This window comes from Podarcis melisellensis (assembly GCF_964234715.1).
Source record: "Podarcis melisellensis genome assembly, chromosome: 3".
NCBI classification, from domain to species: domain Eukaryota; kingdom Metazoa; phylum Chordata; class Lepidosauria; order Squamata; family Lacertidae; genus Podarcis; species Podarcis melisellensis.
Window position 1 is genome coordinate 72,730,858 of NC_138530.1, and position 135,749 is coordinate 72,866,606.

General features: G+C 42.4%; 1 protein-coding gene and 1 long non-coding RNA gene across 2 annotated transcripts; one reads left to right on the forward strand and one right to left on the reverse strand.

The window, feature by feature from the left end:
- Positions 1 to 45,790: 45,790 nt before the first annotated feature.
- Positions 45,791 to 112,382, forward strand: PREP (prolyl endopeptidase). Its single transcript, XM_081904623.1, has 15 exons — positions 45,791 to 45,998; positions 50,518 to 50,592; positions 54,250 to 54,383; positions 56,351 to 56,481; positions 56,707 to 56,916; positions 57,664 to 57,785; positions 65,440 to 65,545; positions 72,945 to 73,136; positions 77,724 to 77,921; positions 82,651 to 82,754; positions 96,817 to 96,953; positions 99,955 to 100,049; positions 102,541 to 102,672; positions 104,693 to 104,849; positions 111,652 to 112,382. Exons 1-15 carry the CDS (start codon positions 45,954 to 45,956, stop codon positions 111,944 to 111,946), a joined length of 2,133 nt encoding a protein of 710 aa, XP_081760749.1. The 5' UTR covers positions 45,791 to 45,953; the 3' UTR covers positions 111,947 to 112,382.
- Positions 52,782 to 57,684, reverse strand: LOC309366185. The gene is made up of 3 exons (XR_014166558.1): positions 57,636 to 57,684; positions 53,684 to 53,750; positions 52,782 to 52,810 (listed from the first exon to the last, which is right to left on the reverse strand). It is a non-coding gene; the product is annotated as an uncharacterized lncRNA (long non-coding RNA).
- Positions 112,383 to 135,749: the final 23,367 nt, after the last annotated feature.

Genomic DNA, 135,749 nt, shown 5'->3' on the forward strand with positions numbered 1-135,749 from the left:
GTGAAAAGCCATAGGTATGCAAGCAAATCCTTTGTCTTCCAGGCAGATTTATAGATCTCTAAAAGTAGAAGCTGCAACAAAATGTTGCAGCATGGGGCAGCACCTGATCAGGATTCCAACCAGGATACTCCATTTCATTCATCAACTCCTGGCTTTGCTTCATCCCCCCCAACAGTCAAACATTTGTGGCCATTGACCATTCATAGATCTCCTTGGGCTGTTTTTGTGTTTCGCTCCCCAAACATAGGGGTTTAGTTTTGTTGTTTTTTTACTTCTGCAGATCTTTGTGTTTCCTTGAGTCTGCTTCCTCCTATATGTGGATGGTTCCATTTGAGCTACATAAGTATCCACACGTGGAATACTAAGCTGCTATTAGTCTATAGCAGTGTTTCTCAACCTGTGGGTCCCCAGATGTTGTTGGACTACAACTCCATCATCCCTGACCACTGGTCATGCTGGCTAGGAATGATGGGATTTGTAGTCCAACAACATCTGGGGACCCACAGGTTGAGAAACACTGGTCCATAGGATGGAGCCCAACACTCTTCTAAACGCCTCATGACATGGGAAAGAACTGGACAAGCTGCAAAACATGAAATTGACTCACAGCCACAGCAGCTCAGGGACCTGCAGTTTTTCTTCAAGACCATCCTTCCCCCAACACTTGGATGATTTTTTAATGTGCTATATTCCCTGGCATAAATATTATTTTGTGTGGGATTATAGTGCTTTTTTTTCTGGGGGAGCAAACGTCAGTTACCACTGCCTTCCAGAGCCAGTGTGGTGTAGTGGTTAAGAGTGATAGACTCGTAATCTGGGGAACCAGGTTCGCGTCTCCGCTCCTCCACATGCAGCTGCTGGGTGACCTTGGGCCAGTCACACTTCTTTGAAGTCTCTCAGCCCCACTCACCTCACAGAGTGTTTGTTGTGAGGGAGGAAGGGAAAGGATAATGTTAGCCACTTTGAGACTCCTTAAAGGGTGTGAAAGTTGGGATATCGAATCCAAACTCTTCTTCTTCCTAAAGACTATAGGTGTAGTCATTCAAGATGCCCTCACACTTGGGCTTTGTTGGAAAGGACTTCATTTTATCATATTTTGTGCATACCAAGGAAGAGGGTGCTGTGCCCCTCCAGATATTGCTGAACCACCCCTCCCGCCATCTCTGCCCATTGGCTATGAAAGGAGTTGTAGTTCAACAACATCTGAAGAGTCAGATTCCATAGGAACATCAGAAGATCCTGCTGGGTCAGGACAATGGCCCATTTAGTCCAGCATCCTGTTCACACAGTGGCCAAACAGGTGCCTGCAGGAACTGAGCGCAACATTCTGCCCACCTATGATTCCCAGGAACATGGACCCTGTGGCTAGTGGGTGTTGATATACTTTCTGAATAAGACATAATCTGAATATATAGATGTGTGTGAATGAACTCCTTCACCCTTTCAAGACTACAGGCCCACAAAGGAACAACCTTATCTGACTAAGACTGCCTGAGAAAAAGTGTCAGAAACACTAGACAGGACATGCTTATTTTGACGCTTACTAGTGACTACTGCACAAATGCCGTGTAATACAGTTTACTGTATATCCTGTCATTTAAGCCGATTTAGCTCGTCAGCCCACATAATTTCCTGTGTCTTCTTTGGAAGTGAACGTATTCTTTTCACTTGAAAGGGTGCATTCCTACCTGTTTACTTGTCAGGAGCAAGGAATAGTCATGTGACAGGATGCATGTGTGCAAAAATGACAATGGGCTTGGATGAGAGCCAGTTGAGTGAACAGGAGGGGAAAGCACACATGATGTTGTAAATAACAGCTGGAACTCCAAATATGGACAGGCCGCAGAGCATTTCCCCTTTCTGATGCCTTGTTTTGTTGTGGATGTCTTCCTATTGACCTAAACATGTCTGGAGTTGGTGGAATGGAACAGGGTCATTTTCAACTAATTTCATTAGCATGTAAAAAGACCTGAATACAAATAAAATTATGCCAACCCAATAAAACCTCAAAGCCAAGGCAAGCTAATTTCAAAAGATGCTCCTTGTGTTTTGTGCTCCTTGTGTTTTGAGGATGAATGCAAACAAAATAAGAATGATACGCATTTCTGATTACAAAGATTAAGAATGAAACCAACACTGGTTTATTTTCTTGGTATGGATCAACAGACTCATGATTAGAGGAAGGAAATGTATTAGTAGGACTCTGGGGGGAGTCTTGCAAGCCACATATTTCAGCAGAGTGCCACAATGGATTGCAGGTTGCCATGCAGCCGAGACGGGAAGTATTTGGCCCTCTGGATGTTGCCACATTCCATCGCTCTGCAGCCCCAGGCAGAAGGGCTCTTGGTCAGAGATGGAAGGAGTTGATGTCCAGCTACAGAAAAGTCTTACACGTGAGCTTCTGCAAATGGTAGAACTAGTGGATCAGTTTCCTCATACAATGCATTCCATATCTCTATTTTCCCCAGGGAAAAATAGAACCATATGATAGCCCTGCTTAAATAAATATTTACAGCAGGGATGCCAAAGAGGTGGTCCGTGGGCCTGATCCAGCCCACTGAGCCTTTTTAGTGGTGGGACCTCAGCTTCCCTGATCCAATTTGTTGCCATCATGGGGACATGGGAATGCAGAGCACCAACACATTTTCATTCCAGCTTTAATACTGAGGTGCCCACAGAGGTTTCAACCTTTCCACCTGGCCCACAACCAGGATGCAGATTACTTCCTTTCCCCCTGCCTCTGTCACAAATGACTGGTGCAGGCTAGCACCAATTGCTTTAAATGGGACTTAGCTTGCCATCCTAAGTACACACACCAGGGAGCAAGTGCCACTGAACTCAGTAGGGCTCATCGTTCGATTGTGTTGCTGGTGACTATTAGCTTTAATAGGATCTGGGCCTCAGATTCTTTCACTGGTACTTGAAACAGGCCTTTAATTCATCTCTGCAGCTTTGTCAGCCTATTAATTAGGCGAAAGTAAAAGAAGTTTACCCAAGTGTGTGGCTCTTTTCTTAACGGCAACTATTATTTTTACTCCAATGTGCCTGTTTACAAATATTTGCAGAGACTATATAAAACAGAAAGCAGCCTGTCTCCCCTGCTGCAAAGTGCAGACATAGTGGCCAAACATCTCATCTGTATACAAATACTTAGCTCAGTCTTGCAAATAATTATATTTGCCTCTCTCTCGGCCCCACTTATCTGTAGAGAAGGGAAGGGAGCGTCTCAGCATAGGACCATCCTCAACCCTGCACCATCACAGCTCTGTTCAAGCTCTCATTCCAGCTTTCCACGAACTGCTACCTTCCATATTAAAAGGGGAGCAGTAGTGAGAGTATCCTTTCAGGAAGGAAGTGCCATTTCCCACTTGGGTGCTCTCCCAGAAGCAATAGCTCCTCTCCAAACAGTCCAATGGCTAGTTAGAATTCTGATTTAGCTTTAAACGCGATCATGTTTTCTCTCTCCTGTTCCTAGAATTAAAATGGAAAGCATCGTAATGAAAACACTAACTCAGATAAACCAACATGCCAGTGATAGCATCTGAAGATAGGCATTGTGTGTTTCATATCACAAATCCTAGGGCTGGCCCAAGACATTTTGGCACCTGAGGCAAACCACAAAATGGCACTTTCCCCGGCCAGGGAAGAAGGGGTGAGTAAAGATCTACATTGAGGACAAGGATGGAAGGAGACCACCCTTCTATTCACCAAGAAGTTGCTGTAGAGGCAACATAGGTGGGGGGCTGCTGAGATGGCAGCATACCTAGCTTTCAAGGAACATGCTGCAGCCACCGCAACAGCAGAAAAAGGTGATGCATTCTTTGGAGGCTGCCCCGGTGGATCCTGCCACCTGAGACAGCAACCTCACCTTGTCTCATAGTTGGGCCAGCCCTGACAAGCCATATTGTGCATGTTGTAGAAGAACTCTGATGGTTGTTTTTCCAAGCAACTCTTTCCCCCAAGAAATGATCCAGCTTCTCCTCACAATATCGTCAATATTCCTTTAACTCCCCTTCCCCATAAAGAAAACAATGTTTTAAATCTTGCCATGACATCACTGCAGCTCAGACAATAAAGGTGTTTACTTATATGGACCAACTACTCAGGACCAGAGGTTGTTGTTGTTGCTGTTGTTTTAAAAAAGCATATTTCACATGTGTTAGTCGCTGAGAGGAGATACGATAAAGGTAAAGGGACCCCTGGCCATTAGCTCCTGTTGCGGATGACTCTAGGGTTGCGACTCTCATCTCACTTTATTGGCTGAGGGAGCCGGCGTACAGCTCTAGGTCATGTGGCCAGCATGACTAAGCCACTTCTGACGAACCAGAGCAGCACACAGAAACGCTGTTTGCCTTCTCACCGGAGCAGTATCTATTTATCTACTTGCACTTCGTGCTTTCGAACTGCTAGGTTGGCAGGAGCAGGGACCGAACAACGGGAACTCACCCCATCGCGGGGATTCGAACTGCCGACCTTCTGATTGGCAAGCCCTAGGTTTAGACCACAGTGTCACCTGCATCCTGGGGATACGATAGCCATCTTCAGATATCTATTGGGCTGTCACATGGAAGATGGAGCAAGCTTGTTTTCTCCTGCTCTGGATGGTAGGACTCGAATAAATAGCTTCAAGTTACAAGAAAGGAGATTCTGATGAAACATCAGGAAGAACTTTCTGGCAGTAAGAGCAGTTCAACAGTGGAGGTTGTGGGCTCTCCACTTGAGGTTTTGAAGCAGAAGTTGGAAGGCCATCTATTATGGATGGTTTAGTTGATATTCCTGTGTTTTAGGAGGTCGGACCCCTCAGGGTCTTCCAACTCTACCACTCTATGATTCTATGCTACGCATTGAGGCAGCATAGGGCCCAGCGAGCTATACATTCCATGCATCTGTTTTTATTTGTAAAGTATCAACTGCAGGGTGTGTATAAGGGTGGCCAGCTGAAGAAGAAGGCAGGGTTCCTGCACAGCAGTGGCGCATGGTGAGGTTGAGGAGCAGTGGTTGTGCTGATGCTAACTGAGATGGGGACAGGACAGTGGTTCCAACATCAGGGGTGCTCAAGTTGGCAGTGGCTGCCCTGCAGGTGTGTGCACACCTGAAGAGTCACCTTCTCTGCAGACCTGGAGCTCCCCTGACCTTGCTGACACCTTGTCCCCCCATCTCAGTGAGCACAGTGCCCCCCCTGCTCTGCCACCCCCTCTTTGGTGCTACTCCTGCTGTGGCAAATTTGCTCATTGTTTTAGATTCTAGAAGGAATTTCAGCAGGGGTGGCTTGCCACTCAACCTCCTCTTCTGCTCAACCATTGAAGCTTCAGGAGCCCCTGTCCTCTCTCTTACATGGCCACCTGAGTGCACAGGGAGGGACCGTAACCTCTTTCACGGCCATGGTGCAACCCTAATAAGAACTGCCCTCTCCCTCCAGGAAGCTGCAGAAGGGCCTCTGCTATTGGTGCCAACTGAAGCAGAATGGGATTGAACCTATTTGTGTGGAATGTCGCCCAAGGAGCTCATTACAGCCACACACTGTATCTATTTTCTTGCTGCCTGTTGTTTTCCAGGTGGTTTTCCAGGTGTAAGTTATTACCTGTAAAGCCCTATATGGTTTGGGACCTGGTTACCTAAGAGACTATGGTGAGAATGAAAGCAAGGCAGTGGGGGGAAGGGGGCAGAATTACAATTACCTGTGTTGAAGACAGCCAAGCACACAGAAAATGTTTCACAGCCCCCACTTGTTCAGAGGTGCCATGAAAACTTTCATCGTCCCAAGTGTGTAGAGAGTAGTTTTTTATGTTTCATCTGCAACCTTTTCCAGCACTCCTCCTGCATCCTATCAGATAACAATGGGTCAGAATTCCATAAAGGGCTATTATTCTCGCGCTGAACAAGGAACTTTATTAAAACGAGAATGTTTAAGTGATTTCTTTCATTTTTTGCTCCGCATTGTGGAGATGGGTCCTCGCATCTTCCCCTCGGTTTTAAAGACACATCTGGTTTCTTCATGTAGCTTTAAAGAAACCATAATCTTATCACCAGAAACACCAAATCATTTAGCTAAAAAAAAGGAGAAAAGAGGTTAAGTCTCTCCCCACCTCCTAAGTTTATTTCCTATTTCCGCATGAACCAGGTCATGAATGTACTGATCTGAACCACCATTTTAAATTTCTAATAGAACCAACCGCAATGAAAACAAGATATAGCACATTTCTCAATTAGCCACATCCTAGCTGAATGTGTAAAGGAGAGAAACCCTGGCATTTTTAAATTTTTTAAACAAGTGTTTTGTCACAGTTCTTAAGAGGAAAATAAAATATCCAAAATGGAATTTTCCTAATGCCCCACTGGCTACGGGAAAGAAATTAATAATGCTCTTTGTAACATTCAGCAAATAATGTACAACTCATTGTGAGTCACATATCCTGTGAGTTTGGCTTATTTAAAAAATTATTTATTGTTCTATCATGCAGTTTCCCCTCCCCTGTATATATCTGTAACTGCAGAAAATCAGAGAGCATATATGAAATTAATTGCTAATGCAGCTCATATTTATGATATGCAGGAATTAGGGTGTTCTGTTGTGCTTTTTGTGGGGGCGGGGTTACTTCTGAGTATATGTGCCTAGGATTTCATTTTTAGCTATCCATTCTGAGAAAAAAGAAACCCAAATCAATTAACCAGTTGGACAAATAATATAATTAATATGCATAATTATACCGCCCCATGATAGGGATTGGTATGGAGGTGCCTTTATCACACTTGCTAATTATGTGCTTGCTTTCTCATTGTAGTCTGGAAGTACATTTTACCAGAATCACAACTCAGCACGATTGTGATTTCATATTTTCACCTCAAGCAGCATGAAACAAAAAATAATCTATGGAAGCCGGCCAGAGTGGCTGGGGAGGCCCAGCCAGATGGGCGGGGTATAAATAATAAATTATTATTATTATTATTATTATTATTATTATTATTATTATTATTAAAGGCCTATCTAAGCATAGGTGTCCACAGGAGGAGGGCAAGTGGCACAGTCCCTCCTCCACAGTTGAGCCATAATCCACAGATCCCAGCATTAAAAAGAAGACTAAAACCCAAGGTATGATGCAAGCTTCGCCAGCATTATTCCCATTATCTTTTTGTGTGTGACAAATTAGGTGAGTAAAATATTGAATTCCAGATGCAACATTAACTAGCAACTGAGTGCATCAGCCATCTCTAAATAATGTATTTCCCCTCTTTCTCTCTACCATTGTATTTGTAAGTATAAAGCAAATGTAATTGAATGATATATTGAAACTCTTAATGCAGCGATAGAAGGGTGGACATTTAAAAATAACTGCTCATTTGGACCTGAGAGGGAAATAAAAATCCATGCCAGATTGAACCCTCAAATCCCGTAAGTAAAGAATCATTCCAAATGATACATAATGATGACAATGACTCTCTCATAGTCAGGTTTGTGATTTCATTCTGCATTGGCTATTCTTAATGCGAGAAAGCAGAAGTTTTGTTTAAAATAACTCTCCTACTTTTGTTTTGTGAGTAGGAACCAAACTCTGGCTGACCCATGGAATGAATCATCGTTTACTTAAGACACAAGCACGACACACGAAAAATCCCCCCCCCCTTCAGAGTCTTGGGAACAGCATTGATGGTTAGTGGGGGAAAGCTACCAGCAGTTATCAGGTAAACTGTAATAGAAAATATATAATTGCCTTTTTAATACATAATAACAAAACTGGGATTCTACCCTCGGAGAGCCTGGAACTAGTATGTGGGAGCTTCTAGAAAGCATTAAATTGTGGATGACCTTTTCTATAGGAAAAGGAGGCTTATTCAGTTGAATGAATGCCCTAAAACTCCATTTTATATGGCCTTGTGGACCAAGCACAGGAGATGTTGTGGAACAAAAGATCAGCAATGCAGTTTTATAGTCCTGCTAATGGAAGCACAATATTCTCTTATGGCACAATCCTAACCATGTTTATTCAGAAGCAAGTCTGACTGAATTCCAACCTATAACACCTTGCCTGTGGGATTTACACTGCCTGCCAATCTGCTACTGAGCTAAGTTCAAGGTTCTGGTGCCCTATACAACTTGGGATCAGGTTACCTGAGACACCACATTATCACTTGTATTCCTAGTAGGTCACCATGTTTATTCACCTATTTACACCTTCAGTCTGCATGGAGGGAATCCAGACCTTGCAGCATACACATTTCCAGAGGCAGCAGTGCAAAAGATGGGTCCCAGCCTTTCTCCCCTTCTTCTTCCCAGAAAAATCCTTTCCCTGTCTAGAATTATTAATTGCCACAGTTTACTCTAAATCTATAACAATTTCTTCAGCCCACCTGTGCTTCAAGGTGATGCAGGCCTCTTTTTATCGCTACTAATTTCGTATATGCACAGTAGTAGCCATCAATGGTTCCTTTGCTCTCCCAAGCTATAAGAAAAGCAATGGCCTCGATCCAAGTTCTGGTGGTTTTCTTCTGGAGGCAGTGGCGTAGCGTGGGTTGTCAGCACCCGGGGCAAGGCAAGTAATTTGCGCCCCATAACCCGGGGCAAGGCAAGTAATTTGCGCCCCTAACCCCTAACCTGCCGCCGCTGCCAGCTTCTTGCTGCTGCCTGGGCCGGGTATTCACAGTTCTACAAATCTTTGGCACTGGCTCGCTCCATTAGTTTAACTTGGGGGGGGTGAGAGAGAGATTGCAATCGTGCTATGTGCACCGAGAGGGGGGGCACGGTTGTAACGCAGTGGGGGGGGGAGAGAAGAAGAGAAGCTAGCAGGAGAACCTTGATTTCCCTCTGCAGCTCTGTGGGGAAGGAGGGCGCAGACTGGGCTCCTTCCTCGCCACAAGATCCCTCGGCTGGCCGGGCCCAGGCTCCTCCGCGCTCCCCTCCCCCGGCCGGCAGCGCCTGCAAAGGCTGCGGGTTCCGCTGCACTTCTGTCTCTCTTTCCACTGGTAGCGAGAGCGGGTGGGAGGAGGCCACCCGGGAGCCGGAAATGGGCGCCAAATAAGGAGAGCGGGGCAGGTCTGGATCCTGGCCTTGTTTGGCGCTTCCCCTCGGCCGGTCACCCAGCCAAGCCCGCGGCGGCGGCGAGGCGATGCCCGCGCAGGGGGGCGCCCACCCCTCGGCCCCCGCCCGGCACTGCCGCCCCAGCACCTGCCTGCTCCTCCCAAGGGGTCTCCTCTCCCTCCCGCCTCTTCGCAGCAGTCCTCGCGGGGCGGACAGGCTCGACTCTCCCCTCCCTCTTGCGCCCCATCCCGCGCCCGATCCTGGCCAGGCTCCGGCTCCGGACCTCCTTGCTGGCGCCTGCTGCTCCCCCTGGTCACCCAGCCCAACCCCTCCTCCCAAAGGAGCTGAGCCCCGAGGCTCTTCGGCGACTCTGGAGGTGGCGAGTGCGCCCCCCCAGATGTTGCGCCCGGTGCGGCCGGCACCCCTTGCACCCCCCACGCTACGCCACTGTCTGGAGGGATTTGGTCAAAAGGCTACACGAGTACATGTGGATTTGCAAAACCTGTTTTCCCTCAGCACATGGCGATCTGAAGCAACACACAACATACAGCAGAGCAAGTAAAAGTAAACTATGAATGGAAGGGGGGGGGTAAAACCTTCAGGTGCTTAAAGAGTTCTGCCAGTTGATGAAAAAGTGTTTTCCTTCTATGATCTCTGCCCTCTGATTTCCTATTAACTCAGTGACAGGTTTCATCAACAAGACTTAGACGAATGAGCTTCATCTGCTGGTTCCTCCTCTTGCTATACTGTAACATGCTTGCCTCAAGGATGAAGAACTGACGAGACTGCCATTCTGGAAGATTTGTTTTAAAAGGGGTGAATCCAAAGGTCTATATGACAAAAGGCCCTGGGCATTGTGTTACTATCATTTTAAAAAAACAACAACAGCGGCCACCTTGTTATTGTTGTCGTAGATAAGCATCTTCCACTGCCTTTCTGATTTCTTTTCCAAGAGACACAAGAAGCCAGCTGAGAATGGAACAAAGGAGAATATAGGGGAAAGAACTGAATGTCAGGCAAGAATAGTTTGGATAGGGCCAAAAGTGGAAAAGGAAGTCTAATTCTGTCCTACTCCAGGGGGGAAAGAAAGGGTTTTGAGCAATGTAAACAAATCAGGAAATCCTGGCACTTACTCCAGTTCCGATTTGGCCAAACACACCAGCCCTTTCCCTGTGTGTGAGCTGCTGTTTGTGAATGAAATCCAGATTAAGTTATTCATTGAGTCTTGCCAGTCCCACCATTTCCAGGTTTCCTTTTGCCGATGGCATAGCTTAAATCTTAAAATAATAATAAAAAAACATATGCATGTTATTAACTCTCCATATTCAAATGGAAATACAATGCTATCATAAATCTCTTTCTCTCTCTCTCTCTCTCTCTTTCCCCCTAACGTAAATTCCTTTCTCCAGCATGAAGCTGCAGGAAAGGCATTGTATCTGAGTAATCTAAACTTGAAAGGGATTTTTTTTGTTTTTTGTTAAACTAGTTATGATAGGGGAAGCATGTTTTTCACTGAGTCCAAAGATTAAAGTTGGTCGTAAAAGGAGGCGGAGGGGATGGAGGAAGATTATTGGTTGCTCAACTAATGATTAGATACAGAACTTCATGGACAAATTAAGGAGCATTAAAAAAAAAAAATCTCTGCAGATAAGTGAAACCAGTCCAAATAATATCAAATAAAAGATGCATTGTTTATCATTTATTTTAATCATCCCCAACCCCACTCTGCCCCAGTTAGCCTAATTAGACAATAAACTCCAATCGAGGCATCAACAGCAGACAAATAGACTTGAATGTTTCAGGCTGCATACAAAGCATACATTTAAAGCAGATTCCTCTCCTCCCAAAAATTATAGGGACTGTAAAGGGTACTTTAAATGTGCATTGAGTGTGCTTTAAATGCATGGCTTGGGTCTGCCCTACACACCATATGTTTAAAACACCCTCTGCCTCGCAAAGAATCCTGGGAACTGTATTAATCTATTCTATACAGATTGATGGTGCGAACACACTTTCAGTACTGAGTGCAGGTCAAAAAGCAGAGCTGGAAAAGAGATAGAAAAGGGCAGCCTGTGGGGCTTTTTTTCATTTCGTAAAAAGGCAGAACGCAGGGCGGACATGATGGAGGGTTATGGAATGGTGTGCAGGTGTGGAGAAATTCGCTTCCACGGGACGTGGTAGTGGTCACCAGCTTTGATGGCTATAAAACAGGATTAAATGAACTATCGGAGGATAAGGCTGTCAACGGTTACAGGCTGTGGTGTGACGTCCAGGATCAGAGGCAGCCCGCCTGTGAACACCCCTTGCTAGGGAGAACAGCAGGAGAACCGCCATTGGGCTGGTGTCCTGCTTGCGGGGTTTCCCAGAAGCACCTGGGTGGCGACTGTGGGAAATAGACTGCTAGACAGGACAGAGGGATCTACTTAGGCTATTGGACGCCACTCTCTTAGCCAGCACATTCTCTTACCTCTTTGACTCCTGCTGAGTTAGGAGTTGTACCGCAGTGTACTGTATATAAGCTTGAAGTCTTTAATTGAAGCCTTGAGCTCTCCAAAGCAAGTGGCTAATATCTGGGGAGGTAGTTACCCACCTCTGCCAAAAGCTCCCCTTTGCAAGAACCTATGTTTTCAATAGAGTTTGTTTCTGTGTGAGGTGTTTACTTATATGACGTTTGCCAAACCTGCCTTAGATACATCTCTTTTACCCGGTCAAGGCAGAGCTGGAGTCGGTATTGAGCCATATTCTCCAGAGCTCCAAAAGAAGAGGAAGCAGGTGCATAATCTCCTGAGCATCTGGTTTGGATGATTACAATGCTCCCAACACCTGCACATTGCAGTCCGGCCAACTCTTGTGTCCCATTGTATTTTATCGGACTCTCTGCCTGGAGCAATAATAAAAAAAAGACATTGTGTATCTGATTTACCAGAGGAACTCAGGAATGCAGGGAATGGTAACCAAATTGGAACAAAGCTGGCATGTGACAAAAACAGAACCTAAGTGTGCTCATATTTTATCCAGTGGAAGTCAGTCACCTGCTGTTCCTAAAAATAATGAACAATGCCATTTATAAAAAACCAAATACACATTTTCCTGTTATTACTGTGAGAGGGAACGCTTCCCTGAGCTATCTTTCAAAAAAACACAAAGTCTCCAATTGAAAGTCTTAGCCTTGGCACTTGTACATTTTAAAAAATGGAGTATTTTGTGGGGATAGCTAGACCTCGTCAGATAAATCTTTGTAAAAAACTTTGATGGGTCTGGCTAAATCTCTCTATTTAGTCATATCTTGCCTGCAATGTACTATTCACAACTGGACTGCTGAGTTTGGATTTTGTTAACCATAACATTGAAAAATGCCACTTATATTTCTTTTTGTGTAAATATTATTTTGAAAACCACTTGCACAATATGGTGAAGCTTCTCTCTTTACAGTATTAGAATGACTGGATACATTTCAATGGCTGAAGTTCAATGGGTGAATTTTGCCTTACACAGAAGCTCTTTAAAAGAAGCCATTTAAGAAGCCCCATTCCTTATTTTGTTTAGGGCAGGAATAAGAAATTTGTGGCATACCTTACCTTGTTGCACTACACCTCCCACTATCCCTGGCCATTAATCACACTGGCTGGGGCTGATGGGAGTTGTAGTCCAACAACATCCAGAGGCACAGGTTTCCCATCCCTGATTTTTACTATAATTCCCTGCATTTAATTAATTTGTGCCTTGGTTTCCCTAGCTCTAAAGCAAGGACAATTATATTAACACTTCTCCTAAACAATATGAGTTCTTCGTTTACACCTAAGTACCTTCAGTCTGTAAGCTTTGCAGACAGGCGAATTTATTTCTGAGATGGTATAGTGAATCATTTGACAGAACAACAGTGCACTTCTACGGAGTTGAGAACGACAATTCCTTTCAGCCTGTATCAGAGTTGCCAGCGATTTTGCTGACTTTCAAAACCATCTGGTTCTGAAACTAGCTGTGTTTTCTTCCCTTTGGATGGAGCTCCTACTAGTGTTACAATTATAGAACTACAGTCCTAGGGAAATAGGACTGAATTAATAAAATAGGTTTAGACTTTGGGTTACCCTTTAACTAAGCAACGCGTTAGACAGGAAAATGAAACAAAGAAAAACAAATTTCATCTATTTTTCTTGTTATGCAGCTTTTAGTCCATCCTGTCAAGTGGAAGGTACATTTATATGAAATCAAAGTGCAAAATGAACTACTTGCTGCTAAAAATGGAACTGAGATTTAGGAAAATAATTTAGGCTGTAAACCACAACTAATAGTGCAATCCTAACCATGTCTACTCAGAACCAAGTCCCATTGAATCCTCCTAATCGGTTTCATTAATTTCAGTGAGATTAAGACTGCAATCCTATACACATTTACCTGGGAGAAAATCCCATTGAATTATGTGTGTTTGTGTGTCACCATTCAACCATATTCCTAGGGTAGTTTTTTGTTGTTGTTTTTAATGCTCAGGATTGCAGTGCCCTTATGGACTGACACAGACCACCTGCAATGCAGGAATCTCAACTGAAGCATCCATGACAGATGGCCAAACAACCTCTGCTTAAAAACCTCAAATGAAGAAGAGTCCACAACCTCCCAAAGGAGTCTATTCTACAGTCAAACAGGTCTTACTTTCAGAAAATTCTTCCTGATCTTTAGTCAGAATCTCCTTTCTTGTAACTTGAAGCCGTTGGTTCAATACCTGCAAGGGAAACTTTTTATTTCTAATACAGAGGTACCTCGGGTTACAGACGCTTCAGGTTACAGACTCCGCTAACCCAGAAATAGTACTTCGGGTTAAGAACTTTGCTTCAGGATGAGAACAAAAATTGCGTGGCAGCGGCACGGCGGCAGCAGGAGGCCCCATTAGCTAAAGTGGCGCTTCAGGTTAAGAACAGTTTCAGGTTAAGAACGGACCTCCGGAATGAATTAAGTTCTTAACCCAAGGTACCAGTGTACTGCTCTTTTGAGTGAATGCATTTCTGTGGAAAAAACAAAACAGTTTTAATTGTAAAAATAGAAATACAGTGGTACCTCGGGTTACATACGCTTCAGGTTACAGACTCTGCTAACCCAGAAATAGTACCTTGGGTTAAGAACTTTGCTTCAGGATAGAACAGAAATTGTGCTCCGATGGCACAGCAGTTTAAGAATAGTTTCAGGTTAAGAACGGACCTCCGGAACAAATTAAGTACTTAACCCGAGGTACCACTGTATTGCACATCATGTGAAGACCTTTGCGTAAGTGACTTACAAGCCAAATATACAAACGATGACGTTCCCAGGAGGTGTCTCATCCAGGTGCTGACCAGACCTGCTCAGCTTCAGCAAGGTATTGGTTCCATGCACCTTCAGCTAATACCCTAGAACCAGAGCCTAAGTTCACACACACAAAAAAATAAAATAAAAATAAAATGTAAATAGTTTTTAAACAACAACACACAAGGTAAAAGTCACAGTGTTACAAAAGCAGTATAAAGCAGTCAGTAGCATTAAATTTGCACAGAAAAACAAATGTCTTTGCCTGGCACCGTATGACAATTAAGTAGGTGCTAGGTAAAGCTCAATTTTCTATAACTGGTGTGCCACCACTGAGAAGGCCCTGTCTTTGGTAGCTTTGCCTCACTTCATATTGGCAGACATACCTTCTGGAGGCCCTCCACTGAAGATCTTTATGATAAGTAGGTACAGTGGAACCTCAGTTGTTGACCGCTTCAGAAGCCGAACAATTTGTAACCCGAATGCCGACAACCCATTGTTCCATTTTAGAACACGCCTCGGAAGTTGAACGGCTTCTGAGGTGCATTTTTCCATTTTTAAAAAGGAATTTGCCAACCGGTAATTGCGCCTTGGTTGTTGAACATTTCAGAAGTCGAATGGTCTTCTGGAATGGATTACGTTCAACAACCGAGGTTCCATTGTATAGAAGAACTTACAGACCTGTACAGGAAGCAACAGCTAACGTTTGCTGAACTGGGGCCCTTGACTTAAATAGGATTTACATCTATCATATATATGTCTTACTCAGAAGTGAGGTCCACTGAGTTCAACATGGCTTATTCCAGGCAAGTGGGTAAAGTATTACAGCCTTAGCCATGTGCAGGATTATAGCCCTTATTAATATGGTACGTAAGATTAAACTGAATGCATTTCATCACTGCGATGAGTAAATCACTGGCACCACTTTCTTAACGATTACTAATGTGTTGACTGAGAGACGTGACAACATAAGAAGATCTGGAAAATCTGCCTGTAGTTATGCAGAAAATTGAGCCATTAACTGCTCAGCTTGAGCACATAAATGGACACCTGCTAGACAGCACAGAGAACTGGAGTTTGTTAAAGAAACAGTCCCCACCGCCTCTCCTTTGGCCCACAATTCTTCGCGGGACTTCACAATTTACTACATCTTAAAGATAAATTCCATACTTTAAAATGCACAGCTACTCTTTAAAGTGAAGATGATGGTGCAACACAGAAAACTGGAGCAGGCATAAGCATACCCAAAAGGGGGGGGGCAGGACATGAGAGGATACAGAACATTTTGCAACTGCCAAAAAAACCCCGGTATGCGCTAATGGCATGCTCCAACTTCCAATGCAAGCAAAAATGTACAAGCTCCGGTATGCAAAATCACAGATAATTGTGGACACCTATACACCTGGAATTTCAGCACCTGCGCCATCCTACGTATACACAATTGATTAGGAAAGCCAGGCCCTTTTCTGCTCGGGGGGGTGGGGGTGGGATTCTTACTCCTGTCAAAGAGAATGAGCAACTTCAAGGCTGCTTTATAACTATTACAAAGTAACCCTCCTGGCTTGTAATGCAAAACTTGATAATTTAAAGGTTGTACTGATAAGGTGAATGCAAAAATCATTTTCTAATGTGATATGTTCATCTGTCCACCCGAGGCCTATTTCCTGCCCGAGGCCTATTGTAATGCAGCCTGAAGACAAGACACTGTCTATATAACAAAATGTTCACATGGTCAAAATATAGCAGAGAGTTAAATGGGTTTAAGACCATTCATATCTATAACGCAAGTACCTCCCTAAAATGAATGGCACTAGAACCCAAAGTTCCCTGTGACAGAGCTGGCATCCTTTCTGTCCTGCAATCTACAGGTGATTGTAAAGGATATTGGCAATGGGCCAAGGACTCTTTGTACATGCTCCGTAGCACTCTCTTCCTTAGTGTCTCAGATGAAATTCTGTGTTGGTCCACAGCTTACAGTTTTCATCTAGGCTGCTGGAGTTTTGCTAAATGACTGCATTGCTTTTAAACCAAAAGCCTACGGATTTCAGCAAAAATCACGTAGAATGGTAGTTCTTATGTCTAGATTGGCTAACTAGCTCACTTTGAGTGCAACACGCTTAGGCTCAGCTCACCGAAATGTGACCTCCCAACTTTTCTGTTGTTCTGATCAGTTTAAAAAAAGAAAAGAATTGCAGAGCTTTCCTAAACAATGTTCTTGGAATCTTTGCTGCATGGCTCAGAGTCAACTAACTGGATTGAAAAGGAGCCAAATGAACTGCAGTGCCAAATCCTTTTCAGTCTTTTATTTGTTCTTTATTTAAAACATTTATATCCTGCCTTTCCATCGATTGAGGAAAGGCAAAATGTACAACAGCTAAATATACAACTGTAATTATGTTAAGCACACGAATGAGGGAGCAAATGCCATTGGACTTACTTCCAAGGTAGTGAAATGAATGGAATTGTGCTGTCAGTAATTCAGCAGGCCAGCCTTAATAATCCAACACTGCAATCCTATATATGTCTTCTCAGAGGTAAGTGCCATTGAGCTGCAAGGGGCTTACTGCCAGCTAAATGTGCATTGAATTGCAGCATGATAGAAACTTGGGTCCTGCTAGATCAATACAAATACGCTCTGGTGGAATTTTAAATTGGAAGTCTTTTGTGCTGTCATTCATCAGTCACTGTTTAAGGAAGGAAGTGATCCATATTAATAAATATGTAAAAGGTTCTTGTGAATAATATTCCAGTTAAAACATGACTAACAATTACAAAGTAAAATATATATACTTACATATATGTGTATATATTTGAAATGTGCATTTATGAAATCTGATAGTGGAGATCTGAGGGGTATTATTATTACTAGGGACCATTCTTAAGAAATACAAACTTGGATGGAGGCCAAAACCTTTTCAACACCTCATAACAGGGTTCTTTGGAAATGTAATTTTTCCAGCGCTCATTGGCTAGACTGATGGATGCAGTTAAATCAGTCAGGGCATGTTTGATGTATGCCTAATAGCCAAGTGCATAGTGTCAGTAAACACTTTAACTGTGATGATCCAGTATTGGGATTCTTTGCACAATACTTTGATTGTCTTAGAACATGCAAAATACCTCCTTATTATTCCATTTGACTCTTTAACCAGCATTGTCACTAAACGATCATAGCTGGCAGCAACAAAATAAACAATAAAATAAACAAAAAGCAATAAAATACTTCCGTATTATCTCAAATTTTTTTCCATGTATCTATAGCTATCTGTCTATCTGTGTGCCTCTTAACAGCATAATCTTAGGGCTCCTCAGAAGTAAGTCCCATTGACACCCAAGTGTGTATTAGTAGATAGTTTCACAATTGCTTCTAGACTGATTATTGAAACAAGAGGAAAGCAAAATCTAGTACTGTATTATTACATAACTTACTGTTCTTTGCATTTTAAAATAGGAAGAAAACTATGTCGAAATCATGGTTCCTTGATTTGCAATTGTATATTCACTTACATGACATTGCACTTTTGTTCTGATCATCCTCTTTCAAAGTTTGTAGCTTTTAATGGGTGAAAGTGGCAAAGGAACTGACAGGAAATCTGTATGGGATAACCACCTAGGCCTAAATGGATTTATTTAGATTGTTTATTAATTTTTACAGTTCTGTCTCACCTTTACTCCAAGAATTCAGGATGGTATATGTGGGTTTTCCCTTTTCAAATTCACAACAACCCTATGAGCCAGGTTACACTGAGAGATAGTGACTGACTCAGTCACCCAGTGAGCTTCATGGCTGAGAAGGGAATTGGACCCTTGTCTCCCAGGTCCTAGTCCAACCATTCCATATGGGCTGTGATAAACTAGCAGTAAGAAATCCATAAGCATGGAATATCATTGTAGTCATCTAGAAGTAAGTTATTTTTCACCAATAACTCACTACCAGCTTTCTGCTTATGGTGGTAGTTTTCAAAGTGTGTTCCAGGTATATCACTAATGGAAGTAATGTAGGGTTGCCATATTTCAAAAAGTGGAAATCCAAACAGAAAGGTTTTTTGTGTTTGGTTTTTTTTGCCAAAATCTAAAAAAAATATGAAGTTTTTGAGCTATTTTTAAGGAAAACTGCTGACGGGGGTGCCATTTGTCTGGATTTCCCCAGAAAGTTCAGTAATTTCCTCCCAGACACTGCTTCCAATGGCTGATTTCCAGCTATGTCCGGGAAATTCTAGACATATGGCAACCCTAAGTTATGCCTTTCCCCCAAAAGATACCTTGTCCATCACTGTGGGTTTTTCTGTCCAATACAGAGCCATTTGTGGTTTACACATTCTGTGTCCCACTGTCTGCTTTGCATACAGAATGATCTGGGTTCATCTGCAGTTTAAAGAATCAGAGAGTAGGTTTTATTGAATACCTTTGCCTATGATGAGACCCTGAGGAGCTGCTGCCTTGCAGAGTCTAGTCGAGGTTGATAAGTAGGGTGGCCTGATAAAGTACATCTTCCTTTGTTTCCCCTGATGCACTCTAATTCCTTCCATACCCTCCTGAATTGAAAACCCTTTTCAGGCCATAGTAGGGTCACAGCTCTGGCATAAAGCATGTGCTTTGTGTGTAAAAAGTTGCAGATTCAATCCCCGTCAAGGTCTGCAAGAGACCCCTATCTGAAACACCGCAGAGCTGATATCAAGCAGTGAAGACCAGGGACTAAGAATCTGTGGCCTTCCAGATGTTGCTGGACAACTACATCATCATCCTATTATCCTATTATCCATGATCACTAGCTATGCTGACCAAGGGTGATAGGAGCGGTAGTCTGACAACATTTTTAGGGCCACAGCTTCCCCATTCCTGATGGAGACGATGCTGAACTGGGTGGACCAGTGGCCTGACTCAGGAACAAGAAGTCTCCTTGTACCCTATTCCAGTTCCAGCTTAGACATACTTGTGGTTTGTCCAAACCATAGTTTGCCAAATTTGGACATCATGACAAACTGTGGGTTGCTCGAACCAGAAAGGAAGGAAGGAATCAGAACATGGAGGGTAAAGGCAGAAGAGACAGCAAATAAGTACAGAGCCTTTTCATGGCAGCCACACCTCGGACACTCTGGAAAGCATTCGTTCACATTGAAAATCACCTTCTGTTGTCTTGAATTTAAAAATGAAAATGTCTAATAATCGGCATAGGAGCTTTCACATTGGAAATTCAGTAAGAGGACTGAAAATTCAGTATTTCTTTCAAGGAAAGATTCCTGTGTGAAGCTGCTGTGGAAATTGATTTGGTACCATGACAATGGGCTGAAGAGAGTCCTGGAAGTGCCTATCTCGCTACAGTAGGTAATTGTCCCTCATTTTGGGTGGGTGTGATTTAAAAGCACAGCAAAGAAAAAGTACAACATCTACCCTCAGAAGGCCCTGCCAAAACAACCAGTCAGGGGCCATCTTTGTGTACCAGCAAAACGAAAGCAGAGAGGGAACCAGGCTAGCCTCCCATGGAAGGGAGTTCCACAACCTAGGAGCAGCCACCAGGAAGGCCCTCTCTCAAGTCCTTACTCAATATGCTTGTGAAGGTGGTGGAACCAGGAGAAAGGCTTCCCCAGAAGATCTCAGCATCCTGGCAATCATATAGGGAGATAAAGCATGGTCCTAAGCTCTTTGGCACAAAAATGCATTCACTCAAAAGAGCAGTATTAAAAATAAAAAGTTTCCCTTGCAGGTACAGGAAACGGGGAGGAAAAGGGAAGAAGTGACAGGCAGCCTTTCATTTGAACAAATCCTTACCCAGTTTGGAGCAAGGCATTGCTTATTTTTATTTTTGGACTGCTCTTTTGTGCAAGCATGTTAGATCACAAAAGGTGTATGCACACATATAAGCAAATATCCATGGACCTCAGGTTTCCTGGTTTGGAGCAACACACACACAAACACACACACACTGTTTTGTGCAAATCTGGCAGATTGAGAAACTTGTATTTATTTTAAAAAATAAAAATTAAAGGTGTGTGCTTATAGGTAAACAGATACTAGTGTGCATGCCCACAATGACCTCAGGCAAGGCCAGCCCACCCATGAAGTGACATGAAGTAGCTGCCCCAGGCAACAGAAGTCCTCGAGTACCCTTGCAGTACCCTCATGGGCACCTCCTGCCACGCCCCCACCTCTGCCAGAGAAGTGGTGCCAGGATAGGTGCTGATTTCCTGCACCTATCTTTGTGAGATCTCATCAAAGTCTTGCAAGAGGTCAAGGAGAGCAAAAGATTTCATGAGATCTTGCAACGCCAGCACTGCTTCTCTACAAGTGGCTGAGGGGACACAGCTGGTGGTACAACTGCAGTGCCACTGGCAGGTGGCGCAGTGGTGGTAAGTGTCCCACTGGTGGCGGTGGTGTGGTGGTGTGGCAGAGCAGGGTGGCACTTCCTGTTTTGCCTTGGGTGGCAAAATGGGACATACCACCCCTGACCTCAGGATTCCAGAACTAACAGCTGTCAGTTCTGAGGGAAGGCAGGCAAGGACCCACAGCCCAGGTGGGGCTGGCTAGCTTGAGGAGGAGGTGTGTGATTCCTAAGCTGGAGTAGGCTCAGGACAGGTGAGGGCCACATGCCTCATTAACCCCAGAAGCTATAACAGGAAAGCCAGCGTCCTGGCCATGCCGGCAGGTGACCATCAGCTCTGCCAGTTCCACCCCAGCACTTCTGAGCACATGAGCTAGAGGCCTAGTTTGCTACTGTCTTTTGTTTACTATGGGCTGAAGTGAGAGACAGTGGTGCTTCTAAAATGGATGTGGGGAGGAAGATGCCGTTTGAGCAAGCTTTGTTTTTGCAAGCCTAGCGATGCACAGCTATCTTCTACCGCTTCCCTTATGAAAGAGGCACGAACCAGCTCATGCTCCTGAACATCAGGCCCAAAGCAGCACAAGCTGTTTGTCAAGGACCGAAACAAGACGTGGGTCTAACGGTTTGGCCTAATTTCAAACCCACTTGAATGGCACAGATGTGAAAGTTTGACTCAAAACTTGAAGAGCTTCTTAAAGAAAAAAGTTCACATTCTTCTTCAGTGAGATTGTAGGGTTTGAGGAATGCACAAAACAAAAAAATAAAAAATAAAATGAGGCAGAGAATAATTTATTTAGACAGTTGGTTAAAAGTAAAAAGAAAGGGGGCAGGAAATAACTAATGAAACACACACAATCAAACTCGGTCCAGTCCTACAACTGAAACTGGATTTTAAGGTCAGATGCACCTTTTCTCCTTTTTCTTCCCTCTCGTGCATAGATTTCCTTATATGTGTGACCTTAGAAAAACTACAGTTCCCAGTATTCTTTGGGGAAACCCACATGCTTTAGATGTGCATTGAATGTGCTTTAAATGGATGGTGTAGATCAGTCCTAAGAAGTTCTTAATAATGACAACATTCTGGACCACACCAAAACTCCATCTGTTCCAGCATGCTGTCTTAAGGATCCGATACCCATATGCATCTGGGAAGCTTTCAGGCCAAACATATTGAGATGGGAGCCATCATCTTAATCTGATGTCTGTCTCCAGCATCTGGTAATCAGGATCGCCTTGCATTTAAGCAATCTGTTTACGAGCTGGTTATGTGTTTTAATTATTTTAGAAGGCACGTTTTCACACATAACCCATGAGAACGCTTCCCTGTCTTTAGACTGTACTGAGAGACGAGGCCCCAAACACATAATTAATTCCAATGGAATGTTAACAAGCGAGCATTGACACATGAGCAATAACAGCTGCTTGGAGGATACCTGTACTTTCTGACAATCTACCTAAATTAACCTCCCCAAGATTTAATTAAGCTAGATTTTAATTAGGCACTTCCTTGTGCTGCAACGCAGGGCACTTTCTATTTTATTTTAAAAACAAAAGGGGGGAAAACTTGTTAGCACAGCAGTTTTGCTCAATCTGGTATGGCTAATTAAAATGTTTAGACAGCTTTAAAAATGCCTCAGCAGAAGCTTTACTGATGACATGTTTGTGACCTTGTGGAATGAAAAACAACCAGCAACACAGAAGGATTCTTCCTTCACATAATCAGGAAACATCTCCTTTACTTAGATTGTACTTCGCTAGCAAGTGCTTTCTTACCAGAATATTTGGGGAACAATGCATTACCTCAGGAAGCTTTGTGTCTTCTTATAAAGATGCACCATGTTTGGTGGCGTTGCGCACCATACATTTAAAGCACTATTTTGCCACATAAACAATCAGGGCTTCCCTCCACCCCCCCCAAAGAATCATGGGAATGGTAGTTTGTTAAGAGTGTTGAGGGTTTTTAGGATATCCCGTGAACCTTACAGTGGTATAATAGTGCTCAGAATGTATGGTTTGAATGTGATTGAAATATTTCTTTCTGTGCATTTACATTACTTTGTACTACTAGTATATCAGGGCTTTATGCCACATAACTGTGTTTATTGTAATTGTTTCAAATTTTCATACTGACAGAGTCCTGGATTTGTCACTGCAATCACCAAGCCTGCGAGAAACATGAGCTATGCTCACAGCTAGTTCCAAAGTTATGGTTTCCCAGCTGTGGAATCATTCCCACAAATCATTCTTGTATCTGGAGATCCATGATAGGCAACTTGCCAGTCTGTAATATGTGCAGTTCCCATCCTCTTTCCCCATCCTAATGTGCTCTGAAGAAAAAAATAATCCAAAAATATGGAGGGAAAGCTAATTATGGTGTGGGTGTGTGTTTTTTTTAAAGTTTATACAGTTTAATTGTGTCTCTAGGCATGGGGATCACATGTAATAGTTATTTGAGGTTAACAGGTCTCTCCTTCATTCAACACCTTAGCAAATGCCAAGTGTTTCTTTCTCAAACATAAAATAATTTGTGATCTGGTGTGACCAGTGTGACATAGCTACTGTATGCAACATAGGAAGAAATGCAAAATAGGGCTGGAGGAGAGATTGAAAATCCGTATTAACACTAAAGGACCAGAGTGTGCCGAAACAAACAAGCCTTGCCTAAAAGGAGGGTGTGGGTGTGTGTGTGCGCGCATGCGTGTGTGTGCGTATGTGGGTGTGTGTGTGTGCACATGCACGCGTGCTCATAGGCACACAAAGGCTGGAAGTAGAGAGGTTTTTAATGGTGCAATTCCATACATGTCTACTTAGAAGGAACTTTCTCTCAGCTAAGTAGCTATAGGATTGCAATGCTGGGCTCCTGGTGAGCTATTCATGCAGCATCCACCTTGATCTGCATGTCCAAAGCTCACATGGTGGTGAGACTGTGCCTGGTCTTTAATGAACATTTAGTTCGATTTGTTTAGAGCATAGTCATATGGCAATGAACATTCATCCTGACTTGCTTGTGGGATGTTTACATGTCTTCCCATTAATTGTTCGTTTGTCACAGTTTTCAAGACATCTTCCTGTCACTTCCTAAACCTCCAAAAGTCTTTTTTAAAAGTGGACTTGTTGCGCACTTGTTTTTTTTTTTATAAGGTAGTACTTTAATCCATTTCAAATGCACAAACCTATAGTTCCAGTATGCACCTGACTCCCTCCTGCAAACTCCTGCAAACCTGGAGATACCCTCAGTGCTGGAGCAAGACAATCGGGCGGCTGGGGCGGCATGCGTCCAGGGGTGGGGCCAGGACGCCCTGCAGGGCCTCCAGAGTCTGCCTGCTTCCTCCCTCTCAGCCTCCCTACAGCTGAGGAGAAGGCAGCGGGCAGACCATTTGGGGCAGCGTGGAGCCTGCAGGTGCCCAAGCCACCGTGTCACTCCCAGGAGAGATGCGTGGCTCAGGCACACAGCTATCAACGTTTCCCTTTTTTTAAGGGAAATTCTCTTATTCCAAATAGGATTCCTCACAAGGAAAGGGAAAGGTTGACAGCTATGCTCAGATGAGTGCCACCCGGCATTTTGTCACCCCCCTCAGTGGGGACATCTGGGGCGGACCACCCCTACCGCACCTCCTTGCTACGCCTCTGTGTACCCTGAATAGAGGTGAAGGTGGCATGATAGCACCATTGTTGGACATGGTGCCTGTACTCTTTTGAGATTGATAGTGACAGTTCCAAAAATGCACAAGAAAAGAGGAGAAAATAATGAGTGTAAACAGATCATTAAAATGAAACTGTATGGAGCAAAATATCTGGTGAAACACACAATGTGGACTGTGCAAATTTCATGGGAGGGGAGAGAGTGATTGACTCAGTCCAAACCATTTTCATCATACTGTACTAGAAGGAGGACAATAATTATGCCCTGATGAAAGAAGAAATGGACCATACCACTAGGCATTTCTGTAAAGGTAAAGGTAAAGGGACCCCTGAACATTAGGTCCAGTCGTGACCAACTCTGGGGTTGCAGTGCTCATCTTGCTTTATTGGCCGAGGGAGCCAGTATACAGCTTCAGGGTAATGTGGCCATCATGACTAAGCCACTTCTGGCGAACCAGAGCAATGCACGGAAACGCCAATTACCTTCCCCCCAGAGCGGTACCTATTTATCTACTTGCACTTTGACGTGCTTTCAAACTGCTAGGTTAGCAGGAGCAGGGATCAAGCAACAGGAGCTCACCCCGTCACGGGGATTTGAACCGCCGACCTTCTGATCAGCAAGTCCTAGGCTCTGTGGTTTAACCCACAGCGCCAACTGCTCCCTTAGGCATTACTGAGTGCAGGTTTTATTCTGTGTTCCTGAAATGTAATAGTGAGAGTTCCGAGCAAGTCTTTCTTGCTCATTTTGGAACTATCAGACACAAAGGTGTGTGCATAGCCAGGTTGGAGTGTGCAAGCTGAAGAGCTATTTCTGTACCACTTAACAAGGAGCAAAACTAAACATACCTTAGAGACACTTGTGTAAAATGTAACTGCTTACTTAAGAGCTGTTCATTTAGCACTGATAGTGTCCTGAGTGGTTTGCAAGTCAATTAAGTATAGATGAAGCAAAGATAAATGCTTCCTGTTGAGAAATGTCACAGCATTCTTTCTGCTTCACTTCCTTAGGGCATGGCATATAAAGAGCCTCAATCAGATGACAGTCTGCAGTGGAACTTCTGGGGCCATGTGACAGCTTTGCCTTTGCACCATCAAAATAGTAAACAATATTTTTGGCAGAAATCACTGGCTAGCAGGTTAAGGAAGTTGGGCCACATATTTGTTTTAGGTGCCCAGGAACATTCACATTAGTGGGCAGGTTGATGAGTGGACAGACTCCCCTTGCATTGTGCCTTAAAAGCATAATAGGGCCTCTGCTCTTGCTTACCAAATACAGATGGGAGCAAAAATCTGCCGCTAAGTGATAAATAACCCATCACACCTACAGTTTGGGAAGATAACTGAGGTGTGAGGACCTTAAAATGTTTATATTTAATCCATTGCTTACAATATCAGGAGCCTCTGGTGGAATAAATGATGGAAATGCAGCTAGTCTGACAAGTTACAATTACAAAGAAGTGTTTGGGGTGACAGTTGCTTTACTTTCCTTCTTGGAAAAACTCTGCACATCTGAATTTGCCTCAGCCCATAAATGGTGTATTAGCTGTATGGCCAAATGGCACGGTAAAAGGGCATTGTCCTAATAGCCAACCGTGAATACAGGAGCTTGCAGTAAAAAAATGGTAAAGGACCCCTGGACGGTTAAACCCAGTCAAAGGCAGCGCTCATCTCACTTTCAGGCCAATGGAGCCAGCATTTGTCCACAGACAGCTTTCCAGGTCATGTCGCCAGCATGACTAAACCGCTTCTGGTGCAATGGAACACGGTGATAGAAACCATAGTGCAAGAAACGCCTTTTACCTTCCTGCCGGAGCAGTACCTATTTATCTACTTGCACTGGCGTGCTTTTGAACTGCTAGGTTGGCAGGAGCTGGGACAGAGCAATGGGAGCTTACACCATCTCTGGGATTCAAACCGCCGACCTTCTGATCAGCAAGCCTGAGGCTCAGTGGTTTAGACCACAGTGCTACCTGCATCCCTGTAGGAGCTTGCAGTATGCAGAGTCAGACCGTCGGACCAGAATTTCAAGCAGGAGCCTTGGCAGTCTGACTTGGAGGTACATGGGGTTGAACCTGGAATCTTCACATATGTACTAGTAGCAATGAACTTCAGGTCTTCTCTTCCCCTTAGAAGTTTCCAAAAGAAACATGCAAGCAAATCTGCTCCTGCTGAATCAAATTCACACTAATGAGTTTTCCCAGATTATTTAAAACCACCACCACTAAAACTAACAATTAAAATTGATCTCATTATAATTATTTTATTCATTCATTTTTTTAAAAAAATCGCTGTTTAGCAACTTGTTGCCATGTTAGAGCCAAGGGCAAGCTGCAGCAAGGGAGATATTTTGATTCCATTTGTTGATAACAGTTTCTAAACTGCCTATAATTAAATATGCTTTCTTTTAAAAAAACACACACACACAAAACTTTCAACCTTGGCTCATACTATGGGCATGTGCATACGTTTAGGTATATTTGGGATATTTTTTACATTTCCCCCCCTAAAACATTTATCATGATTTTTAGTTTTTCTTAACAAAACATTTTGTCCCACTCAGCAAAGATCTGTGGGTTTGTGAACTGTTCACCGCTGTCGCCTGTGAGCATAAAATAGGTCACACAAAAGCATGACCCATGCTTGATAGAAATCCATACAAGCACCCGCTAAGTAAATAACTGGTGCTGTCAACTCTGAGAGTGCTGATTGCCTCCTTTCGGTGGCAAATGGTGCCGTTTCAATCTGACCAACTCAAAAGGTGATCCACACTCTCAAAGCAAGCACACAAGGAACAAGCCCTCCCCATATGCACAAGGAGATGTGTCTCGTGGCTCTTTTGTAAGAAATATTGGAAGTGGTTGCCTTCAGCTAAGTTGTAGACCCACTTGAAATTGATAGACCTCGGTTAGTCACAACCATTTAATGAACCTGTTCTGAGCATGGCTGATGTTGAAGATGTTTTAAGGTGGCATATGGTAAATCAATGTGGTACAGTAGTTAGAATGTCAGATGGGGACTAGGGAGATCATGGCCCCAAACCCTACTCAACTGTTAACCTCTGGCTGACCTGGAGCCAGCCTCTCACTCTCAGCCAAGCCAATCTCACAGGTTGTCTGAAGGGTAAAGTGGGGCGGCGGAGAGACGCATTTCATTTACACTGCTTTGAGCTCCTTGGAGGAAAGGCAGGATATGCACATGATAAATGAATGTTTCCTGTGATGTACTCACTCATTTGTTTCATCTGACTTTCAGGCTGTCTGAACCTCTCGTGAACAGGAGATATAGTTGGAGAATTGTGCTTACCACAAGCAATGACGCCTTTTCACATGATCATCTGTTCTCTGGGGTGCAGGGGAATCAACCATATCCAGCCACAGAAGAAGAAAAAAACTTTTATAGCAACATTGTAAAACATTCACTTTGAGCAGTAGGAAACAAAAACATTGGAAAGGTCACAAGTGCTCAAAAAAGAATAGCAATATTCTATTTTAATAGCTGTTTTGGCAGCCTAATATGGAAGCCTTTGTTACAGAGAATACTTCCAAGTTTCAAGGAAGCTAGTTGTAAATAGATTGCTCAGGAAATTCACAAAGTGTGGGTGGGACACATGAGTAGGAATCAGTTGGTTTCCAAGGCAGGACCAGATTTAGATGAAGAGAGGCCCTAGGCTACTCCACTTGTGAGCCCCACCCCCCAGCCTCACAAGTAGAAGAATATGGAAGAGTGTTATAAACAAAATTGAGTGAAGCCAAGGATGATGACAGGTATTTAAAATTCTGCAATTCACAATTTCTCCTCTAAAGGACATAAGACGTTATTGTTAAATACCGTGGTGATTTTTAAAAGTGCATAAAATTAACACTGCAAAACTTTTGCAATAGTTGAACCTTGTAAACATTTTGTGGAATAAGCATTATTTCTTAGGAAAATGAAGTTGTTATTTTAAAAATAAGATCTGGGCCTTAACCTCTGCATAAGTCAGCAGTTCTCAACTCGTGGGTCCCCAGATGTTGTTGGACTACAACTCCCATCATCCTTGAGCTTTGGCCTTGCTAGCTAGGGGTGAAGGGTGTTGTAGTTGAAGAACATCTGGGGACCCACAGGTTGAGAAAGGCTGGCATAAGTGGAGGGATGCTTCTACTGCCTCAGCCACAAACCTAGCTCTGACTCATGCACGCACCCATATAAGGAGTAACTCCCATTGTTGCCTTAACCGGGGAATATTAAATAAATGTGCTCAGGATGGAAAAAGGCTGCATCTTTTCTTGGCCTGGGCAGGCTGTCTTCCTGTTATATACCTGCTGGGATTGACAAGGCATATGACCCTCACCTGAATCTCATAGCCCTCCTGACAGGTCTGCAGCCACAGTGTGGAAATAAAGGAAAAGGAGATTGCCCACCAGATACCAGGCACTCTACAGTATTATTCAAATTAGGCCCCAGTGTTTTCTTACAAACCCCTTCTCAATGAATTAATCAATTTTAATCTAACATGTAAATTCTCAAAACTTTCTCATTTGTTAATTAGAACAACTACTGCTCTCACTTCATTACAAACAGTATTTCTACCTGCAACACACTTGAGGAAACCTGCTCCTCTTCCTTTCACAGATATTTTGTTTCCATTTGCAACTGTAGCTGCCTCTGATAAGTATCATATAACTCTTTGCGGGGGGATTAGCATCAGACACCATGTGCATGGAAGTTGTCATACCAATTAGCCAACTAGAAGGGTTATTGTTAATAGCACCAGTTTTCCTATAACTTGATATTGCTGGATAGTTTTGAGCATTTTTAGTTTTCTTTCTGTTGCCACCCTGGAACTTTTCTTTATTAGTGCCACTTTGTTTTGTACAATTCCTTGCAAATGAAGGAAAACAACTTTTCTGCTTGTATATGTTGATAATATAATTTTGGTTACTGAGAACAAACAAGATTGTACAAAAACAAGATTGGGTGCAGGCCTGGCCAGGACATGGGTGTCCTGACTGTGACAAAGGTGGCCTGTGTGCGTGCGTGCTTGCTTGCTTGATTAACAGCTGTTGGGAACTTCAAGGTCCCTGCTCTCCCTTCTTATGGTCTTTATATTGGACCTGGAGACTCCAGTAGAGAGCATACCATGTCAAGAAGGAGGGCAAGTGGGCACCCTATCAAATGACAGGGCAGGAGCCACACAGAGCAGGGCCTTTTCACTGGTGGTGCCCATTGTATGGCTTGCTCTTTCTAGACCCGCTCTCTTTTGGCCTGTATTTTGGATCTTTATAATTTAGGAAGACTTTGGAAGAACTGGTTGACAAGTCTTATCAGACACTAATGTATGAGTGGATTTTATTTGCTACTATTCTGGGCTTCTGATGCACCAGGGTTTACACCAGCGTACTAGAGTTGGCCAGGAGGCCAGAAGGGATACAATTTACGAGCTTTCTCCATTATCTGCACGACAGGGGGTGTTCAGTCAACAGTGCAAAGGCTGAGCTAAAGCGTTTCCGGCTGGTTACCTGCTTTCAGCAATAGGAGTTGCTGTTTGGTAGTACTCAGTTGATTAGCTGTTAGATTCTAGAGCTCCCTATTGGTGGTTCTTAGGTAATTCCAAAAATACAGAGTCCATTAATAAAACACCACGTTCATTCATAAAGCAGTAACATAAATCTCCATTGCTACATATTGAGTGTGTATTTCAGCAGTTGAACGTACAGGTTTATAGCCATGTTGTAGTTTAGTGATTATGCAACTGTGAATAAAAGGTGACTGGGCTCATCGTCCTGGGGTTTGGGTGGGGGACAGGTGACAAAACTGATTTCCAATCAGTTTCCACCCCCCCCCCCATATTTCCACAACAGGTCCTTGAGTCAGTACTCTGAATAGTGACACCAGGGACCTAGAAGGGCTTGTCAGTCCAACCCCTGCACGGTCTCATCAGGGCTGACCTTAAGGCAATTGGAGCAACTGGGCCAAATTGCCCTCGCATGAAGTCTTGGGTTTGCAATTTTGGGAGTGGGGAGGTTGCCTGCTGGGGCAGGCTGGCAAGGCTCCCTAGATTTAGAGGCCGTAGGCTTCAGCCGACTTAGCCTATACATAAATCCGGCACCGGGTACACGTGGCTTCAAGTGGTGGGTCAGGAACCACTGCAGGTCATGGCCTCATCCAAGATGGGTTGCAATAGCAGCACTGCCACCATGCAAACATATGGTAAACAAAATGAAGAATTAGGTTGCCCAGTTAAATGTTGGGGTGCAAGGTGGCTCTTAAAAGGATGGAGACAACTGTTCTAGTGCAGCTGATAATCAGTGTGGCATAATGGATGTTCAAATCTCCAAATAGCCATGAAGTCCACGGGGCAACTGTGGATTTCTCAGCAGGAATCACCTCACAAGGTTGTTGTGAGAATAAAATAGGACAATGGGTGGGTGAGATATAAATGCACTAAAAATTTAGGTGATCATCTGGCAGCTTTTCCTGGCTTACTTCATCAGGATGCAATCCTAAAACTACACTTACAAAGTGGGGACTTACTTCACAGTTGCATTGTTAGACATTGAAAAGGCCCTCTATTTTGTTCTGAAGGAGCATTTTAATGACAGATTTCCTTTTAAAACAGGGTTGGCCTTTGAGTAAGATTCTTTTTCCTTGCAGGGGTGGGGGAAGGAGGAAGGGCTATCACAACAAAGGTCTTTCCAACGACAACAGGAAAAACATAGAGAAAGGAGAGAGAATGATGTTGAAGGATGTGCGCCAGTGACGGAATGGAGAACGGGACTGGGGACTGGGAGGAAGAGGAAAGACAGGCCCAAAGAGCAAAAGAGATGAAGGGTTTCTGGAAGCAACTGTTGTTTTAAGAGATGGCACTGATAGGCACAGAAGAGGCTGTGGGGCTGGCCACTGACCTTTCGGGAGACTCAGGTTACCGCAGCTGTCAATCTTAAACAATGGCAGAGCTGGCTCCCTCTTCCATAGGCTAGTGATTCCCGAATCGTATCTGGGGCATGCTGCTAAATACGTCACAATAGGGGCTGAAGTAGAATGTGGGAACATGGCACCATGTTGGAGGCCTCCACCTAGGGGTGGCCAGATGCAAATGAGGGCAGGGTTCCTCCATGCTTGATAGTTGTGTAGAAAAGGCCATTTCAGCAAATGTTGCTTGCATGACAAGCTCCGATTGTAGAAATATCCTCTTCTGAGGGTGGTGAGTCTGTGGCTGTCCATAAGCTGCTGAACTTCAGCTCCTTTCATTCCTGACCAATGGCCATGCTGGCGGGAGCTGTTGGAGTGTGGAGCCTAACAACATTTGGAGAGCCACTAGCTCCCCACACTTAAACTGAAGGTGCAGGAGCACGTTCCTCTCCTCCACCCATCTGGTCAGCCTAAATCCATCACTCCACCTTGACTGAAGTGGTGAGGTTCTATGCAGCATTGATTCCTGCGTCTTATTAGGAAGGCAGGAAGGTCAACAGTAGGTGGCACCAGAGCCAAGGATTCCAACAGCTGGTGGAACCCAAGCCAGTAGGTGGAGCCAGAACCAATCACCAACTAGTTCTAGCTTTCTCCTCCTCCTGCTTGCTGAGTTCCATAATTACAACACTGAAGATAAGTAAGGAGAAGGTGGTAGATGGTGCCATCCCCTGGACTGGTTAAAAGAATATGGGCAAGAGGTTGTGGGCTGGCTGATGGCAAGTGAGCTTGGTGGACCTGTGCTCCATTTGCCCTAATGGACTATCCTTCACTGTTTCTAGAGGGTGAGTCTTTTAAATGCGGGCCCGTGGAACATGTGTACTCTGTATCCATGGGGCTTCTTTTAAAGGACTCACCCTGTATATGGGCAGCAACATTGTCCTATGTGAGAGAGTATGGTCTAGGGTTCCCTAATGGAGCCTGCATTTTAACTGAGGTGTAAGCAGGAACCTCGATTTTTCACTTCTGCCCAGAAAGCAGAGTGCCATCGTCTGACTGCGAAATGGCAAAAAACAGATCAGAAGATAAGATTAAGAGAGCTCTCCCCCAACTGCAAATGTCTCCCTGTTTGGCTGTCCGCTGCTCTCTAATCTGTTTTTTCCAAATATGACAATATATGATAGAGAACGTAGTGGAGGTAGCTGCAGATCTGCAAGGAGAGGAGTCGGTCTCTTAAAGCCAATATGGTGGGTGTTCTAGTAACTACAGTTTTGGGAGGTGTAGCCAGCTTGGCAGAGGCCACGATTGCTGTTCCAGCAGCACTGGGAGCAGCGGGTTTCACTGGAGCTGGAATTGCAGCTGGCTCTCTGGCTGCAAAAATGATGTCAGCAGCGGCCGGCACCAATGGTGGAGGAGTAGCAGCTGGGAGCGCTGTTGCCGCGCTTCAGGCAGTCGGTGCCCCTGGGCTGTCCGCTGCTACCACAGCTGCAGTGACAGATGGTGGAGCATTGTTGGAAGCCATCTTCCCTTAAGAAGAGGACACACATACACAGAGGCCATATCTACTTGGAAAAGCAGTACTTGGAAAATTATGCTTTGCCATTGACATAACTCACTTGACTTACCTTAAGTAAAATGTGATTTTAACCAATGCTACGTTATTCCTACTGGCCAAAATGTGAAAAACAAATATAGCTTTGAGAATTAAACAAAAAACATTCACAATATACAAAAAATAGATACCAGATAAAATGCAACAATAAAAAGGACTAAATAAAACAACTTAAAATAAAACCACACTAGAAGACTTGCAGCCTATTCATCACATATTAAAGTTACAAAACCCATTAATTTTCAAAGGGTCTGTTCATCAGAATAATGGTAAAACAAAATACAGCAGCCTGCAAGAGATGTCTTTTTTGTTGTTGTTCAGTGGAAGAGGGAAGACTGCCTCCAGATGATTCCGGGTGAAGCGGGGGGGGGGGGGGAAGGATAGTGTGTGAAAACCCCCATATAAAAAGTTTGGGAAAGGTTCCCAGCTTTTTTTCTGGCAAGAGTTCCTAGGCTTTTAACACCTGTGTGGCAAACAGATATTCAAGAGGTAGAGGTTCCTCAATCACTTTATCTGCATGCCGAGAAAATCCACAACTGCAGGATAGCTACATGTTCCTCCCATAAATAAACAAATTTGAACAAATGAATGAATCATAGAAGAGCAGCAACAAAGTAAGCATGCTATTTGACTGCAAAGCAAACACCTCCAGGTGATTTCATCAAATGGCCTAAACTACATGGAGCTTGTCCAAGCCTGGAATTTAGAAGTGCATGTTCTGATGTTGTGCCATATTTCTGATATGATCTGTAATCTGTTGTGTTCTGTAATTAGGTGTTGAGGCTGTAATGCTTCAGAAATGGTTAGAGTCATAGAATGGTCCACAGCACTTTCCAAAGTCTAAATACTTGATTGTAAGTTGCATTGGGTTACCTTGGGCAAGATAAAAGCAGCTAACGTATTGTATAAATATTAAACACAGCAGCTAGCTAAACCTGAAATGTTCAACCTCCCTTTGAAAGCACCACACATATCATTAGATTACTGCTACCACGATACCTTATAGGGATGATGGAAGGACTATTTAGATAATATAGTGAACATTTTGGACACTTTATAAAAAGGATGCAACTGCCAAGGGTTGCTAGTAAAAGAATTAAGAGCCATTAATTTCCACTGAGTTAATTCCAAATGCTATGGTTTAACCATTTCCAGATCAGAGCCCAAAAGAGAAAGTGGGCCACTTTTAATGTTAGATGTATAACTGTCAACTAGATGAGAGTAAGCAGAGAGATGGTACAGAAAGATAATAAATCCCAGACACACTGTGCTTTATTTCTAAAAGAGAGCTGCCGAATATCCAGTTTTTAAGGCAACCTCCAATTAAAACTTTCTCCTAATGGAATGATTGTTTGGGGGTTATAGATGAGAGTTGCTGTTCATTGTTTTAATCGCATGTTGTTTTTATATTCAACCTTCTGGCAAAGGGTAAGAAAAATAAAATGATGATGAAGCTAGACTAAAAACTGATATTTTAAAATGACTCTGAACATTTAGAAAATATATTTCTAAAATATCCATTCTAATTCTCCCAGGGCGCCATTAAATGAAGGCACAGTATCCATTATTTTGTTTCCCATATTTCCATTATCATGGGGGCATCTCTATTTTCCATATCAGGTATCAATATATCTTGGGACATGTTATTCACACACATACAGTATTTGATCAACCTAACTCTCACTTATTTGGTCTGTTTTCAGAAGGGGACTTGGTGTATAATGGTCACAATTACTGGCTGTAAGAGAATTTTGCAAATTAGTCAGTGTGTGAGCATGTGGTCACAATGTGGGGGAACGGCCTGTGAAATCATGTGTTTGGGTGCATTATTAGAAACCTAACCTGCATCTCCCCACCAGTTTCTGTAAGGACTCAGTCTGGACATTTAGGCAAGCAGAAATGGTGAAAACTCTGAACTTTGTGGCTCCTCACCTTTCAAAAATAGTTGGAGCAATGTGACTCTTTGTGGCTTGTGGGAGAAAAATGTGCGCAGACAGTTACATTTTGACAGCTTAAGTGAATCATTCTATGATTACGCAGCTCTGCAGAGGAAAGTATGTAAACCTAAGGAAGTATTTTGAAAAGGATATAAAATTACATTTTTTCTTTCTTAATTTTTATAGTTTTAGTTCATTTCACATTGACATAAACCTTATAACGAGAGGTTGGTTAGGACCATCTCTGATTAGGTTTATGGGAGAGACGAAAGAAAAGATACTGCTTAAATTAGAACAAAAATTATTTATTTTTATATTTGAATTCAGCTCATCCTTCAGGTACTGATAGTGAAAACATGGTACCTTCCTATTTCTCTTATTGTGAAGCACTTCTGAAAAAAGGAGAAAACTAAAATCCTTTACACATGGACTATTTCACTGTGTATACCAGCGACACAGAATCAGCTTCATTAAATTGACATATGGTATTCTGGTTTAAAAGGCTGCATAATGGACAAAGGGGATGATTGACCCCTGGGGATTGTCCTGCCCTCGATAAACATACCTATCTATACCTGACCTAGTCAACATGGCCAGGTTGCCATCATTAGTGGTTGCATGCTGTATGCTAGTTACCTAATTCTTTCTTGGCTGGCTTCTGTCACTGGATGTCAACAAGGCTCTGTCAAACAGCAGCACCCGAGGCTGCCATTGGGCTAATGCTTGGTCACTTACCATTGGGCGCCTAGTGTTTCCCCCTTGCTCCAAGTTGTTGAATACAGGATCTTCAACCAACTTCAAACTGTAGTTTAGGATCCTGTTATTTCCTGGTTTGGGTGAAACTGGGAACGATTGTAATAAGAGACTTCCTGGTTTAAAATCATGACCACAGAAAGGGGTTGCTTGCATGAGCTTGTCCATGTCTCAGCTTGTTATGATACAATTGTATGAAGTGGGCTGCGTAACAGTTTAGAATCATAGAATCATAGAGTTGGAAGAAACCACAAGGGCCATCGAGTCCAACCCCCTGCCAAGCAGGAAACACCATCAGAGCACTCCTGACATGGTTGTCAAGTTTAGTGCGGTCTAGAATTTCTTTCTGGTGTTATGTGGTGTTACTGACTACTTTTCCACCAATGGTATTATTCTTACAGATTTCATGGGGTTTTAAGAAATATTTGAATGCTGAATATCACCTTGAGCGATTCATACACTTTAAAGCTAAATAAATGTTTCACGTTCTTAATTCTATATACTCTGGAAGCAAACCACCAGCAGCACAAAGAAATAGGATATAACTCTACGCAACTGGTATGTTTTATGTTTCCTTAATGCAAGTATGTTATACAAACACACACACTTTCAGAAGTGGATAAAGGAGAAGTGAAATTTGTTGCCGGGATATTATTTTCTCTCATGTAATGTGATAGATTGTTGCCAGTGAATATCCTTGTTACTTTTAGAATTTTGCCTAGAGAAAAATCCAAAATAGACACCAGGACGCTACATGCAAGTGTGTGCTCTGTTTGTTTGGGGGATTTTGTGTTTGAAAATATCCTTTGATCAATCTGCTGTGCCGGAACTGTTTCCCTGAGCTATGTGATAAGGTATAGCCCCTTGGTAACTCTGTTTTGTGAGAGCAAGACAGGTTAATTGGGCTTGGCTATACCGATGAGTCTTTCAAGTCATGTAAAATGAGACCTGCACAGAGCTTATCACAGGTAGATAGCCATTAATATTCCTTGTTCTGTCTACGGGAAGAGAAAGGAAGTTGTTTGTTTTGAATGTTTCCAAAGGGATCCAACAAAGGACACAAAGGGGAAACTCTCCATGCCTGGGAGACAGGGCAGCCATACAATGAATGAAAAGGCAGCTTCCTCTTGCTAGAACTGATCGTACGGATGAAAGATTTGGAACTGCAACTGCATCACTGCTTTACAAAAGGACTAAACTGTTGCATTCATGCCATGAAAGATTAAAACACATAATAAATTTCACATATAATCTCAGAGGAAATCTTAGTCAAACTATTTCTCTTAGCAGATGGTTTTCTTGAGCTGAACCATAAAATTCCTTTTCTCTTTTAGACAAAAGTAATCATATTTGGGCTCATTCTTTCACCACCACTAGACAAGCGTGTGTGTTGCTGACACAAAACATATCTGTGGAGATTTAGGGTATTGTATAAGACAAGGCATTATGTGAGACAAAGATAGCCAACATGGCCAGGTGCAGTCTTTGGAGTGTGTAAAGGTAAAGGGACCCCTGACCATTAGGTCCAGTCATGACCGACTCTGGGGTTACGGCACTCATCTCACTTTATTGGCTGAGGGAGCTGGCATACAGCTTCTGGGTCATGTGGCCAGCATTACTAAGCCGCTTCTGGCGAACCAGAGCCACGTACGGAAACATAGTTTACCTTCCCGCCGAAGCAGTACCTATTTATCTACTTGCACTTTGACGTGCTTTTGAACTGCTAAGTTGGCAGGAGCTGGGACCGAGCAATGGGAGCTCACCCCATCACGGGGATTCGAACCGCCAACCTTCTAATCTGCAAGTCCTAGGCTCTGTGGTTTAACCCACAGCGCCATCCGCTTCCCTGGGAGTGTGTAGTCCACCACAGTTGGAGGGCACCACACTGGCCATGGCAGAAATAAGACTTTCCCAATCACAGACACACAGAAGGGGCTTTTAACACCTAGTCTGTCTATACCATGAGTAGGCAAACTCAGGGGCCCAGGGGCCAGATCTGAACCAATCGCCTTCTCAATCTGGCCCGCAGACAGTCTGGGAATCAGCGTGTTTTTACATGAGTAGAATGTGTGCTTTTATTTAAAATACATCTCTGGGTTATTTATGGGGCATAGGAATTCATTCAATTCCCTCCCCCCCCAAAAAAATATAGTCCAGCGCCCCACAAGGTCTGAGGGACAGTGGACCAGCCCTCTGCTGAAAAAGTTTGCTGACCCCTGGTCTATACTAAGGTTACCACGTTTTTTTCAATGAATCCGGGGTCACTTTTCAACTTCAATAGATTTTGTATGGGGACGTCTGGTAACCTTAGGTCTATACTAGGTTCAGACAAGTCCACAAGTGACCCAGCTCTTTGCTGACTTCAAGCAAATCTATCCCAGCTTCATGTCTCCAATTGTATAATGTTAATAATTGTGATTTACTTCCTAGTTTTGTTGAGAGAAAGAAAACAAATAACAATCCTGAAACAATGGGAGTGGGGAGGAAGTCTTAAAAGCTATATGTTTTGAGGCAATGAATTAACAGGGGATTGGATTAGATGATCCTTGGGGTCCCTCCCAACTTTACAATTCTAATTGTTTTCTAGAGCCAGCATGTTTCACAAATACAAATTCTGAATTCCCATTCTCCAAGAGCACCTGATTCTGCAGCATTTTTGAAGCTAAGCAGATATAAATCAGAGCAGTCCCTTGGAAGGAAGATCACACCAGCCCCATGGAAGAATTAATAGAATAAGTAAGCAGCATCAGTCCTTGACTATGGGTGTGGCTTCTTAAAGATCCCATCTCTAATATATGAGCAGCTTGATACTAAGCAAATGTAAGAAAAACTGCTAGCAGGGAAATGGCTTCCTCCTGTGTCTGAATGTTTACTATGTGGAAGAAGGTTGGAAGGTTTCACATCAGATATCGGGAGAGCACTTAGTGTCAATTGGAATGCTTGTGTTGTTTGCAAAAGGATAAGAAGTCTGTGGTCAGGGTCAAATACCCTTGGTTTCAACAGATTCCCCCCCACACACACACACACCGTCCAAAAAACTTGCATAACACAAAGCTGTGAACTCATGATAGGAAGATAGGGAAAAGTCACATTTTCCTCCCAGGAAAACCTTTTCTGCGTATGCAAGTGTTTTATAACATGGGCTGGGTAATGTGCTCAAGGTTGGAGAACAAGAATGTGATTCTAAAGAAATCATGGCTTGTCCTTTTAGCCCTATTCTCCTTTCAAGCATGGATACTCCAGTGTCAATACTCTCCACCACAGCCTTCATCAACTTGGTGCCCTCCAGTTGTTTTGGATCAGCCCCAGCCAGTGCAGCAATTCTAAACATCTGGAAGGCACCAGGTTGGCAGAAGCTGCTTTGCTAAGACATGGCTACAAGGCAGTAACAGAACCGCTACCAGCAAAGTGGCAGATCACAGAGCATACTGTTCCTATACAAAAACTCAAGAGGAAAAAAACAAGTGGTGTCATATCAAGATGCCAACACAGAGAAGGCCATATTTCTAGTAGCTACCCACTCAGCTTCCAAAGATCAGTTCACCCAGAACAAGGTCACAGATGACCTCAGTGACTGAGCAGGCTCAGATGACAGTTGCATATGGATGCCCCATTAAAGAAAGCAACCTTAATCTCAGTTCCCCACCTCCAAAACAGGAATAAAAGTGATCCATCAGAGTGGTGTTGAGCAGGAATTATTTCTGGAAGCTACATTTGTTTCCGGGATTATTAATGTAAATAACATGCATCTAAACATGAATATTAATGTTTTATTAATATCATGTTTTGCACCTTTAAAACTGTTAATCTGGCAATATGCAGACAGACAAGGTGAGCCCTTCCTTACCTGGAGCTGCAGGTGTGAGCTTTTGTAGGGAACATCAATTATGGCATAAGTGTGTGGGATGAAGGCTCAGCCCTCCATTCAGAATGAGGAGACAAAACTAGTAAACTCTGAAAATCTGGGAGTTTCTGGGGAGTTCCACACCATACATTTAAAGCACATGACTTGCACCAAAGAATCCTGGGAACTGTAACCCCCCAATCTACAATTCCCAGCACCTTAACAAACTACAGTTCCATGGATAGGGGACATCATCTGCTTTAAATGTGTGTTGGATGTGCTTTAAATGTACTGTTTGGATCTGCCTTCTGTCTTGAGAGGGGCAGGCTGTTACAACCCTTTTAAACACTCTTGGAAAACTCAATGTGAATTAATGTGCGCTAGTGGGAGAAAAACCTTTTGCTATTTTTAAATTAAACATAGCTTTTGACAAACATTTTAAAAAATCACATACCTTAGCGAAGTTTAATTACTCTTTAATAGTTTACCTTTATATACCACTTCTCTAAGTAATTCATTTTAACAGCTCTTTTGATAATTACTATTCCAGACACTTACCTTACATTGAAGGTGAAAGAAAACCTGTTCACTCTTGTTTGTCTTACTTATGTCTTTTGCAAGACCATTCAACAGTTGCATACTTTACACAAATCTCATACATTATCTGAGGAGAAAGGTCCATTTCTTGACACAATCGGTTTATTCCTCACAAGGTTTAGATAGCATTTATCTTTAAATGAGCTGCAGCCTTTTGCAAGTTCATCTGATATGTTAACAACCCGTATTGCACTTCAGTAAATATTGTACTTCAGCAAATATTGTACAATTCACAACAATAAAGGCAAAAATAAAGTCAGTCAACAGACATGATCATTAACATGTTTTTGTCCTGCATACGCACACAGCTGCAATCTTATTAGTTCAGAAGGAACAAATCATGAGCAGGAGTATATAAATGGATAAAAGAATAAGTGGTCAATGAGATGTAACACACATTTGCACTCTTTGTAAGTCAGAAGAATCCTCAAGAGCATGGGTAGGCAAACTAAGGCCCGGGGGTCAGATCCGGCCCAATTGCCTTCTAAATCCAGCCTGTGGACAGTCCAGGAATCAGCGTGTTTTTACTGTACATGAGTAGAATGTGTCCTTTTATTTAAAATGCATCTCTGGGTTATTTGTGGGGCCTGCCTGGTGTTTTTACATTAGTGGAATGTGTCCTTTTATTTAAAAAGCATCTCTGGGTTATTTGTGGGGCATAGGAATTTGTTCATTATTTCCCCCCCAAAATATAGTCCGGCCCCCGACAAGGTCTGAGGGACAGTGGACCGGCCCCCTGCTGAAAATGTTTGCTGACCCCTGCTCAAGAGGCTGTCATTTTTGAGAAAAGGAATTAGGTAACTAAGAAAAAGGACTTATTAACCCTTTCAACAGCTATTTTACTGTTCACAACCATTCCCCACACAGGGGGGAAATGAGTACTTACAAGTGTACTATGAGAGGCCTCAGACCTTCAAATATCTAGGCTTCAGTGGCGTAGAGTGGGTTATCAGCACCCGGGGCAAGGCAAGTAATTTGCGCCCCCTAACCCACGGATTTGCGCCCCCTAACCCGTGGATTTCCCTAACCCCCAGATGTTGCGCCCGGTGCGGCCGGCCCCCCCTGCACCCCCCACGCTACGCCACTGCTAGGCTTTCCCCAACCTGATGTTTTCTATATATTGTTGATGCATAAATAGGCTGAAATAGGCAAGGGAAACTGGATGAAACTTCCTAGCATTGACCTCAAGATGGAATCAGAGGCATGGGTAGGATGAACCAGTACTACACAATGAAAATCCTAATATATTATGACTTTAATATCTAATATAATGTTTATAATGTTACTAATCTTTTCAATTCTTTTAAAAATCACTCTTGTGGAATGCCACCTTTCTGAGAAGTCTCTGTCCTCAGCACATTTAGGACTATGACCTTCACCCTACCACCACCTAGACCACTCAGAATCAATGAAGATGGCGTATATAGTCTAGGACCGGGGAGAGAGGAGTTCAAATCCTCTTTCAGTCATGAAGCTTCCTGGAAGTCCTTGAGCAAGTCACTCTCTCTCAGACTAACCTGTCATTTGGTGGATAAATGGGGTGGAGGGTGGGCAAACCATATACATCAGGCATGTCCAAAGTCCATTTCGGGGGCTTAATCTGGCCCGTCGGTCAGTTTAATCTGGCTCCTGTGGCAGTTTATTTCCCGGGGTAAAATCTTAAAAAACAACTTTAATCCTAAAAAAAGATCAACAACATTGGTTGGCCTTTTGGTCGGCCCCCACAGCCCTTCACTTCATCAAATCTGGCCCTCTTTGCAAAAAGTTTGGACACCACTGATACATATCACCTCAAGCTCCTTGGACATAAATAGTTTGTGCTACTGAGAAGGTGAAAACCAGCACTTTTGACAAATGATTTAGTCTCTCTCTGTTTTGTTGGACTATAACCCCTCCTGAGCTGAGCATACAATACATAGGAAATAGTGGTCAAGAAACTGACACAATAGCACTGTATACTGCCAGCGCCTACCTCAGTGCAATTAAATAAAGCCAACATTGACTACAATCTCCCATCATCCCTACTGGCTATGCTGACTGGGGCTGATGGTAGTTAGAGCCCATCAAGATCTGGAAGAAGGACCACAGGGTTCCCTCCCTGGAGAGTGGAGGATAGCTTGAACTGCTTGCATTATGCTATGGTCCAGAGGCTACCTGAAGGCAGCTCTGCTTAAGTTGTTGTTTAGATTGCATATACACAGGCAGAGAAGCACAGATGCACAAACATGTGTACAACCACACCCACAATGAACATAATAAACCTACTGTTTTCAAAACCTATTGCTTACCACAAGAGATTTTGGTACAAAGGAGCAAATGCTCTGGAAAGAGTTAATTATTTCATACACTGAAAATTATGTCTATGTATGCAAGATGTCAAGCAAGAATAAACATAAACCAGTTAAAATCAATTAAATAGAAACCACTTAAGCAAGGTTAATTACTGGGAGGGGAACATCTGTAGGCACACTGCCATCAAGCTGGCTGTTCTTATCAAAATGTTCTTAAGATTTTAAATACTAATGTAAAGTATTCGTCAGGGCAACCCAAGCACAATTAAGATGTTTCGACTGCTGTCAGAGAGACAGAGAAACGGTGTGGTTTTGCTGCCACCTCCTGATACATTTCAGAAGCACAGGTTTCTTACCAATATATAACTTTTTAAAATATGTAGAATGATAAATTACGGTAGATTAAAATGGAAGCAAAATTCTTTAAGAGTTTCTAGTTACTGATATATCAAAATGATCGAATGAAAGGTGAAGATGGAGTGACAGATCTTTAGAGCTAATTTGTAACTCTGGTCCCACCTGAATGCAGGTGGAGCAATGAATATAAACTGTGAAGAGTTTATATTTTATACACCTTTTATTGTAAATTTCAGGTAATCTTCAACTCAGTATTTTACTGACACACTGAAATTAGTGAACATGAGTAAATTAGATCCATTAATTTCAATAGGTCTACTCTGAATAAAATAGATGACTATCACCCCACGTATTTTGTAATCTATAAAATTATGGTGTGCAGTGATTGTAATAATTTTGTATATTTATACACTATAAAAAAATCAATAGGCTGCATTCCTCTATTAAATGTATATCCCATCCATCTCCCAAAGGAGCCTAGTATGACACATACTTCTCATGTGGAAAAGGGAATTTCAACAAATATAGCTTGTAATGCAAGCTCCACCTGCTGAAATTCCCTTTCTTCACAACTAAAGGTTCACAAGGCCTCTCTTCTTTGGTACATGTCACCCTAAAAAGGGCTTGGAAGAAAAGGGGTGAAACCTCACCAAATCTGTATAAATTTAATGAAGCATTTTCTCAGATGTCTCCTTCTAAGGATACCAGTATTTTTGTCCTTCATTTTTCTGAAGGAAAAGTATAATATTAAGTGGAAATTGAACCCCTCCTCCCCCCCCCCAGAAGATTGACCAGATTAGTTCATTGGTATCCAATTTTTTTTTACAAAGGTTTCTGTGGTACAATGTCTTAACAATTTTAATTCTAGCAATTTTATTCGGCATTTTCGGATATACAGAATAGAAACCTAAATGGGCAGGTATATGTACATACATATGGGCACAGAGAAAAAGAAAAATAGGGTTGAAAATAGAAGCTCTCATTTGCCACAGTTGGGATTCACATTGCAATCTTATGTATTTATACTCAGAAGTATATTTTATTGTGTTCAAATGTGTTTAAAGGTAAAGGGACCCCTGACCATTAGGTCCATTTGTGACTGACTCTGGGGTTGCAGTGCTCATCTCGCTTTATTGGCTGAGGGAGCCGGCGTACAGCTTCCGGGTCATGTGGCTAGCATGACTAAGCCGCTTCTGGTGAACCAGAGCAGCGCATGGAACCGCCGTTTACCTTCTTTATGGCAAATTCAGAAAACCCCTAAATTCACTAATGGTTCCTTGTCAAAAAAAGTGATGGTTTTTTCCTTGTCAAAAAATGGTTCCTGGAAAAAAGTGACAAGTGGGATGCCACAGGGTTCTGTTCTAGACTCGTTGTTGTTTAAAATCTTTATAAACCACTTGGATGAAGGAATTAAGGGGATGCTTAACAAATTTGTAGATACCACTGTACTGGCAGGGAGAGCTGATACCGCAGAAGACAGAATCAGGATTCAAGATGACCTTTACAGGTTGGAGAAACTAACAAAATGAAATTCAGTAGGGATACATGTAAGGTTTTGCACTTAGGCAGGAATAACCAGCTGCACCAATATAAGATGGGGGACACCTGGCTTGCCAGGGATGTAGGGGACTTGGTGGACCACAAGCTTAACATGAATCAACAGTGTGATGCAGCAGCAAAAATGAAATAAAATAAAAGAGCTAATGCTATTCTAGGCTGCATCAACTGAAATATAGTGTCTAGGTCAAGCAAAGCAATAGTATGACTTTATTCTGCCTTGGTGAGACCACAGCTGGAATACTGTGTCCTGTTCTGGGCACCACAATTTAAGATGGATATTGCCAAGCTGAAGTGTGTGCAGAGGAGGGTGACCAAGATGATCAAGGGAAAGGAAACCTAGACTTGTGAGGAGTGGATGAAGGATCTGAGTAGCAGCATAGAAAAGAGGAGACTGACAGGAAATAATATGATAAAGGTAAAGGTAAAGGTGCCCCTGCCCGTACGGGCCAGTCTTGCCAGACTCTGGGGTTGTGCGCCCATCTCACTCAAGAGGCCAGGGGCCAGCGCTGTCCGAAGACACTTCCGGGTCACGTGGCCAGTGTGACATCACTGCTCTGGCGAGCCAGAGCTGCACACGGAAACGCCGTTTACCTTCCCGCTAGAAAGCGGTCCCTATTTATCTACTTGCACCCGAGGGTGCTTTCGAACTGCTAGGTTGGCAGGCGCTGGGACCGAACAACGGGAGCGCACCCCGCCGCGGGGATTCGAACCGCCGACCTTTCGATCGGCAAGCCCTAGGCGCTGAGGCTTTAACCCACAGTGCCACCCGCGTCCCCTAATAATATGATAACCATCTTCAAATATCTAATGGGCTGTCACATAGAGGATGGAGGAAGCTTGTTTTCTCCTGCTTCAGTGGGAAGGACCCAAACCAATGGCTTCAAGTTACAAGAAAGGAGATTCCGACTAAACACCAGGAAGAATTTTCTGACAGTAAGAGCTGTTAAAGACGGGGCGGGGGGGGGGGCTGGGGCAGTCTCCCACGGAAGGTGATGGACTCTCCATCCTTGGAGGTTTTTAAGCTGAGGCTGGGTGACCATCTGTCATGGATGCTTTAGTTGAGATTCCTGCATTGCAGGGGGTTGGACTAGATGGCCCTTGGGTCCCTTCCAACTCTACGACTCTATCATAAAGAAGCAAGAGATTAATATTTCACAAACTCATGGTTTATTGTTTCACGTGAACAAGGCTAATTTATCTCTCTCTGAAAGTGATGGGGGAAGTATATATATATGCAGTCTCTTTGTATTCCTGCATTGCAGGGGGTAGGACTAGATGACATTTGGAGTCCCCGCCCTCGTTCTATGAAAAACGTAGTAGAGCTAGACCTTTTATCAGGCTGACCAGAATACCAAGCACGGCTTCTGAGTTTGCGGGGGGGGGGGCGCGAGGTTGCGTAAACACCGTACATTTAAAGCACATTCCCACCCCGACCCCGTCAAGAATCCTGGGAGCTACTGCTGCAAAGGGGTTCAGGTACGTCGGCGGCGGCCGGTCTCTGAGGGACTAAACTACAGTTCCCAGAATGCCTTGGGAGAAAGCCCAGCTTGGAATGCATGGACGGCATCGGCCATGCTGGCGCTTTACTGCAGGGGGAGCCGCGCGGCCTCCTGGTCCTGCTCCGCTCGCTTCTCTTGCCTCTTGCCGGAGGTGGCAGCTCCTCGCCGGCGAGTGGGAGGGCCCTTTCGCGGCTGCGGCGGCGGCGGCGGAGCTCCAGCCCGCCTGTCTTCGGCTGAAGGGGAAGCCGAGCGGCGCCTCGCCCCACCGGGCCCCTCCTCTTCCTGCACGCCGCCCCATTGCCGCCTGCTCCGCCACGGCGCCTGCCTTTCCCCGCAACCCGCCGCCGCCAGCAGCAGCAGCAGCATGCAGCTTTTCCAGTACCCCGAGGTGTACCGCGAAGAGACATCCGTGAGTAGCTCCCTGGTCCCCACCTCCCGCCCCCGGATCCCCCCAACACGGCCCCCCCAGGAGTCCCGGGCAGCTTCCGGGACCCGGTGGCTTCCTGCCTCCTCGCTTCCTCCTCGGCCACCGGCGCCCCGGTGTGCAAAGGCTTCCCGCATCTATCACACCCTGCGGACTTTCCCCGTCAAGCCTGATGCGGAAATAGAGGTGTTTGAAGGGATGGGTGCAGGTGTGATGCAGGGCCGTGTCCTTTGCACACCCATCCACACACCAGTCTTTCCAACCTGGCCGGTTTGGTCTCAAACCACCGGTGTCGTTTATCTCCTGCCTCTCTCCACTACTTGAGGGTGTGGGGATTGCTGGGGACGGCCGCCGTGGGTTATTTCGGCAGGTGTGGGTATGCCTGGAGAGGATCGGGGGCCACTTTTGCCACCCAACGACACAGCGTGAGCTGCAGAAGTTTAATGTTGGCACATTTTTTTTGTCTTGCACAATCTAGGAGCCCCAAAAACAAGCACCTGTTGCTCAAGCAGGAAGGCATAATTTCCTCCAATCAGATTGGCCAGTAACCAGATTGGCTTGCCTGTAAATAGCTTTGTGCAGCACAGTGGCTCTCCACTGAGGGTGCACAATGGGCTGGGTTAGAATAATAAAATTACAGAACTTTAGAGGCGGAAGGGATGGTTGTGCAGTTGGGGCTGGTGTATGGATAGTGCCGCTTGGGAATTCTGAAAATCAAGCCGTATATAAATCTCTAAAAGAAACAGATGGTGTTTCCTTGCAAGCAGAAAAGAAAGGGCTTAACCCACACTTCCTCTTGTCCTGCTGCTCCCCCCCCCCCCCGTGAAAACCACACTTCAGCACTCCATCAGAGTAAATGGCAGTTCAGGTTTTTGTTCTTGTTTTCCCTTGGAAAGGAGCAGGGCAAGGGGAAAACCACCCCAATCTGTGCCTAGGAAGCGTGGGGCAATCAGGAAACTCCTCGGACACATGCTTTCTAGGCATGGCACAAGCAGAAGTGTGGGCGAGCCCTGATTTAGAGCAGGTGTTGGAAGCTGTGACCCTCAAGATGAATATTTTGTTACAAGTCTTGTCATTCCTGACCATTTGCCCTGCTGGCTGGGACTGATGGGAATTGGATCTTGCAGACCAAAGATTCTCAGCCCTGGTCTAGAGAGACTACCTCTTAATTCTTTGTAGCACAAGTTCTATTAATTTGGGATCTTGTACACCCACACCCCGTTTACCATGTTCTTGTAGTTTTGTGTTGGAAATCTTAACTGGAAGGTTGACAAACAATACCTGTCAACAGCTTTGTTGTTGTTGTTTAGTCGTTTGGTCGTGTCCGACTCTTCATGACCCCATGGACCAGAGCACGCCAGGCACTTCTGTCCTCCACTGCCTCCCGCAGTTTGGTCAGGCTTATGTTCGTAGCCTCAAGAACACTGTCTAATCATCTCATCCTCTGTCGTCCCCTTCTTCTTGTGCCCTCAATCTTTCCCAACATCAGGGTCTTTTCCAGGGAGTCTTCTCTTCTCATGAGGTGGCCAAAGTATTGGAGCCTCAGCTTCACGATCTGTCCTTCCAGTGAGCACTCAGGGCTGATTTCCTTAAGAATGGATAGGTTTGATCTTCTTGCAGTCCATGGGACTCTCAAGAATCTCCTCCAGCACCACAATTCAAAAGCATCAATTCTTCGGCGATCAGCCTTCTTTATGGTCCAGCTCTCGCTTCCATACACCACTACTGGGAAAACCATGGCTTTTACAATACGGACCTTTGTGGGCAAGGTGATGTCTCTGCTTTTTAAGATGTTGTCTAGGTTTGCCATCACCTTTCTCCCAAGGAGCAGGCGCCTTTAATTTCGTGACTACTGTCACCATCTGCCGTGATCATGGAGCCCAAGAAAGTAAAATCTCTCACTGCCTCCATTTCTTCCCCTTCTATCTTACCGGCCCAGTGGTTTTTCCTACTTTCTTCAGTTTAAGCTTGAATTTTGCTATAAGAAGCTGATGATCTGAGCCACAGTCAGCTCCAGGTCTTGTTTTTGCTAACTGTATAGAGCTTCTCCATCTTTGGCTGCAGAGAATATAATCAATCTGATTTCGATGCTGCCCATCTGGTGATGTCCATGTGTAGAGTCGTCTCTTGTGTTGTTGGAAAAGAGTGTTTGTGATGACCAGCTTGTTTTCTTGGCAGAACTCTATTAGCCTTTGCCCTGCTTTGTTCTGAACTCCAAGGCCAAACTTGCCAGTTGTTCCTTTTATCTCTTGACTCCCTACTTTAGCATTCCAATCCCCTATAATGAGAAGAACATCCTTCTTTGGTGTCATTTCTATAAGGTGTTGTAAGTCTTCATAGAATTGCTCAATTTCAGTTTCTTCAGCACTAGTGGTTGGTGCATTTCTGGATTACTGTGATGTTAAAAGGTCTGCCTTGGATTCGTATCGAGATCATTCTATCATTTTTGAGATTGCATCCCAGTACAGCTTTCGCCACTCTTTTGTTGACTATGAGGGCCACTCCATTTCTTTTACGGGTTTCTTGCCCACAGTAGTAGATATGATGGTCGTCCGAACTGAATTCGCCCATTCCCGTCCATATTAGTTCACTGATGCCCAGGATGCCAATATTTATTCTTGCCACCTCATTTTTGACCACCTCCAACTTACCCAGGTTCATGGTTCTTACATTCCAGGTTCCTATGCAATATTTTTCTTTACAGCATTGGACTTTCCTTTCGCTTCCAGGCATATCAGCAACTGAGCGTCCTTTTGGCTTTGGCCCAGCCGCTTCATCAGCTCTGAATCTACTTGTACTTGTCCTCTGCTCTTCCTCAGTAGCATGTTGGACGCCTTCTGACCTGAGGGGCTCATCTTCCAGTGTCATAACTTTTATATGCCTGTTGTCTTTGTCCATGGAGTTTTCTTGGCAGGTATACTGGAGTGGCTTGCCGGTTCCTGCTCCAGGTGGATCACGTTTGGTCAAAACTCTCCACTATGACCTGTCCATCTTGGGTGGCCCTGCACGACATAGCTCACAGCTTCTCTGAGTTATTCAAGCCCCTTCGCCACGACAAGGCAGTGATCCATGAAGGGGGTTAACAGCTTTACTTTTCCATGATATGGAAAAAGCAGTGCCTTGTATGAAGGAAAACAAAAATCATAAAATAACCAAAGAATTTGACCAGCCTTTAAATTATAGATTTAATTGTACTCCCCATTTCTTAAAATCTGTGACTCTGTTCCAATTATAACATTCTCAGGCTATTAGGCTACAGAAAATAATACTTTTAATAAAATATTTCATTAGGCAGAGAAGGGTCAAGCTTGCTCTGCCCTGTGCTGGTAACAAACATTCCAAATGCCTTTTGTAAATAAAATTGCTGATATTGTTCAGAAGTCCCTCCCAGAGTTTTACGTAGTAGAATTTCACTAGCAACAAAAGAACTTCCAGCCATACTGCAGTCTTTTATAACCTGTTAGCGGAATGTTGCTCATTTCTTTAGGCTAGATATATCTTCCCTCACTGAAGTACTAGCTTTTAATATGATGGAAGTTGGGAGTCCAATCTGGAAAGCCACATGTATAGCCTTTGTATGGAGGACATTCTCCCAAGTTCAGGTGCTGACATCCTCACCTAAAACATGAGTGGTTAACCACTTGCTCTCCAGATATTGCTCAACTCCAACTCCCATGAGGATGATGGGAGTTTTGGTCCAGCAACATTTGGAGTCCCCATCCCTGCCTAATGTCCTTTCAGACTGCTATGATACCTGAATCCTTCTAGTGCTTGCTGTTTAGTGCTATAGCACCAAACCAAGAGCACAAGCATTTTCCCTTGCAGATGCACCCAAATGTCCTGTTCCAGCAAGTGTGACTCATTTCTGGAATGAGAAATCCCTGAACATGTCTACTGTGTTGAGAGCACAATAGGCAGCTAGTTAGGGAGTGAAAAGCCATACAGCACATCCAAAGAGACACCTGTGGCTTCAGTATAGTGACTGCAGAAGTCCTATCTTTGGGTTTTGTTCCAAACTGCTGTTGTGTTTTTAGAAGCCCTCAATAGTACAGTGGACCCTCGGGTTACGTTACATTTGGGTAATGTAACTTTCGGGTTGCGAAAGTGGCACCTCTAGATGCGGACTTTTCAGGTACGTACGGAGCCCCAGAACAAATTAAGTCCGTATCCGGAGGGTCCACTGTATTGATCTCCATTTCCCATCTTTTTCCCGTGCCAAGTTATAATCAGTGGCTAAGAGTTCTCTCTTTTGTTAATAAAAACAGAAGGTCCAAAACTACATTGGCACATGAATTCTCTGGGTTGGTTATGCTTGATTAACTTCATTTGTTTGGAAGAGACTATTATTCTGCTGTCAGAGCAGCTTGATGAAATTAGTTGCCTATTGCATTCTCCAGTTTTCAGCAGTGTATTAAGCTGTAATAACTTATTTAATGCCACTCATAAAGTGATTGTAAAGCAATCTTTTAAAAAACAAATCTCTCTCTGTATATTTTAAAATCAGGTGGACGACTATCATGGCTGTAAAATATGTGATCCGTACAGCTGGCTTGAAGATCCTGATAGTGAGCAAACAAAGGTAAGCCTTTCTTATAATTCTGGACATCTTGGGGCAAGTGCCTTTGCAGTGTAGAGGTGCATAGTACTGTTCAAATGTGATACTAGTCTCAGGTAAAACATCAGGCAAAAACTAGTTTTCTGCTAATGATCATCTTACACCAGAAAGGTTTGTGTTTGTAGGAAGTCTTACTGGTCCACAGGCAATTGCTGTGATTGGAGTGCAGTGGTACCTCGGGTTACAGATGCTTCACGTTACAGACTCCGCTAACCCAGAAATAGTACCTCGGGTTAAGAACTTTGCTTCAGGATGAGAACAGATATCGCACGGCGGCAGCGGGAGGCCCCATTAGCTAAAGTGGTGCTTCAGGTTAAGAACAGTTTCAGGTTAACAACAGACCTCCAGAACGAATTAAGTTCTTAACCCGAGGTACCACTGTAATGTTTTTGTTGTGCAGGGTAGAAATGTTTGAATGACACAAGTCCCTGGTTCAGGACCCCTAGTATTTACAGTGGGGTGGCTTCCCTAGACTGTATGTCTCACAGCTCATGGTCAGAGCACAAGCTTTGGATGCAGTGGTCTCGGATTCGGTGCCTTGGAGCTCCGGCTGAAAAGATGGGATGGGACTGAAAGTCTCAGTGATGGAGCACATGCTTTGCTTGTAGAAGGCACCAGGTTCTATTCACTACATCTCCATTTAAAAATATTAGGGGAGGATCAAATGTCATTGAGAGAGCAAAGGTCCTAGGTCCAATCCCTGGTATCTCCAGGTAGAACTGGAAAAGACTTATCTGAAACCCTGGAGAGCCACTCCCAGTCAGTGTAGGCAATACTGAATTAGACTCGGTGGAACAGTGGTATGACTCAATGGCCATATTCACATGTAGTGGGAGTGCTCAAGATACAGTTTGTTTCAGCCTTAATGTGCAAATGTTTCACATTGGTGCATGTAGCCTGAGCTCTTGCACTTTGCTCCCCTCTTCAGGGAAACAAACCATGGAGCAATTGGTTTAGTGTTGTTTCTGAACCAGAGTTTGTAGCTTGTTTCTCTTTCTAAACAAGGCACGATCTGAAATCTACGTTTCTTTGTGCATGCTGTGGTTAAAACGAAGCATACTTTCTGACTTACTTTTACATCCAGTAACATCCATGTTACATATTGATCTGTATAAGCTATGACACTGTTACGTAGCATTGGGCTTGACGTTTCTTCTATGATCACTTGTGGGCATGGCTGAAGGGTGAGATTTTTGGCTTGGAAGATGCAGTGGCTTGAGCTAAGCAGGTGTATGCCCCCTAGAGGCTTCTGCATGCGGTGACTTTACAAACTTCTTAAAGAAAGGACCTTGCTCAGGATCCATGTCAGTTTATGGAAGGTGGGAGCTGCCTGGGTCAAATGGGTCAAATTTTGTGCATGCGCTGGAAAACAGAATGGAAGTTTACATGAGTAAGGGACCAAGTTGGCATGTGCATGATCTTCACAAGTAAATGATATTTAAAATATACTAAGGTATATTTTATATAAGTATGAGTATATAATATATAAGTACAAGCCATAGACAGGATACTTACAAAGCAGTGCAGATGTAGTAGTTTTAATCATTTAGCAACAGTTAAGATATTTGGGTATGAGCTTGTGGACATTACCCCCCACCTTACCAGTGTCACCTCTCCAGTGCAAATTCTCTTTCCCTTTCTATACAGCCTTAGCTGCGATTTAGTATTGCATCTGCACCAGCATGAACCAATACTGTTCTCATAATCTGGGTTTGAACAGCATTTGCAAACCTTTAAGGAGAAAGCTTGTTAGGATTAACCATACAAACACAATACTAAACAATGGATAATGCTGGGAATGTCACACTGGACAGGAGAGAAGCCTAAGTCTTCATACCCAAGCTCTTAAGAGGTTGGCCCCATTATGTCTCAACCAGGCTCAAGTATGTTTTGATTGGTTTCAAGGATAGGTAGAGTGCATTTGCGAGAGGGGCTGTTAATCACCTTGAATCAAAATATTTCTGTGAACCTGGAACTCTTGGTGTGCAACGTGCTTAAACTGAACCCTGATACACTCCATTGCTTGTATTAAAAGTATCAAACATTTGGCTGTTCATCATTTTCAGTTCACAGGTTCACATGCGTTTTGTGTCTCATTATTGCAGAAAATTGTTTGAAATTTACCTTTATGACTTTATTTGAGGCCTTGAACTGGAACAGTAATACTGTTCTCTCTGGTGAGCTGTTAAAATAAATTGATTTTGTTTAATGCTATGGAGTAGTTTGCAGAAAGTACCCATTTGTTTTATCAGAGCTAATAGATTATGTCCCCTTCTGGTCCTTTTATTCTCTGTTTCTCTTTGCTAAATTTATAGCTAATTTTTTATTATTAAATTTCAATACAGTACAACCCTTCATCCGAGGATCATAGGATGGTTTACAATATAAAAACACAAAAATATGTAACATAATAGCAAACTAAATAATACCCACCTTGCCCCAGTTTAAAGACTATAGGTTGTTTAATTAGCCAAAGCCTGGGAGAAGAGGAGAATGTTTTCCACTGACATCTAAAGATAATGTAATGAAGGTGCCAGGTGAATCTCCCTGGGGAGAGCATTCCGCAAACTAGAATCTGCTTGTATTGATGCAAACCAGCATTCACTCACTTGGGACTAAGCCTTATTACATTCAGCAGAACTTACTTCTGAGTAAATTTTCATTGGAATGGCCTTTCTATCCTGTTGGCATACACGGGATCAGCCTGCACAAAAGCTATAGCCCAGCCTTGCTATAGAGATTCTTGCAACTTTTTCACCAACAGTTATGTTGGCTCATTTATTAAGCCATCCATTTATACCATTCAAGCAGCAGTAATCTGCCTTCGCGTTAATCTTGGAACTAAAGTGCTTTACTTTACTGTTCATATATCGCTTCAGTGGTGGCTGAACTGTTTGTCTTCATGGCATCTTGGCAATTTGGTTTAAACACCAAATGAGAGAGTTTGCATTTAGATCAAAGAGACCCATAAAGCTCATCAGGACTCATACCTGTGATGGCCTGCTTTTTTGACTTGTTCAGCCAGGGTGTGGTGACCAAGTGGTAAAATAGTTACCTCTTTCTGTGTTTGAATGTATGCAGTGGTTTCATCCGAAAGCTGCTTGAGAGAATCCTTTGATGACCTGCAAAGCAAGTTGGCAGACTGTAGACTTCTCTCTCAAGAAGAATCCATCTCAAAAGTCACCCTCCCCCTTTTAATTCAGGATGCTGAAATTAAAAGTCAGTAATAGGTGGACTGGACAGATTGCTATCATGTTTTGAATATTAGAAAGCCACTTTAGTTATCATGTTATTATGTGCCATTGCCACTTAATGAAACGAGGAGCAGCATTCCTGAAATAATGTCTGTGGTATGCTCAGTTCTACTCTAAGACTGTTATGAAGTTGCATCCAAATCATTGCACTCTCTAGACCGGGGGGGGGGGCAGGACCTGTGACCCTCCAGATGTTGTAATCCCAACCTGTGATCATGGGCTATTCCGCCTCTGTCTGGTCAGATAGTTGAGAGTCCAACAACATCTGCCAGTTCATCAGCTCCCCATCCCTGATCTAGGTCAATACAAACTGTTGCTTTATAAAGCCCTTGTTTTATTTCATTATGTTTTGTTTCTTCTCTTTCAGGCTTTTGTCGAGGCACAAAATAAGATAACAGTACCCTTTCTTGAGCAGTGTGCTGTCCGGGGACTATTTAAAGAGCAAATGACAGAACTCTATGACTACCCCAAGTATAGTTGTCATTTCAAGAAAGGAAAAAGGTATGTAAAGGACTGTGTGTGCCTTTGGATTATTGCAGGATGGTTTATAGCCAGACATTTTGTAGTGGGGGTATCATAAATTATGTGCTAAGCGTTCACACCAAGTGATTCTCAGGTCAAATACACACACACACACACACACACACACACACACACACACAGAGAGAGAGAGAGAGTTTCTACTAATTAAATATTGAGCCAAGAAAATCAACAGCCAGCCTGCCAAAAAAATAAAATAAACTCATGACCAACTGCTGTAATAATTAAGGAAAATGCAGAAATCCTACCTTTTGTTTTGTCAAGCAGTGAAAGAGGACATGTCTGTTTCTGTGACTTTTCAGCCCTATTCTTGCCTTTGCTTACATTTACTAGAATACTGGAAGTGAGAGAAGGTTTACTAATACTTACTGAGCAATTGCTTACTGCTTCTCCATTTTCCTTAATATAGAGTCAGAAAAGGGTTTTTTGTTTTTTTTGTTGTGTGTGTGTGTGTTTTAATGAAAGCCGAAAATTCAGGAAAAGGCCTAGAGGAGGCATGGTTCCCTTCAGATGATGATGGATTGTCCAAGCCTGCTTCCCCAGTTGTTGGTGATATTGAGAGTTGTAGTTCTTTATCATCAGAACAACACCTTGTTGGCTACTCCTGGCTTAGAATATCCCTGGCAGTAATTAAAGGCCTGGCTTAGAATTAAAGGTCTGAAGCAGAAAAGGACAAAAAACCAGTACACTAAAATATCTATTTAAGATTACTCAGTTCACTAGTCCTTCATCACATATCTTGTGATCCGCTGCTTAGAGCCAGAATTGGAGCCCAACTAGGTCATGAGCTCTTAAAGGCTGCACTGTTGTCCATAGGCTCTTGCCCATTGTTTATCTCTCACCATCTGTCCTACGGTGCTACACTACTTCAGAGAAACCTTTGGGCAGAACAAGGCATTAACTAGAGTTCAGATGACATGCCAAGGCAAACCATGGTTTAGCCCTGGGTAGCGTGGCAGCAGGAGGAATTGGGAAAGGAACACAGCAGTTGTGATATCCTCTCCAGAAACCCACACATTTGCTTGTTTACATTAATGCTAAGCCAGGTGATGGCTTATGCTTAAACTGGTTCAGCAGCATTGAAGAATATTTCATAAAAGTTGTTTACAAGTGGCAGTTTGGAACCTTTTTTTTTTTTAGTTGAACTTGAATGGTTGCCTGTGTATATGGCGATAGTGCATTTGCCAGTCTGCATATATTTTGGGTTGTTATAGCTAAGCTAGCAAAATCTCTACAAAAGTGAGAGGTTTAGACTTACTACAGGGATTGGGAAACTTGTGGCCGCACTGCTTTTGTTGGACTAGAGCTTCTGTCATCACTGATGGTTGGCCACACCGCATGATGGGAATTGTAGTCCACCTGCTCCCCATTCCTGGTTTACTGGCATGATTAAACTTGGTTTACCATGTGGGTGACACTTCATACAAACAGTTTCCTATACAGAAAGGTATGCCTGTGGTTTGTCCTTGTGGCAACCATGTCATTGGTATTATGTGTTCAGGGCCTTAGACTTACTTCCTTAAGGGGCTTCTCTTATGCATGGAAATGCCAAACTGCTGCAGTATGACATTCAGATGAAGAAGAGGATTTGTGTTCCATTTTTTTAAGTAAGTGCATGGCTGAGAAATCTTAATGATTTGTCTCATTACATACTGCAGTAATGTCAAAAGCTCTAACTGTTATAATGAACTATTTAACATAACTTGTGAATTGCTAATTGAATCTGATGTTGACTTAATGCAACCTGATGGGTGAAATTGTGTGCTAAATTACTGAAATGAGGCATTTTTCCATCAGGAAAAAGCTGCTTTCCTCTGTTATATAAATCTGCCACTCCTCTTGAAAGTCTTAGCCTGCATAATTCTGTATTCAGTCTCATACTATAGTTGAAAATAAACCCCCCAAAATAATTATATCATTTATTCTAGGTATTTTCACTTTTATAATTCTGGACTTCAGAATCAACGAGTATTATATGTGCAAGATTCCTTGGATGCTGATGCCAAAGTATTTTTGGACCCAAATAAACTTTCTGATGATGGCACTGTGGCTCTGCGAGGTCAGTGTAGCAGATTTTTCGAAAATGCATCATTTTGGAAGCCAACAGAAAATTTCTCTGTTTTGAGTTATACACATCTACGTGTGAAAATATTAAATTCTGGAAAACGTAAAACATGCTTTGAGCTGCTGCCTATATGGTGGAGGCAAGTGTTAGAAGCATAAACTATGAAAGTAAAGTTTGTAACTAACGTAAACTAATACACGGCGTGTTCTTAATCACCAGGTTATGCATTCAGTGAAGATGGCGAATATTTTGCATATGGCTTGAGTTCCAGTGGGTCAGATTGGGTAACAATTAAATTTATGAAAGTGGATGGTACTGAAGAACTGGCAGACACACTGGAGATGGTAAAATTCAGTTGTATGGCTTGGACCCATGATGGCAAAGGCATGTTCTACAACTGCTACCCAAAGCAAGATGGGAAAAGTGATGGTGAGTGGCATACAATCACCCGTCTCATCCTCAGGCCTTTATAGCCTTTATTAACTTTAGAATCCTTTATCTCATTACTAGCTCTGCGTCCTTCTTGTGGGTGTTTTGGGTCAGGGTTTCCCAAACTTGAGTCTCCAACTGTTTTTGCACTTAGATTCCCATAATCCCTCATCACTGGTACTGCTAGCTAGGGGTGAAGGGAGTTGTAGTCCAAAGCAGCAGGAGACCCCAGTTTGCTAATGCTAATGGGACAGGTTGGTTAGAGCCAGTATCTCTCAGTTGCTTAGTTTCTTTGGCTCATGGGACTTCTTATTCTGCCTGTCCGCCTGTCCACAAAATGCTGTCAAGTTTCAAGCCAAAGTAACATCTCACTTCCTTGACAGGGAATATTACATATTGCTGGAAGCTAAGCATAACATTTTACACAGACCAAAAATAAAAATACAGTAACTTTAGCAACGTATCTCAAATTATGTAAAGAACATATTATTCCAAATGTGTTATATTTATGCAAAGAAAAATAATGCATGGAATAATAGGAATAAAAATTATCCTTGTAGATATTATCTAGCTTCTTGATCGTAAGGACTAGTATTTCCAGAAGACATATGAGTTATTAAATCTGGTTCTGCTACCTTGTCAAATAAGAAGCTTCTAATATGTTAAGGTTTTGAAACTTTCAGGTTGTTAGAACTAATAACAAGTCACAACTTACATACCTGTAATTAAATATGTTGATTGCCCCAGGCACTGAGACGTCGACAAACTTGCACCAGAAGTTGTACTATCATGTCCTGGGAACTGACCAATCAAAGGATGTTTTATGTGCTGAATTTCCTCATGAGCCAAAATGGATGGGTGGAGCTGAGGTATGGTGCATCTCACCTTCTTTGAAACTCAGTAGATAATAAAAGTGAAAAGTTGGTTATAGGCCCAATCCTTTGTTGTTAAATAAGGTTTCTCGCTGCCTCTTTTTACCTCTATTGCACTACCTAGGACCAATATATAACACATTATTTTAAATATGTGAAAATGGTGACTCGGTATATTGGTGAGAACTCATTTTGACTTCTTCTACAATGAATTTTTGTGGTGATCAGTTTTCAGTAAGAGCCCTCCTACACACACTCCTTCCATTTTTCTCCAACTTAACAAAATAATTTCTGTTCTCAGCCATTGTTCCTTTGATGTGATGCTATTGTAGTACCACTTTAAAAAAAAAAAACTTGAAAGGGCATTGACCACAATGAAAACAATATTAAAAAGAAAACTATGTTTGCTATGCACTGGACACACACATTTTCAGCTTTAAGAATATGGTGGAATTAACATTTGTAGAATTTTAAAACATGTTTTTTAACTTCGTTACTGTCAGATAATGCTTATAAACTTATTACAGTGGAACCTCAGTTTTCGATCATCTCCGTTGACAAACATTTCAAAACTTGAAAGCCGTAAACCCAAAAGTAAATGCTTCCGTTTATGTGCACACCTTGGAAGTCGAACTTCCGAGGCAGCTTCCGTTTTGAGTTTTCCGTATCAATTTTTCCGTTTTGAGGCTTTCTATTGAGTTTTTGAATGTTTCGTAACTCGAATGGTCTTTGGGAACGGATTACATTCGAAAACAGATGTTCCACTGTATTTCTGTAAGTTGTACACACTTCCATATATTTGCTGTGGGAAACTAGTGATAACTGTGATGTATTCACCACAAACACATTTGCCACATCAAGGTCTCCTTAATCCAAGTCCACCTTCAATCCACCGTACTATAACAGCCCCTCTATGGCAGGGATGGGGAACCTATGGTCCTCCTAATGCAGTTAATTTCATGAGAGTGAAATCAACTTTTGTGCTTTTGGGTCTCTTGATTGGAACCGGCAATGTGTCCAGGATTTGGATTGTTTTTGATATGGGTGTTTCTGTCCATGTGCTGCAGCAGTCCCTTCTGCATGCAGGTGAGTGGTTTGTGCAAAAACATTTTTCTGCATGAATCCTCTCTGTTGGTTGGATTTCAAACAAGTATGCTTAGGTTCATGGCCTGACAATCTGATCCTGCATGTGCTTACTCATAAGTAAGTCTCACTGAATTCAGGAGATTGTAGTGTTAGTGTAGCATGATGGTGTTTTGACGTACAAAACACATTTCACCATCAAACTTAGGGAGTATGCCTCATTTTGCTATATAAAACGAGGTCATAAATCTGTAGTGACAGAAGCTCATAAACTTCTCAAGGTGCTTGTTTGTCTGAGGAAATTAATAACTTTTGATTACATATCTGCAGGAGGCTTCTTACACCCAGCATCTGTTGTTAATTAAAAGCATTTACCAGCTTTGCCTGCTGTTTACAATAATTTATGACTTTCCCCCCCTCTTACTGCTGTCAGTTTCTGGCAAATGACCTTGTGAAAATAGTTTTTAAAAGCCCACAGGATGCACAAACCTATATGATTTTGCTACCTTTAAATATCTAATATATTCCTTTTATTGTAGTGGGGTCGAGTTTTATACCTTTAGAAACATTTAGCCCATCCAATCCTATGTAAATGTTGTTAAAAGTTGCTTCTTGGTTTCTTGTATTTATTTATCATTTTGAACAATATGCAGGTTGAGTAACAAATATTGAGCCAACGTGAAAGGAGACAGTTTTGTCTTCCAAACGTTTAGAAATTAAGAGAGGTGGCTTAGGAAGGAGTTACCAAAAGAGTTAACAAAGGAGTTAACAAAAGCCATCCCCTTGTTTCCTCATTAAAATTAGCATTTCTTCTCTTAAAGCTGATAATCCAACTAATTTATACTTGGAGTAGGCCGAGTGAAATCAATGGGCTGGATTCAGCCATCCTATTTTGCTAGTGGAAGCCAGCACAAGGACTCCTGCTAGTGCAACAGGACTTCCCTCCCCCCCATGTCACCCCATAGCTCCCCCAGATATAGTTTGGAGAGGTGGGAGATCCCTGCTCCCAGAAGAGCATGCAGGAGGCAAGCAGAAATACCTGTGCTGATCCTTAGTGCTACATTGAATTCCACCTAATGGAATTAAGTTACTTGGCAGTATCCAACATGCCTCATCAGCAGAAGGATTTTTACTTGTACAACAGGATTTCCCCCTGTGTACACCCTATAACCTCCCTAAATCTCCCCTGGAGGATGAGGGAATCCCTGGAACAGATTTAGGTTGAATTTGAAGGGAGGAATGGGTGGGGGGGAGAGAGATCCCATTGCACAAGTGGAAATATTTGCACTGGTACAGTGGTACCTTGGTAGTCGAACGGCTTGGTTCCGAACAAATCAACTCCTGAACGCCACAAACCCAGAAGTGAGTGTTCCAGTTTGCGAACATTTTTTGGAAGCCAGATGTCCAACATGGCTTCCACGGCTTCCGATTGAGTGCAGGAAGCTCCTGCAGCCAATAGGAAGCCACGCCTTGCTTTTTGAATGGTTTCGGGAGTCGAACGGACTTCCGGAATGGATTAAGTTTGAGAACCAAGGTGCCACCATATGTGTTACTCACCACTACTTTGAATACACCCCTAATATCCATCAGTTTCAATGGGCCTACCAAGTATGACAAACATTAGATGTCATGTCTAAGACAGGGTTGCCTAGTGTTTAGTCGGTCAGATTATTGCTGGGGAGACATAAGGAGGAATTCAGTGTCATGCCCTTCTGATTGTTCCTTCAGCACAAGCATGTCAGCTTGCCATGGGGAATGATCCCTGTCTCCTCTCCCTGTGTACTGTTCTGGGGGGTTCTCCTGACAACCACAGAGCCAATTTTGGGGGGTGCATGGAGTGGGGGAAGCCCTGTTGCACAAGCAGAAGTCCTGGTGCAGGGCTTCCACTGCCATGTCTCATTCAATGAATCCTGCGTCAAGGTTCACTTGGCTGTGACACTCACTGGGTGACGCTGGGCCAGTCGCTATATCTTATCCTTGTTGTGAGGGTGCAAGGGAGGGAGCAGAAAGAGAACAGTGTACACCTCATTAAGCTCCTTGGATGAAAGGTAGGGTGTTAATGTGATAGGTAAATGAAAGAAAGAAACCAGGCCAAACTCTCGCACTTCTTCCTTTAGCATGGTGCTTCTACATTTCAGAGAAGGAACTAAATTTCATTCCATTGGCAGCCATCCAAGGCACGCCCCCCCCCCCAGCCTCATCCTCCGTCCCTGTTCCAAAGCAAATGTTCTGTGTCTGTATTTGCATCAATTCTAACTAAAACCAGAAATGTTATGGCCCTGGTTTCCCCCTATACACTATATCCAGAATTTAGAATGGAAGCAGAGGGAGCAAATTTGTGGCAGTTCCCAGAAGAGGGCACTATAGAATAATGATTTGAAGCCATGTGTGGGTTATCTGAGTTAAGTGAGGAAAGCAGTGATGATTTTAAATGGACCTGTGCTGCACACATTGTTAGAACCAAGTTCCCATGCTTGGGGTAATAGAAGAAATGCCATCAAAAGTATCAAATTAGGAGATAGATGATAGATAGATAGATAGATAGATAGATAGATAGATAGATAGATAGATAGATAGATAGATGATAGATAGATATTGCATTCCGCACTCCCTTCAAAAATAACCGGTGAATACAACAGCAGTATGCTTCAGAAGCATTTTAAAGGTTTCTGTTGCAAAACTGATTTCACTTTCAGCTAGAGGCACTTACCGGCTGCACAACCTAGATGAGCTGACCTGAAGGATCACCTTTATGCTTTTGCTCAAAACAAAGACCAGTAATCAGAACAAGAACTGCTGCAGTATCTCGATTGTAATGTTCTGTGGGATTTGCAGCAGTTGAAGTCTGGCACGAGCTGCTGTGAAGCACTGGAATCTTCACAAACATCCTGAGTCCTGGAGACTGAAAACAGGCAACAGGCTGGAGGAAGGGAGATTACCAAGGGCCCACTATTATTTAAATGTGTTTATTTGCAAGGGCCTTTTTATCTGTCTCGTGTTTGGAGGTATGTCTGACCTTTGGGGCAGGGATTATGAGAATCACTAGTTTTTATTCTCTGAAGATCATTTTGTATTTCATGGTGCCCGTGGCAGTTTTTTTAGATTTCTAACTGTGCCTGCCCCTGGGACCAAAAATTTAGGGGAATCACTGTGATAATTACTGAGCAGGCAACCGTGCTCTGACATATTTTATGGTAGGAAACAGCTCGCGGCTTAAATAGCATGACTTCTTGGTAGTTCTGAATTCCAGGATCTATCTTAAAAATGTGGCCACAGGGCTTCCTGCCTAGCATAATTGGAACGGCTATTTTATAAAGGAACGTGATCTTCCCAGTTATGCTTTATGGAGAGTGTAGCACCCAATACTATACACCTGCTTCATTTGACTGCATTATGTGCTAATTACTGCTTTCCTCTTGGAAAACATGATAGCGTTTGAGTAGGAACCAGCATTGCTACTGAGTTTAATGCATGGTTGAAGTGTTTGGTGCCCTCCATATGTTGTTGGACTCAGACTCCCATCATCCCCAGCTGACTAGCATGGCCAGTGGTCAGGAACGATGGGAGTTGTGGCCCATCAACATCTGGAGGGCCGTAGCTTCCCATTCCTAGTTTAATGGTTTTGATAAATTAAGATTAATACAAATACAGGAGTTGGCAAGAGTGGTGGCAGTGGCTGTGTACACCTGCAAGGAAGTAATTAATAAGGTACAGTGGTTAGAAAGTGCGCACAGGTTTTGGGCATATGGATTCAATTAGTTCTGCGTATAAGCAGCTACAGGCTCTTGCAAAAAAGAAAGGTTTTTAATTGATTGGTTTCTCTTTCTCAAGAGCACTGGTTAAAAAACAGACCAGAAGACAAGGGAGCGTTGTATTATATCAGGGAATTTCATTCCAAGAGACAGTGGTTATGAATTCCAAAAACAAAAGGGACCCCCCCAATACTAATTTTGTATTTCAGAAAAAAGACCCAGATTGGCACTAAAAAAATACTATAAAAACCAAAGGGATGGAGAAAACAGTATAATTTCAGTTCTTCCACTGAAATTGATAGGATATTTAATTTAATCCTTCCCCTGAATCAAACTACATTTAATTTGGGACCTGAGTGACTCTGAAACCTGTGGACAGAATACTGCTTCAGCATAGCATGAAATGCAAATTGACAGGGGTGACCATCCAGCCCCACAGAGACAAAAAAGCACATTGCTGGGCCAGCGGCTGGCAGGTGAAGCAGGAAAGAGGCTATTCTGTCTCACATTGCACCCTCTCTCTCTCTCTCTCTCTCTCTCTCTCTCTCTCACACACACACACACACACACACACACTCACTCTCACATACATACAGACATATATTTGTCTTTATTTTTCTCCAGTAAAATATCTGATGGTGTAGTTCTTGAATGCAGCTGTCAATAATGTTTTGCCTTAATACTCTTGAATTCCTTTGAGTTTTGCAATGCATTGATGTAAAGACAGCTGTAGCAATGAAGACAGACTTAATTGGCACCCTACCCGTAATGTGTGTTGGGAAATTAGATTAAGAATGTGTTCTGGGAATCGCATTAAGCAAACTATGATCAACTATTCACCAGTCCAGCGGGGAATGTTGAGAAGCTCATTAGATATGCTCAAAATTGCTGCTGTCAGGGGCTCTTGTTTGCCATCATGCAAAATAAAGTTTCAAAGATTGCTTTTGCTTTGATGGAGTGAAGGCAGTAGAGATTCTCAAGTTTGTAGTATATTGACATTAACTCAAAATGTTGGGTACTAGACGGGGAAGGTGCAATGGTTAACCACCTCCTTGGCCTTCAAAAGGTTCCAGGCTTAATCCATGGCATCTTCAGGTAAGGATGGGAAAGAGCAGCTTTTATTCAGTGCAGATGATACTAAGGTATATGGACCAATGTGTGTCTTGATATGAAGCTTCTTTGAAAGATGGAACCCATGGAGAGAAGAGGTCTAAGGGTTTGAAAGAACTCTATATTTTAATGCTGGAAATGGTTTTGTTTTATACGTGTAATTCCCCCCATCAGCAATTAATTTTTTAATTTTTTAAAAAAAGATATAAAGCTTCTTTGGGACAGAATTCAACTAACAAGCCCCACCAGCAATAGCCTGTGTAAGAACTTCTGGTGCAGTGGGACTTGGGCCCCATCTCCTCTCCCCTCGCACCCATCTCAAATTGGTTCTGAGGGAGTCTGGAGAGGATAGGCGGAGTTATCTGCCTAGCACCAAGTTGAATTCCACCCTGGATGCAATAATAATAATAATACCCCGCCCATCTGACTGGGTTTCCTCAGCCACTCTGGGCGGCTTTCAACATTTTCAACAGAACATTAAAAACAGAATAAAACTCCAAACATTAACAACTTCCCTAAACAGGGAAGGCTATCCATGCGCCACTTCCCCCCATGGCAGTTTGGGTTGGTACCCCGCCATCTGGGAACCCTAGCAGTCTGTGCTGGGTTCATAGTAAGTTTGCTTTTGAAATTGTGCAGCGGGTTCTAGCCACTGGCTTTAATAGAATTGAAGTGTGTTTTTATTTATATGGTTTCTAAACTGCCGTTCATCAAGGAGATCCCATGGTGGTTCACACATCTCTACAGCTAAAAACTCAAAATAATGTAACAACATTGTAACATAAAATTAAGACCAAATAAAGGGTATTTTAAAAAAATATCCAGTCAATTGAACAAAGCAAAGAAAGATGCCAGGAATTGTCCTTGGGACCTTCTGCATGCAGAGCATGTTTTGACTCTTGAGCTTCTCTCTACAAATATACAAAACAGATATTCTTTGCTTTTGTATTTTAATTGTGTAAAAATCCAAGCTATCAAAGCCACACACGCAGCAATAACGACAAACACTACCAACAATGGCAGAGGGAGGGGAAGGGGAAGAATTAGGACATGGCTTTAAAATATTTGCACCTGCTGATCATCTAAAAATTTGTATTTAAGTGTTCATATAATTAATTTAGGATGCTTTCTGTAGAGTGAATATATTTAATAAAGATCTGCCAGTATAATTTTTGACACTGTCTGCTGTCACTTTGCATTTAGCACAACATCATCAGCTTGGCACGACTTTCCATAATATAAGGGCTTCATAGATGAGAGGGATTTAAAATTAGTTTGGCTTTAATTTCAGGCAGTTGTGCCTCTATCAAAATATACTGGGTTGCTGCTTTTCAGAATGTACTGTTGAGTCAAAACACCGAATTTGACATTTGCTTCACATTTTGTATGTGTCTGAGACATGGAGCAGATTTGAAGGACTAGTCGAATTTGTGGCCCTCTAGATGTTGATAGGCTTGAATTCCCATCACCCCTTTACAATTGGCCATGTTAGTAACGTCTGGAAGATCACAGGTTCCAACACATCTGTACAAAGCATATCAGTAGTCCTACATATGTTTGTAACTTTATAATTTGACACACCTGTTTTGCTTTTGGTTTGTAAAATGCTTTGGGGGGGGGGGGAACAAACCTTTCTGAGTATTGTTAGTAACTTTTTGTTTGGTGCATGTCAATATTTATGTTGCATTCATTGTGATACATTTTAGGTATCTGATGATGGGCAGTATGCCTTGCTGTCCATACGAGAAGGATGTGATCCAGTTAACAGGCTGTGGTACTGTAATCTACAGAAGGAATCAAATGGGATAACTGGTAAGAGGCTGCTTTCCTCATGTCAAAGTAAAATGACTTCTTTCCGAATACATTGCAAGTTAACAGTATAACAGTAAGTTACAAATCTTGTACGAAGAATAAAAACATGGGTATGTTCCTAGTGGCTGCTTGAGCTGCCCTCTTCTCCAGCCAGTATTTGTTAAACAGAGAAACCACACATTCTTTCCTTAGGCTGCATACGGGACTTGTCTTTAACAGTCACATTCTGGATTGCTACAAATTTTCCTTCTGTCGTTGTAGGATTATTCAAGCATACGAAGGGGTAGCTTGGTACATATTCCACCCTATGTGACTCGGTCTGCACTGAAGGTTGGGCCCAAGTCAGGTAGCTGAGTTGAGTCCCTGGATGCACATGTATTACACCTGTGCTGAGCAACTGATAGTCAGTGCAGTTGGCCAGCTGACCATGCTCACGGTCTCAGCAATAACATTTACAGCCCTGAACAACTTGGGGCCAAGTTACTTGAAATACCTCCCCCCCCCCCCTATAGACCTGTAAGACAGCATGGCCAATAGTCAGGGAGGACTGGAGCTGTAATCCAGCAACATTTGAATTCCCCACCCCTGCTACAGAATTTACCCCTTCTCTTAGAATGCTTGCATTCGAAGCAATAAACTGTTCTTGGGATTTGTAGATTTTTCTCTTTCCCCCTTTGCTTTCATCATATTATTTGCTTGCTGCAGAAGAAGCCTTTCTGAATTTGTCTATGCATGTATGTTCCATTTTCAAAATTGCATTTATGGCTGCCACTGTAGACTACTTCCCCTCCCCCCGATCTGAAGTTCCATCAACTTATGTGATTAAATAACTCCCTACTACAACCTGAATCGTAGAATTGTAGAGTTAGAAGGGACCCCAACGGTCATCTAGTCCATATATTTCTCGCTCTCCTAAGGCAACGATCCCTTGCGACGTCATCTAGCGGGCTCAGGGGACAGCCCATCATATATTATACTGATAGATATAATCAGTGAGAAGACTTTAACCACTGAACTTGATTCAGAGCATACTTTCAGTGTAGGCTTGAAAACATAGATAACTTGTTCCGTGTAAGACCAAAACAAAAAACCATTGAGCCTCTACTGTATATTTGCATCTTTTTGTATCATAATTTGATTTCCTCCTAAGAACATTTCTAACCTTAGATAGAACTGCATGAGAAAAAATACGTGGGAGAAGGATGTGGAATATTATCCAAGTCATTTCCTCAATCTGTCCCTTTTTTCTCAATGGGGATTTAAAACCCAATTCTAAAATAAGCTTTATTTCTGTCATGCTGTGCACATGATAGCTAATTTAAAAATCAGTACCTCTCATACGTTTAATTCATCACCTTTCCTCATCTTTTCTTTAGAGCAATCCCTTTATACATTTTCACGATTGCCAAAAGTTTTTGTGTGTGTGTCTGAGCACAACTGTAAGCAATGAGTAACTTCAACTTTGCTTTCTTTTTTTTAATGACTGTTCAGGTTGATATCAAGGACCACAGTTGACTTCTGAACTTAAGAGTGAGACTGACAAATCCATTCATTTTCATACTAAATTTAGATCCTGCCTTTTCTCCAAGGAGCTCAAGGCAACTTCATAGTTCTCTTTCTGCCTCCCATTCAACTAGAGCCAGGGCCTTTTCGGCTGCGGCTCCAACCTGGTGGAATGCTCTGTCACAAGAGACAAGGGCCCTGCAGGACTTGACATCTTTCCGTAGGGCCTGCAAGACAGAGCTGTTCCGCCAGGCCTTTGGTTAGGGCGCAGCCTGACTCCCTCCTCTGGCAACCTTTACAAAACTTTATGGCTGCCATCAATCTTGATTTTAATTAATTTTTATAATGTTTTTATAATGTCGCACTATTTTGGTGTTGTTAGCCGCCCTGAGCCCGGCTTCGGCTGGGGAGGGCGGGATATAAATAAAATTTATTATTATTATTATTATTATTATTATTATTATTATTATTATTATTATCCTCACAGCAACCCTGTGAAGTGGGTTATACTGAGAGTCGCCCAAAATCATCCAGTGAGTTTCATGATGGAGTGGGAATTTGAACCCTGGTCTTCCAGGTCCTAGTCTGAGACTCTGGTTCTGCATTTAAAATGTGGAAGACTGGTGTGAGTGCAACTTGTACTTCTGTTTCCTTTGTTTACCTGTAAAATTTGGAATAGCTCTAAAGGAAGCTGAAGTCTTCCGGATGATGTTGGACTCCCATCATCCTTAACCATTAGCTGGAAGCTGAAGCCCAGCAACCTGCTGGGGGGTAAGGATAATAATAATAATAGTAATAATATCTTTATTGTCAATGTACAACCTGTGTACAATGAAATTAACCAAGCCTCCCCCCCCCCCAAACACTCAATCTCATTGCACTCTGTGTGCTTGTCGCACAACACACCAACCCCAAAAGTCAGTTGCACTATATTATTTTCCGTTCAGCAGCCTAACAGCCCACAGATAGAAACTGTTTTTTAGCCTGTTGGTACGACTGATTATACTTCTATATCTCCTGCCCGAGGGTCGAACATTAAAGAGGTGTGAATCGTCCCTGAGAATTATTCTCACTCTCCTAAAGCAACGATCCCTTGCGATGTCATCTAGCGGGCTCAGGGGACAGCCCATGATATCATGTGCTGTGTTCACCACCCTCTGTAAAGACTTTGTCTGTGGCTGTCAAGCTATTGTACCACACTGTGATACAATATGAGAGGACATTTTCTATTGTGGACCGGTAGAAGGAGGTAAATCAATTGTTTAACATTGTTCTTTCACAAGACCCTGAGAAAATGAAGTTTCTGTTGGGCCTTCCTAACCACCTGAGTTATATTGTTTTTCCAAGTGAGGTCTTCACTAAGGTAAACTCCCAGGAATTTAAAGGAAGAGACTGTCTCCACACAACCCCGCAATATATAACGGGGCTATTTCCCCTCTCTTCCTCCGATAACTTCTGTCTGCCCTAAAGTACTTCAGACTGTTAGCTTTTAAGTTGACTTCCAGTCAAACGTTTCTGGCCTTTGATGTGGCCAGAAAAGATGAAGTCAGCACCACTGGACTTTGGGTGAGAGTCAAGATGAATGTTCAGCATCTATTCTACCATTCTCCTACTAAGCCACAAGGAAGAAGGTGCTGCATCCCAGAGAATGCTGGTGCTTACACTGTACATTAAAGTGAAAACTTTACTAACTCTACCAAAACAATAGGCATAGCTGTTGTTTGTTAATTGAGACATACCAAGCCATGATTAGCCAAGCCATAGTTTGTAAACCCACATTACACTACAGTTCCTTGCCCCCTTTTCTTTTTCAGCTTATCACACACTGTGGTTTGTCAATTCGGGCATCACGCCAAACCAAAGTAAAGCATAATTAATCATGGATTGACATGATGGCTGAATTAGCCCAACACGATCCTGACCCAACAGAAATGCCTGTTGTTTTCTTAGTGTCATGCATTGTAATATCGCTGAGCATTGGCAGTACCAAAAAATATCAACAGTAGTAGCAAGTATTGGCAACGGCATTTCTGATTCACATTGAAATAAAGGGTAAAAGTAAAAAGATTCCTTGTGTTAGTAATTATTGTTAATTTCTTTGGGTTATTTAATATTTTAGCCCATATTTATAGAAAAGTCAATACTGCACAGTGTATCTGTAGGTTGAGTAATTTCACTGTTGTGAGTAGATCTTTCTGCATACTGATGATCTCAAATCCTAAAAAGCTCACAGTAATTATTTTTTTACACAAAGAACCAACAGAGACGTGATTTTCCCTTTGCTTAACCCATATTAAGAGTTTATGATTACTGACAGGATCTCGCCACTCCCTATATACCATATTTTTCGCCCTATAGGATGCACTTTTTCCCCTCCAAAAATGAAGGGGAAATGTGTGTGCACCCTATAGGGCAAATACAGGCTTCAGGAAGCTCTGCACAACCCTCCGGAGCCAAGCTGCGCCAGGCTCCGGATGGCCGCGCAGAGCTTCCTGTGCGACCCTCGGGAGCCCGGCACCAAGCTGCGCCTGGCTCTGGGGGGTTGCGCAGAGCTGCCTGCGCTCCCGGGCTTCGCGCAGCTGTCCGCAAGCCTGGGGAGACCGGCGCGGCTCCCTAGGCTTGCGGATAACAGGCTGTTCTGGGGTCGGGGGAAGCTCGGGCTTCCCTCGCGCCAGCCCCGTGCCTGGGGGGGAAATAAATTTTTTTCTTTATCCCCCCCCCCCGAAAAAAAACTAGGTGCATCCTATAGGGCGGTGCATCCTATGGGGCGAAAAATACGGTATATTGATTGTATATAAGTCTTATATTCCAATGCTGGTTTAGTAACCGGATTTGTAATGGCTTTTAGTCAAATACAATAAATGATTGATTGATTGAAGTCTTATGTGAACTAGATTCAAATTAAAAGGAAGCAGATGTTAAAAGGTAGGAAGATAGAGATGGGAATCTAATCTGTTTAACGTCTTGGTTACGATGCTTTCATTTGATAGCCTCTCTGAAAAAATGCTGATATTTTAAACATAGATCAATTAGCAAAGTCTTTGGGCATTCTCTAAACTGGATTAATAAGCATCTAAAATATACTCTGTGATTAGGTATTAGGTTTTTGTATATTTATCCATTGGAACATGCAAATGTACCATCAGATGGTTACCACTGAGTGAGTTAATTATACCCATAGACCCTTGACTTAACAGCATCATTGAGTGCAAGGGTGTGAGTCTCCATAGTCTTTATACTCTGCTGAAAACATCCTATATTCTGGGCAGCCCATTTCCCTTATGAAGATTTTTTAATATATAATTTATTGCTATGAGTTAGGATGCTGCCTTATAGCAAGTCAGGCCTTTGGCCCATCTAAGTCAGTATTGTCTGCACTGACTGGCAGCATCTTTCAGACTGGGAGTCTTTGTGTCTGCCATGCCTTGCCTGCTTAGCAAAGCTGTCTTGGCTCTTTTGCCTTTTAAATTGTTGGAAGGGAATGGAAGGGTGTCCACCATTAAAAGCTCCAGGCAAGTGTGACATTTTATTAGTTCTACTGTAGAGGAGGCAGCTGTGTCTTGTCTGTTCACTGATCCTTGATGTGCCTGGGATCTGCGAAGTTGACTCATTCTGTCTCCGGTAGAAAAAGGATTTGACTCCTGAGATTAGGCTGTGCGCCTTTTAACTCACTGTCTGCTAAAGCAGCGTGAAATTTAGTTGTAACCCCCCACCCCCAAACAGCCGTCGTATGCTAGATGTTAAAACGCCTAGCCAAAGGAGAAACAACCATCAGTCAAATTTCTTAACCCTGAATCGCAAGAGAGTGAAGTTTAACTCTGCATCTTGAAATATGGGAAGTCAAAATCCGTGCCTTTCATGGGATGCCCTGGACCTGAAACGAAAGTGAATCCCCACCACGATACTTCTGTAATGGCTGCTGCCATCTGGGTTGTTGTTGTTTTTTTGTCTGCTTCAGAAGGCTGCAGCTCAGTGTAGAGCAAAGCTGTTTCACAAGCACAGCAGCCCAGGTTCAGTCTCTGGGGTCACGAGCTAAGAAGAATCAAGTCACATCTGCCTTTGAAGAGCTGATGCCAAGCGAAGTGCCCTGTACCTTGTGTCTGACTCAGAATAAGGAAGCATCCGACGCTGCCGAACTTGTTTTTAACAGCATGTTCTCTTTCTTACTGGCCTGAGAAGAAGAGGTGTAAATCTTCCCCACTCTCCTCTCTGCAGTGTGTTCTGTTCAGCTTTCTTCATTCATCCTCTGTGTTATCTGCCTTTCATTGCAGGCTTCTGGCAGTAGCTCAGCGCCAGAGTACGGGCTGCTAGACAATCTGCAGCATCTTTTCAAACACCTTCTCACTCTGCATGATGTGTGACCCATCACACACACACATTTGCATTCCTTCCAGTGAGAGATTCTGCTGCCGGAATTCTTTTCAACACAGCAGCCTCTTTTGTTTTCTGTCTTCTGTAGGGAGATACAGTACCTTGGCAACTTTATGTGTTAACAATTTCTGCTATCAGGCAGAGCAATCTGTCTGGTTAACTTTTCTGAGAAACTGTGCCCCATGTGCTCGCTCACTCTCTTCACCCTCCAGCTTCCTGTTGCTCCTTTTGCTTAGCAGTGGAATGGCTGTGAAAGGCCTGCAGAGGGAGAAAGCAAAGCTGTCCTGCGTGGGGTACGTTGGGGCATCTGAAAATTCCTTATATAGCTTTTGATTTTGAAAACCTTTTCATCTGAGAACTGAGAACTATCTTAACAGTTGTGTGAGGCATCACACACTGGTGATGGTGGGGGGGGGGTGTACAGCTATTCAAAAAGTGCCGCCTCTGTTTCACAGGCCAATCCTTGGTTTACAAAAGTAGGGCAACAACTTCGGCCAAGTTCTCTGATGGATAAAATCTTTGGTCCCTGGAGGGGACTTAACCTGCACTGCCGATCCTTCAGTGAGCACTGGTTGACTCCTATGATTCAGTACACTTGATTTTTGTTTGGGAACCTGGCTTGCATGCGAGTTAAGATCTGAACCAACTATGGTCTGCTGTATTCAGAGGCAACAGCAGACAGTGCTTTGCTGCTAGGTGGAAGCAGAAGCTTCTAATCTCTCCTGTTTGGGGACAAGTAGGAGGTAGCACACAAGCCCAAGGCTAGTTGCTACTCGTGTCAACATGGTTTGACGGATTGTCTGAATGCGGCTGTCTCCACTCCAAGCAACATTAGGCAAGGAAGCTCTTTGCTGTCATGCACAGTATGATAAGATTTCAGAAATGCTGATAGACAGAATAAGATTAATTATTACTTCAGCATATTTGCATGTGTCAGGACTAATTAGTATGTTCCTTTTTATTAAGTTGCAAAGGAGTGCAAGGAGATGTTGAGTTATACTTGACATTTCTGTGCCATACATGATTATGGACACATATGCTTCTGAAAAGGAACACAATTATTGTTTCTGGAGCAAAAGAGCATTAACATACATTCTAATCCTTGTAAGGTTTTCCGTATTGTCCTGTTGCTGTCAAAATCACATTTTATTTTGTTACTTTTTCAATTGCCCTGGACTCTTTTGTGAGGAAAGGTGGGGATAGATGATGATGATGACTGAGGATTTTGCAAGACATCAGGTCTAGATGTGTGATTGAATGTGTGGTTAAATATTAGAATGAACAGGACATCCATAATGCAAGTCCTCCTTTCTTTAGAGCCAACAAGCTATGATTCTTGCAGGAAAAAGAATCTTGTGGGGTCAGAAGAACACTGAGTGGTAGTCAACCAAGTTACTCATGGTCATTAACTTATTGCCCTACTCTGAGTTAAAGTTAGTTGAATGCAGCCCATTGCTATTAAATATCCTCATCCCGTATACTTGGTTTTACAGTTGTAAGTGCTTTCCTTTTTCTCTTAATGTAGGTCTTCTGCACTGGGTGAAACTGATAGACAACTTTGATGCAGAATATGAATATGTCACCAATGAGGGAACTGTGTTCACCTTCAAGACAAACCGTCATGCTCCAAATTATCGACTAATTAACATTGATTTTAGTGACCCTGAGGAATCCAAGTGGAAAGTGCTGGTTCCTGAACATGGAAGAGATGTTCTGGGTAAGAATATTAAGTTACAAAGGAGAAAGAGAGGCCACGTACTAAATTTTGTAATAACTCAGAAGGACTTGCACCAACAGTCTCTAAAGTTTAAGAAATGTTGTGAGGCGGGATTGCAGGTTGTCTTTTAACAGCAGTTCTACAACCATGGCATATGAACGACAAACAAGTAGCGCACAGTGAAACAGAATAGTTGTTTTAAGTTGTATCTGACTAAGTAATACTCAGGGTAGGCCAGTGTGCTCAGAGTATGGCTTATCTGGATGGTGCAAAGATGGGGCAGTGGCGAGGCTGAAGTGATCTGGGTGCACCAAGAGAGCCAATCCTGTGTGCCTTCATAATCCCGACTTCACCGCTTCCCATCCAGGTAAGCAGCAGCAATGCTGGTGTTGGGAAGGTGTCCTTACAGCACCGCACCACCAGCTAATTCTCTTTTAGGCACTGTGGGGAAGAATCTTCCCCCACCCAGTTGCTAGATTCCTGTATACCAGAACTGCAGAAATTATTATACTCAAGTTGTGTGAGAGCGCTTTATTCCTAAAGAGCAACTTGTCCTGATGCTAACAGGCCAAGCTGCTGTTGCGTCACATTGCTTTAGTCTCTTCCCAGATTTGCCTTGGAAAGAAATAATTATATCAGAAGGCAGTTAATAATTTATCGCTCTGAAGGCTTTGCAGTCAAGTTAATTTTTGATTTTACCTGATAAAGATGACATATTAATGAAGTGCCTTCTGCAAAAACAAGATGTGTAAGAATTCAAAGGTTAAATGGTTACTTAGCATGAAGTGATTCATTGCCCTGTCTTAATCAGCACTTGACACCGCTGCTCTCAAATTCTAGATAGCGCAATGGTTGTAAACATTCTTCTTTAGCCCTTTTCTATGTTTATTTAAACACACAAACTAAGGCTTCTTTTTCTGGTTTTGCACTTTTAGGAGACAACTGAAGGCAGCCCTGTTTAGGGAAGCTTTTAATGTTTCATAGGTTATTGTATTTTAATATGTTGGAAGCCGCCCAGAGTGGCTGGGGAAACCCAGCCAGATGGGCGGGATATAAATATATTATTATTATTATTATTATTATTATTATTATTATTATTATTATTATTATTAAAACTACTCCTGTTCCACTATTTGGAAGTGCCTTGGGTGTTTTATATTGTGAAACCTTTCCCACATCTCAGGCAAAATAAACGCAAAGTACATAGGAATGGAAGGCCTACCAATCTGCAATCCAATCCTAAACATGTGTACTCAGAAACAGAGCCAACTGATGGCAGACCTAGGCCCCTAACCAAGCCAAAATTAATAGTGGCCAAATCCCATTTAAAACAGTGGAACTGATGTCTTCCATTAGTAGTTGTAGCTGTGTAGCTCTGATAAATCCACCGTATCCATTGTTGGGACTTACTCCTTAGTATGTTTAGGAATGAAGTTTTGGTCTTTGCTAAAAATGGGTTTTAAGACTGATTCACACTAAGATGTTTTGCTCCCTACTGGATCAGTCTTTGGTACGTTCATGTGGGCACACACTGCATGTGAACGGGAAAGTTGTAGCTACAGCCAGCAGCATCAGTTCATAGAAAGTCGCTGTAAGCCAGGTCAGGCCATTTCTCCATCTGTCCCAGTATTGTCTACTCTGAAGGGCAGTTGTCTGTCCATGATTTCCAGGAGAGGTCTTTCCCATCTCCTGTTCCCTGATCATTTAAGCTAGGAGTGCCAGGAATTGGAACTTCCTTCATGTAAGCCAAATGCTCTGCCACTGATCCATATAGTCTTTGCCCTGATCATGGAGGGCACTTCTCCAGCCCTTTTCATTGTGGGGAGTTCTGCTGACTACAGCCTGGCTGACACAAGATATTGTCCTCATACCTGAGGATTTGGGGAAGTGTTTGCATGTAAAGGATACGCCTTCTGTGAATCAGCCCTTGGTGAGAGTTTTCTATTAAGTGTCCATTGCCATGTTCCAATGGGGCAGGTATACCGTCAGTCTTGTAGTGGTCTTGATTCCTTTAACAGCCACTTGAGAAATCTAGCTTTGCATCATCATCTCCTGTTTTCTGTAGCCTGGGGCTGCCAGCTGCATCAACACAGAAGTATTACCTCCCCAATCCTCCTTTCCCCCCAAATAGCTTTGCTTAAATAACCATACACTGTTGTTATGCTTTATGGTAGCTACTGCTGCTGAACAGCATAATGTTTAGGCAAAAACTGCTCTCATTGATGAAAGTGTAGAAATGGCAAAAAGATATGCCAGTTTTCTCTTTCAGCTGACGCATTGTTATTTTTTTCCTACCCCAAAGCACAAAACAAGAGTTGAGTTATAAGGAGAGGTTTCACACAGAGTTGAGATAAATTTAGAATGCAATTCTGTGAATTGAGAAGCGGGGGGAACCACAGATTTTGAAAGGCAGCTCCAGGATATCTAAAATTCATGAAGGTCAGAATATTTGTTCCTTTTAGAGAGCTTTTTTTTTAAAAAAAGATGATTGGCATTATTTTCAGACATTCAACCTTGCTTTTTTATCTAAACACCTTAATACTAACAGAAGCTGTTAGAGAAGGCTCTGCCTGAATAAGCAGTGTTTTCTTGTTCTGCAGCATAATTTTTATTTGTGAGTTGCTTTTATCAATACAATTTGTGGCTAGAGATTAAAGCACATATTTTTGGCAGGTGTATCTGTATCCTTCCACTTGCCATTCAGGATTTCCATGCCCATGAAACTGGAACTCTCTGAAAATGAAGAGTCCCTGAATTCAGACAACCCCTTGTTCTTGTACTGCATCCTGTTCCAAGCCAACTTAGTTATTTGTCTGTCTCCCTGTGATAAATAAAATTGCCTTTAGGCAGGTTCTCCTGCTGTAAGTAAGGAGAGATATGGGCACGGTCACTGCAGTGATGTCCTGTGTTTAGAGCTTACAGTACTATAAAAAGAAGCAATTATTTCCTTTCCTTTCCCCCATTTTGTCATTGTAAAACAGCCTGTGTTTTTGTTTTACAATTCTTTTTTCTTTTTCTTTTGGTTGGTCTGGTGGGCAAAGAATGCTAGTTGAACTAAGCCAGAAATTACTGCAAAATGTTTTGTATGATAAGTTATTTATGGAATTGGTTGAAAAGAAAATGGGATAACTTGCTTCAGCAGTAGCAGTCTTTGAGTAAATAAGATGTGGTTATGTGATGCGGAATGTTCAATCTAACATTCTTAAATTAATAACCTGATTTGGCTGCCTACAGAGTCTTGAGGTTGAGTGGATAGTATATAAATTTTAAAAGAATTAAAGTTGTTAAGGTTCACTGGAGAATTAATGCTACCAAATCCTGAAGGGATCAGATTTGGGCCGTGACAGTGTGTGCTTCCTGTCTGAGAGATATGGTGCCCTCACCATCCATAGCCATGGTTAGCCATGTGAAGCGCAATGACGTTAACATTGCTTAATGTCAAGAAAGCCTCTTTAAGAGTGAACCCTGGTTAGTGCAAATCCTTATTGATGTAAGAGGCCAGGTGTGGTGAAGGGTTGTGGGTAAAATATTTTGACTTACCTTGCACTCCTTCACTCTCTGCCATGAGTAAGGGGTGCACCAAGAGTGCTAGGTATGTGTTATGTAGTCCCTCTGTGATATCAGTAATGCAGATCACAATGCATCTTTGCTTCAGTTGTTTTATGAGAGAACAGATGTAGGCTCTTTCTACATGCTGAGTATTCCCACAAGTTGTTAACTTTGCCGGACCCAGATGGGTTATCTGAAAGTTTCATTAATAACAATGTAGAATACATACAGACATTCTGCCATATGCTTGCTTACAAGCCAACATTTCATGTTCTTGCTTACGTAAAACAACTACTTTTACGGGTCTGGTAAGCTTTCAGAATCTAATTGAACTTGTGTTTTTGCTTAGGGCCAAGCTGCATGCTACACTTAATACACAATGGACAGCTTTCTCTTTTTCTTCTTAAATACAGGCATGCCCCCCCACCCCCACAGTTATCAGGATCATGAAGCTTATTCCTTCCTTCCTCAGCTGCAGCCCCTCCCCAGTGTGGCTACAAAGCTTTGGCACCTACTGGAACCTTTGCTCTAAAGTCACAGCCAGACCCTACATTAAAGCACATTTATACTACTACAACTATCATAGCTTGCCCCAGAAGAATTCTGGGAATTGTAGTTCACCCCGACAGAGCTACAGTTCCCAGCACCCTTAACAACAATTCCCACCGTCCCCAGAATTCTTTGTATGGAAGCATCAGAGTGTTTTAAATGTAAGGTGTGGGTGTGACCTAAGCCTCAGAAATGTGCAGGGGGTTTTTTGGGGGGGGCTGGGGAATCATGGCTTGGGGGGGTTAAACCCCTCCCCCTGCATTGTGATGCTGTTCAGTTGGGTCCTCCATGCCTGCAATCAGATTAAAACAAATGATCTTGCTGTATGCTGTGGACAAAGTTTAAAGTGTTGTTTGGCCCTTGGATTTAAGAGCTAAGGAAATCTATATAACTGTTGTGCATTTTTAAACAAAGTGACTTTAGGTGTGTTCTGTTATGGTGCTGTTTACTGCTTATTCTGAAATGGACTCTTTTCCTTCCTGTGGACAGAATGGGCAGCTTGTGTCAGATCCAACTTCCTAGTCTTGTGTTACCTCCATGATGTGAAGAACATCCTGCAGCTTCATGACCTTACAACTGGAGCTCATCTCAAGACACTCCCACTGGACGTTGGCAGCATTGTGGGATATAGTGGCCAAAAGAAAGACAGTGAAATATTTTATCAGTTTACTTCCTTCTTATCACCTGGTAAGTCTGTTTTGCCTTTGCGTTATGTTCTGGGCAGCTTCACACATGGCACTTTCCATACACAAATGTTAGTCAAGTCTAGGGAAATTCTTTTTGCAAGAACCTATTTCACAAGTCTCTTATTTTGGAACAACATGTTTCACATGCTTGGTGGAGCACGGCAGCAGGTTGTCACTGTGTACATGCAGAGTATGGAGTGTTTGCAATACCCAAAGATCTTGCAGAATTGAATCATGTCTGTGTGGCAAATAACCCTGCTTTTTACTGAATGAAATATTGATATATATATATATACTGAATGATATATTGAAAGGACCTGTACTTAAATGGTGCTCTCATTCAGCCTATTGTGCAGATTAAATCAATCCCATATTCAACTGTAAGATTCTTATTCGACCATATGGAAAGCTAGCTTTTGTAAAATAACAAGTTTGACAATAGAACGATGACAATGGAAACAGTTTGTGTGCCTCTTGAGTGTTGCATCAAGGATGACTGTTGATAAAGTCTAAACCACCAATGATTTGTGCTCGGTGTTTATTGGGGACCAGTTACCATCTTCATAGTTTGCCAATTAGTGCCTTTTGTAATCTTTATTTTTCATAGCTTACTGAAAAGCTTTGTTCATGGTGATTTGTTAATGCTTCTTTTTAAATCCTGTAATTAGTTTACCATATTAGTTTTCAATTTAGACAAAAGCAAAAGGTAGTGAGGGAACTTAACCTATCCTAAAACCTGCTTATTTACATTTTGTGAAGAAGGAGGTACCGTATTTTTCGCTACATAAGACATACTTTTTTCCTCCTAAAAAGTAAGGGGAAATGTCTGTGTATCTTATGGAGCGAATGCGTGGTCTCTGGAGCCGAATTGTCCAGGGGCAAAAAGCAGGTCGTGATTTTTGTGTGTGTTTTTTTAGAAAGAGGGAAGGGGGTGTTGAAACAAAGCCACTGAGTAGCAAGTGATCAGGAGGGGAGATAAGGGACTCTAGCGATAAAGGAGGCTGCCTGAGAGGGGGGAGTTAAAGACAGCGAACTTGCAAGGAGAGATGACAGGAAGATTAAAGCAATGAGGAGAGAATTTAGAAGAAAAGGAGGAGCAAAAAACTGCTCCAGCTAAGGAAAGGACACTAAGGCAAACAAGAGGGAAGGGGGTATTGAAACAAAGCCGCTGAGCAGCTGATTGACAAGGGATCAGGAGGGAGATAAGGGACTCTAGAGATAAAGGAGGCTGCCTGGAAGGTGGGAGGCAAAAGCACATGTATCTTCAGGATTTTTGCATTGGGTCACCCCAAATTCACCAACAGATCACATAGCATGTCCATGGCTAGAGCCTGCACCAAAAAGCACATGCATCCACTGTTTTGTGGGACCGCAATTTCGCAAAAACATCGTTACAAAGCACGGATCCACATGGATCCTCAGGATTTTTGCATTGGGTCACCCCAAATTCACCAGCAACTTTGCTCTTTTAACACTGTAATTTACAGATTAGTTCTTGTGCCAAGGGGATCTGAGCAGACAAGCTTGAAAATTGCATTCTTCTTCATTCTCCTGAATTGGTTGGACAACAAATTTGTTTCCTGTTGATAGCTTCAAGTTGTGGTTCCATTTCTGGTCTCCTTCAGATAGGGGGTGGGAAGGAAAAGAGAGGAAAGAAGTCAGGAAGCTGCTCTTAGCTGACTGCAATTGTGCCAGCAACATTTAATAGCATCATCTTCTTTCTTGCACTCAGTTTCTGCTTTGCACTTCTTGTAGCTGTGTGTTTCAACACTTTCAGAAGTGTTACGGTGTCTTCTGTTGTTTTATAGAATGATGGCTTGTGCTGCCAACATTGTATTCTTGAACATTTTAATTTTACGTAAGTAAACTGCCTTGAACCAGGGCTCTGCAGAGAGCTTTGCAGAGCCGGGGCTCTGACATTCTGGTTGCAGCCCTGGTGTCTTGAAAGATGCTGACTACCAGCAGTTCTTGTTAACTGTGAAGAGCTCTTGTTCCTTATCACCCCTTGATACTCAGCCCTCCCCCCCCCCCAGAAAGCCAGACAGAAGCTAGCAAAATCCTCAGAGTTAAGGAAGCATCGTAAAATCAAAATACATCAACACACAAATGAGGCTGTGTGAAAATCACTGCAGCGGTGAGAAATGAAAGTGCAAGAAAGGAACTGTATTAGCAACAATATATTACAGTGGTACCTCGGGTTACATACGCTTCAGGTTACAGACTCTGCTAACCCAGAAATATTACCTCGGGTTAAGAACTTTGCTTCAGGATGAGAACAGAAATCGTGCAGCAGCGGCGCAGCGGCATCAGGAGGCCCCATTAGCTAAAGTGGTGCTTCAGGTTAAGAACAGTTTCATGTTAAGAACAGACCTCCAGAACGAATTAAGTTCTAAACCCGAGGTACCACAGTAGTTGAAAGCCAGTTTCCTTAATTATGGTCTTGTGGACAAAGGTGGACGCCCATTTCAAGGTCTAGGGCCACATTCCCTTGGAAGAAAGTGGTTGGGGTCTACCCTGGGATCATACCTTGCAGCACACCCTATAAAGAAAGTAAAAAGTAGGTTATACTGTGATTTTACAGGGGAGAAGGTGCAGGGGGAGGTGGACAGGTGATCTAGGACTCTAACAACACAACTGATTGCACATAATAATTCATTGTTGGCTGTCTATCCCTCCCAACTATCAGCACTCCCATTCTTTCCTCTCCAAGATGGAAACTGAAACAACCATTGAGTATGCTGCACCTAGTAATGTCCTAAGTTAGTCGTTCTCTTGTTTCTCACTGTCTGTGACCCTTCCCTCCTCCACTGGGCAAATGACTAAATACAAGGCCAGCATACAATAAAAAAGAGGACAAAAGCAGAGTGAGGCAACATGTTCTGAGCAGGAATGCCCATCACTGACGTCTGTGCCAAAAACCTCTGCTGTCGACCTGTTAGGCTCAGCTCTGCTAAGGGAAACCAGTTGTATGAGAATGGAAGTGTTTTTTTATGCCACCCACCCATCATGTTTCCAGGACAGTTTGCAAAGCTACAGACTGGAGAAGCTAGATGAAGTAGGTCTGGGGTGGATGGCTTCTTGCTTGTAGGGATACCTTCTTCGGGCCCCTCAGGAAATGTGGGTTATGAATCTAAATTCATAAATCTAAAATAATCTAAAATAAATCTAAAAATTTATTTATTTTAATTTCCCCCCTTTATATTCCAAGGATCTCAAGGTAGTGTATATGGTTCTCTTTTTCCCTATTTCATCCTCACAACAATCCTGTGAGGTAGCTTAGACTAAGAGATGTTGACTGGCCCAAAGCCACCCAGTGAGCTTCATGGCTGAGTGGGGATTCAAACCCTGGTCTCTCAGGCCACAGTCCAACACTCTAACCGTTGTAAATGGTAGAACGCCCTTGTTGAAATGGTTAGTTTACTCTTCATTTGTTTGTGATTTAAGGAAGGGCCATTAATAAGGAAAGCAATTACAAAATTGGCCTTACTTTAAAAGAGTATTTTTTCCTCATTCTTTCTCCATGTAAAACTCGCTTTATGCAGACAAGTATTAAGTACATTTGACTGTGAGAGCCTAGTAAGCAAATGGAATTTATTTCAAGGAGAAATGTCCATGTACAGCAAATTTAGAAATTACTAAAAAAGGAAGAATAGGAGCCCAGGACTACATTTGCGGTGCATAATCCCCCCCCCCCCAAAGTATGCAAATATGTAGCAAGGCATTTTTGATCCCTAACAATCTGTGTCTTTGCTGGATCCCTGTACATTGCTTTGAACTTACTGTTAAACTTTGGCAATTGAAAAGCCTGCTGAATCGGAGCTGAAAGACTGTGTGTCAGACACTATTTTGATGAGCAATTCTGTCATACTTGTAGCACAATACACTCTGCCCAGTTTTGTGTTAAGAACAAAATAAAAATAAAAAGGCAGCTTATTCACTATGTGACATATCACTGTTCGGGCAATTAAACACAAAGAGTAGATACCAGCTGTGTTCACAGGCCACATTAAACCATAGCTAATGCTTCACTATGTTGTAGGAACTAGGAAAATGTTGACTTGGTTTGGAGGGCTGAGCAGGGAAAGATCAGTCGCCTGAGAATTCTACAGCAAGATGAAAGGTCACAACTGAGTGTGCATTTAATGGCATATCAGGAAATTTCAAAGGTGTGCTCTACTCACTTTTTGCAGGGTGTGTCATTAAAAACATGATCCCATTTCAAAGCCTTTTGTTATATGAGGCCAAGGAAGATTAAAGGTGATATTACTTGATGGTGAGGATACAAAGTGTTGATTCCTAAGTGCATCTTATGCAAAAGCCAGAACGCCTTGGGGCTTTCTAGAGGGGAGACGAGTGTTTCAACTACCATTTAATTATAAAGAAAGAAAGGAAAATTTGAGCTACTTTTTGAAATGCAAGAATTCTAGCAGACTTCATCAACTAGATCCACAGGGAAAGACTTTGCATCAGCTAAAAAGTTAAGCCTTGATAAATTATTATTCATTTGTATTTTCAAAGCTTCATACGTGTGTGTGTGTGTGCGTGTGCATGCATGCACGTGCGTGCGTGCGTGCGTGCACACACACACACACGTGAGTATTGTAGGGTGATACTTGGTTGCTTATACAGCCTGTTCGTTGGTATACCAATAATAGCTACAGACTCTTGTGAATTCTGTTCATTGAAGAGGCACTAAATCAGTGAGTGACCAACTTGAATCACATTTTCAGGTATTATCTACCACTGTGATCTGACCAAAGAAGAACTGGAGCCAAGAGTTTTCCGAGAGGTCACAGTGAAAGGATTTGATCCTTCAGCTTACCAAACAGTGCAGGTGAGTAAAGAGAAGCAGTGATCCTTTCTTACAGATTCTAATCAACTGCTGTAAAAGGCTGGCAAGAGTTGCTGTTGGTTACAATTGATTTGAATTTACCTTTTGGTCGATTTTGCACCCTTACAAGTATAGTTACAGGATGGAGCCCATTAATTGACAGGACATTTTGATCTCATGCTGATGGTGACAGTACCCTGTGAAAATGAATGTGCCTCCTGGGCAGACACCCTAAAGTCCATACTTTGTGATTCTGTGGTGTTAATAACAGTAGCTGGTGTTTGCTATGAGTCATGCTTTACTATCCTAAGAGTTTAATCTCAAGTGTCCCTGGCCAATTATAGTGACTTAAAAGGGAATCTGGTGGGACTCCTTGAGAACAGGTACTGAATTTGAAGCATTTACTTGGAATTTCAACAGTGCCAGTGCCAGAGAGACCTTGAATCTACTTTCCGTTTCCACCTTCCCCAACAGCTTGGACTGCTCCTTCCTTCTGTTCCCTTCCTGACGCAGGGCAGTATCCAACTGAACAGTTAGGCTGCAGCAGCAGCTTTTAAGCTGTGCAGTGTAACTTCCTCACTCTTCCTGTGACACCCCTAAATCTGCTCTAGGAGCTTCCCCAACTCTCTGGAGTAGATGGGGCAGGGACATAAGGCCTGCAGGGAGAGAAGGAGGTCAGGAAGTAGCTGAAAAGTCATTGCGCTAACGTAACAGTATGGGTACCATCCCCTCTTTTTTCGGTTATTAACGTCCTTCTGTTGCCCTCCACCTGAAATTCCCACTATCCCCCTCCCCAATTGGAGTCAATTGCCCACCCAGGGAAATTAGGCTGCCCATCTTTCTCTGCGCCCCACAGTTCCTTCTTCAGCTCTTAGGAGAAGGCTTACTGGCTGAATCCTTGCATAGGTGAAATTATGTTAGAATGAGAATCCATAGCAACATTTTCATGCAAGTTCCACTTGTCAGTGGCTCTCAGCCATGATGGCTGAAAAGAACCTTCATGATCACCATTGACTGCTCCTTGCTGGAGGGGGGAAAGGAGACAGTGGGGAGAGGGCCTTGCCTCCATGTCTATTTGTGAGCTTGTCTGGAAGCACCTGGTTGGGTACTGTGAGAATGGGGTGCTGGACTAGGTCAGGGACGGAGAGACTGCAGCCACCCATCTTATGATTCCACTGCAGACAGATGGGCAAGAGAGATTATCAAAGGTGCCACCATTGTTCCTTAATACAAGCATACTGTGTACATGCACTTTTGTGACCCATCTTGTGTTTTTGTAAAAAGGACATGGATGTGTAACCTTAATAAGTATACAGTGTTCCTACATTCAGTGAGATGACAGTAATTGAATTCAAATACCCGTGTAATTAAAGTGTTTCAGTGGGAGGAAAAGCTAATGGGAATTTTAGGTGGAAAATGTTTGTAGAATCTAAAATCATTTCTGTACTTGCCTCAAGTTCCAGTGTTAAAACTACGCAAACGTTTGAAGAATTCAACATCAGTTCTTTGAGATTTGTTTTTAAAAAGGAACCAATAGTTCTGTCTTTTTGACTGAAGCTTTAAAGTCATCACTGATGTGCAATGTCAACATTTTTATGGCTAGGCTGTTTTCAGTACATTAAACTAGGTATCTCTAATAGGACTAACAATATACTCATGTTGCTAGAACACACAGTATTATTGAGACATAGTATTTCTGATAAGCACAATTAAGCCCATCATTGCTAGCATGGCATATATTAGTGAAGATTAAAAGATGTACTGTGATTCTGTTTTATGTTGATGTCTGTTATTTGAACGCTCAGAAAATCTTTGAATATGTGTATGAGTGTACAGAATTGGCATCCATAAAGCACTGAGAGTAGATTAAACACAAATGTATAATTTGAACAAATTATTCTCAAATATGATTGGATTTTGTGGCTGGGTGGCTGGTTTCTTGTTGATGTTTTTGTTCTTTCATCTGGGTAGAAGAAAGCAACTGAGACAACTGTTTGGCTTTACCTGCTGTGGCAGGGATGGGGAACTAGATATAAACAGTGGAGCATCCCCAGTAAACCAGATTCGACTGTTGGGTGTGTCCATCCACCTGTCAATCACTTTATGTCACAAATCCAACCAACATTCAAAGCTCCAACAATGAACTGATATTTGGGTCTTGTAATGCCCCTTACAAATCGCTTTGCAAGATCCCAGTTAGCTGATGGTTTGGCCTCACTTTGCAAGGGGCTATTCTGATCATTGGGTCTTGCAAAGTGTTTTGCAGAAGATTTTGCATGCATTGCCAGTTGCCGGGTCGGTGGGGGGACAGTTTGTGTTGTTTTTTGAAAAACAAACCACGAACATGAATTCAGCAGTAATGCTAAGCCAAACCATGTTCTCCTTTTAACTACTGTTAAGCTTAAATGTGGCTTAAAGAGACAAGCCAGCCAGGCCCCTACTCCCCATTATTAACACTGTTTTCCTCCTTAAGTTTATGTAGGGACAGAGACAAGTTCGCACAGTTCTGTTTAATTGAGCTTTCCTTGTTTGGTATTGTAAATCATTCATATGTTTCTTTAGGTGAAAGCTATGCATTTTCAGCCCTTGTGCTGAGCCCTGTGCTCATCATATTTATACACTAGAGTGATATTTCATCATAGATTACACCTCCAGCTGTTCCAGTTCAGAATTCAGGACATTTATTTTGGCAGGCCAAGATTACAGGTGCTGAAACGGTGTGGTTGAGACCAGTTCAATTGCTCTTAATGCCAGTTAAACAGATACAAAATGATAGGCTCCAGGAATTGTCTGGGCAGTTGTGAACTTCTATTTAAAGGAAAGTTGCATGACTGGTTAACAGTGTATTCTAAGGAATAGCATAGATTAAGGGTCATATTGTGAAAATATAAGAATATCAGAGACCTGCTAGATCAGACCAAAGGCCCATCTGATCTAGCATTCTGTTCTCACAGTGGTAAACCAGATGTCTGAAAGGTCTGTGTTATATAGTGAACTTCGTATAGCTCCTTTCTTACTACATTTAACAATGTAGACTGGAATATTTGTTTATTCAGGAGTAGAAATGAGATTAAAATAATCTTTGCCCCTTACACAGAATTGCCTGTATCAGGTACAGATGTGGTAATCTTGACAAGGTTGAGGATGAGTCAGAACTGAATTTAATTGGCAGTTTGTAAGAGAAATTTCTTCACAATTATCTTCCCACATCATTCTTGGATCATGCTATCCTTACTGGTGTGACACTTTGTGAGTATTAAATGTGCAAACTTTTTTTTAAATGAAAATCTTTTTTCCATTAAAAAAATGTACTAACCAAGTTCCTGATTGCCCTTATGGGGGAAAAGAAGAGATTCATATCACAATTTTTAAGGGAGAATATATTGAGGGTTCTTTTTCCTAGTATCTTTCCAAATAAATGGTCCACTGGGATTCAAAATTGGCATGTTCAGTGGCTCTGCAATCTTGCTAATGAGCATCACCCTAAAGATGACTGAAAATATTCGTATTTCAGAAGAGCTGTGCCTTGCTCTGTTCTTTAGGAAGTTAATATTCTGTTGGGAGCTGCCCAGAGTGGCTGGAGCATGAATACAAATAATAAAATTATTATTATTATTATTATTATTATTATTAAATTGCTTTCTGTTGGTGTTTCAACTATACCTTTTAGAGTGAAATGGTTACCTATAGCCTTAAGTAACAGGCATGTGCTAATTTATTTTTAGCCAACCCTCAAGCAAGTGGTCTGGTTTTACATAAGAAGCTGCCTTATACTGATGTATGTCTCCTACGTTGTCTACATTGACTGCAAGTGGCTCACAAAGATTTCAGATGTGGTTCTTCCCCTGTCCTACCTAGAGAATGCTGGTGTTTGAACCTTCACCTTCTGCATGCAAAGCAGTTGCTCTACTGTTGAGATATGGCTCAAATTCTAGTAATAGTTATTATAAATGCAGGTTTAGGATGCTGCCCTGTATGCTCAGGCTCGCTCTCTGGAGCTCTGCCAAATCCACTAGTTTTCAAGTAGAAATTAAATGTTATGTTGAGAAATGTTTTTCTCTGCCAAAATTCACCTCTTTCCCCCCTCTCAATCCTGCTCGGCCTATCATATCTCCAGCTCAGCTACTTCTTCAGAGAATTTTTTTCTCCAGCTGTTGCTGCTGCTCCAGTCAGCCTTAATTAGTCGTATTGGTGATCCTATCCATTGGAGATTATTCGCTTTAATAATGGTGTGCGGCCAATTAGATTTAGCTATGTGATGTCATCACTGAGGGGGGCAAGTGAAACTGAGGGATGTTATCTTCTCTTGTTGGCCTTGGTGAAAAATACAGAAGGTTTTGCCTCTTAGTGTGTGCTGAGTGTTTTGCTAGCGCAGGAACAAGAAATAAGTTTTTTCTAGAAGAAAATTTATTAGTTGTGGGGTTTTTTTCTTTCTCTTCTTCCCCAATTCCCCAAGTATTCTTCCCCAATTCCGGCATCTAAGTGCTTCTTAGCCTACTCTTTTCTTGCTGTTGCCTGGGGAAGACCTGTGTTCATAGACAAGAGCTGTGAACGTAGTTTTCCTATTCATATTTCTTCAAGCAGTGCTACGACTTCCATGTCTGTGCCAGTGAACTGGTTCACACATAACAATAAGGCATAAACCATGGTAAGTCATAAATGGATGGTTTACTCTAAGCATGCAGTTTACTGACGCATGCTGTTCCTTGGTGCCCGCCCCTCTCCTCCCTGCGCCAACTGCCAGGCCAGTAGGAAAGGAACCAGAGTGCTGGTTTGGCAAATGGCATTTGCGGTTTGTTTCCTTCAAACCACAAGCAATAAAGCAAACAAGACACTTTGGCTTCCATGCATGGTTTGTTTAGAGACTAGCAAAGCATAAACACTCATCTGCACATAATGCAAAAGAAGATGACTGGTTTGCTTCTTCCCAGTGCAGCACAGGAAGGAGAGAGGGATGCAGTTGAGCCGCGGGTTTGTTTTGGACCATTCCTTGCCCTTATGTACGAATAAGACCATTGTTTTAAAACAAATACCAGTAAAAACCCCTGGAGGCTTGCAGCCCAAATTGAAAGTAAGGAAGGACTGGTCACCCCAAGAATTGTTGTTGAACATGGTTTTCTTTTCAAACATCTTGAGGCCTGGGGTGCCCAGATAAAATGGAGGATACAGATAATATCAGCATGTGCAGCTTCTCTTATTGTTGCATAAGGAGTTGTACCCACCAAACCTCACTCTTCTGTGCTGCTTTAAAAGTATGAATCTGCTTATCCTGCATTGCAGAGGAGATGTCAGAGCACTTTTGTGAACAAGTAATGTTGGGCTGCATACCTGCATGCAATATGCCGTGATAGTTTGGGTAGTATTTCCATTTTCCAAATTGTTTCCAGTGAGTAGTGGAAATCTTGACTGATGGATGAGGACGTTGCAATCTGAGGCTTCATTCCAAACCTTCAGATGCCGCTTGTTAAAACACCGTCCTGAATGGAAGGAGATCTGCTTCAATCCATACCCATTGATCCTATTGCTCTACAAATTGCTTACTATGCAGGAAAAGCTTTTTAATGGCAATTTAAATGAAAGCGTTTCCAGTCTTTAAAGTACTCTGAATAAAGATGTATTTTGAGTTTTACTGTAAGTAATTGAGTTCATCTTTACTCATGGGAAGAATAAAGTCTATTTGTCCTTTCTTCCCCCTCCAGTATCATTTCTGAAATGGAACATGGGTAAAACTTTTGTCCTTTTTAATTGTAGTTTTGCAGCTAACACAAACATTGATCTAGGAATACAGATTGATCTTGCCTTTGTGAGTTAACAATCAACACATTATTTCACATATTCCCAAGATAGAGAAGAATTACTTCCTCTTACATTAGCAAGTGGATCTCAATTTATTTTGTTTGACAGTTCAAAATGTTTCATGAAAGTGGCAGAACATTCTAAACACTTGTTGATGGGCATCTGGGTAATTAGGAATATTGCTCTAGGCATAGGATAACCCATGTGATGCTCTCCATATATTTTGGGCTACAACTCCCATAATCCCTCACAATTGACTATTCTTACTGAGGCTAATGGGAGTTGTGATACCCTCCAGATGTTTTGGCAAATATTGTCAATTCCTGCCCTATGATGTATTTTTATATAAGCTGGAATGAAAGCCTTGTTGCTTACTCTGAGGATCCGCACTGAGGGTGTATACACCTCAGTTCAGAATTAGGCTCCATTCCTCCTCCACTTCCCCTGCAAGCCAGATCCAAAGGATTAACTGCATCCTAAGCACAAGAAGCCTTCAAAGGAACCCTGGAAATTGTATGTGAGGCTCCCAGGTACCTGGGATTCTGACATGACAACATTCAGGAATGAGATGGGTAGAGTGAGATGCTCACCAGCATGGATTAAAATCTGAGCCAGAAAAGAACTCTTGAAAAAATGATGCTAGAGTTATAATGTCATTGAGTATTATGAACATGATTAATAGTTTGTACTTGGAATTAGAATTCAGTAGTTGAAAACTTGAGCACATCACTGTGAGTTCACTTTGTTCCATGCGAATTGAAGGAGGGTGAATCCAGACTATTCTGAAACCAGTGCCAAAAACATATCTGTGTAAATGTAGCTAGAATATCATCTTGGTTTTCAATTTTAGAGGAAAAAGTTTCACCTCGACAACATGGTGTGTCTGAGTGATATAATGTATGTTGTTTCGGGTTTCTATTGAATTGGTTTTCACAATTTGGATGCCACATTTAAACTAACACACATTATCAAAATCCATCTAAAAGTAGTTTTAGGAAATGTGGAGCCAGGGAAAGATAACCTTCTTCCCTAGTTTGAGGGACAGAAAGAGCCATCTTGGGACAGCTACACCTCTGAGCAGCGCAGAAATGGGGTCCTCAATTATAATTTGGTCAACAAAAAGGTCTTTGTCTTGGTTGGGGTTAAGGTGTGTAGTTCCATTCTGGATGGGAGAAGTAATGTATTATGTTGCAAATCCCTTTAGAGATCTTTCTTTAAGAGATGATAAATTATAGATGGGCTTCTTTGAACTGAGTTCAGTAGTGTTATGCCAATCCAACAAACAGTATTAAATTAGCGTTAGAATCTAGTATAACAGTGCTTCCTTAATAAAGAAAGGTGATATGCTCAGAAGGGTTATTTATGCCTGTTAAAGTAAATTAAAAGCTTTTTGGGTTTTGAAATTAGATCTTAATTGGAAAGTAGCAGTCTTTGTTTAGCAGAGCAACTCAAGTTCCAATCATTTGTCCCAGCTGCTTACAAAATGTTTATAGATGTCAGTTCCCTGCATAGTTAATATAATCCTGTACTTGAAAGAGTTCTATTTATGCTTATATCGTACTGTGCATAAACAGTTTATTGAATGTCTTAAGAATGCCCTCAATTTATGGGTAGGCATCTATAGACAACTGTGTTCTCTACGTGGTTCACAAAAAATTGTAAAACAATAATGACGCCGTGTTGTAATTAAGGAATCTTGAGTACCACCTGCCTTCTCTCTTAGGCTGATGGGAATTGTAGTCCAAAACCTCAGGTTGGGGAAAGCAGTATTTAGGGCTTTCCAGAACTAGGCAGGGCACTTCCTCCATCTTGTCAGGATTCAGCTTAAGTTTATTGGCTCATCCAGCCTCTAACCAAATCCAGGCATTGGTTCAGCAAAAACCACAGCTTTGCCTAACTCTGATGACAAGGAGAAATAAGAGCTGGATGTCATCTGCATACTGATGACCTCATTTCAAATCCCAGAATGACATAACCCAGTGACTTCATATAGATGGTAGAATGCATAGCGTATAAAATAAAACCTTACAGGACTCAAAGGTTATTTCTTTGCAAAAACACCTCTTACATGTAACTGCGATGATCTCCCATTCAGTTGTAGCTAGATGTTTAAAATGTGTAGAGATTTCATGGTGTTTTGTGGTTTGTATCCTGTGAAATCGTCCTGTTCCTACAGGAAGTTCCATTTACACAATGGAACTTCCCCCCCCAAAACTTGTTCTGGGCTTCCCCCACAACCATCCAGAGCATATTTGGGGATAAATGGAGAGAAGGAGGGGAGGTTCTGTGGCATAAGCAGAAGTACTTTTGCAAATGGAACAGCTTTTTTTTGGATGAGCTTTCAGCATGAAAAATTAAATGAAATATGGGATGAGTTTTGCAACTTTGTGGTAGAATTAGCTTTGATCAAGGGTGGAAGTTATCATTTTTATTGTTGTCCTGTCATTTCTTACAGCCTGACTTCTTTGCTTGTAGTCATTTTTTTCCTTTTTTGTACAGAGCAGTTTTTTTAGTATAAAGCACTGGGCAGTTTTTTTGCAGGGATGTTTGCTTTCAGTTTCACCTGGGGAATTTGCTAACTTGAGCTGTGAGAAATGTGCCTATGAGTTATTCAGAGTCAGTCACCTTTCTCAGGCTAATTGTTACTGCCTTTTGTCCTTGAAGCATCTCTCATGAAACTTACAAAGTAGGGTGACTGCAGAAAAAAGTCGTTATTAATCTCAACACAACTCCTATTTCCCTTTCCCACTCCTAAGATTAATGATCATAAGCCATAGGTGGCCTCCATTGTCATAGACTGATGTTCTTCTTGGCAGCAGCTACTATACAATCTAATAAATAGGCTGACAACAAAATCACTTTTTCAAGAAAAAGATTGTGATGGTTCTTGAAACAAAGAGTGATTTAAAGAGACTTTTTTTAAAGCATAACTAATTAAAGGAGAAGATCCTGGAGAGCAGAAACCACAACTGGATGTGCTTGAACTGGAAGCTTCTGTTAGTGCAGAATGCTGCAGCATGATTGTTAACAGGAGTGAAACCCTGTCAGCATTTAACACCCCTGCTCAGATACCTGCTACTGGGCCAAGTTCAAGGTGTTACTACTGGTATATAAAGCCCTTAACACCATGGGACCAGTTTGCTTGTGATCACATCTTTACCCCATGCATGCCCACTCAACCACTGAGGAACTGGCACTGCTACAGATGCCCCATACTAACTTGCTCCGTGCTTGTATGAAATACAGGGGCACCTCGGGTTTCAGACGCTTCAGGTTAGAGACTCCGCTAACCCAGAAATAGTACCTCGGGTTAAGAACTTTGCTTCAGGATGAGAACAGAAATCGCGCAGTGGCGGCATGGCGGCAGCAGGAGGCCCCATTAGCTAAAGTGGTCTTCAGGTTAAGAACAGTTTCAGGTTAAGAATGGCCCTCCAGAACAAATTAAGTTCTCAACCCAAGGTACCGCTGTAGATCTTTTAGTGTGACAGCACACTTGGGAACCCCCTGCCTATTGACATCTTCACTATATCATTTTTGGCAAGTTTACTTACTTATCAAACCTTTATTAGGCATTATGCGAATAAAACCATAGAAGAGAAAATAACATATAAAAGCCTTAAAATATATATAAAAGGGCAGCAGTTGGTAACATACATATATATATATATACATATAGAATCAATGGTTTTCTTTGTTAACCTGCTCCTTGGAGGACTGCTGCCAAAAACTCGGCTACCCCCGCCGTTACCCTTTGGTCAACGTCGGATAGGTAGAGTCCCACACATTCACCTTGCTGGGGTTCCAGACCACCCAAGAGAGGGGACAGCACGCGTTGACGGAGCGTACTGTACAATGGGCAATGAAAGAGAATATGCTCTACAGTGTCCGGGACATTCATAGAACATCTGCAGAATCTCTTGTTTCTAGGAATGTTTTGATATCTTCCCCTGACAAATGCTGAGGGAAAAACATTCAAACGGGCCAGCATAAAAGCCCTACGTTGGGCTGGGATTATTAATTTAGTGACGTAATTGGCTCTGCTATCTAAGATATTTAAATCATAGAATATAGGGGAGCAAATTTTGTTTACAGCTGCCATAATATTTTGTCTCTCGACATCCTTTAGTCTAGTTAGGATATTATGGAAAATGTATTGCTCATTAGAATTGTACAGGGGCTCCAGCTCGATGCCTAAAGATTCAATCTTTTTTTCGAGGTGCTGATACCATCTTGATTTATAGGAGTCATTGAGCAAATCAGCGAGCAGACTTGATGGAGGGCAGCGAAAATGGCAGCGTAACCAGTACTTTATTGAGGTGGACCATGCCCAATATTCCATTGTGTGTATGCCTATTTCTGCACACATTGTTTCATATTTGATCATAGCTGGGAGTCCAAGAATACGTCTCAGAAAGCTGGAGTGGATCTTTTTTAAATCACTGTTATATGCTTGGACCCATAGCGGGATTCCATAGAATATCTGGGATTGCACTTTTGTTTGAAATATCTGATTGGCCGCAGGAATAAATTGATTACCTTTCTGATAATAAAAACGGGCAACTGCTGATGAGGTGCACTTTGCCTGTTTTATGGCATTTGTGCGATGGGTTGCCCACCCTAAATTGCTCTGGAATAAAATTCCCAGATACCTATAGATTTTCACTTGTTGGATTTCTTGCCCTCTTATTTTCCATTTCTCTAATTTCCAACCATTCGAGAAGACCATAATTTTTGTCTTCTCATAATTTATAGAGAGTTTGTTGCATTCGCAGTAAAGGATCAGTGAGGATATAAGACGTTTCAGACCCAAGCTCGTTAATGATAGTAGGACAGCATCGTCTGCGTATAATAAGAGAGGGACTGGTTTCTGATTAAGTTTAGGGGCATGTGATTCTATTTTTTGAAGGTAATCTGGCAAGTCTGATAAAAGTTTACTTGCTTATATCTGATCCCCAACTAGGAATGGAAACTATACAGTATAAGGCAGAATGCTTCGGGTAGGAGGGGTAGGAATTATCTCTGCATAAGTGGCTTTGGAGTGTCACTGGCAGCCAAGGTTGACACTACTGGACTGGTTGGTCTCTTGTGATACAGAGAAGATGCTAAACGGTATTAGCACATTCATTCAATTGTTGTAGCTTCCAACTGGGAAACTGTTAAGAGCACTCAGTGTCAGAGGTGAGAAGATACTGGGGTGGGGAGGAAGAAGGGAATCAAGATTCCAAACCACAGTTTAAACGACATCCATTATTTATATTGCAAAGACTTCTGTGTGTGTCAGTTATATAGTTCTCCTTTGACACTTTCCCCTTTGCTATCGACTGTTGTTTCAATAATTGCCTGCATCATGGTGCGTTCTGGCATTAAGGGCTACTTTAATGAAAGGGATCTGACTTTAATTTCTCAGGTTTCCTAGTAATGCATTCAATGAGACACCTTTTCAAAAAGTAGAAAGAATGCTCACTGATCTTCAGTGTGCTCTGCAAAAACTCAAAAAGAATAGAAGTGCAATAAAAGGGCTGCATTCAAAAGCTTTTGATTAACCCACTTTGCATCAAAACCTTTTTGACATTTGATATTTGTGTGGAGGGAATTAAACTATTTTCCTTACTTGGTTAAGCAACAATGAAAAAAAAACTTTATGCCTTCACTGCAGGATTTCTGTCAGGTTTTTTTAAAAAAATATATATTTTCTTCCGTTTCTTCCGCACCTTTTTTCCCTCTCTCCTGCCACCTGGGGAGTTTCTGTCCAGCAACCATTTGCTACTCGACTGCAAGGCTCACTAACAAGGGCTAGAATTTTTTTTAAAGACTCCTGGCACTTTTCTTTTACCAGCATGACACTGCTGCTTCACGTCCCTATGGGTGGCTAGTGGAAAAAAAACTTACCTGAAGTCTTCCTTGATTATTTATAATTCTTCTATTTTCTGTAACAGCTTTTCTGACCATATCTAGGTATGTGCCTCCCTTGACGAAAGCCTTTACAGTAGTACCTCGGGTTACACACATTTCAGGTTACAGGTTACATACGCTTCAGGTTACAGACTCCGCTAACCCAAAAATAGTGCTTCAGGTTAAGAACTTTGCTTCAGGATGAGAACAGAAATCGTGCTCTGGCGGCGCAGTGGCAGCAGGAGGACCCATAGGCTAAAGTGATGCTTCAGGTTAAGAACAGTTTCTGGTTAAGAACAGACCTCCGGAACGAATTAATGACTTAACCCGAGTTGTCTTTACCTGCAGGTTTGGCACCAAGGCTGGCAACATTAGGTCACCTGTTCTTTCATTGGGATAAAGCAGTAAAACAGTCCTTGGGGGTCCATCGTGATCAGTTGGTCAAATGGGTATCCAGTATATCTGAGTCCTACAGGATAGGTATAAAAGCATTGACTTGAGCTGAATTCACACCCCTTTTTCCCTGGTGCTATCATATTCAGATCAGTGCAAGGAAACTGAGATTATCCCATATTGAATGGAGACAAGATGCATCCTTAATAGGGGACAGATCTGCTATTTTTTTGCCATGGAAGGTAGTTTTAAGAAGAGCCTGCTGGATCGGGTCAATGGCCCATCTAGTCCAGCATCCTGTTCTCACAGTGGCCACCCAGGTGCCTGTAGAAAACCCACAAGCAGGATTTAAGCACCAGAGCAGTCTCCCCTCCTGAGGTTTCCAGCAACTGGTCCTCTGAAGCATCACTGTCTCTTACTGTGGAGGCAGATAATAGTTGTCATGGCTAGTAGCCTTCACCATAATTTTGCCTAATCCCGTTTCAGAGCCAGCCAAGTTGGAGGCAACCCCTGCCTCCTGTGGAAGCGAGTTCCATAGTTTAACTATGTGCTGTGTGAAGAATTAAATGATTATGAAAAAATGCTTTGCTTTGAGGCTACTAGTTGGTTGATTCCTCCTCTTTCTCCATGTCCACTTTCTGGTACTGCGGCCGCCACTGGCTCAGTTTTATTCAATAGCTCCTATCACAGGCATGCATGGAGGCTGTTATTCTGTGCAAGCCTTTGATGCTGATTTATGGAAGTGTTTATTCTTGTGAAAGACATGTTAAAGCAGGCTGCTTTCAGGGCTGGAAGAGTGTGTCGTCACCTGTTGCATGCCGTGTAACTAAATAATAGATGCTTTGGAGACCTTGTTCCATTTCCCATCCCCCTGCCCCCCTTTGCATTCTCCGCCCCCACTCCAATCTTTTGAAATCCCCACCCACCCGCCTGTGTAGCTGTGATTGAGCAGGAGCTAATTTAAGACACTGTAGTGGTGTTTGATTTTACCAACCGTGGGCACAGTGATAAATATACTCACTAAATATCATGTGGGAGAGAGGGATCGTATTCCTCTTGAAGTTATCTGCTAGCTACAAAAATAGCTCCCCCCTAGTTTTCTGTGTGGCTTATTTCAGCAAAGCTGTCTGTGTGTATTTTTATAAAGCATTAAAAAAAGAAGAAGAATATTGCATTCTATTCCTTAATTCCTGGGAAAATCTAGTTAGCAATTCAAGGTGCTGGGTTTAAAGCCCTAAGTAGCCTTGATCTTGCCTGCTTTAAGAAGCACCTCTTCCTATGTGTGATTCTATTGCTCATTAATATAAGCAGGGGAGCCTCTAGTCTAGGTATCAGTTCCCCATAAAGCAAGGGAGCGGAATCTGTGCCCGCCCCCCAAATGTCATTGGACTCCAACTCCTATCACTCCCAGCCAGCACAACCAATGGTATAGAATGATGGAAGTTGCTGTCCAGTAATATCTGGTCATAGGCTCCCCACCCCTGCTATAAACTAATACTATCAGAAACTAGGAACAGGGTCTTGACAGTAGGAGCCTCCGTTCTCTAGTGAAGCCCGTCTCCCTTGTTCTCATTTGTTTTGGATTTCAGAGAAACACGTGTTCAAGCAAGTTTAGGAATATAATCTGAAAACTATCAACCCCTACTCTGCTCCATTCATTCATTCATTTAATTGATTTGTATCCACTTTTTTGAACAGTGTCCAAAGTGGTGTACAACAGTGTTTTCCCCAATGGCTGACTTAAAAATTGCTGAGGACATCTGGTTGGACACAGTAACAGAATGCTAGACTCGGTGGTCTGATTTAGCAGTGCTTGTCTTGTGTTATAATTCTTGCATCCTTCAACTTCCTAACAATCAAAATCCTATTTATTTCTATTTCCCATTCTTTTCCTTTGTAAATTAGAATGGTTGCCTGTGGCTAAGATCCATCCAAGCAGACTGACTGTACCAATGATACACATATTTTTTTTCCTCTGTCCCAGGTTTTCTACCCCAGCAAAGATGGTACTAAGATTCCAATGTTCATTGTCCACAAAAAAGGAATCAAGTTAGATGGGTCTCATCCTGCTTTCCTTTATGGTTATGGTGGTTTCAACATATCAATCACACCAAGCTACAGGTAAGCAGAGAAGGGGTGCTTATGAAGATTTGTCAGAATAGTAATAGTGCCAGTAATTTTATATTAAGAAAGTTGTTCGGTGTATTATATAGCCTGAATTTGCAGCTAATGGATACTGATACTGAAATTTAAACCCAGTGGAAATACCCAGGTCAAGGGAGTTCCCAAAACATGAGTGATCGTTTGCTAATTAAGCAACCTGCTTTGTCACCTCTTACCAGCTCTTTTCTGCTTTCAGATTTTTGTTGACCACACTGCAGGTCTCCTTTAACATGCCTATAGTCCTTATTTTTCGTCTGGCAGAGTTTCTGTGCTAGCTTGAAAGTCATGACCAAACTACGAGTCTAATGGTGACACTCCTTTTCTTACATAGATGATCTTTGTGTGTTTAGGAGAGATAATCTGACAAACGCAGAGGGTGCCAACCCTGCTCTGCCCTAAGTAGTACCTCTACACTTCTCTGAGAACTGCTTTGAGCCATAGGTCAAGTATACATTTTGAAAATAAAAAAAACAAATGGAGAAAAGCTTTACTTAAATTTCCAGGATGCTAGCAGAACAGTGCTGTAAATGTCACAAATAGGTTCTTATACATCTCCCATGGGGGTGACATTAAGTTGAAATTATTGAATCCTTCCATGCCTTAAGATCCATGCTCTCAGTCAATGATGTTTAGCAAAGACAATCTCTTGCTCTGCTGACTTGAATTAAGAGCCACTGTTACGTCTATGCACAACTACTGCTTGCCTGTTATTCTTACCCTTCTCTTCCCTTTATTTCACTTCCATTTACTCCTAAAGCTTTGCTATTTTCAGCGTTTGTGCACAATTCTGATTATTTTTTAAAGCTTTATTATAGTTACCTTGTTTTATTCTAAGTTCAGATATGAAGTTCCCTTTGCAAAGAATTTGGACAGTTTTTTAATGCAAAAGTTCAAGTTTTCAGGCCTCGAGTGTTCCCCCACCAGATCCTTGTGTTCACTTAGCAGCTAAAAAAAGAGGTCAGCCTTTGAAGAAGGGGCTATTTTCTGGCAGATGGCTCATAGGTACTCAATACCATGGAAGAGAACACTTGAAATAAGAACACGCTCTTTGCAAGATTCCAAGAACAGGTGACCAGGGGAGAACTATCCTCTCAACATCCCAAGGGCTTTCTCCATATTTTGCTGTCATGTCTTTTATTCAGCAGCCAGTCACTCAGCTATGTACCTTGCAGATGTGACCTGACAATAAAGCCCAAATGAATGAGTCATAAGTCCAGAAGCAGAGAACCAAAAATGCCTGCTTAAATGGACTTTAAAAAACACACAAAAAACCACTTGCATAATATATAAGCTTCAAACCTTTCCCATTTTATCACTGAGCTCAGCTTTAGAATCAAAAATCATCTTGGTGCACACAGTGATCTTAGTACAGTGTGTGCAGCATGTGTGTAAGTGTCTCTCGTGTGCATCGCTGTGTCGCAGACTATTTGCAGCCACATTTGTAAAATCAAAGATCTTAGTCACTTAGGGCACATGAAGCATTAACTAGCAGCTCACCTGTACCTTTCAGTCTTAGTGCTACCAGGTTGGCTCAGTGTAGATGTAGAATGCTGGCAAATGGAGGTGGTGTGTTTGACCAGAATGCAGTCTGGGAGAGGAAGCTTGGCCTTTGACCATGCTCACTTGGGGCTGATGTGAGTTGTAGCATCACCAACATCTGGACAAACAAACGTTCCCCGTAAGTGGTCTAAGGGCTGGAAGCCAGTGTGGAAATAGAGCTGCTGGCCAATGGAAAACAAGAACATCAAAAGGGCACCCTAGCCTTTGTTTTGAGGGCCATACATATACAGTAATATGCACACTTAAAAAAAAAAAAAGACTCTGGACCAGATTCAGCTAACCAGCTACATCAGCAGAAGCTTATGCAAGGACTTCTGCTCGTGTCACAGGGCTTCCTCCCACCCTCTACTGCTCCCCAATTGGCGTGTATGGTGTTCATAACTACCAAAAAGAAACACATCTTGTGCAGCCAAGCTTCCTGTTGGACTTACTGTCCCCAAGTTGCAGGAAACTATCCAAACATTAGTTGGGTGAAGAAGAAGAAACTGAGATCAGTTTCCTAGAGTCAAGCTAGAACATTTAAATACCGCCTGCCAAAAAGGGATCATTAACTGGCAGGCAGTATCCTGTGAATTAAAATGGCATTAAAGGTTCTGTTCCCTCAATATCACTCATCTTTTGGCTTTTTAAATTAACCTGGCCTGTCTTTTTTGGAAAACTAGCCGGACTCAGGTGTCCAAAGAAGACTGAATAGCATTTAAGACTGCATTCCTGTGACCCCTTGGATAGTGTCCAAGGGCCCATGGGAGGTATTGTGTCTTCCTTCCTCACCACTGCAGAAATCTCTGGCACCCTGGGCCATACATCAGAGCCCCTGACGTCGTAGAATATGCTGTAGGAAAACCAGGAAGTGGCTTGGTTCTAATCCAGCTGCTTGTCTAAATGGAGGCATTGCTGCTCAGTGGCAGATCACCTGCCTTGCATGCAGGTAGTCCCAGGTTCAATCCCCAGCATCTCCAAGGTAGGACTTGGGAGAGAACCTGGCCTGAAATGCTGGAGAGCTGTTGCCAGTCTTTGTGGGTAATTCTGAGCTAGATGGACCTGTAGAATAAGGCAGCTTCCTATGTTCCTACATCTCTCACGTTTCTTTCCTTCCATGAGAGGTGGTGGGCTCTCCTTCCCTGGAGGTTCTTAAACAGAGGTTGGATGGCTATCTGCCATGCACGATCTAGTTGAGATTCCTGCATCGCAGGTAGTTGATCTAGTTGACTCCCAAGGTCCCTTCCATTTCTTTGATTCTATGAACGGAAACATATTCCTCCTCCAGCTACATTTTGAGCATCGTAGGCCAAGCGCTGAAAGTATTTACATATTCCTCCTCCAGCTACATTTTGAGCATCGTAGGCCAAGCGCTGAAAGTATTTACCAATTAATTGTCTTTGCATATATATATTTGCAGTGTATCAAGACTCATTTTTGTAAGACATCTGGGTGGCATTCTAGCTGTGGCTAATATCAGAGGAGGTGGTGAATATGGAGAGACCTGGCACAAAGGTAAGAGTTCCTTGGTGCAAGAACATACGTAAAGTGCTTTATTCAATAACAGTCTGCAATCCTGGACACATACAACTCTCAGCAGAACTCACTTCTGAGTGTAGTCATGTACAGGGTTGCACTGTGATTGTGTTTCCACAGGTCAAATGTTTGCATGTCTCCATGCTAAACCACTGCAGAGGTCTGGTTTTGTTTTTGTTTTATTACCTTAATTTGACTCCGGAACACCATCACAAATTTATTTGAAAATGTCCATATTTCTTAATTTACGAAATTTTCTCCATTGCTGCATCAGTTTTGTTCCTCATTATTATTTTAATTGCTTCTGTAGTCTTGAGTGTTTCCCAGTAATTGGGGTTTTCAGAAAGAGAAAACACAGTATTACTGCCCCAAAACAAAGTGCCCTTCAATAACAGGAAATTAGCTGTAGACCTTTAACGAGTTCTTAATTAAGTTAACCTTTATGTGGGAGGGCTCTGGTTTTTCTGTTTCATTTGCACACAAGACTGTGTGTTGGCATTAGGATGAAGTCTGTTGTTTCTTAAGTGTCATGGGCAGCTATTACTGATATTCATGGAGCTTGGCACTGTGGCCTGAGCTTCACCTGTAATGTCCAGGAGACTCCAGACTTATGGCAACCCCTGTCCGAATTTCCTTAAAAAAACAACTCAACCTTTGTGTCCAGATTTTCACTTTTTGAAATATGGCAACCCTAACTTATATTAACCACTATAATTTGTAGAAATTTGCCTTGATTGAGCCACAGTAATTGTTTTCGTGGCTATGATCCAGAAAATTTATTGACTACGTTAGGATGTAATAATAAATTATGGTTTATCATTATGAGAACTTTCTGCAGCCTTATGTACTCTCTCTTCCTCCAGCACATCTTTTAAGGATGAAACTGCAAATCTTTACCTCTGTTTTTGATTAATTTGAACAAACTGTGGTTGTGGCTTTCTGAAATAAGCCAACTTAAAACCCTGATTTATGAAGCTGGCTTATTTCAATAAACCATAGATTAACCATAATAACAAACCATAGATTAACCACAAAAAAACTTAAGGATGAACTGGGCTAATTGAAAATAGAAGTGAAATCTTCTGATCTTTTGCTTGCAGTCCTATCAGAGAAGTAGAGACTAGGAAGCAGATGGGTCCAAGGTATTGGTTTGTTCTCATAGCAATAAACCGTAGTTTACTGCTACATCCTAACAGATCCAACATTGTAATCTTGATTATTTTGTGTGTTTGTAAGTATGTATATGAATTCTGTACATCTTGGTTTGGCTCAAAGATGTATAAGCAGAACTCCCCGTTGCAGCTGCTTATTATTCCCCAAGCAGCTTCTAAGCATTGGAGGATTTTCCAGAATAGAACAGGATGGGATGCAGGTGTTGCAGGAAGAGAAGGGCGGGCACCTTTTGTGACTCAGAGTCTTCTGCCCATGCAAGACCACTATGGATCCAAGCCTTTATGCATAATGTCATTTTCTGCCCATGGATTTAAGAAGCTTTATTGTATTGTTATCTTGATGTGAATATGGATTTCACTTGTCTTGAAGTATGCTGCTGTCTTATCAAAGAGGGGTATACTATTGATGAAAATCAAGGGACCTGCCTTGCCCAGTAAAAATTATTTTGTTCCACCTGATTTATTTATTTTTATTAACTTGAAAAAAAACCTATCTACTGAATGGAAAGGAGGGAATAAAATGTTTGCTAGATTTGGAACAAGGAAAGGCAGGAGGGTAGGCAAGAAAACAGATCTTGCTGCACGGCAAAAAAGCACACTAGTTCTTAAACATCTCATCATTCCAATACAATTGTGTCTGTGATAGTGTTGTGCTTTTCTTTGCTTTGATACCTTTAGCTGTGCACCTCAAGTTCTGTGTTGATCTGCGGTAGATAAATGCTAGATCTCAAAAGGAAGATATATTTCTCTAGCCCTGATCACCATATGAATGAAGGATTTATTGTTTTAAGAAAAGCACTCATTTACCTCTCTTTTTTTGAAACTATTAATTTTATAAGCCTATAAGCTTCAAATACCATAAATGAGCTGGATGCTGTCGATTTCCCATTAAGACAAACCTCAGTCAGAAATGCATGTGACCGTTTTGTCTGCAATCTACAGCGATCAGTTATTAGGAACATTACCTGGTCTGTTCTTTCCTTCCTTGCTTCCCCCCCACCCCCCGCCCCAAAGTCTTTAGCATAGGTATGTATTATTCAAGCCTTCTGAAAGCATTAAAGGTACTTGCAAGACCATTTTCTGAAGTCTCTGTTGCACGTGATATTCATTATCTTTTTTGTGTTCCTCAACTGCATACATTATTAAAATACTTGTGGAACTGAAAAATTCAATCCAAGCAGTTCTTCTTGTGTGTACATACATCCTAGAGTACATGTTCTGAATCGGCAATATCAAAAGTGTGCCTATCTGTGTGTTTTCAAAGGGTTAACTATCTTGTTTTCTTCGTTTCCATTTAGGTGGTATCCTGGCCAATAAGCAAAACTGCTTTGATGACTTTCAGTGTGCAGCTGAGTATCTTATCAAAGAAGGGTATACTTCTCCAAAGAAACTGACTATCAATGGAGGTTCAAATGGGGGTCTCTTAGTGGGTAAGAAGAGGCTGCCTGCTTCCTTTTCCTTTTTAAAAAATGACAAAGCTAAGTGAATTTAATGTCATGTAAATGGAGGACTCAGAGGATAAGCTCTGGAAGGACGTTTCCCTCCCCACACAAGTTGGACATTGCACCATTTGTTAACAAACTGAAGTAATTAGTGCAATACCCAAATATTGTCTAGGCCTGCAGAATACCAATTGGCCATTTAAGAAAACATCTGCCTTTATGAGCTGCACACATAATTACTGCACTGAGGCATCTGTCTTTTTCTTCCTGTAGGGTAGAACTGACTTCATACAAAACACTTTTTCATTTTAGTTAGGGAAGGAAAGAGCAAATTCATATCAAAAAATAGCTAGTCAGAGCTGACTTTTGCATCACTAGTTGCCACTAAATCTGTTTCAGCCCACACTCTCCTATTTTGAAGTATTTTGTCCTTATGTTTATCCAGGACCAAAGTCTTGATACGGCAATGGTAGATTATCACCTGTTCCCCTTTTCATGCACAGTGGAACACTGTGTTCTTTTTTAAAAACAAAACAAAACAAGTGGCTCTTTGCTAGAACAGCACATACACAACAGGCACTAATTGGGTTTAAGCATTACAGTTTTGAGTTCCATTCTCAATTTTTCTTTCTTTCTTCTGGGTCTAACTGCATAGTCATGAAATTACATTTGAAATGTGACTGTAGCATATACCCCAAATCCACACAACCTCACCATTTTTAAGCCTACGGCAGAATTTTTAGGGCTTCATTTAGAAAACAGTTCCAAAATTAGTGTGACAAATCTCTTCATACAAGAGCTTTATCTCAAAACAGTCATCTTTTGCCAAGTCCGTCTCCTTCCCAAAACCATGTTGATGGTACCAAGAAGTCTGTTCCCCTTCCACCTGAGACATTCATACTGTTAAAGTGTATAATATTATTTGTGATAAGGCATGAATGCTTCCCTGGAGCTGTGTATAACTAGGGACTGATTCATAAGAAGATACTGCTAGATGGGGTCAATGGTCCATCTTGTCCAGCATCTTGTTTTCACAGTGGCTACCCAGATGCCTGTAGGAAACCCACTGCTCACACAAGTGTGTTTTTCTTCCTGACCACCCCTGCATTCCATCCCATTTTGAGAAAATTAACCAATCTGGGACTGTCTCATTTCAGTAAAACAGAGTCTGTGTACTGGCATGTTTACTTCATGAATTCTTGGCCTGCAAAATGGCTTGTGGGCATTTAGATCTGCTCTGACACTCTCCAATATTTGGGCATATCAGTTCCCCGGAACCTGAGCATATGTTTCCAGTTAAATTATTTACCAGCCATTGAAAATGTCTGAAATCTTGGAAGGCCCTTAACCCCTCTCTTCTTAGTAGACTTGCTGCTCTAAAAATGCTGCAAGTCCTTAGGAAACACAAGGACAAACTCTGTTTAATAATAGGCTCTTCAAATGGCTGTTCAGTGTCGATGCTTCACTTGTTGAGCTCAGTACACAAAAGGCAGCACTGATTATCGGCACTGCTTTGGACTGACTCCACGGAACTTTGCCACTAAAGTTAATAGGGTAACAAATGGATGGCCAAACACATGAAGTTTGACAACACCTTGAAGGCCACAGGGTCCCCATCCTTGGAACAGATGGAGGAAGAGTTTGCACCATCCCCCAGTTGCTCATTGTCTGCATGAAATTGCCCTTCCTTCCTTTAGGTTCAGCAATGGCCCCGTTCTAAAACATGCAGATTTGTTTTTGTCATAAAGACAGCTTCATGGATTCCAGTTCCCCACAGAATGGAAGCACGTGTTCCTGCATCTCATCCTCTTTCCCCCCTAATAAACTTCTGCCTTAGTGCTAAAGCAACAAACTGATCTGTTCCTATGCAGGTTTGCCCTTACATGTTTCAAATGCTGACATCCTCTGATTGCTATCTCTATAACTACTGCTTGTAGATATTAGCACTGCTGGCTGCTTTAAACATTAAATTCAATTTGGGTTGGGTGTGTTTTCCTCCACTCTCCAGCTGCCTGTGCCAATCAGCGTCCTGATCTATTTGGCTGTGTTATTGCTCAAGTAGGAGTGATGGACATGTTAAAATTCCACAAATTCACCATTGGTCATGCTTGGACAACAGACTTTGGCTGCTCTGATTATAAAGAACAGTTTGCCTGGCTGTACAAGTAAGTAAAGTTTTGTTTTGTTTTTCCTAGTTTATATTCACCACCGCCTTCTTGAATAACAATAATATAGAAGCTGCTTGTTTCCCACCCCCTCCTTATTTTCTCTCAATAATTGAAAACCACATCATTAAGTGACATCATAAATCCAGGATGCATTCATTTATACATTATCTCTTGAGTTCAGTAAATTTCTCACATGTAGATAGCTTAGCTTGCAATTCTGAGTACATTGACCTGGAGATAAACTCTATGATCAGCAAAAATTACTTCAAAATAAATATGAAAGGTATTCCCAATATGTTAGAAATGCAGCTAACATTTTAACTCCACTTAGTTTTACCATGGGGAGGGGGTGTTTTTTGGCTACAACCTTTAATCAGCTATGAAAGCCAACAAAGTGTTCTGAACAGCTGGTGATCATAAGCGGTTTCCCTTTTTGAGATGTGATCAGAATGGAACAGTTTTTGAAATGTGGTCTTGCCATAGGACCCTACAAGAATGGCATTTATTATTTCCAGTGTCATTTCCTAGCAATCCCTGGAATAAAATTTGCCACTTTAACCCCTAAGTTAATTGCCCTGTGTACTCTTACATCCTCTTCTTGTTCTCAGCCATATACACACACAAAAGGGAGGAGGCGGAAACTACCATAAAATATAAGGAGCCCCTTTCCTTTCAACCTTTCCTGCCAACTCTTGGATTGGAATGAGTATATGTCAGTCGGCCACGTGTACCTTCCTTTTCTAGATCGAGACATCCCATTCCTCAACAAGAACTAATTCTCAGAGTACCAGCACATAACTTGGGTGCTTAAACGTTTGCACTAGCTGCCCATGCTTCACCAAGGCCAAGTTCAAGGTTCTTGCATTAATTTACAAGGAGCCTAACTGTTGTTGATAAGCAGTGTCCAGTGCACAGCGGAATGATGAAAAGTATGAGCCAACATGCTCTATACTACTTTATTTACAGTTCAAAGCTGGTAAGTTACAGAAAAACATTTTCCCTCTGCCGGAGCAGAGAAAGCGTCATCTCTCCTCTAAGGCACGGAGAGAATCACAAACTGAAACTGCAAAGAGCAGGGAAAAACAGGAAACCAGTATACGTCACATCCAGTCTCCCGTTCCCGTGGGAAAACCTCCAACAGTACAGACTGTGTGGAATGTAAACACCTGTCTTGTGACAAGCACTTCTGCTGCTCAGTGAGGGAAGCAGAAACCAACATCCTCCCCCTTTCTGTGAACATCACTGGGCAGCGTGTTCGTACAATATCAGTACAAACCCAACTTCTGCACATAGGTACAGTGTTGATCCCTTGATACAATCTTGGACAATACATCAGCAGGAATTTCATTACCTGGCATATAGGACACCGTTACGAGTCCCTTCTGAATACGTTCCCTAGCATGTTGCAACTTCAATTGCAAGTGCTTCGTGCTTTGCTTACAACCTTCAGAATTCAGCAAAGCCAAACATGCTTTGTTGTCCTGGTAAACCTGGATTGGACATTTGACAGGAATTTTCATGTCTTTGCACAATTGTAACAACCATTCACAATCTTTAAGTGAATAAGACAGTGCATTCAGTTCAGCTTCACAAGTACTTAAGCTAACTGTTGTTTGCTTCTTGCACGACCAATCAAATAGACCCTGATTGTACTTATAGCAAACTCCAGACGTACTTTTCCTGTCTGTAGTGTCACTTCCAAAACTTGCATCTGCAAATATCTCAAGACCACCAGACTTCTGATTGTTAAATCTCAGTCTGTAATGCATAGTGCCTTTCAAATACCGCGCTATGCGTTTCAGAGCTTTCCAATCCTTAACAGTAGGATTGTTGACTTGTCTGCTTAGCAAATTACAGCTAACAGCAATGTCTGGTCTTGAACATCTGGCAATGAAGTTTAGCTTGCCTAGCACACTTCTGTACAGTGTAGTGTCAGAAAATGCTTCTTCAGTGTCATCTACCTGATAACCTGTTGTCATCGGAGTGTCCACAGGGTTAGCATCCATCAGGTTTAGCTTGCTTAACACATCAGCAATTTTCCGTGACTGGTGTACTAGAATGTTACCATCTTGATCTCTCTCTATTTCCAGAGATAGGTAGTTGTTTACCTCACCAAGATCTTTCATGTCAAAGTGCTCTTTCAGTTGAGCTAGGGCGTTATTGTACATTGTGACATCTTTCCAAAAGAATAAAAGATCATCAACATAAAACAAACAATACAGTTTCTCTTGCCCCTCCTCTTTGACAAATACACATGGATCAGATTTCCCTTGCTTAAAACCTAGAGAAAACAATACTTCAGTGAGTTTTGTGTGCCAACACCATGCACTTTGTTTGAGACCATAAAGGGATTTTTTCAGAGCACAAACAAATCCCTGTTTTACCTGTACGCCATCAGGTGGAAGCATAGAAAGTGATTCATTTAGAGATCCGTACAGAAAAGCTGTATTGACATCATGGTGACTAATGTGTAGATTCTCCTCTGCAGCTAGCTTGAGCATAAGCCTAATGCTCTCATACCTCACTGTGGGTGAGTAGGTCTCGTGATAGTCTTCACCTGGTACCTGAGCAAATCCTCTGGCTACCAATCTGGCTTTGTGTCTGACTATCTTGCCATTTTGATCAGTCTTGGCTTTGAAGACCCATTTGCTTCCAAGCAGTTTCATTCCTGGAACTACTGGAACAAGCTCCCATGTTTTGTTCCTTTCCAAGGAATCAAGCTCAGCCTTCATGGCATTTAACCATGGCTCAGCTTCCTTTGAATCCAAATCCTGGATTTCTTGGAAACTTGAAGGTTCAAAAACCTTCTTGGAGCTTTTAACAGCTGTTACTGCTATCTTAGCAAACTCATCAGCAAATCTCTTTGGAGGTCTGCCTTTTGTGGCTCTCTGTGACCTGCGAATTAGCCTTAAGTCTTCAACACTCTCCTCTTCCTTCTTAGGAGAAAAGTGACCTATTGTGAACAATGGTTCCTCCAATTCTTGATCAGAGCTTTCAGAGGGTCGCATAGAGGCTTTCGCACTCTTGAAATCCTCTGAATCATCTGATTCAGTTTCAGACTCAGAATCAGAACCTTCATCAGTGGGTGTGGGTTGTTGCGGTTGCTTTTGACTATCCTCAGTCTCATCACTGTCATCAGGATAACATTGGAAAATTCCCACATTCTCCCCCCACTTGGCATTGTACTCAACACTTCTTGTGAGCTTAATTTCCTTAGAGTCAGTCATCATTATTCTGTAAGACCCTTTCTGATAACCTAGAAAGATACCATGCAAACCACGCTTGTCTAACTTTGAGTGTTGTGGTGAGTGAACCCACATGTCCGAACCAAAAATTTTCATGTGTTTGATGTATGGCTTCTTGCCAAACATCTTCTCATAGGGGGTACAACCAATCGCTGAAGATAACCTGCGATTATAACTGTAAGTGAAACATGAGAGAGCTTCGGCCCAATAACTCTCTGGAAGATTTGCATCATGCAGCAAGGTCTTTAACCCTTGAAGCAATGTCTGATTTGCTCGTTCCGCAAGTCCATTCTGCCATGGCGAGCGAGGACTAGACAAATCGTGTTGAATTCCTTTCTCAGCCAGAAAAGCTTCAAACTGCTGAGAAGTGAACTCTCCCCCCCGGTCGGTGAAAAGAATCTTAATCTTCTTACCATGCACATTTCCCAACCAAGCACAGAATTCCTTGAACCTAGGAAAAGCCTCTGATTTCTGCTTGAGATTGTACACATAAATATACCTGGAAAATGCATCAATAAGAACCATGAAGTACCTATTCCCACCCAAAGAGGGCGCTAGTGGACCAACCAAATCAGCATGAATAATTTGGTATGGCTCTGTAGCTTGCCTACTAGACACCTTACCTTTCGCAGCCATTTTCACCTTGTTTGCTGCGCATGCCTTGCACTTCATGTGGTACCTGCAGGGTTTAATAGTCATACCTTCAACCAAGGCAGGCATTTTAGATACTGCCTCAAAATGCAAATGTCCAAATTTCCTGTGAAAAGCGTGAATACAATCTGCATGCAAACTTTTGTTAGAACCTGCAATGCAACAAGTGTCATCCTGCACAACATCATCATAATACAAAAGAAACAAACGATCAACAAATTCAGCATACAATTGATAATCATTTTTCTTGGTGATGATGCATCTATTGTTCTTAAAGGAAACGTCTATTTTCCGCTCCATCAGCTGTCCAACGCTAAGCAGATTATGTTTCGCGTCCGGCACATAAAGCACGTCCTGTATCGACAAGTCCAAACTGTGAAGAACAACAGTTCCGTAGCCTTTACTGGGAATCGTGTGGCCATCTGCCTGGTGAATCGCACCTTCCTGCGGTGTAAAAGACACGAACAGTCGCTTATCGTTGCACATGTGATGCGTTGCAGCTGAATCAACAATGAAGAAAGATCTAGACGTCTTCTGGACCTCTGCAACCTCTGCAACCTCTGCAACCTTTGGAGCGAAGCGTGAGACCATTGCCTTGTGCTGCGTTGTCCTGGACACCGGACCTTTGCCTTTGCTCTGGCCTTTTCCACGCGATGAGCTTCCGCTGCGCTGCTCTGTCTTGGCCCTGGGATATTTGCATTCCCTCTTCATATGGCCTAGACGTCCACACGAGTAGCATTTCACTGCCTTCAAAGCTTTGGCGCCATCTGGTGGTTCCACTGCACTGCGGGATGACGACTGTGAAGTCTCCCCCTTGTTGATGCAGCTAGCACCGCGGCGATCCGCTTCATTCAACATCACGGCAGTAACATAGTCCACTGTCAGCTGAGCAGTTGGCTGTACAGCAATCTGAGTTGCAACAGACTCCCAACCTGAACCCAAAGATTGTAGTATCATGAAGGAATACACAGCCTCTGGAAAGTTGAGTCCTCTCTGTTGCAGCTCATGTCTCAGATTCTGCATCTCCATCAGATGTATACGCACATCTCCACCTTCAGCAAGAGCCATATTATGCAGCTTGTTGAAGTAAAACATAGTGGACCCAGCTTCTGTCCTTAAGTGAGCCTCTTTCAAAGCATCCCAAATTTCTTTGGCTGAGGTCTTATCACGCAATAGACAGAGCTCTTCTGGGGATACTATCAATGTAAGAGTTCCCCTTGCCTTGGAATCCTTAGCTTTCCATTCATCTGTAACTGGAGCTGGGGGGGTTTCTGAAATTACCTTAAACAGACCCTCTTTCCGCAGAATTGCCTCTGCATACAAAACCCAGTCCGCGTAATTTTTCTTATTGAGCTTAGGAATCCCACAAGCATCCTGAAGGGCCATCATGACTCTGGCATTCGCCTTCTGCGTCATGTCTGCTGCTTTAAATCAAGCTGCTGTATACATGCTGCTTCTGTGTACAGCTGCTTCAATCCAAAGGCAATCTCAAAACAGCCTCTGCCTTGCCTGTGCTGCTTTCTGTATGCTACGTTGCTTATCTGCAGCTGTTTCAAACTGCATTCCAAAAGCAAGCTCAAAAGTGATAGTCCCCAAGTGCTTTCTCAATGTTGCCCTTTAATTTTTGCTGCGTCACATTTGCAGCTGCTTTGAAACAACAGCACTTGTAAAAGTTACTTTCACTTTCCCAGCCATCCAAGCCACTACGCTTGTGCCGTGGAAAACGGCTTTAAAAGTTCAAAGTCCAGCCATAAAGCCATTAATTAGAAGCTGGCAGGCTGCCCGGAGCAGTAGCACATACCTTCATCAATCATCTTGACGCGCAGAGCAGATACCGTGCGTTCCGTCTCTCTGCCGCTGTTCCGATGCTTTGCCGGCACTTTGTCTCCTTGCTCCTTTGTTCCTTTGCCAGGAGCTCGACTCCTGAAGCCCAATCTCAAAACACTGCATTTTTCTGGGCCCATAACCAAATGTTGTTGATAAGCAGTGTCCAGTGCACAGCGGAATGATGAAAAGTATGAGCCAACATGCTCTATACTACTTTATTTACAGTTCAAAGCTGGTAAGTTACAGAAAAACATTTTCCCTCTGCCGGAGCAGAGAAAGCGTCATCTCTCCTCTAAGGCACGGAGAGAATCACAAACTGAAACTGCAAAGAGCAGGGAAAAACAGGAAACCAGTATACGTCACATCCAGTCTCCCGTTCCCGTGGGAAAACCTCCAACAGTACAGACTGTGTGGAATGTAAACACCTGTCTTGTGACAAGCACTTCTGCTGCTCAGTGAGGGAAGCAGAAACCAACACTAACAACATGGCTCCAGGATATCTTAAGGGCTGCCTTAGCCATTATATCTTGGCCAAATCACTGAGATCTTTGGAGAAATCTCTGTTGGTGGCTCAGATGCACACCTCAATATAGAAGTCGTTCATATAGTGTGGTGGGCCCAGGCCAGTGGAAAACATCCCCAGCTGAGATTAGTCATCATCCTCCTTGCTCAACTTTATGCAGGTGATTAAGACTTACCGTATTTTTCACTCCATAAGACACATTTTTTGCCTCCTAAAAAGTAAGGGGAAACGTCTGTGCGTCTTATGGAGTGAATGCCTACAGACGATGACGGCGGGATCCTGCTGCAGTCGTGAGCAAAGGATCCATGACTCCCCTTCCTTCCCTCCTCATTTTAAGATAGCATTCAGTTTTGTGATAATTGTCCTATTGTCTCATTTTTTGTGGTTTGTTTTTATGTTTTACACCACTTACAAATGCAAATAATTAGACGGTATAGAAATGTCTTGAATAAATCATGTTCCTAGCCCCTAGGATTCCTTATTCTTTTCCCACCCTCCTGCCAACTGGTAGCATTTTATCAAATCTCCCAACAAATGTGTGTCCCTCTAACAGGTATTCTCCACTCCACAATATCAAAATTCCGGAAGGAGAAGGAGTTCAGTATCCTGCCACCTTACTTCTAACAGCTGATCATGATGACCGTGTGGTGCCTCTTCACTCCCTGAAGTTCATTGCTACTCTACAATATGTCGTAGGCCGAAGCCCCAAGCAAACCAACCCACTACTAATTCACGTGGACACCAAGGCTGGCCACGGGGCTGGGAAGCCCACAGCCAAAGTTATAGAGGAAGCATCTGACATGTTTGCCTTTATAGCAAGATGCCTAAATCTCGAATGGATAGAATAGGCCGTTACTGTCTCAGTTAAATCAAGGGCTTGAACAACCTTTTAAAACTATACAGGAGCACTTGGTGTAGTACTTACATTTAAGAACTGCCACGCCCAGCTTCCCATGAACTCTGTCTCTCTTCTGCTTCTGTTCAGTGTTTACTCTTGGCTCTTCATTTTAGTTCCAGTCATACCTTTTAAATAGCATGTTTGGATAATTAGGCAGATTGCAGATGACGCTGTTAACGTGAATTCTTAAAAGTCAAAGGTGTTGGTGGTGAAAAGGTTTTAATGTGGTTTTTCTCCTTGTAAACATATCCAACGCTCTCGTAATTAAATGTAAGTACTGTTCCAGTATAGACTGTCAACTCGTATTTTCTTTACAGCCACGACGAGTGTTGGGATTATTGCCAATGCCTCTCCATTAAAATAACTATATTACAAATACGGAGTAATTTCAGGTTGTGTGTCAGTTCTTTTAAAGGTCTGCCTTTATGCAGCACTGCTTTGAATCAGTACGCAGTTGCATTGTTTCGCACAGTGCAATACACTCACACCTCTTTCCTTTTAACATCTATTTTTAACCAGTCTTGTTATCTATAATCTCTGGGCTGTTACAATTAAAAGGAGGTGCTGCAAATTGAGTAGCAATGCAACTGGAAGAGCCTCTGCTTCTCTTGGCTGAGTTGGTACTTCAGGCCTTTTCTCAGAAGATAAGAATTTGCCCTAGTTGCCTCAGACCATTGATCCATCTAGTACAGTGTCGTTGGCACACTATTGTCAGCAGCAGTCCTCCAGAGGTTTTTTCCAGCCCTTCCCGAAGATGGCAGGGGTTGAACCCGAGACTTGTGTGCAAAATAGATACTCTGCCATTAAGACATGGTCTTTTCTCAAGATATGCCTAAGTTATACAAACTTAAATGCTAAATGAGAAGATCAGGCTTTCCCTTTAATATAATGAAATATTTTTCAATGTCCGATATACTCTTGATTGACAAATAGTAAATGTTTTTCTCTACAGTAAAATCTTGATTTGGAAATGTCATCTGTCCAAGGCAGGGCACTGTTTTTTCTTTCCTTTTGTTTGAAATACCAAGGATGTAAATAATCTTTGGAGGAAGAGAAGGGCAAAAAGAAAGGAGAGTTGATTAGCACCTGTCATTTCTTCTGCTTTCTATTGTTCTTTAGAGAATATGCTTACAATAATGACACATTATGACCCCATAACTTTAGGTATGCCAGAACTAACCCCCACCATGGTCACATCCGATATGTCGTAACTGTACTGACACACTAGTGCACTGCCGTACCAGGTCCGCTGTGCTGTCACTTTTCACCAACCAAAGTGGGTGGAGATGGTGGGGCATGGGAGGAGCAGAGTTAAGCAAAATTCTGTACACCCTGAACAATACTGGCAAAACTTTCCACCAGCTACAGAGCTAATGTAAAGGAAATGTCCATTCAACTCAATGGAAACGAGGAAAAGGGGGAAGGAAAAGAAAAAAACATTCCCTCTCCCCTGCCTCTTGTTCCACCCATGTCATATGCTGTTGAATCAGACGACACCTGATTTCAGTATACCACCAGTACATAAACCACACAGAGAGACATCATAACTCCAGATAGTGAGATGCATTGACTTATATTTATCCAGCTTCAGATCATGCACACTTAGAGCACACAAGGGTGATGAGACACAGCACTTGCCAGGTAACCAAGTGAATTTGAAAGTTTATCTCCTGCAACTGCCTGCTCCTCCTCATAGCTGTATGCAAATGCTGTGTCTTGTCCAGGCTCTGGCTGTAGCCTCCCAACAGCTGGGAGAAGCAGTGGCGTAGCGTGGGGGGTGCAGGGGGGCCCGGCCGCACTGGGCGCAACATCTGGGGCGCGCGCTCGCACTCGCAGCTCTCTGCCCCTACCTGGCTCCATGGGTTAGGGGGCACAAATTACTTGCCTTGCCCCGGGTGCTGACAACCCACGCTACACCACTGGGGAGAAGTGTCTCTCTTCAAAGCGTATGTACTTGCCATGCTATGCAGGTAAGTTCCCTGGGAAGACAAGGCAGTCTAACCATTACCACTGCCAGTCAAACATTCAATGAGCAACTTTTCCTTGCAGGTCTGTAGCCTGGACACAGGCCTTCGCCGCCGCCCCCCCCCCAAAAAAAGATCCAGTGCAACCCCTAAGGGGAAAGGGAGAAATATGCTGACAGTTACTGTGGTTTCCTCCTCCAAAACTGCACCACGTTTATCTCCACAATTTGAGACATCATCTCCATGATATCACCACACTGGATGTGATTGGTGGGCACTGGCAGTGTTGCCATGGACAGGGGGTGGGAGGTTGTAGCTGTTGCCACTCAGCTTTTCAGAGCACTGTGACTTCCCCCACCTGTTCTGGGCTGGATGTGTGTAGGATATGGCAGCCATATTGATAGAATATCTCTCCCCTTGATGTATTGGGGTATTGGAGTGCGTGCCTGTTGCCCACCAGCTAAAAATTAGACTTCCTCCTTTTGTGAGGAATGATTATGCATGACTGCCAGAATAGATACAATAATGCTGCGAAACAATCAACCTTAGAGCACCATTTGATCTAAAGCTGACAACAATACAACTGTGGTTTACAAGCAACTTCATTTTTATATACTGACACGATCCTTTTCTCTGCAAAATCTCAGATGTTTATCTCCATGGAAAATCTAGACCTTTCATATTTTATCTCAAAAGAAAGAAATGGATTGTTAGATCTTAATATTCAAATTTTTGGAATATGATACTTACTTGTCTCTGGAACATCCAGGCCACTCACTAACCTCTCTAAGAAAACCAGAAAGTCACGAAATATGTTAGTGATCCAAGATACGCTACCACAAAGCACATATACAACTCTTTAACACCCAGTCCACCATCACTTGTCTTGTGACATGGTAAGGTTCTCTTTACCATTTGGTAAATTTTTATTTTTTTTACCATTTGGCATGATTTTTAAAAAGCCTCCAGTGGGGTCAAGGAGTTTGCTCTGGGACCAAAGGTGGGCAAACTACCCCAGAAGGAACATGTTCTGCCCCCCCACCAGAGCCACTGCCCCTCTCCTAGCACCTTCATACATCCCAAACAGTCATATCATAAAAACAACACTAGAAGCAGGAAACCAGCTAGGGAGGCAGTTGGATGACAAAAGAGTGAAAAGTGTGCTAAAAGAAGAAAAGGAAATTGCCAAAGTGACCACATTAATTGCTGTGTCAGTTTTGTCCTCTGGCGCTGCCCACACCAGCACGTCTCCCTCAGAAGGGAATGTGGTCACTGGGCTGAATGATGTCCCCCCACCCCTGACTTACAGAGTAGTCGTTCCGTGCCTGCTGCTCTTAAGTTACCATTTGACAAATGGTGATCTCTAGCACATCCAGGCCAGCCAGCTGTGAAGAGCATTAGCCATTTGTCTTGCTACTTTACCACAAACTGAGGGAGCTTTTCAGAATGTCAGCTGGCAACACTTAAATGAAGAACAGCGCTTTCTACTTCATTACCCTTTTTACATTACTTCCTAGCATGAGGCAACTTGTCATATCGGTAGCAAATAACAAATGCTGTTTTAATGGGGTGGTGAAGATGTGTCCTTTTCTCTCCCTCCACCCCAGCATTTTCTCCCTAAAGCAACTGCCTGATATTGACGGAGTTACACTCCCTCTGAAGGAGCAGGTTCATAGCTTAGAGGGGGCAGCTTCTGAATCCTTTGCTGTCAGGTGGCCTCAGTGGAACGGAGTGCCTTCCATCAGCTTTGGTTGGTGGCCCAGTTGCGCCCCTATCGGGACAGGGATCTATAAAGCCTTAAACGGTTCTTCTTAACCTAAAGAGTCCTAAATGTGCGTTGGGAAGATGGAAATGGTTGTTGTTAATAATAATAATAATTTATTTTAATTAGAGAGTTTTAAATATTCAGAAATGCTTTTAACTGGTATACAAAAATACAACATAAAAACCAGTAAAGGCATATTATAAAAACAGAAATGCAAGTGACAATCTTACATGTCAGAGAAATAGGTGGTGATTAGTAATAAACAACCTAGTATAATTGTGTAACTGCTATTTAACTTTAAAAACACCTTTCTTATGTGTGCATGAAGCTTGGTGTGCATGAAAAACACCTGGAAATTGCGAGAACTCGGTTTATTTCTTTGATTTTACATTTACATTCCACCTTTTCGTGTGGAAAATGGGCTGACATACATGTGCTCCCATGATATTCAGGGACCAAGGCACTGTGGTGCCAAGGCAGCTTCCTTCTTGCAGCACCATGGAGAGCTCCTTGTGGGCCATGTGCTCCAAAAATGGTTTGATGTGAAATAAGGTAGTTTGAGCTTCTGGCTCCCATTCACCTCTATGCCCCACCTCCTTTTGAAAAACTTATTAAAGGATCAACTCTCTGACATGTAGACCATCACTTCTGTTGTGTTACCTGGCCTCCCACCTGGTGCATCCACCGTGCCATTAGAATGATGAGGTAATATGGAGGCCCTCAGTTCCTTAGGCCCAGGGAAAGGTGCTCTTGGTCTTTGTTCTGGTCCTACATTACTCAATGCTGCAGAATTTAGTTCAATAGGTTACTGCTTGCTGGCTTCATATTTGGTGTCCTCTTCTCACCAAGACTCAGAACAAGAAACCCAGTCTGACCTGTGACATGACAGATGCCAGTTCAGTGTCCTGATCACTGCTGGACCAGCAGTGTCCAAAATAATAAACAGTATGAGAAGAATTTTTGACACTGCAGCCGACGTAGGAAAACTGCTTGTTTTTATTTTATTTATTTGTTGAATTTATATACTACCGTATACCCAGAGGTCTCAGGACGGTTCACAAAATAAAATCAAAATATAAAACCACAAATGCATAATCAAAATAAAAACAACCCAATAGCAGCATTTTAAAAGGGCATATGTTGTCAATCAAATCAACCAAAGGCCTGATTAAAAAGGAACGCTTTTGCCTGGCGTCTAAAGGTGTATAATGAAGGTGCCAGGCGAACTTCCCTGGGGAGAGCATTCCACAGATGGGGAGCCACGGCAGAGAAGGCTCGTTCTTGTATTGCCACTTCCAGACCTCTCAAGGAGGAGGCACACGAAGAAGTCCCTCAGAAGATGATCTCAGAGTCCAGGTATGTTCATATGGAGAGAAGCAGCTTGTTGCTGGCAGATCCATTCACACAATGCTTCTGTTGTCCAGTTAACAGGATATCCAAGAGTTAATAGGAACAGGCTAGTTCCTAAGCCCACTCATCCATTTTTCTATAGCCAGTCAATAAAATGCTTCTCAGATTATGGAATGTATGGAGACCAAGAGGGTTTCCCCTGTTTCTCTTCAACAGAAAGCCAGCCCACGATCCAATCCTCAGAGCAATTTCTTTTAAGCGAATGTTTGATGGCTGACAGTAGTAGTGTGCCACTGTGCATGCCTGAGAGACGCCAGGGGGTACGATTGTCTTTTCAAGTTGGCTGCTCTGATAAGCTGTTCTCTCTCCGCTTCCTCCTTACAAAAAATAATACACCATAAGGTTCAGAGAAAGAAATACGCTCCAAGGAAAAGCTGACAACTCTTGTGTTCACTCTGAATCATATTCCCATTCACGCACAAGCCTTTTGTGTATTCATGATTGACTCTGAGTGGGAAGCCGGTTTCTCTGATGCAGACATTTTAAAACAAGTCAGTCCAAGCTGCCAGCAAAAACATAGGAAGCTGCTTTAAATGAGGTGATGCTCTTTCTTCTTCTAGCCTGGTACTGTTTTCTTTGATGGGTGGTGGGTCTCAGGCAGAGAGCTCTTTCCTGCTACTGGACACGCTAAAAACTGAACCTGGAACGTGTATTCACAGCATGTGCTCTGTCTCCAAGTTATCTACCTCTTCATGGTTTTAGTATAGCTCTCCAAAACAATATGACACAGAGGTTTTGTTGCTGATTGGGGATCAGTGTTGTACACACAATATGTACTGAATGCTCAACATGAAGCTTGGATTTGGAAGGCACTGAGTCACCAGGCCGGCTAGCTAGAAGGGGGAATGCCAGCTTGTTTAAGATAGGATACTAACAGAATGGACCAGAGCACTCCTGGACCTTAAATTGTTTGAACTGGGATAGCCATGGCTCTCTCATGTATCTAGTTTGTCCTTGAATGGTGTTGGGGGAAAGAGCAACGTGTCTTTGACACATGCAGTGCTACAATTCAGGGTCACGTAATGAACTGGAGAGCCAGGATTGCATAGGGGTTAGAGTGTTAACTAGGGTTGGAGAGACCCAAGATCAAATCCTTAACTCAGCCATGAACCTCACCTTGGGACAGCCACTATCTCAGCCTAATAAGTCCCCCAGGGATGTTGTGAGGATAAAAAAGGTGTGGGGGGGTCATGAGCACTACCTAGAGTTTTCTGGAGGAAAGGCAATATAGAAATATAATAAATAACATTGGATTGCCAGCAGCCAAAAGAATATATTCTTCACATATTGCATAATTAACTGCATATATAGTGGTGTTGTCTTGGAAAGCCATTAGTAGAGCAATGGTGCCTAAGTTAAAAAAAGTTAAAGGACCCTGACAGTTAAGTCCAGTCGCGAACGACTCTGGGGTTGTGGCTCTCGCTTTACTGGCTGAGGGAGCCGATGTTTTTCCACAGACAGTTTTTCCAGGTCATGTGGCCAGCATGACTAAGCTGCTTCTGGCGAAACCAGAGCAGTGCACGGAAATGCCGCCAGAGCAGTACCTATTTATCTACTTGCACTTTGACATGCTTTCAAACTGCTAGGTTGGCAGGAGCTGGAACCAAACAACAGGAGCTCACCCCGTTGCGGGGATTCGAACCGTCAACCTTCTGATCAGCAAACCCCATGCTCAGTGGTTTACACCACAGCGCCACCCATGTCTCGGTGCCTAAGTTAATCTACCCTGTTTTAAATTCTGCCTAAATTTGTCTATCCCATGATGGTTAGGTAGAACTTTTATGTAAAATTGCAGCATACCTCTTAATACCAGGTACTGAGGGCAGGTTCTTTTGTAGGCAGAGTTTGAAGTCATCTGGTTGGCCAAGATTGTACACCAAATGCTGGACAAGATAACACTTGGTTCAAATCCAGAAGAAATGGATTTTTCTCTTCCCACCCCCTTCCCCTGCAGCACCTCATGCCACTTTCCTCCTTCTTCTGGAGAGTCCTCTAACACACTGGAACACATTTCTGGGAATGATGGGAGCTGGAATCAGCAAGGACACCTCCCATCTTCTTCCAGTAGTGGACACCTCCACTAGATAGAAAGCCTTCCTGTGAGTGCAAGGGTACCAACTGGATTCCACAATGTTGTTTTTAATGTTAACATTTAAATTAGTCGCTGCATGAGCTTGGCATTACTGCACTTTCCACATTGCTGCCCAAGGCATTGCTCAAAGAATCAATTGTTCTAAAGAATTCTTCTCATTTTCAAATCTCACGAATGACCAAAGGTTTGGGGTTACCACACAATATATCTCTTAATTAACATCTCAAGAGATCTCATCTCTCTCTCTGGATGGAGATATTCCTGTAAGCACTTCACCAAAAATAAACAAGCACCACGATCCTGCTTTTTTCCAAGTCATGCATATTCCCCAGTGTTATTTAACTTCATGTCTCACATTCTATCATTAGCCTTACCTGATTGTTTGAATCGACCTGTAGAAAAACAGGCAGTAAGTGTGCTGTTGTAAGCTATTTTGAGCTCAACAAATTGCCCTCCTTCACTTTCTCTCCCATTTGTTTTTACAACATTATCTGCTCTAATTTGTCATGCTAGTCTTCTAGCTGTTTTCACCTTGTATACACCTTGAATTATTGAGATAATTAGCACCCTGAATTTTAGAGTAGTAACTTCTTCACAGATTAACCTTCTTTCACAATACATTTCTCAGATTCCTCTTCCTTCTTCCTCATATTAGTAATTCACATATTACAATGGCAACTTCATTAACCCCAAGACAATGTATCTATCCAGCTGTAGTAGTCAACAAAGCTGATTTTTTATATATATCAGGATTTATCAGTGCTTTTTAATACACTTTCTTTTTCTCCTACTTTCAGTCATCTCTGTGTCAGATGTGGGGAATATTCTGTTAGTTTTCCTGCTTATACTGCTAGTGCTTCTCTCCAGTGCTATTTTTCCAGAAAAGAAGGTGCCGGAACTCACCATGAATGCCTCCCTTGTTGTCTTAGAATGGCAATGGTGCCCACCTGAGAGGTGCTGGGAAAAACCCTGATTCTCTCCCATTTTCTGATATTCCTTTCAAACTGCAGTACCTGTTGTGCTATGAACACTGACACTTTGACCAATATCCTAGCATGTCAAATTTCATTCATACCCTATTATTTCTGAAATTCTTAAAGACAAAAACACCCTTGTTTTTTGTTTTATCAGTCTTCATAATGCTGTTTTGCTGGGGGAGGGAAGTTAAAATACTTGTTTGTTGTTTTATATTATTTTTGAACCCTGCATAGGTATTAAGCATGGGGCACTCAAGTCCTTTCTCTCTGGCTCTTGAAATAGGCCACGCCCCCTCACTGACCCTGCTCCATGCCTTCTCCAAGTGCTTTTGCCATCTGAAATGTAGCCAACTGTACCAAAAGCCACAGCTATTACTCCACCCATTTTTTGCCTCTGCCCTCCACTGGCGTGTGGCCTATGCAAGATCACTCAGGACAGAATGCAACCGTCAGGCTGGAAAAGGTTTGCCACCTTCCATTTAAAAGAAATGACGATCAGCTAGCATGTTTACTAACACCTAAGTGATCTTCCCTGCAGGTGTTTGGCTGGACTTGCAGGATTGTAAAATCATACAAGATTTGCAGGCATCTGCTACTTGGAACCTCCTGGCTTGTTTAATTCCTCTTGGCTCTTTGAGTTGGAACTAATAGTGATTTAGCTTCCTTGGCTGTCTTTTGTCATTATAATTACTTTGGCCATGGAGGCCTCTAATCTACTGTATAAACTCCTTCATTACTGCATTATCTGCAGGGACAAACAGCATTGTTTTCTATTACTTCACTTTTCCTCCCCAGACAAATGAACAAAGTTTGGATCCAGCATTGATTCGGTCTCCACAACTTCTAATTATCATCATTTTTTGCTTCAGATGTGTGAAACCACCAAAATAGCCTATTGTGGATTTCTCCATTACTGTATGCATAACTCTCTGTAGTCCTCATTATCACCTCCTTTCCAGCTGCAAAATAGAATAAATTGGCCTGATTTCTCTTTCTTAGCATCCCCCCCCCAACAGTGGATGAATTTTTAGTCAAAGAAATTTTGAATATACACTATACCAGCTTTGGTGGTACAAAACGAGTACAAAACTTTGGCATCAGTTTGGAAGGGATTCCAAATTTCAGGGTTCCTATTTAATAAAGCTCACTATACTATCAACTAACCACTGAGAGCTAACAATCACAGTGTTTCTCTTACAGGAAAAGAAATAAATACTATAGCAGCTGTGGTTTAGCAAAGGGTAATTACAGGTGACATAAGGACACAGTCAGACATCAAGGGGCTTCCAGATGGAGGCTTTGCCAAGTGACAGGCATGCTGAATCAACAGAACTGATACTGTCACTGCTTCAGTGAGCAGTGCTGAACATCACTACCCAAAAGAGATGGATGGGAGCAGACTAGATGACACAGCATCTGAGAGAGAAAAATAGCAGCAGTAGCATCTTACCCATGGACTAGTTGGCACCTGCTGTGGAAAGTATTTCCTTTCTCTTTTGGAGGGGAGCAACACACTAAAAACGCTCTTTGCGCAACACCTGCAAGAACACACTAAAAACGCTCTTTACGCAACACCTGCAAGATCAGGAGCAGATGGTAAATGTATCACAAAGTTCTCTCTGGATGTGACTGCCCTCTGACATAAAAACCACTGGACAATTTATCCTGAAATTGAGAGTGTTTTGACGTATTTCATACTGAACTCAACTGTAACAAAACAAAAGCACCGTATTTCTCTTCTTCTGTTACCATTTAATAAAGGTCTTTGATTTTCGTTGTTGGCATCTGCCTATCTCAAGAGACCATGTAATGCGCCTTCAGGGGTGAAGTCAAACTGCTGTGTTAGCAGCACCAAAGTGACCTCTCCAGGGCACAAACTTGGATAGTGTGTATGGAGGTGCTGAACTGTCCAGACAACCACACTGCTCCATTTGATGTGGTCCAAGGGACGGAAGATAAATACGTTTGGCACCAGCTTGGCTGCAAGAGTTGCTGGAAGGAGGCATACAAGACACCATCTATCTTAGTGACTCCACTCCAGATTTGTGTGGGGTTTACTCCTTAGACTTTTCTTCTCCCAAAAAACATCCCACAAGGCAGTAGAGTTTTAGGATAAAAGTTTTCCTTCTCCCAGATGGGCTACATTCCCAGGTTGATGAGATCCATCTGTCCCTCACTTCCCTCTACAGCACATGCAGAAACTGCCTTCTTGACTGTTGGACCTACTATTGGTCTCATCTGCTCAATCCCCTGGAGCCTATCTTCACAGGGGAAGTCCTTAACTCACCAAGGGTTTGAGACCCATTGGCTAACCTCAACTGGTTTAGCCAGCCAGTCAAAGCCATTACCGGGGTGTCACCACTGTCACATGCTGACAGTTTCTAGGAGCCTCAGGTGAGAGCTGAGTGCATGGTGGGGACCAAAGGTGGACAAGCTATCTCAGAAGGAGCATTATGGATCCTCTATCAGAGGTACTACCCATCCCCATACATCCCATATACCTCTTCTTTGAATAAGCTTCTGTTTTTGGCTTGGGCATGATGATCATAGACAACTAGGGACTCAAACGATTAACTAATGCAACATCCTTCTGGCCTACCTGGCAGCAAGTCAGTATGTCAAGTCCCCATCGAGGGTCAATCCACATGTCCAAAATCCAAACCAAAGCACAGTCCCACAAACATCCTGGAGATGTCAAGCTGAGGTCTTCCAATGTGGGCAGCTGCGCAGACCTAGCCCCTCAGCTCTGTTTCCCTTTTATACTTTGCATGCTGATTGCAGCATTGGGGCTTGATGAGGCATATGACCCACACCTGTTCTGAACCTACTCCAGCTGAGGAATCACACCTTCTCCCAGAGCTAGAGAGCTGGACTGTGGGCCAGCTTTCTGGAGTACCCCACTCGCTGCTCCCTATGCCTCATAGTCTGCTGTGTTCATGGAGACAAGGGCCTCTCTGGCTCTGGTGATGGGTGCTACTGCTCTGGTTCCTGTGCACTGAACTCCATCCCCTCATCAACCTCCATCACCACGTGAGTACTGCCTACACCAAACTCTCCTTCCCCATCCCCAGCTTGCCCCAGTGTGACCTAGTCCTAGCTACACCCCTCACTGGGATTCTCCTCCTCCCCATTGTCCTGCCAGTTCATGACAATATTATTTAATCTGCCTGCCCTATCCATTGGCCATGCTGGATGAGATTGACGGGACTTGAAACCTAAGAACATCTGGAGGGCTATGGGTTCCCACCTCTGCCCTAGATTTCGGATGTGAAGTATTTTGATAGCCCTGAATAGGTTTTGTTATGGAAATTGTTCCTGTATTCTCAGCCTATGATTTATTCCCATCATAATACTGCTAGAATCATAATATTGCCAGAGTTATATAAGCTTATGCCTGAATTACCGCATGCTTAATCAATGTCACTTAGAAGACTCTTACCAGAACCTTTGCACTCAAGATTGAAGATGCTCTCCTAAACTTCATACATAATAAATGGAAGTGCATTGACAAGGGAAGGTGGGGTGACAGTTTTAGAGGGGCAGAGATTTATCCAATGCTTTGCTTAGCTTGAATTCAGCTGCCATCCTATATTATGAGCATATCTAAGTGCCAGAACAGGAATACTTTCGAGCCCCAAGTTGATGGAATCGTAAATTTGCAAAGGCTCTTGATGAACTGTTCTATTACCTCTTGCACTGATTCAGCAAGGGTGATCCATGTACACACATGCTCCCATTCCCTCCTTGATCTCCATGTTCAAAAGAATAATTCCCGGTATGCCTTCTTGCTGGATCCCTGCATCCAGTGCTCACAGATGCATGGATAGTTGTCATGGGTGGTGTGAGACTGTGCATAGTTTTAACACCCTCTTTGATGTGTGATCCTTGCTGTTGATTCAGAAACTATGGGTAGAAGCAAAAAGTTAGCTGAATTTTGTTCATATTGAAATTAATGAGTCTTAACTTAAACCCTGACTTACTTGTCAAATTCATCTGAGTGAGACCTAAGTTCAGCTGATTACGTCTGGATTTCCCTTGGCTTCTTCCTTGGAACTGCAAATTCTCTGGTGATTTTTTTATATATATATTTGTATGTAAGCTGAAGACCAAAAATAGTTTTTAAAGAGTTCTGAACATAGTGTGAGAGAATAATTACTTTACAAAAGGTACGCAGGTTGTTTTTTTGTTCCACTGACTTGTGTCTCTGTTTCAAAAACCTGCAAAATCAATTTACCAATTTCCAAACCTTCAAAATTCTGTTTTTTAAAATTTATAACATGAATCTTATGCTTATAAAAATCTGGCTCTCTTTTTGCAGGTGTATTGCTATCATAAAACTGACCATCAAGCACTGCCCTGTTTGTAAGCAATACATATTTAATAGAGTGGAGAAATTCCATTTCAGATTGTTCCATACATATTATACTTTCTATTGAGCTTTGCTTGCCTCCCAACCCTAGTTCTGAAAATGGTTATGTACTTCATAATATGCCACAGTTGGAAGAAAAACTGCCCTACATAATTCTAGTCAAGTTTTCAATATACTGCTAGGAGAAGGTCATTGCCTGTTATGCTTACAAATGAATTTTCCACCTTAAAAGCTTGCAGTAGCTCCATCAAATGAGAGGACAGCTGTCTTCCTAAAAATCATAAATTATTCCCAACTGGATATTTCAAATCCACTTACAAGTCAGTGTATATATATTGTATTTCTTTATGCTTTCAAATGTGCATGCCTGCAAAGAGTTATGAGCTTTAATGGATAATTGTATTGGTTTAAAAATAGTTACAATTTCTTCTCACATTTATGTTTTTAAGCATTAGAATGAGACTGGGTTTACCTGGGATTTAAATGCACATGACATTTCACCAAATAATGGATTGCATGCTTAATTTATCAACCCAACCATCATCATTTGACCAGAAATTATTATGCAATCAGTGTGTGAGCTCAGTGGGTTTATTCTTTATATGATATCTTATCTAAATATATTGTTATAGGTGATCCAGTTATCTGATGGGGCAGAAGGTCCAGGGACGCAGCACTTATCTGGTTTTTGGTAAGTGCCGAGATCACTGGAGACCAAGGACAGATTCACAACTTGGATATTAAGGAACATCAAACATACATTGAAAGCCCATAACTTCCCCCGAAGAATAATTGGAACTGTAATTTCCCCCTAAAAGAGCTATAATTCCCAATACCCTTAACCAACTACAGTTCCCAGGAATCTTTGGGGCCATGTGCATTGGATATGCTTTAAATGTATAGTGTGGATCTGTCCTTACAAAATAACCCTACCCCCTAAGTGGGAGAGATCTGCAGTGATGTGGCAGAGCTTTTATGCTTTCTTCCTTGCCATTTTTTTAAATTTTAAATCTCTCCTATTGAAGCATCCAATGGGGGGAGAATCCAGTTTCTGCTCCTGCAGCGAAGGAATTCCACAGTACCCTGAGAGCTAAGGTTTGCTCCGTTATGGTGTGTTGGAATATTTGAGTTTGTTTACAAATAAAAAGGCTGTGCACAGGTGGAGGCAGAATGCTCAAATGCTCCTGCAGTCAAATCCACTGGCCAACGTCCCAGGCAAGCCCTGAGGATCAGATGGCCTCCCTTTCCCCATTCCAAGTACAGAAACTGAAACAGTTCTCAAATTACCAGTCATCCTGTGTCAGCAAGTGAAGTGCACCCAAGTGTGAACTACCATTCAATAACTCAAAGCTGAAAGTACCACAGATTCTATTGAAAAACGATGTGTCGGAAGTGCTCCGAAAGTTTCATCAGCGGTAGGCAGGGACCGACAGATTTTGGGTACAGGATGCAGTTTGTCTTCTGTGGATTCTCCATGGCGTTAATATTGCAAACTCAATAAAAACAAGGTCTATAATTTAAAATAATTGATAGGATTTAAGTGGCATTATTATAATGTTAAAATATGCATGAACTGGTAGTTGTACTTTTTGTGGGATTTTTATTGATGGCAACATTTAATTCCTTGCAGAAGGTTGTCTTTTCTTGCCTCCCACAGTCACAGAGTGACGGTGACAGTGAGGATGCGCACTGTCTCAATTTGCTGGGACTTTCTGTCAGCTGATGAGAGTGCTTCCGAATCTCCTTGTGGACCAGGATGCAATCTGACCAGATATTTTGGGTTGAAGTACATGCATAGTTGCTGTCTGAACCTAGGGCTGCCACCACTTATCCCAGAGATCAGGTAACTCTAGCAGATGCAGGAGAAAAGGCTGTTGCAGTTCATTCCATTCTTTACCTTCACCGTCCTATAATCTGTCACCTGCATCAGTTGCAGTGTGGCCCACCTGGAATCCACAGGTGAGGAAAGAAATGGATGGCAGGACCATAGAGGGGAACGGTGGGAAGAATAAAAATTGTCTCCAGTTAGAAATGTTGGTTTGCAAGCCCCCTCCATAGAGGCTGGCCCCTCTCACTGTCCTCGGAGCTTGCTTACCAGTAACCTCCTCTGGCTGATATCCAGACAGACCAGGGAGATTTTGATAGGCGACATTTTCCCAAGAGTGGGTAAAATGCACAACCCCTCCCTCCTGCTTCCCCAGAGGAAAGAAAATAAGTCAGAAATCTATTTACATAATGTTTATTTCTGACATTACAGCACTAGAGAAAAACACGTCCTTTCAGTTCAGTTCTTCCAGCAAGTCTAACAAACTTCCTGAACATGCGCAGTCAGAGGGTTTCAAGTTACACTCTTCACAAAGACTTATCCAGCCTGTGAACGTCCTGGGAAATTCTTCTTTCCCACATATAAGTGCATCATGTGATGTCAACAAACTGGTTGTCTGCAGCGGTGATGTTTCCATATACTGACAAGAAATGTAAATGACAATGTGGGGGGAAAAGGTGGCAACCCAATTCACACCTGAGTTAACTTCAGGTACTTCAACACAGGCTCTGGCTGTCAAGAGTGGTGTTACCAGGATACCTACCATACTGTTCAATCATCTTATCTAATAGATACACATCTTTTCATATCCCTAGATACTGCACTTCTTAGTTGCAGGACTACATAGTAAAAGTACAGGGCTATTTCACACAACAGACAGCAGCAAATCCTGATTTTACACCAAGTGTATTGTTAGATGTATACCTAAAGAAAATTCATCTGTGAAGAAGAACAGAAGACTTAACAGCTGCCACACAGTTTCTCAGATTCAGAATACAATTACAGAACCTCAGCCAATATTATATTAGCAGCAACCAGTTCCTGTCCTGATCTGCATATTGTACTTTTACTTTGAGGTTTTCCTCACAGCTGTGCTGATGAGCTATTTACCTGCTCAATCTGCATTGGAGTGAACTGGGGGCTTTAGATTTTGGTTCCCTTCCAAACAATTAAACAGGAAAATAGATCCTTTATGAAGCGAACAGCTCGCATCGGTGATATAGCTATGCAAGTGACAGATGTGTGTAGCATTATTACCATGTTTTTGCAACTATGTAAGTAATACAAGGAAGGCCTTTCTGGATTCAATAATTTATTAAAAAATAAAGTAAATCCGGTCTTAAAAGCAAAGCATCTGGGGTCCAGGAATACAAAGTAATGCCTCTTTCTGCGTCTGCCTACCTGGGTCCTTAGATTTAGAGTGATGTCTTCTCACTGTACCATCACTAGGGGACTTTCATCAGGTGGTGACATGGAACAGGGCCTTCTAGGTGGTGACACTCCTTTTATAGACACACCTTCCTCTGAGAATATGACTGGTGCGCTTAAGCTCCATCCCAATGGCAACCTGAGCTCTGGTTAACCCTTTCATGAAGATATTAACTATATATTACAACAATATCAAGGACTGAACGCATGGAGACTGTTTTGAACTATGTGGTTTTATGAATATTAGAGAAAATATTTTGACTAGACTTCCCATTCTCCTAAGCCTTAACTGTGCTATGCCTGGTATCTTTTTGTTTTGCCTCTTGGTTTTGTAGCTAACCTGCTTGCTGGAACTAAGAAACTGCTTGCTGGAACTAAGATGCTTACTATTGTTTTCACCTACCACAATGTGTGTCTAGAAACAGATGTGAATGGAAGAAAATACATCACTGTGCCAGCTACATACAGCTCATGAGGCACCTTGTTTGGGAGTTCTCAAAAAATCACAAATCATCTTTATTATTATTTAGCTTTTTAAAAAAGCGTTATTGAAATTCAAAGGGAAAGTTTCTCAGCAGATAAATTCATAGACATGAAAAATTCTGCTTGTTTTAAGAAGACGTCCCTTTTCCTTTCTACTGATGCTTTTAAAAGATAAACTAAAAAAGATTTGTAAACTTCAAGGAAGATGCCTTATCGGCTCTATCAGCTATATATACTTGGCACTCTGGGATATTTCCTTATATCCACAACTGCTTTTTTCTGCAACCATCTGTCCCACAAGTATCAACATGCCGAGATATTTATTCTCCATACATTTTGCAGCACCAATATTGTCATCATGAATATAAATTAAAATGCTCTCATGCTTGCTGCTCTTCACCTTCTTCCTTATGCTTCCAGATGCTCACACATAGATAATGATTATGCAGCTTGATACAGTTTACAGCAAAATGTAATTACATCAGCTTCCACTTTCCTGCATAAACAAATACCTGCAAGGATGTGTCAAGAATAGTTGGGGGGGGGGGGTATGATACACTTCTGCAAAGAGAATTTATATATTTAGAATGTAACTTACCTATATAGCACAGATTGTAGAGAACACTAAATACCTTGTAAAAAATAATTGTGATGTTTGCTGCTTGATTGCTGCGAGTGTGTTTCTAACTGTGGTTTTCCCTAAAGTGATGCCTGATTGCTCTCAGGGATTCAACAAAAGAATGTTAATGTTCTCAAGGCATATAGCTAGTTCCTTGAACTTGCAATTCACATACAGAAGCGGGATCTCAGACTGGCGCTCTAGAGCAGGCTTCCTCAACCTCAGCCCTCCAGATGTTTTTGGCCTACAACTCCCATGATCCCTAGCTAGCAGGACCAGTGGTCAGGGATGATGGGGACTGTAGTCTCAAAACATCTGGAGGGCCAAGGCTGAGGAAGCCTGCTCTAGAGAGTATGGGCAGGGTGTGTGTGTGAAAGAGAAGGGGGTTCTGAAGTTTTGAAATAGAGACAGATGGACTAAGAATCATGACAATGTATAGATATATCTCCAGTCAACTCCCCCTTAATACAAACAGAAAGGGGAAAATTCAGTGGGGGAACGTGAGAGAAAGCAAAGCATGGTGCTCCATGTATTAGACTCAGCATGGCAGGGATGATGGGAGTTGTAGTCCAATATTATCTGGAGGGCCACAGGTTTCACCAACCCCTGCCCTACCCTGTGGCTCTGGTCCAATCCTCTCCCCCTCACGCCCTCACTCTGCTGCTAACAGCTGCTACAGCAGCACAGTGATTTTTCAATGAGCAATCAGTACAGGGACAAAAGGTGAAATCTCTCCTTCCACTGCGCCACAACCCTGATTCAGAATTGTTCCCCTGGCTGCCGACAATGTAAAAATAACTTAACACGCACAGTGTCTCCAATATAACATCTAGTTTAACCTTGAGAGATTAGAGCAGAGGCAGTGGCAGACCTTGGGGTCTCAAATTTCAGTGGCACCCTATAGGACACCCAAATTCAGCGCCCCCTGCCTCTCGCGCTCCATCCTAAAGAATTGTTGTGACCCCCTGAGGTTCCGCACCCAGTAAGATCGAACCAGTCATGCTTCCCTAAACCCACCTCTGGCAGAGGTGGGAAACCTTTGTCCCTCCAGGTTTTGCTGAACGACAGCTCACATCAGCCCCAGCAAGCATGGCCAATTGTAGTTCAGCAACATCTGGAGGTCTAAATGTCCCCCACTCTGGAATAAGGTTTCTAGCTAGAGATAGAAAGATGCCATGTGCAGACAGCCTTGCCCTGAGGTGGGGGCTGTACAAATCGTTATTTGGAAATATGGTGCAGGCTGCGCTTCTTATAGCAGTGTATTTCCCTTCACTTGTCTCTGCTTTTATATCTGAAAAAAAGCATATATTACAGTGTGACAATGTGTGTCCAGTGCTTTCGCATTGGAAGGAATCTAAACTCTAAACTTTGGACTATAGTCCCTGGAATTTCTCGCTCATTTCAGGATGACAACAGTCTGCCTATCCATGATTTTAGCTTACCAAGGATGTTGCATATTTGGTTGCTTCTATCTAATTTAATGGTGCTGGAGGAGACTCTTGAGAGTCCCATGGACTGCAAGAAGATCAAACCTATCCATTCTGAAGGAAATCAGCCCTGAGTGCTCACTGGAAGGACAGATCGTGAAGCTGAGGCTCCAATACTTTGGCCACCTCATGAGAAGAGAAGACTCCCTGGAAAAGACCCTGATGTTGGGAAAGATGGAGGGCACAAGGAGAAGGGGACGACAGAGGACGAGATGGTTGGACAGTGTTCTCGAAGTTACCAGCATGAGTTTGACCAAACTGCGGGAGGCAGTGGAAGACAGAAGTGCCTGGCGTGCTCTGGTCCATGGGGTCATGAAGAGTCAGACACAACGAAACAACTAAACAACAACATCTAATTTCTATATCTAGCCATCTACACCAGTGCATTACCATATTATGGAACTGAGGTTTGAGGTTTTTTACTCAGGTGGTGCTTTTTTGTTCAGATGATTGCAATGAATGACCAAGAAAAGAAAAGCCCACTAGATTGTGTAGGAGAAATATAGAATATAGAAAAGAATTATGTCTGGATTTCTAGAGGGGCAGCCATATTAATCTGTTGCAATTTGTTGCAACCAAAATAGGAAAGAGTTTTGTACCTTAAACTTTATCATCAGCTTTGTGGACCACAGTCCATTTCATCATATGCAGGAACTTCATATGCAGGAAGTATAACCATAAATTAATTGACAAGTGTGTGTAAACACGATTGGAATGTGTTTGTGTGCATGTTGTAGAGTGAAGTGAAACACAAAATGAACAGACAGTGATAATTACATAAAAGCAATATTACTACAGTGGCCAATTAAAAAGGGAGTGTTGGTGATCCTGGCATCGCTAAGAAAATCAACACATACAGTATGATGACAATCTGTAAACTCAATTCAAGTCACAGGTGACAAAACTGTCTACGAAAAGTTATAATAATTATCCCACCATTGTGCAGGATCTCACATCAGTCTAAAGCTGGCAGAACATGAAGAGAGAGAAAATCAACCACATTCCAGAACATATGTCTGATCCTGTAAGATTTGGTACTGAGGCAGCAGCTCAAAGGCTCAAGAGTGCAGGATCCAGCACTAGCAGAGGAAGAAAACTCCCCTCCCCTCCAGCACAGGGCTCCACCAGATCAGATACAGCAATAGACACTGATGCTTCCTGTGAAATCTTTTTCAAGGCAAGAAAGGGTAAAACTTAGAAGTCAGGAGGGTCAGGGATGACTTCTAACATGGAATCCTACTGTATACAATCACCTCAATTCAATGCTTCATGCTCAACTAATTTCCATGTAGCTCATTTCAAAATAAGCTGAGCTGTCATCTGTGGAATTAAACTTTTGAATAAATGCCTGTACAGTGGGACCTCGGGTTAAGTACTTAATTAGTTCTGGAGGTCCGTTCTTAACCTGAAACTGTTCTTAACCTGAAGCACCACTTTAGCTAATGGGGCCTCCTGCTGCTGCCGTGCCGCCGGAGCACGATTTCTGTTCTCATCCTGAAGCAAAGTTCTTAACCTGAAGCACTATTTCTGGGTTAGCGGAGTCTGTAACCTGAAGCGTATGTAACCTGAGGTACCACTGTATAGGATTTGGGCAGGGCAGGCAGATGATATGATAGCATATATTTGCTGTTACAACCTCAGAATTATAAACAAGGATGGAGACTCTGAGAAAGGATGTGGAATACAACTGCTTTTTATAAGGTCAAATGCAGCTTTGGACTGCGCTCACAAACGAATCATATCAAAATCAATAAGATATTGGCCATGATACTGTTCTAATGAAGGGGAGAGTTAGGGTTATATAGTTACAAATTGATTAATGCACCACTTAATGCTATTAGAATAAGATTTAAAATAAAAATGCACAATTAAAATATAATAAAATACAAGCTATAATAAATATAATAAAATATACAACAAACAATCCCATTAACAGAAATTTCCAGGTTCAATATCTGGCATCTCCAGTTAAAAAGAATCTAACTCGTCCTGCAGAGCCACTACCAGAGTATATGGTAGAAGGCTGTTCATGTTCCTTCAGTGTTTCCAGAGAAACATGAGTCATAGCATCTCTTCAAGAAACAGTATTGTGCAACTCTTACTGGGAATATTAAGGACCTTACTCTTCCCAGGGGTTGTAAATAAGTGCATGCGTTTGGAGAGGATTGACTTCAACAGCATGAGCTAGATTGCTAGGGTTTGCACTCACATCTATAGATCAAATATGTATACAGCTGCATTTGTAGCACATGCAGTGAAAAGGATTCACAGTGTACAGATTGTGATTTCTATCAATGACCCTCATTAGAAGAAGAGTTTGGATTTGATATCCCGCTTTATCACTACCCGAAGGAGTCTCAAAGCAGCTAACATTCTCCTTTCCCTTTCTCCCCCACAACAAACACTCTGTGAGGTGAGAGGGACTGAGAGACTTCAGAGAAGTGTGACTGACCCAAGGTCACCCAGCAGCTGCATGTGGAGGAGCGGAGACGCGAACCCGGTTCACCAGATTACGAGTCTACCGCTTTTAACTACTACACCACCACTTTTAATCAGGGATGATGGGAATGCATAGCCCACAGCATCTGGACATCACTACATGGGCTAACTGTTCTCTACAAAGAGTATTTCCCATCACCTCCTACCTGATCATTTTTACCTAAGGATCAAATGTCAAACCTTCTGCATTCAAAAGATTTGATCTTCATCTGAAGTATGGTCCCTCTCTCTTCTTCATAATCCCCAATGTGCAGTGGAATCAATCATTCTTACTCTGGGACACTATCACCTCTTCTTCATATGTTCTATGGCTGAGTTCTGAGGCTGAAATCAAACACCAGGACTGAGCTCCACCACAGTTTAACTTTTGGAGTTGCACCAACAAGCCTAATGCACATCAGCAGGTGCAGTTATAACCTCCCTCCCCCAAGTTTTTGAGACATGCAATAGTTTTGTACGAGGCTGATATGGGGCACACGGCTGTTTCCAGAGGAGTAGCCCCAGTCAACAGTAGCCCCAAACAACAGAGCACTATTGTACTGGCACAGAAAACCTCAGTCAATCTGCAGTGCAACACGATAAGATGTCACTTTGCCGGCACAGTAATATGGTATACCATCCTCCAAATGCATCTCACAGGATTCAGATGTTTAAATCTTCGGCACCGTCTGTGTTTTCCAAAATTGTAACACAAACTACTCCATCTGACAATAGCTTAAAGAAAAAAGGACTATAAAATGGATCTGATGCTTGAATGTTCCTCTAACAAAAGTGTTTTTATTTTGCATCTCAGAACAGAAGCAAAGCAGAAAATTAATCAGTAACATAGCAAGCACATTGTCTAAGAGTGATTCATTATAAAACAGTCTCAAAGCTGTTCATTGTCTCAAAGTTAATAAATTTTATTGTTCATTAGCAGCATAATAAACCTGGGGGGCTCTTAAATGGGCTGTGTTCCTGTTTTCAGACCATTAAATTAAACACAACAATGCCATTGCTACCTGTGGATTTATTTCCAAACTAATCTTGGGTGTTAGCTGACATTTGTGAATGCCAAAGCAATAGTGGTGTTTGCACTTACTGCAAACAGCAGTCATATGTTCCAATCCAGTGAGAGTAATTAACCATGTGGAAAAAATTGAGGACCAAGCACACACATGGATCCTGCACTCATAGCTTCCAACAGTGGGTCTCTGGGTCAAGCACTGGTTACTCTTTGTGCATTGTTGTGCAGATGGAGAGGTTTTAATTCCATGCCATGGAGATAGTGCAGGAGAAAAACTGCGTGAATACAGAAAACGGCACATGCTACAGTAAGAAAGAAGATTAACTCACATGTAATACACATGTCCATACAAACAAGGTCCATACAAACAGTCCTGGGCAGTAAAGTTCAATTCCTTTACAATCACACTTGGAATATGGTGTACAGTTCGGGTTGCTGCACTTCAAAAAGGCTATTGTAGAAGGAAGAGAATATGGCAACCAAGTGATCAATGGGCTGGAACACCTTTCTGATGGATAAAGACATTTGGGGTGTTTCTTGTTTGATTAATAGAATTCACTGCCATGAGATAGCTCAGTTGGTAAAGCATGAGACTCAGAGTCATAGGTTTGAGCCCCACATTGGGCAAAACATTACAGGGGGTTGGACTAGATGACTCTTGTTTTCCCTTCCAAATCTAGGATTCTGTGATGTTGTGAAGCTTAGTTGAATTTAAGAGGGTATTCGACAAACTCATGAAGTATGTATACACCTATCAACAGCTAGTAGTCACAGTGGCTATATGGAAACTCCAGGTTTCAGGCTCAGTGCGCCTCAGAATACCCATTATTTGGGAATAAATGTAAGGAAGGGGAATTTCCACCTGTCGTGCATTGCCAAGTGCATTGTGGGAAATAGGATACTTCTGTTCTGTTCCAGCAGGGCTCTTCTTATGTTCAGAACATTTACAAGAATCCTCTGAATAGTCAACTTTTGTTGAGGCTTCAGCATGATTTAAAAATGAATTATTGTGGAAATCCCCCCTTTAGAAAGAGCTGATAATACTTCCTTACAAACTGGAGCTTCATTTTAATTCCTGTCTGAAAAGGTTGAAAGGATCTGAAGAAGCCTGCAAGTCAAGGACAGGTGCCTGTTTCATACATTGTAGGATCAAAATATCATTACAAAAAAGGGGGGAGCGTAGAAGCTATCTACCTCTCCACAAGCCTTCCAAGGAAATGTTTAATTTCGGAAGAAAAGAAAATGCCATCAGTTTGAGCAAGTGTGACAGCTGCTGTCGTAAAGCAGATTAGGTGTGCTAGGTTCGTAATCTAAAAAATGTGAGTCAATAACAAGTGGGAACTTGGGGGACTTTGATGAGACATAAAAGAAATAAAATGAAAATAACCATATGTTTCAAATACAGCATTAAGAAGGAAATAAAAAAGGAAAAAAATGAACATCTAAATAATAAAAATAGAGTAAGGATGTCAACTTTTTAGCTGTGCTTTAACGATATAGTTTCATCAGCTGTTGATTTGTTGCTTTAAATAGTTGTTTGAATTTTATCCTTTGTCAGAATACTTTGAGCAAGCAGCCTAGGAAATCCTTTAGTGAACACCTTATTCCAGTCTCCATCTGTAATGGGATTTGAGATACATACATATATGTGTGTGTGTGTGTGTGTATAATTGTTAATTGCTTCAGAATAGTGATTGGACTACTGCAATGTGCTTTACGTGAGGCTACCTTTGAAGGTGACCTGGAAACTACAACTAATCCAGAATGTGGCAGCTATACTGGTGACTGGGAGCGGCCACAGATACCACATAACACCGGTCTTGAAAGAC

Bases quoted from the DNA above. Each gene is read 5' to 3' on its own strand.
- PREP (XM_081904623.1), top strand. From the start codon at position 45,954: ATGCAGCTTTTCCAGTACCCCGAGGTGTACCGCGAAGAGACATCC. The intron at 100,050-102,540 runs GTAAGAGTTCCT...GTTTCCATTTAG, and splicing joins TGGAGAGACCTGGCACAAAG to GTGGTATCCTGGCCAATAAG. The intron at 102,673-104,692 runs GTAAGAAGAGGC...TCCACTCTCCAG, and splicing joins AAATGGGGGTCTCTTAGTGG to CTGCCTGTGCCAATCAGCGT.